The sequence below is a fragment of the Festucalex cinctus genome, chromosome 19, assembly GCF_051991245.1.
Source record: "Festucalex cinctus isolate MCC-2025b chromosome 19, RoL_Fcin_1.0, whole genome shotgun sequence".
Lineage (NCBI taxonomy): Eukaryota > Metazoa > Chordata > Actinopteri > Syngnathiformes > Syngnathidae > Festucalex > Festucalex cinctus.
The window spans coordinates 19,577,713-19,721,891 of record NC_135429.1 but is presented as its reverse complement, the minus strand read 5'-3'; the positions used below and the strand labels follow the sequence as shown (position 1 = coordinate 19,721,891).

The 144,179-nt window shown below is 43.2% G+C and overlaps 4 long non-coding RNA genes and 19 other non-coding genes across 23 annotated transcripts; 13 read left to right on the top strand and 10 right to left on the bottom strand.

Annotated features, from left to right (window-relative positions):
* Window positions 1-20,150: 20,150 nt before the first annotated feature.
* Window positions 20,151-30,716, top strand: LOC144008042 (uncharacterized). The gene is made up of 4 exons (XR_013280556.1): window positions 20,151-20,584; window positions 20,928-20,996; window positions 21,226-21,372; window positions 30,437-30,716. It is a non-coding gene; the product is annotated as an uncharacterized LOC144008042 (long non-coding RNA).
* Window positions 30,717-56,928: 26,212 nt separating this feature from the next.
* On the top strand, window positions 56,929-57,119 carry LOC144008166 (U2 spliceosomal RNA). Its single transcript, XR_013280691.1, has one exon. It is a non-coding gene; the product is annotated as a U2 spliceosomal RNA (small nuclear RNA).
* A 1,237-nt stretch (window positions 57,120-58,356) lies between these two features.
* On the top strand, window positions 58,357-58,521 carry LOC144008232 (U1 spliceosomal RNA). Its single transcript, XR_013280747.1, has one exon. It is a non-coding gene; the product is annotated as a U1 spliceosomal RNA (small nuclear RNA).
* Window positions 58,522-78,548: 20,027 nt separating this feature from the next.
* LOC144008191 (U2 spliceosomal RNA) lies at window positions 78,549-78,739 on the top strand. Its single transcript, XR_013280714.1, has one exon. It is a non-coding gene; the product is annotated as a U2 spliceosomal RNA (small nuclear RNA).
* Window positions 78,740-81,216: 2,477 nt separating this feature from the next.
* LOC144008066 (uncharacterized) lies at window positions 81,217-82,586 on the top strand. The gene is made up of 3 exons (XR_013280596.1): window positions 81,217-81,457; window positions 81,871-82,101; window positions 82,375-82,586. It is a non-coding gene; the product is annotated as an uncharacterized LOC144008066 (long non-coding RNA).
* LOC144008067 (uncharacterized) lies at window positions 81,261-84,900 on the bottom strand. Its single transcript, XR_013280597.1, has 3 exons — window positions 83,748-84,900; window positions 83,294-83,380; window positions 81,261-83,212 (listed from the first exon to the last, which is right to left on the bottom strand). It is a non-coding gene; the product is annotated as an uncharacterized LOC144008067 (long non-coding RNA).
* A 45-nt stretch (window positions 84,901-84,945) lies between these two features.
* On the top strand, window positions 84,946-85,136 carry LOC144008189 (U2 spliceosomal RNA). The gene has a single exon (XR_013280712.1). It is a non-coding gene; the product is annotated as a U2 spliceosomal RNA (small nuclear RNA).
* Window positions 85,137-86,319: 1,183 nt separating this feature from the next.
* LOC144008260 (U1 spliceosomal RNA) lies at window positions 86,320-86,484 on the top strand. The gene has a single exon (XR_013280772.1). It is a non-coding gene; the product is annotated as a U1 spliceosomal RNA (small nuclear RNA).
* Window positions 86,485-93,942: 7,458 nt separating this feature from the next.
* LOC144008257 (U1 spliceosomal RNA) lies at window positions 93,943-94,107 on the top strand. Its single transcript, XR_013280770.1, has one exon. It is a non-coding gene; the product is annotated as a U1 spliceosomal RNA (small nuclear RNA).
* Window positions 94,108-110,542: 16,435 nt separating this feature from the next.
* Window positions 110,543-110,733, bottom strand: LOC144008165 (U2 spliceosomal RNA). Its single transcript, XR_013280690.1, has one exon. It is a non-coding gene; the product is annotated as a U2 spliceosomal RNA (small nuclear RNA).
* A 1,434-nt stretch (window positions 110,734-112,167) lies between these two features.
* On the bottom strand, window positions 112,168-112,332 carry LOC144008255 (U1 spliceosomal RNA). The gene has a single exon (XR_013280768.1). It is a non-coding gene; the product is annotated as a U1 spliceosomal RNA (small nuclear RNA).
* A 2,240-nt stretch (window positions 112,333-114,572) lies between these two features.
* On the bottom strand, window positions 114,573-114,763 carry LOC144008194 (U2 spliceosomal RNA). The gene has a single exon (XR_013280716.1). It is a non-coding gene; the product is annotated as a U2 spliceosomal RNA (small nuclear RNA).
* Window positions 114,764-115,088: 325 nt separating this feature from the next.
* On the bottom strand, window positions 115,089-115,253 carry LOC144008234 (U1 spliceosomal RNA). The gene has a single exon (XR_013280749.1). It is a non-coding gene; the product is annotated as a U1 spliceosomal RNA (small nuclear RNA).
* Window positions 115,254-115,487: 234 nt separating this feature from the next.
* LOC144007845 (uncharacterized) lies at window positions 115,488-130,209 on the top strand. Its single transcript, XR_013280396.1, has 3 exons — window positions 115,488-115,776; window positions 129,466-129,696; window positions 129,977-130,209. It is a non-coding gene; the product is annotated as an uncharacterized LOC144007845 (long non-coding RNA).
* LOC144008265 (U2 spliceosomal RNA) lies at window positions 117,359-117,549 on the bottom strand. The gene has a single exon (XR_013280776.1). It is a non-coding gene; the product is annotated as a U2 spliceosomal RNA (small nuclear RNA).
* On the bottom strand, window positions 117,881-118,045 carry LOC144008229 (U1 spliceosomal RNA). Its single transcript, XR_013280744.1, has one exon. It is a non-coding gene; the product is annotated as a U1 spliceosomal RNA (small nuclear RNA).
* Window positions 121,009-121,173, bottom strand: LOC144008230 (U1 spliceosomal RNA). The gene has a single exon (XR_013280745.1). It is a non-coding gene; the product is annotated as a U1 spliceosomal RNA (small nuclear RNA).
* On the bottom strand, window positions 122,340-122,530 carry LOC144008190 (U2 spliceosomal RNA). The gene has a single exon (XR_013280713.1). It is a non-coding gene; the product is annotated as a U2 spliceosomal RNA (small nuclear RNA).
* Window positions 122,857-123,021, bottom strand: LOC144008236 (U1 spliceosomal RNA). Its single transcript, XR_013280751.1, has one exon. It is a non-coding gene; the product is annotated as a U1 spliceosomal RNA (small nuclear RNA).
* LOC144008249 (U1 spliceosomal RNA) lies at window positions 125,370-125,534 on the top strand. The gene has a single exon (XR_013280762.1). It is a non-coding gene; the product is annotated as a U1 spliceosomal RNA (small nuclear RNA).
* A 3,278-nt stretch (window positions 130,210-133,487) lies between the features above and the next one.
* LOC144008264 (U2 spliceosomal RNA) lies at window positions 133,488-133,678 on the top strand. The gene has a single exon (XR_013280775.1). It is a non-coding gene; the product is annotated as a U2 spliceosomal RNA (small nuclear RNA).
* Window positions 133,679-134,836: 1,158 nt separating this feature from the next.
* Window positions 134,837-135,001, top strand: LOC144008247 (U1 spliceosomal RNA). The gene has a single exon (XR_013280761.1). It is a non-coding gene; the product is annotated as a U1 spliceosomal RNA (small nuclear RNA).
* An 854-nt stretch (window positions 135,002-135,855) lies between these two features.
* Window positions 135,856-136,046, top strand: LOC144008198 (U2 spliceosomal RNA). Its single transcript, XR_013280720.1, has one exon. It is a non-coding gene; the product is annotated as a U2 spliceosomal RNA (small nuclear RNA).
* The last annotated feature ends 8,133 nt before the right edge of the window (window positions 136,047-144,179 follow it).

Here is a 144,179-nt window from a genome sequence, read left to right as displayed (position 1 = left end):
AGATATGCATGGGGATGCAATTCCAGGCAGTGCGTTTTTCCCAGGTTGCCTGATTATGCATCCCCCCCCTAAAACAATTTCTGTTTGTCCAATCCTCACATGCTTTTCAGGGGAGGCCCAGGGGACGAGCAAGAGTAAGTGGGGTGAATTTGAAGTCCCCATGAGCATCCTAGCCAGATATGCATGGGGATGCAATTCCAGGCAGTGCGTTTTTCCCAGGTTGCCTGATTATGCATCCCCCCCCTAAAACAATTTCTGTTTGTCCAATCCTCACATGCTTTTCAGGGGAGGCCCAGGGGACTAGCAAGAGTAAGTGGGGTGAATTTGAAGTCCCCATGAGCATCCTAACCAGATATGCATGGGGATGCAATTCCAGGCAGTGCGTTTTTCCCAGGTTGCCTGATTATGCATCCCCCCCCTAAAACAATTTCTGTTTGTCCAATCCTCACATGCTTTTCAGGGGAGGCCCAGGGGACGAGCAAGAGTAAGTGGGGTGAATTTGAAGTCCCCATGAGCATCCTAGCCAGATATGCATGGGGATGCAATTCCAGGCAGTGCGTTTTTCCCAGGTTGCCTGATTATGCATCCCCCCCCTAAAACAATTTCTGTTTGTCCAATCCTCACATGCTTTTCAGGGGAGGCCCAGGGGACTAGCAAGAGTAAGTGGGGTGAATTTGAAGTCCCCATGAGCATCCTAACCAAAGATGCATGGGGATGCAATTTCAGGCAAGGTGAATGTTAAATATGCCTGCTGGACTGCATCCCCACATGGTCATATTTTTAAAGCACGAGTATTGACCCAAGCAAGGATAAGGGTGAAGATGGTTGGATGGATGACGTTTTAAACGGTGACATGCACGTCCTTAGAAGATGAGCAGAAAACACTTGTTTCTTGTCTTGTCCCGTTGCAAAGCAATGCACAGTACTTGGGTATAAGCTTTAAACTTGACTTTATTGATCCCTTTGGGATGGCTCCCTTTGGGAAATTTACATGTCCAGCAGCAATGAGAACAGATAATAAAATAAATAATTAAATAAATCAATCAATAAATAAGGTTATTACACCAGAGATTGAATTGATAATAATAATAATAATAATAATAAAAATAAAATAGAAAATACAATTTCTTTAAAGCAGAACATACTTTTCAGTTAAAAACATGTATTGTTTTTGCGACAGTTTATATTCCAACACACATGCTAAAGCACATACAAAAGTGGCTCGTCTCAGGCATATCACTGTCTAAAAAAAAAACCAACTACATAATCTATACCCCCCCACCCTCGCGTCTTATCACGACCCCCCCACCCCCATGCTAAAGCACACACAAAAGTGGCTGTCTCAGGCGTAACGCTGTTTCAAAAAAGTACAAAATATATCAGACCCAAACACACACACACACACGCAAACCCACACACACACCTTCTCAACCACCACCAACGCTAAAGTATAAACAAAAGTGGCTCCTGCAACCTGGGTGAATTTCATGGCGCTATGACTTTAAATCGAAGTATGGTTAGGGCGACGTAAGTGAGTGATGTAAGCGCGCTCCCGCGAGAGGGGATGCATTTTCAGGCGGGATGCCATTTGCGGCACAACACCGGTAAGATTTCAACCTGTTGACAATGCTGTTGACCACAAGATGGCCCCCTGTACATATCGGTCTCTCCAGGCTACACGCAATGATGACGCTACGTCCAGCCAGTCCTCTGCCGCGATGACACATTTGGTGGCGAGCGAGTCCAGGCCGGGTACCAGTAAACAATGCATGGTAAGTGAAGGGTTACATGGCAATAAATGGTATGTACAAAATCGTGTGGTCCACGACAAAAAATACTACAAGATGTGGTGAAAATTTCTAAATCACGGAGGAAAACAATTAAAAGACGAATTAAAGCTCAGGAAAAGTTGCATGATAAAGCCATGATGCGAGCTACAAACCGGGAAACCAGGCGAATAAATGTCAACATGAAAAACAAAGAAAGATACAGTAAAAATCCAGAGGTCAGACAACGTAAAATGTCTTACATTACGAGTCGCTATGAACAAGACCTAAATTTTCGTGAAAAACAAAAGCTAAATGGAATAAATCGCTTTTGCAAATATGACACAATTAAAATACGGCAGCGCTCCTATATCAAACAAAGATATAGTCATGATGATGACTTTAAGACCAAACAGCGCTCCTATATGAAACAAAGATATAGGCATGATGATGACGCTAGGAACAAAAAGCGTGCCTATATCAAACAAAGATATAGTCATGATGATGACTTTAGGACCAAACAGCGCTCCTATATGAAACAAAGATATTCTCATGATGATGATGTTAGGAACAAAAAGCGAGCCTATATCAAACAAAGATATAGTCATGATGATGACTTTAGGACCAAACAGCGCTCCTATATGAACCAAAGATATTCTCATGATGATGATGTTAGGAAGAAAAAGCGCGCCTATATCAAACAGCGTTATGCAAATGACCCTGCATTCAGATCCAAACAGAAGGAAAACATGAGACGGCTAAGGATGAAGACTAATACAATATGTACTGCGATGAAACTACTTCAGAGATACAGAGTCATCAACAGATTATGTCAAGAGAGAAATGACCGTACACTCATGAAAGCTGTTGAGCTATTTAAAGCTCAGGTAAAAAATGGACCAAACTTTATTTGCACAGTTTGCCACAGAGCATTATTTCCTAATCAAGTACGCCAGTTGTCCAAATATAAGAAAAACAAGCCCATTATTGAAATTTGCCTCACAGGAAAGTTTGTTCATGTTTGCAATCGTCAATGTAAGACATTGTGCAAAGTACCAGTTGAGAGGAAAAAAAGAGTGGATATGTCACACCTGCCATACAGATCTCAGCAATGGTAAAATGCCAGCTCTGGCTGTGGCAAACAATCTCACACTTGCAGATATTCCGAATGAATTGTGTGGTTTGAACATACTAGAGAGACACCTCATTGCAAAATGCATCTCATTTGCCAAAATTGTCCCCCTCCCGAAAGGTCGACAGCAATCCATTCGTGGTAATGTGGTCTGTGTTCCGTCTGAGGTACAAGAGACAGTCAATGCTTTGCCGAGATTGAGAAGTGAGTCACAGGTGTTGAGAGTGAAACTGAAGCGACGACTTTGCTACAAAGGTCATCAGCTCTTCCAAACTGTCACTTGGTCGAACCTAGTGCGTGCTCTGAATACATTGAAACAAATTAATCCACAGTACAGAGACATAACTATTCGCGACGATGCTGACCTTTGTGACCCAACCCTCACTGATGATGAGACTAGCTCTGATGAAGATGAAATGAATGACAGTGATTATAATGAGGAGAACCTGGTAGAGATAAACAGATTTGAGAGTAATGCACTCTTTGAAGTAAACAGTGACTCCCAAAATGATAAGCGTGATAAAACACAGCAACTACAACAAAATGCTGAAAATGTGGAAGAAGGTGATGAACCAAATGGTGGTGTCATTTTTGAATCGTGTCTCCAACCTAATGACGTGTCAGATGAAATTCTGAGCTTTACTGAGGGAATTTACTCTGTTGCCCCCGCAGAAAGAAACAACCCAGTCAGCTTTTTCAAGACTCCCAAACTTGAGGCCATGGCGTTTCCAGTGCAGTTTCCAACTGGGGAAAACACCCTTGATGAAGAGAGGCAACGGAAACTCACTCCAAGCAAGTATTTTAAAACACGTCTGTGTTGTGTGGATGAACGTTTCGCTCGAGATATAAAGTACTTGTTCTTTGCTCAGTTTGTGACTGAAATCTACCAAGCAACATCAAGCATGAGAATACAGCTACGCAAAGGTAAACCTTTTACCAGAGATGGTCGAAGAATAAACAATGCTATGCTGCAAGACAAACGTGAAGTTGAAAAACTGGTACACAACAAAGATGCACTTCGCTTCATGACGCCATTGAGAGGCACGCCAGCCTACTGGGAAAGAACCACCAAAGATCTTTTCGCCATGATCCGACAGCTGGGCACACCCACTTTCTTTTGCACATTCTCTGCTGCCGAAATGCGTTGGGAAGAAGTCATCACTGCCATTAAAGCACAACAAGGTGAAGAAGTGAATTTCGCTGACCTCGACTGGGACGCAAAGTGTGAGATTCTACGCAGCAATCCAGTGACAGCGATGCGTATGTTTGACAAACGTGTGGAAGCTCTGTTCAGAGATCTGATCTTGTCTTCGGCAAAACCGATTGGTAAAGTCATCGACTTTTTTTCCAGATTAGAATTCCAGCACAGAGGAAGTCCTCACATTCATTGCCTCATATGGGTTGAAGGTGCCCCAGTATTTGATGAAGCCTCTGATGAAGAAATTTGCGCATTTGTGTCTCAATACATCACGGCTGAGCTGCCGGACCCAGACAAGGAGCCCGAATTGCATCGAATAGTCTTGGAAGTTCAGATGCACAGCAAGACTCACTCTAAAACGTGTGTCAAAACACTTGGTGCCGACTGCCATTTTGGTTATCCCAGAGAACCGTGTGATAGCACAACGATCATTAGACCTGAAGTCTGTGATGAAGAAAATCAAGAGCAACACAAAGAGAAGCAGGCAGCTTCAAACGCCAAGCTTGTTTGTGTGAAGCGTTTGCTGAATGAACCTGAAACGGCATCCCTGACTTTGCCGCAGCTACTGGCTAAGTGTGAGCTCACCAGTGATGAGTACATGGAATGTTTGCACATGACAGCCGCAAAGAGTTCTGTTGTGCTCAAGCGAGATCTAAAAGACTGCTGGGTGAACAACTACAATCCACATCTGCTTCTCGCCTGGAACGCCAACATGGACATTCAGTACATCCTGAATGCATATTCTTGCATTGCATACATCTGCAGCTACATCAGCAATGTCACGCCGCCACCAGGCGTGGCGGCTCATGCTTTTATTTTTGTGTCTCTGTTTCCCGTTTTATCCTGAAAATCTAACTCTCCTCTCACCCCAGGTCACTTGCCCTTCCTGCCGCTCAATCATTACCGGTCCCCGCCCATGATTATCACCACCTGCCACCAATCAACCCACACAATAAAAGCCACCTGCATTCTCCCCTCCGTTGCCGAAGTGTCACCGTCAGTGCATGGAAGCGTCCACAGTCCTCATGTCCTTGTTCCTGTTGCCTAGCGTTGTTGCCTTGTTTTTGTGCCTTTTCCTCCCTTTTGGAGCGCCTTTAGTTACCCCTTTTGCCTTGTGCCCTTTTTCCTCCCTAGCGGAGCGCTTTCTGTTGTCCCCAGTACCCTTTGCCTGTTTTTTCCTCCCTAGTGGAGCGCCTTTTGTTCTCCATTTTTTCCCCTCCCTGTTCTCCTCTCAGTTTGAGAGGAGACCACTGTTGGCCGGAAATAAACCTGCTGCCTTGGTGGCCTACCTTACGCCTGCGTCTGAGTCCTACCTGACCCCGCCTTGTCAGTACACTTCGGCCAGCATGGACCCAGCAGGCAGGATCGAGGCCGCACTGCAGAGCCAGGAGGCCCGGCTCAACACCCAGGGCCAGATCCAACAGACCATGCTGTCCCGGATGGAGGAAATGACCAGCCAGGTCCACGAGCTGGTAAGCCTTTCACGGCGTCGAGCGCCAGCTTCCACCGGACAAATTCCTCCCCCTGAGTTCTCTGTACCGACCACGCCTTTCACCGGGGTAGGATTGAGACTGGCCTCCCCGGAACGATACTCCGGTGAACCCGGACGTTGTCAGACTTTTCTCACAGAATGCGACATACATTTTGAACAGTTACCACAGGCATTTCCCACAGCCCGATCCCGAGTGGCCTTCATGGTATCTCACCTGACGGGTCGGGCCAAAACCTGGGCGACCGCGGAATGGGCCAGGGGTTCCTCGGTCTGCCAAAGCGTACAGGACTTTCAAATCGCTTTGCGCCGAGTTTTTGATCCAGAAAACCATGACCGAGAGAAGGCACGAGCACTGAGTCGACTGCAGCAAGGCAAGGAATCTGTCAGCGACTATGCAATTCGTTTTCGAACGTTGGCAACGGACAGTGGCTGGAATGCCATCGCACTCCACGACCATTTTTTGAAAGGACTCTCACCAGCTATTCAAGAGCTTCTGGTTCCCGTCGATCTCCCCGCGGACTTGGACGCCTTGATTTCCCTCGCTATCCGGACCGATCATCGTCGCCAGGAGCTGGCCAAGATCGGCGGACCGCGAAGGAGGGAGGAACCCACCCCCTGGACGCGGACACCGGAGGCCGGAAGGCCGCGATTCATCGCTCCTTCCCGACCGGAACCGGGAGAGGTGGACCTCGCTAGCGACGAACCCATGCAACTGGGAAGGGCTCGGCTTTCGCCGGAGGAGAGGCAGCGCCGACGCCGAGAGGGCCGCTGCTACTATTGTGGAGGTCTTGGACACTTGGTGGAATCCTGCTCCACAAAGGGCCACTCCCCGGTGAGTCCTCCGGCACCCCGACCCGCCAAGAGTCACAGACTTACGCAAATCCAGATAACCCACCACAATGTCTCCCTAGATCTGCCAGCCCTCATCGACTCCGGATCAGACGAAAGTCTCATGGACTGGGAGCTCGTAAAGCATATACGAGCCGCCACCGAACCCCTTTCTTTGACCATCCAGGCTCGAGCGCTGAATGGCAAGGAGCTCTTCCAAATCACCCACATCACTGAACCTCTGGAAGTCCGAATCGGACCTCACTTCGAGACTCTCCGTTTCCATGTTTTCCACGCCGCTTCCCCCACTTTGGTTCTGGGACACCCTTGGCTGTGTCTACATGGTCCCAGAATCGACTGGAACACTGGAGTTGTGCTGGAGTGGGGAAAAGACTGCAGCTCTCACAGGTTGGAACAACCCGCACCCCGAAACTCCACAGCCCAGGTTCACCAGGTGACTCTCGTCCCACCGGCTCAAGAAGAGTACCCGAACTTGCACACTGTTCCCTCCTGCTACCACCCTCTGCGGGAGGTCTTCAGCAAGACCAAAGCCATGACTCTCCCTCCACACCGCCCATATGATTGCCCGATCGATCTGATTCCCGGCTCAACCATTCCCAAGGGGAGACTGTACTCGGTCTCTGGACCCGAACGCCAAGCCATGAACAGTTACATTGACGAATCCTTGAAAGCCGGCCTCATCCGACCGTCTTCCTCGCCTGCAGGAGCAGGCTTCTTCTTTGTGAGCAAGAAGGATGGATCCCTACGCCCATGCATTGACTACAGCCCCTTGAATAACATCACGGTCAAGAACCGGTACCCATTGCCATTGATGTCCTCTGTGTTTGACCAGTTGCAACAAGCTAGAATCTTCACAAAGCTCGATCTCCGCAACGCCTATCACCTCATCCGGATCCGCAAGGGAGATGAATGGAAGACTGGTTTTAACACGCCCCGGGGACATTACGAGTACCTCGTCATGCCTTTCGGACTCACCAATGCCCCAGCAGTTTTTCAGGCCATGATTAATGAGGTACTAAAGGACTTTATTGATCACTTCGTATACGTTTACTTGGACGACATACTAATATACTCTCCTGACCTAACGAGCCATCGAGACCATGTAAGCCGAGTTCTGCAGCGCCTCCTGGATCATCAATTGTACGTGAAAGCGGAAAAAAGCCTGTTTCACGTCAACACTATCTCCTTCCTGGGATTCGTCGTGTCACCGGGAAAAGTAGAGATGGAGGCAGACAAGGTCAGCGCCGTGCGAGATTGGCCCACGCCGGATTCACGGAAAAAGGTCCAGCAATTCCTCGGATTCGCCAATTTTTACCGTCGATTCATTAGAAACTTCAGCACCATTGCCGCTCCCCTACACGCCTTGACCTCCCCACAAGTTCGTTTCTTTTGGACCCCGGAAGCCGAAAAGGCATTCAAAGACTTGAAACTTCGCTTCACCAACGCCCCAATCCTCAAAGTTCCTGACCCCAAACGCCAGTTCGTGGTCGAGGTGGACGCCTCGAGCATAGGGATTGGGGCAGTATTGTCCCAGCGCTGCCAGGAGGACGGAAAAACACATCCCTGCGCATTCCTCTCACGGAAACTATCCAAGGCAGAACGCAATTACTCGGTAGGAGATCGGGAGCTTCTCGCGGTAAAAGTAGCTCTTGAAGAGTGGAGACACTGGTTGGAGGGCGCCGAACTTCCTTTCGTGATCTGGACCGACCACCGAAACCTAGAATACTTACGTCAAGCTAAAAGACTCAACCCTCGACAGGCCAGATGGTCTCTGTTTTTTAACCGCTTCGTATTCTCTCTTACGTACAGACCAGGCAGCAAAAACGTTAAGGCTGACGCCTTGTCAAGAGTTCACGAGTCCGAGCCATTGGAAGCCGAGCCTGAGACCATTCTGCCCCGGGACTACATAGTCGGGGCCATGAGATGGCAAATCGAGGACGATGTCAAAGAGGCGCTGCGTAACATCACTCCCCCCACGTCATGTCCACCACGTCGACTCTTCGTGCCGGAAGAGCTAAGGTCCCAGGTAATACACTGGGCTCACACATCACGGCTATTTTGTCATCCTGGTGTCCGCAGGACCATGTATGCTGTTGCCCGGAGATTCTGGTGGCCGGCAATGGAGACCACGATAAAGGAATACGTCACTGCCTGTCCGACTTGTGCCCGCAATAAAACTTCAAATCAGTCTCGGATGGGCCTTCTCCAACCGTTACCGATCCCATCCAGACCATGGGCAGAAATATCATTGGACTTTGTGACTGGACTGCCCCCATCCCATGGTAAAACCACAATCCTCACAGTTGTTGACAGATTCTCCAAGATGGTTCGCTTCATTCCACTATCCAAGCTCCCATCCGCCAAAACTACCGCAGACATCATGATCCACCACATATTCCGGTTTTATGGATTCCCGCTACACATCGTCTCCGACCGTGGACCACAGTTCATCTCCCGTTTCTGGACGCAATTCTGCAAAGCCCTAGGAGCCAAGGCCAACCTGACGTCAGGGTACCATCCTGAGGCCAATGGGCAGGCAGAACGGCTGAACCAGCAGCTCGAAACCGGTCTCCGATGCCTCGTCTCCCAGAACCCGACAACCTGGAGCAAGTATCTAGTATGGGTCGAGCTCGCGCACAACTCTTTGCCCACATCTGCCACAGGTCTCACCCCTTTTAAATGCGTCCACGGCTACGATCCGCCATTCTTCGCCGAACTGGAAGAGGAGGCAACGGTCCCCTCGGTCAAGGCCATGATCCGTCGGTGCCACAAGGTCTGGTCGCCGACCGGAAGAGGAGACCGGCACCAGAATACCGCCCAGGCCAGCGAGTTTGGCTATCAGCCAAACACCTCAGGCTCAAGGTACCATGTCCAAAGTTGGCCCCGCGCTTTGTGGGGCCTTTTCCAGTAACCAAGTCCATAGGACCTGCCGCCGTTCGACTCCGTCTGCCACGATCCCTCAGAGTTCATCCTACATTCCACGTCAGCCAAGTCAAGCCTGTTCATGAAAGCACACTGGTGCCCTCCGAACCCGACCCACCCCCCCCGGAGATGATTGAAGGCGGCCCCGTTTACAAGGTTAGAAAACTTTTGGATGTTCGTAATCGGGGCCGCGGAAGACAATACCTGGTGGACTGGGAGGGATACGGCCCGGAGGAAAGGCAAAGCTGTACATGGTCTGAGCCAATATCTGAAATCAGTTATTGAAAACTCTCGCAATGAAAATGTCAATGAGCACGATCAAATGCGCGAGGTCATTCAATGCTACTCCAAACGACGCGAGATTTCGGCGCAGGAGTCTGTATCTCGAGTTTGCAGCCTCCATATGAAGCAAGCGTCCCGCAGTGTGGTGTTTGTGCAAACAAGTGACAATACGCTGAAAATGAGCTATCCTCTCTCGCACCTTGAAGGCAAAACGCAGGAGTCTGTCGACGTGTGGATGACTGGCTTGCCAGAAAAATATAAATGCAGACCTCAAACAGATGAGTTTGAAGCAATGTGCTTGGCTGATTTTGCGTCTACATGTAGAGTTGTGTATGGCAAACAAGCAAAAAGCAAAAATGTTTTTGCGCTGCTCAATGACATGGGATTTGTCCAAAAAAGAACAGGGAAACCAGCCGTCATCAAATACTGCAAATTCTCACAGGAGAAAAATCCCGAGGAATTTTACTGTGCCTTGCTAAAGCTGTATTTGCCTCACCGTGCTGACTGCCAGCTGAAATCTCCACGCTTTCCGACATACCAGTTGTTTCACAACAGTGCATATGTACGGTTACCAGCTGCTGAATTTCCAGAGCTTGTGCACGACATTGTCAACAGAAACAGAGAAAGGTATGAGAAACACAGCAAAGACATTGACCGCGCCATCCAAGAGGGCTAGGACAGCGGGCTCATCATAAATGAATGGTGCCACCTGGCTCCCGAGAATGAATTGCAAAGACTTGAATGCATCGAGGAACTCATTGCGAGAGAAGAACCCAATGATGTGCAAGAAAATGTGCCAGACTACAACAGGTCTGAAGCGACGGAAATGTCCATCATGACAGAAGTTGCTGCCATCGATCCAACGGTGTTGCGCAATATGTATCGGAATCTGAACCAAAAGCAAGCATGTGTCTTCTACCTGGTCAGAAGCTGGTGCATAAAACGTGTGTGTGGCTTAAAGCCACAGCAGTTCTTCTACTACATCAATGGTGGCGCTGGAACTGGCAGGTCACATCTTATCAAATGTATCCACGCAGAGGCTACAAAAACACTGCAGAGATTACCACGACTGGCTGAGGAAGCAGACATTTCCAAGCCGACTGTGATTCTCGTCGCCTTCACTGGCACTGCAGCCTTTAACATATCTGGGTCGACCCTGCATTGTCTACTCAAACTGCCGAGAAGTCTCAAACCTCCATATCACGGCCTGGGCAATAAACTGGACGAAGTCAGAGCAGAGCTTTCAATCGCTGAAATTCTCATTATCGATGAGATTTCCATGGTGTCGAAAGACCTGTTTGCATACGTGGACGCCAGGTTGAAACAAATCAAAGGAATCAATTTGCCTTTCGGTGGCATGTCTGTTATTGCTGTTGGAGATTTCTATCAGCTCCCTCCTGTGAGACAGTCCAAACCTTTGTGTGTCTACAATCCCACTCGGCTTGACCATTGGCGTGACAACTTCAAAATGATCACACTGACTGAAATCATGAGACAGAAAGATGATGTTGCTTTTGCTGAGATGCTGAACCGACTCCGCGTCAAAGAGAAGTCTGATAAACTGTCAGGACTAGACAGAGCGTTGCTTGCTACAACTTACACTCCTCCAGAAAAGTGTCCAAAGGATGTACTGCATGTTTACGCCACCAATAAACAAGTAGATGACCACAACTCACAGATGTTGAGTCTGCTTCACGTGGACGTTGTGAAAATTGATGCAGATGACTACAAGAAAGACCAAAGAACTGGCAGAATGGCAAGACAAGGTACTCCTGTCGTAGGAGCTAAGAATGAGTTACCGGACTCAATCAAAGTTGCAATTGGTGCACGTGTTATGATCACACGCAATATTGATGTACAAGCAGGTCTGTGCAAAGGCACATTTGCTAAAGTGGTGAAATTGGTGAATTATCCAAATGAAGCACGTGTGCAGAAACTTGGGCTCGAACTGGATCGTGTCGCAATGACAAGTGCTGCTGACAACATTGTGTACATTGACAGACAGGAGGAAAAGATGAAGAAGTCTGGAGTGGTGCGTCTGCAGTTCCCCATTAAGCTTGCTTTTGCCTGTACAATTCACAAAGTGCAAGGAATGACAACATCTCAAGCAGTGGTGTCACTGAAAGGTGTCTTCGAGCACGGCATGGGTTATGTCACTCTCAGCAGAGTGACGTCGCTCAGTGGTCTACATATTGTGTATATGGACGAGAGAAGGATTCATGCGAACCCAGAAATCACAGTTGCTCTCACTGAGATGACAGAGGCTTCTTTGGACCATGTGATGCCGCTCCTTCACGTGATGCCTACAATAGACCCAGCAACCAACCTGGTCATCATCCATCATAACACTGAAGGACTGGCGTGTCATGCGCAGGATATTACGTGTCACCATGAACTGCATTTTGCTGATGTTTTGTGCTTGACAGAAACACACCTGCAGGGGTCAGTGGCTGCTGGAGAGGCTGTCTTGGAAGGCTACACAATGTTTCACCGCAATCGAAGTGTTTCCTATTCAAACTGTCCCGACTTGGCAACCAAGCGTGGTGGCGGCGTAGGTATTTGTGTCAAAAATCACATCAGAGTCCAGGAAAAGAGATATGTACAGAATGTGACTGATATTGAATTTGTCGTTGTGAAACTTGAAGCTCCCATCAATATGTTGATTGCTGCTGTTTACAGGCCCCCTGGACAGAGTCTGCGCACATTTCTGACAAACCTGCAAAGTTTGCTACGCTACCTTGAAGTGATGGACCATCATCAGATCTTGGTATGTGGAGATTTCAATGAAGATGTGCGATCACCCTCACACAAGCCCATTCTTGAACTGTTTCTCTCAAAAGGTTTCACACAACTCATTTCTACTGCTACCACTGACAAAAACACATTGCTTGACCTCATTTTTATCTCTCGACCTCAGTGTGCTCTACATTCAGGTGTACTGCAAACCTACTACAGCTATCATAATCCTGTCTTCTGCGTTTTAAACACTGAAAGGTAAGTCATAGCAAAATAATCCAATTAAGCAGTTAGAAACATTAGATAAGATTGAGGCTCAAAATGTCCAAGGTGTCATAGGTAAATATTGTGGGAGGTGAGTGGTGGGAATGTTTTAAAAAGACTTGAGTCAAAAAGGGACTGACACATTTTATTTCTTTGACTCAATTTTTGTGTCAAAGAAATAACACAAACAAAAACTAGAGCTGCAAGCAGCTATAAAGGGCCCATGTTGGTTGTACTTGCATGTCGGGGTACTGGCATGTTTGGGTACTATTTCATAGGACAAGAACCATCTAAATTCTAAATCTTTTTGCCATGCTTTGTCGTTGCGAAGTTTCATAAAAAGGCCCAAAATGATGTTCAATTCCCAAAAGAAATGGCAGACTGCAAATTGCAGAACAAATCTCGAAACTATTCATGTTTGTGACAGGTCTGGTGTGTGTGCAAAGTTTTGTGAGTTTTTGCCCATGTTTAGACTAAAAAAAAGCAGCATTTTTCTTTACAAAAATGCATCGCTACAGCAAAGGCGTGCGAGAAAATGAAAAAAATTCGATAAGTTTTCATCTTAAACATCTTAAGATGAAACACACCAAAGTTGAAGACGACCGGATAAGTTTTGTATCAGGAGTCTGTTAAAATATGAGCCTTATAAAAGCCCCCAAAAATGGCTACAAATCCCAAAGTAAATCAAAATGGCAGACTTCCTGTTTGGTTTACCATATGGCTACAGAATACTTTTTTTGTAAGTTCAATGCTGATAGATATCGCTCCCAATTTTCACAAAGTTGAATCATACAATCGGAAAAGCTTCATAATAATGTCTAGAGTGCGCTAGTGAGCCATTTATTGCAAATTTTACACAAAAACTCTAAAATATTCGTGTTTATGACAGGTCTGATGTGTATGCAAAGCTTCATGAGTTTTCGCACGTTTAGACGGAAAAAAAGCAGCATTTTACTTGGCAAACAATGCATTGCTATGGCAACGGTGTGAGACAAAATAATGAACTTTCGATAACTTTGCATCTTAAACATCTTAAGATGAAACACACCAAGTGTGAAGACGGTCGGATAAATTCTATGGAGGAGTTTGTTAAAATATGACCCCTAAAAAAGGCCTCAAAAAATGGATATAAATCCCAACATAAATCAAAATGGCGGACTTCCTGTTTGGTTTAGCATATGGTTCCAAGAGAATTTTTTTGTACATCGTGGCCTGTTATGTATGCCTCCAAATTATCATAGCGCTAGGTGAAACGTACAACCGGGAATGCTTCGTTAAAGAGGAATTTTTTAGCTCAAAATGTGATGCCCGGCCCCTGGGGGACTTCCTGTTGGGTTTAGCAAATGGCACCAAGAGACTTTTTTGTACATTGTGGGCTGTTACATATGTCTCCAAATTTTCATAGCTCTAGCTGCTTCGTACAACTGGGAATACTTCATTATGAAGGATTTTTTTCCTTTGCAAACAGTACATGCCACGGCAACAGCGTGTGACGAAATAAAAAGCTTTCAATAACTTTTTATCTTCAACATCTTAAGATGAATCACAGTAAGTTTGAAGATGATCGGATAAACTCTGTAGGAGGAGTTCGTTAAAATAAGACCCCTATGAAATGGCCAAAAAAATGGCAACGTGTTCCAAAGTAAATCAAAATGGTGGACTTCCTGTTACGTTTAGCAAATGGTTCAAAAAGAGTTTTTTGTACCTTGGGGGCTGTTACATATGTCTTCAAATTTTGGTAACTCTAGGTGAAACGTACAGCCGGGAAAGCTTCATTAAGTAAGAATTCTGAAATGCAAAATTTGATGCCCCACCTCTGGCAGACTTTCTGTTCGGTTTAGCAAATGGCACTAACAGACTTTTTTGTAGGTCGTAGTCTGTTACATCTGTGTACCAATTTTCGTAGCTCTAGATTAAACGTCCAACCGGCAATGCTTTGTTAAGTAAGAATTTTGAAACTCTAAATTTGAAGACCCACCCCCGTTATATACTATGTCAAAAACATTTGATTTTTTTACCATTATGTTGTCCCAGGTTTTGAGATGGTACAGCCCAAGTTTGAAGTCAATTCGGTTAATTGTGAAGAAGGGGGCAAAAGTATGACCCCTGTAAATGTGCAAAAATGGGCCATATTCGACATTAAAATACTCATACCTCACTTCCTCTCTATTTTAGGGTACACCTATCACAGAGGTATTTGTTCATCTGGATGTGCTACAGGTGCCACACAATTTTCGTAGCCGTAGGACAATCGTAGCGGGACAGGGATCCATTAAACCTATGTAGGGGGCGCTAAAGATCCATTTTTCTGTTATCATGTATGGCGACTTCAAAATATCAAATTTTTCGCAGGACCGATGTGTGTGTAAAGTTTGGTGAGTTTTTGTTCATGTTTAGTGTCTCAAAAATGCGATTGTTTGCGGAAAAGAATAATAATAACAAAGAAAAATAATAATAATAATAAGAAGAAGAATTCCTTCAGGAACAATAGGGACCTCGCAACGGAATCTGTCCTCATTTGCATGAGAGGTGAAACAGAAGAATTATGAAAAATGTTGAAATGGTGACATGTCAAGTTGAGTTTGGGTGCATGTGTGGGTGGGAGCGGTGTTTTTTTTTTCTCCTTTTAAATTAACATTTTAACATATGTATAAATCATTAGCATGAGGTGAGAACAGAAAACAGACAAGGTAGGTAGCACCATTCAATGCATTCTTTTTTTTTTTTTGGACATGTAATTTTACTCCCTTCTTATTTTAACAGGATTCTTTACTATACAGAAAAAGCAATTCCTTCCAGAATGGAGCTAACAGGTATCTAAGTGTGTTCATGTCAAGTATGTGAATTCTTAGTTGCTCATGAGTGTGCTGTATTAATTAATTGTAAAGCTGTTGTAAACAATGAAATGATTGATAGTTGAATATATTGTAAGCAATGTCCAAGACTGTCTCGGCACTCTGTAGCATCACAGAACATTGAACTCACTGATTCTGTTTTCTAATTCTCTCTCCAAAAAGACTTGGAGAACAAGTGCCAAAATATGTACATCACGGAACAGGGACTCTAACACCTGTGGCGGCCAAGCAGGACTTCTCTCCATTCTTGTGTAAGTGTCAATAATGCAGCATATATTTCACAGATATTGTTATCACCACCTTGTACGTGTTTTTTTAATTGACAGACACTGAGACAAAGAATGGATTGGTCGTTGACTATTAGAAGCTTAACTTTGCTGGGATGAGATCTCTATGAGGCATGGCCATTCCTATGTAATGAATGGAAAAGGTAAGTAGCATCATTACACATCTCTTTTTGGGGGTTTGGGGGTTCAAAACAGTAAATGCAGTAATTTTACTTTCCTTTACTATTTGTAGGTTACTTATGTGGAGAAGTAGCAGTTCATTCCAGAATTAAGCAAAGCTACGCTCTTTAAAAAAAAAAAAAAAAAAAAAAAACAGAATCCCGCTAATGGAGCTAACAGGTATGTGAGTGTCTTTATGTCACTGATTTATTATATGTGGATACTTGGTTGCCAAAGAGTAGTATTTTTTATTTTTATTTTTTTTTATGTTTTTATATGCAAGAGAGTACAGAAGGATTTGACTCGGCTTCTGACCTGGAGAGGTGTAAAGCAATGGTAGTTATTACTTAAAAAAATGGCCAGCAGGTGGCAGCAGATTATACGCGATCAGCCAGGGCCATTTACAAAAAGCTCATTTGGACAGTGGTTTCACCAGGAATGTGAATAGTGATAAAACGGATACAAATATACTCCCCCCCCCTCCCCCCCCCCCCCATGAAAGAAGACACTAATTTAATCAGGACTTTTCTTTATTATTGTGTAAGTGGTTGAGAAGAACTATGTCAGTAAACACTATAAAGAACACTATAACGTAGAATGTCTTTCACAGATATTATTATACTCCCCACCTTCTATGTGTTTTTTTTTCTCCCATCTAGAAAAGAAGAACTCATTGGCTGTTGACTATTAGAAGCTCAGCCTTGTCTGGTGTTGTTCCATAGCACTAATATTCTCAATATTCTCAAATCCAGTCCGTGTTCTACTCTCTTCAGACCGTTTCTATTTACTGAAACGAAAATGTAAGTCTTTTCACATCATTTTTTTTTTTTTTTTTGATAATGGCAGTAACTGCATTAATTACTTTACTTTTGACAAGTTCCTTATCTGGAGAAAGAACAGTTCATTCCACAATGGAAGACACAGGTATGTTAACGTGTTCACTGTTGTATTAATTTGTACATGGACATTTCATTAGACATCAGCATGACATATTACAATTTTGCTATGCAATTGTAGAAAAGGTAATGATTGTGATATTTGAACACATTGTAATCTATAGTCAAACCTTTCTGAGCCCTCTGCAGCATCACGTCAATTTTAACTAATTTGTCCCATATATTCCTATTGACAAAAAGAGAATGGGGGCCAAAACAGGTTCACCACAGAACACTGACTGTCAGCAGGGTGACAAGAAGCAGGACTTCTCTTTATTGTTCTGAGTAGCCAACACGAATATTGTCAGGAAACACTTTCTTTAATTAATTATATCTTTCTTAATTTTTGTTCTCACCACATGCTTCATTTAGGGTTTCTACATTGTTCACATGCTAGCTGTGGGTCAGAGATGGACGTTTGCTACCCAAGTACAAGATATGAGCTGAAGCTGCTCACCACCATCTGATCTTGACTGAACGTTTTTGTTGAAATGCTGTACTTTTGTTCTGAAATTTGAGCATTGCTGTTTCTTTTTTTCTTTTTCTTTTTTTTGTCATTTTCCCCCACCTACTCCCCCATTTGTAGTTTTCTAGAATTTGAGCAACCCTTTAGGTTTTGTATTCTTGTTTTTCATTTGTAAATTTAATGTATAATTAAAGTTTCTAATGCTTAGAGGATTCTTCTATTTTCTGTCATTTCTTGAGGTATCGACTACAGAGTTTGTCAAAGTAAATTATTTGAATATATCAATCACATCCTTATGACAGTATGTGGTATTCTTGACAACTAATTTATATTTAAATTCTGTATTTTATTTTCAATTAATTCATTAAACAGTAGTTCTGCATTTATACAGTAATTGTTACAACTTTTCATACATGATCATTCACTAAGTTTACATTGTCATTAAAAGTTTTCATGTCATTGACAGTCTGACAAGACCTTTTTTTTTAACCATGCATGTTCAGTCTTCATGCTTCAGTCATGCTTCAACTTTAACCTATGTCTTCCTCTTATTCCATGCCATTCCAAATGGTCATTTGAGATTCGATGAAATCTCTGTAGTTTTTTTTTTTTTTTAAATAGGTAACACGTGTACTTAAGTGTGTGGGGGGGGGGGGGGGGGGGGGTCTTGAATGAAGTAATTAATAAAACTAGGATATGTGTTTAACATGAATTTACATGGGCAGAAGTAACCTTCGCTAAAAGGTGGCTTAAAATTTGCATTCGGCCACCTTCCCTAAGCATTTCCTCAGCAAAAAACGGCAGTTCACAGTAGTGATTGGCAGTTAGATCCAAGGTTTTCCAGACTATTGCTTCAGAAAAAAAAGTTAACACATAGATAACACTGATACTCTGAACAATGTCATTTAGCATTTAAATTGAGACATGACAGGCACATTAGATTATTATTGTTGCACAGGCACAAAGTAGCCTACAAGCAAAACAAAATATTATTTAACATTAATACGGAAGAGCCTGAAGTGTGAAATGTGTGTTTGTGAATTGAAGTGGAATATAATTAAAAACATAAAATATACACTTTTAAATTTGTTAGCAGAAAGAGGAAAAAAAAAGATGACAAATTTTCAAATGTCACAACTCCAAAAATGAATTTTAAAAACAAACAAAAAGGCTTTTTTTTGTTTTGTTTGTTTTTTTGTTTGTTTGTCTTTAGAAGAGGGCGGGGGTATGTTTTAAGGGTGATCATGTGACCGTTTACGCATTTCATTTGGCTGGCACATTCAGACGCACAAGGTAGGAGCTTAACACATTTATTAAGACACGTATTTTCCCCCCAAAACTACTTTCCTATACTTTGTGTTTGGTATTTTTGGTATTTTTTTTTATATTTTATATTTTTAAAATACCATTTATTCAGGTTTCTGTATTGGTCCGTTGCTGTCCTTTATCAGGTGCAAAATTGCTAATGTTAATTTGGTTAACTTAAACTAGACTCCTGCATTTTGACTATCATTGGTATCTCAGCGGCACTCATTTTTATTTTGGTATTTACTTGTCTAATTTTTAGGTGAAAAAATTCTGCCAAATTGTGTATCTTCCTTTCACCTATAGCCTATATGTTAGCTTGGTAGCCACCTGGCTTTTTGATAACGTCGGATACCAGACGTATTTTACAGTCACGTAAACGTGTATGAACGTGAATAAACATTTAAATATTTAAATACATTCCACACTTTTTAATGTATATTGTCGTTTATTTCCGCAACTTTTCATTTTCCTCCGACAGTAAAAAAGACCCACGTAGTCTTGAGTGTGTGTGCGTGTTTGTTACATGGACTGAAAATGAACACAAGGGTGGGGGCTATGTTTTGGGGGTACATCCGGGTTTCGCGAGTGATAGAACTGTATAGAGCGCGTTTGGAAATAGGCTTCGAGTGCGTTCTGCTTCACTCCGACTGTTCACAACCTTAGAGTATCCTTCAAATGTGCCATTCGGTTATTCACAGTGACTCTAATAAGCAGAAGCGGTGCTCGCTTTCGCGGCAAAGTGCGCACAGTGCTCCCCCCCCCCCACACACACACACGGTCGTCTTCGGTTGTCGTTTGTGTCGCTCTACCCGTCTTTGTTTTTCTCCTATCTCCCTCACGTCACTTTCGTGGGAAACAGCACAATTCCCACTGCGCTGTATGTTAACAAAACATTTTGATGTAAAATAATTGATGAAGATGAATTTTTAAATATGTGTTCATGTATCACTCTAAAAATGGTTTGGTTAAAAAAAACTACCAATCTAGTAGGTTAATCTCATATTGGCTTGATTAATCAATAGATTGGTCAGACATTGACCATTCCGGGTGGTTACAGGAATGCCAATTTGATTGGTTAGCCAAACAACCAATGAAATTGCTTACATTAGAAAGTAAGTCTAATAGATCACTTGGAAATACGTTTATCGTATCAATTTATTGTATTGTAAATGTATTTATACTTATAAAATAGAGTTTAAAAATAGAAATGTGTATCTAGATAGGTCAATAGGCATGACCAGCTCCATGGCCTATTGGTAGAGCGTCTCACCTGACACTGGGATGTTGTAGGTTCAATCCTTGGTAGGATCATAACAAAGACTTTAAAAATGAGACCCATTTGAACACATTTACCAGAGGTAGGCTGTACCAAAAAATAAAAAAATAAAACGTGGCATTTGCTGATACCAATTATAGTCATTATGTAGATTAACTGAAGTACATGTGGGGAAGCAATCATTTTGATTTGATCTGTTTTTTGGTTTTCTCCAGAATGGAGAACCTGTGGACCCCAAACCAACCCCAGAGGTCCTTTAGTGCAAAAGTGGTTGCTAGTATTGTGTCCACAAAATACAAAAATTGGGCCATAAGAGAGGATGGCACGATTGAGGCTGGGGCCTCATTCAAAAACACCGTGGCGGCCATTACAGATGGCCGCCACGTGTGCAAGTTCATTTTGTTTGAGGCCCTGGCCTCAGAAATTCAAATAGGCGGGACATACCGCTTTTCAAATTATGGGGTGGGGAAAGAGGAAGGCGTAATCCTCTCACGTGGAAATACAGCCATATATATAGCTGCGGCAATACACGTGCCAGCGCAAATCGAACAACAGGCAAGGGCCTTGCTTTTCCCTGTTGCAACTGAAGTTCCACTCAAAGATGCAATGGCAAAAGAAGCTGGAGCCCTGCTGACAACCGAGGGCACCGTTACTGATGTAATTTTACTTTAATATTTTGTTTTCTCACTCTCCCTTTCTCATTCTGTCTCTTGCTTCCTTTCTTCCCTATTCTCTTCCTCTCTTGTTCTCTCTCCCTGTTTTCTCTTTTTGTCTCTTACCTCTATTGCACTCTCTCTCTCGCCACCACACATACTCTTGCTCTTATTCTGCCATATTTGCTCTTGTTCTCTCTCTCTCTCTCTCTCTCTCTCTCTCTCTCTCTCTCTCTCTCTCTCTCTCTCTCTCTCTCTCTCTCTCTCTCTCTCTCTCTCTCACTCTCACTCTCACTCTTTCTCTCTCTCTGAATAGTGTGTATGAAACATGTGCCTTTTTTTCTTAGATGCGCAGAATCCGTTTGGTTAAAAGCAAAGGAAGCACAGTCCCAATGGGAATCATATTCTTAAAAAAAGTAAGCAGATTTCACACTCACACACCCACACGCACGCACACATACGCGCACACACACACTCACTGGATGAAGCCTATTTCTAACATTATTGTCATTCACATGCAGATAGACGAAATATAACCTGAAAGTAATTTATTACACAAAATACTTTTCAGTTTAACGTAAAAGTCTATGGAATATATAAATCTACATTTCAGCAGTTGGTACTCATTGGACATTTATTTTACAGGATGGAATGGAGGTAAAAATTGTCAGATGGAGGGAGGCGAACCTTTTCAAATTGACGATTGGCAAGAAAATAAAGTTAAGCCACCTGAAAACATGCACCTCAATTTACGGATTTGAGCTGCATACCACCGATGCAACAGAAATAAAAGTGAGTATTCAAAAATGGGAATGCCAGGTATTTATCAAACATTACAATATATGCTCCAAGATTTCCCCATTAATACCTCGAAATCCTGCTCTGGAGGTACACTTTAACAGTACTTCACACCGAGTCTGTGCAAATCAATCTACGGTACAAACATTTCTAAGAAACTCATTCCAAATATGTGCAGTGCAAAGTATTGTGCATATACACTGTAAAAACAATCCCGTTGTTTTTACAGGGAAAAAAATGGCAGCTGAGGTTACCAGGGAAATTATGTAAAAACTACATTGAGGAAATGTAAACAATTTTACAGAATAACTTGTTTATTCTACTTGTATTGAATGTATAATAAACGGTAACTTATGCTGAATTATACTAGGATTCAATGTATAATAAACACAATCTGTATGTAAATTTTGCAGAACAAAATAGTACAAATCAGTATGTTCTTGGAAAATGGTCTTTCATTTGTGTAGCGCTTTACTACCTTACAAGGTAGCTCAAAGTACTTTGACTACTCATTTCACAGCATCAGAAACAACTGGACTTAGAATATCTTGTCATTTGTCTTCAACGCACTCACACTGCGCCAGGATCGTACCAACAACCTTAGGTGTACAAGCCAGCCACTCTTCCACTAACCCATGTTAACCTGTTGTTCTTCAGCTGTCTGTAAATGACTGTTGAATCAACAAGTTTAAAAGTTACAAATTCAGTAAGGTTGTTTGTATCTGCACAGTATTTTTAATTACTAGTTATTCTGGTGACCGGAACTTCCAGGTTTTTTTCCGTAAAATAATGTTTACTGTATAGTAAATTCATGTGTAAAAAAATGTTCACTTTATAGTAAAACCATGTGTAAAAAAACAAGCTTGTTTTTGTGGAACAAAACCTGGAAGCTGTGCTTACCAAATAACTCTAAAAAAATACTGTGCAAATACAACCTTACAGAAATTGCTTTTTTTTTTTTTTTTTTTTTTTTTTGCAAAGAACAATCAACATTGCAAGGGATTACCAAATACAAAAATAACAAAAAAAAAACCAAACAAAAAAAAAGCAATTTCTGTAAGGAGAGGAAGAAGAGGTCCGAGATGTTACCAAACAAAAATACAAAAAAAATGCCTAAACCAAAAATAAAATACCTCAAATGACACATCCTTACAGACAATCTGCAGCATTACTCAGGTATGCATACCATTTCTGCCATCGTCTTTCACCCAGATCTTTTTGAAGACGAATGGTATATGTCATCTGCTCTAAGACATGTATCTGTTTTACAATATTAATAAAAAGGTCCACACTGGGACAGGTTTTCTGCATCCAGTGTTTTGTGATAGCCTTCTTGGCAACTGCCAACAAAATCCGATAAAGATAAACATCGCTTTTTTCCAATCTTTCCGGTATAATTCCCAGATAAAGAACTGAAAAGGACACACATATATCGAGATGCAAAACCCTCGAAACAATCCCTGCCACCTCCTTCCAGAAAAACTGGATGGAGGGGCAGGACCAAAATATATGAGCATGATCCGCCATAGGCACTCCACATTCCCTCCAGCAGCTCAACTGTGTACCAGTCTGTTTAGACTTCCACTTAGGAGTAATGAAGTAGCGAATTAAGTTTTTCCAGCAAAAGTCCCTCCAGTCCAGGAGACAGTAGAAGAAGCTTGCATTTTCCAAGAATCCAGCCACATGTTGTCCGTTATTTCGATGTTCAGTTCTTTCTCCCAGCGATGCTTCACATAGTCCGTGGTGACCATATTTAATGAAACAATACCATTATATAATTTCCTTATTAATCCTTTGCTACTGGCTGAGTCGTAAGCATCCACAAATATACAGACAATCTTTGATTGAACTACTGGGTCACGACCTCTCAATTTTTTATAAAAATAATCTCTGAGTTGCAGGTACCTATAAAAATCCTGCCTGCCTAACCCATGGCTCTGATATAAATGATCAAAGCTTCTGAGCTCCCAGTTTTTGACAATTCTGCACATAGAGGTAATGCCACCATAGATCCATCGCCTGTAACTATGGTCTAACAAAGATGGTGTAAATTCAGAATCATATGCTGGCCACCTAAGTAAAGTAATCTGTTCCTGGAGGTGAAATTTCTTAACCACTTCTTCCCACACTTTCAGTGAAAAATTAACCCACTGGCTAGTTGTTTGTAATGTTTCCTTTACCATTCCTGCATATCCCAGCAATGCTTGTTTTGGTACATCAGTCAAAGAGAGCTCTATAGTTTTCCATTTAGCTATATAAAGTGGGTTACACCAGTTTACCAGAGGTCTCAACTGTGCTGCTAAATAATAATCCCTCAGGGACGGGAGGGCCATACCACCTCTTTCCACTGGAAGCTGGAGGGTAGCAAGTCTGACTCTGGGTTTCTTATTATTCCAAACAAATCGTGAAATATGTTGATTCCATTCTCTAAATTGTCTCGGGGGGATGTCTACCGGCAATGACAAAAAAAGATACAGAAGTCTCGGAAGGATATTCATCTTTACCGTTCTTTTTTTTTTTTTTTTTTTTTTTTTTTTTAAATCATCTTTACTGTTCTAATTCTACTGCCAAAATCAAGAGGGAGCAAACTCCACCTATTTAGATCGTCATATATTGTCTTATTAATACTCATATAATTGACTTCAAATAACTGTGAAAGATCTTTGGGTAAACACACTCCCAAGTAGTTAATCTGAGTCGACTGCCATTTGAAATTAAATTTTGTAAGAAGGTCCTGTGTAGGGGCATAATTAAACACCATAACCTGAGTCTTATGTATATTTAGGACATAACCAGAATATTTTCCATACGTTTCCAACATTGTCATTAATAAAGGCAGGCCTAAGTGAGGATTTCTTAATGTAATTAGTACATCATCCGCATACAGACTTATTTTATATTCTTCCCCTCTTATTGGGATGCCTCTCAATCCCGTCTCCTGGCGAACTGCTTGGGCTCATGGTTCGATAAATAAATTAAAAAGGCTAGGACTAAGGGGGCAACCTTGTCGGCATCCACGTTGTAAATGTATTGAATTAGACAGACTTCCATTAACCTTTATTCTTGCTGTAGGGGAGGTATAGAGACCCTGTATACATCCTATGAATTCTCTACAAAAAACAAATCTGTCCATGACCAAGTACAAGAATTCCCATCTCCCATCTCCCATTTCCGCATCTTAGCTGAGGACGACAGCATCCATTTGATTTTTATGGATTTGTTCTATTAAATGTAAGGCCTTCCTTATATTGTCTTGAGTCTGCCTGTTTTTTATAAATCCAGTTTGATCCTCATCTATCAACCATGGCATCGCTTTTTGCAGTCTTTTTGCTAAAATGGTGGCATACAATTTATAGTCAATATTCAGGACGCTAATCGGTCTATAACCTTTACATTCCATTTTGTCCTTTCCCTCTTTTGGAATCCCTGATATGAAAGCCTCTCTCCAAGAGGGAGGGACGGGGCCCCCCTTTAAGGCACAATTAAAACAAGGCTCCAGCAGAGGAAGCAGGTGTTCTCTCATTAACTTATACCATGCCGGGGGGAAACCATCCAACCCACATGATTTGGATGAATTTAAATTTGAAATAGCATCATTTATTTCATCCCTTGTTATTGGGGATATAAGGTTCTCATTAATTTCTGTACCTAATGTAGGTAAGTCTAATGAATTAAGAAATTCAATTATTGGATGTTCATCATTTTGGCTTGCCTGGGAATATAAAGATTTGTAATAAGTTTCAAATGCACTTTGTATGCCCTCCAGACAATTAGTCACTTTATTTGTTACCGGATCTCTAATACTATAAATTGTATTTTCAGCCTGTTGTTTTTTGAGTCTCCATGCTAACAATCTAGTTGCCCTAGGGCCCGCTTCATAGTATTGTTGTTTCATAAACCTTATATTTTTCTCTACCTCTTCACTTAATATTTGATCTATTTCCTGTTTGACATTTCTAATTTCGAATACCACTTTGGGGTTCTTTCCGACAATATTTGCTTCCTCCAAATCTCTCAACTTTTCCTGTAATTTAGTCAGTTTTTCAGTTTTTGCCTTTTGCAGTGCAGACATCCTTGCTATCTGCGATTGGTTGGCAACCAGTCCAGGGTGTCCCCCGCCTACTGCCCAGAGCCAGCTGAGATAGGCGCCAGCAGCCCCCGCGACCCTTGTGAGGAATAAGCGGTCAAGAAAATGGATGGATGGATGGACATCCTTGCTATTAGCTTCCCCCTAAGTACAGCTTTGGCTGCATCCCATAAGATATTTGGGCCTACATCCCCTGTATCATTATCCTTCATATACAGGGCAAGGTCGTTTTCCATTGACTGTATAAAGGCATGGTCATTAAGCATCCCAGTATTAAGTCTCCACATAGTTTTCCGTTGTTTGCAATCAAAATGTAATGTCAGATAAACACCTGTATGATCTGAGAGGTCCCGCTGACCTATTCTACAATTTCTTATTCTATGTAAATCCCTATTAAGCACAAAAAAATAGTCCAGTCGAGAATAGGCTGCATGACGTGCAGAATAGAACGTGTACCCTGGGTTGGACCCCTGTGTGGCCCGCCAGACATCAATCAAACCCAGTTCTTTCATCATCCTGTTAATTTTTTTTTCAGTTGAATTCTTTCCTCTTTTTCTATTCGATGTATCCCATTGCGGGTTCAAAAGTATGTTAAAATCTCCAGCACAGATAAGAGTCCCATATGTTTCTGTTGCAATCAGATCGAAAACCCTTCTAAAAAACAATATATCACTTTTAGGGGGGGCATATACATTGAGCAAAGTCACTTCTTTTTGGTAAATTTTTCCTTTTACAAAGACATATCTACCTTCCTTATCATTGATTTGAGATATAAACTCAAATTTAACATTATTTGCCACCAGTATAGCAACACCCCTCTTTTTACCATTTTTATATGATGAAAAGAAGGAGTTTCTAAAGCCCATCTTCTTTAATTTATCATGCTCACCATCAGATAAATGAGTTTCCTGCCAAAATAATACACTGACTTTCTCCTTTTTTACTTTAGCTATCATTTTACTTGTCTTGATGGGATTATTCAACCCATTTACATTCAAAGAGAGAATGTTATAGTATTGATAAGGCATTTTTCTTACCTTTGAAACATTGCACTTGTAACATCTCGGACCAACAAAACCAAACAAAAAAAAGGAAAAATAAAAACAAAGACAAACAAACAAACAACAGAACTTCCAACAGGGAAGCTAACATATCGCTTCTAATTGTGAGGGGTCTTGCCACAAAGTGGGGCCCTCTGTAGAAAAAAAACAAAAAAAAACGTCTTGTGGCGTGAACATTAATCCACAGGTATCAGCCTTCTCATATCGCCGGTACAGTAGTTATCCAGTAGTGGGAAGTTCCAATAGGGTGTCTCATTCATCCCCCGCTGAGGGCTCGAGCCCCATTCTGCGGTACTCACTCAGCTTCTCCCGAATTTGCTGCCGGAACCGCTGTCTCCCTCCCGCACGCTGGGTCTTGGCAGACTCCCAAGGTAGAAGTCGAGCCAGCGTCTCTGAGACGCTTTCCTCTTCTGATCCGCCGGCAATTTCGGCCACCTCGAATCCTCGTCTCCGCAGGTCCTCCGCTGCGTGCCTCGCGTTGTTGTACATGACGGTGCCAGTGTCAAAAAAGACTCGCATCTTCGTTAGGGGGGTTTGTACGTATGCCCTTGTCTTTCAACGCTTTCTTTACGGGGATATATTGCTTCCGTTTGCTCTGTACTTCCGTAGCATAATCGTGATCAAAATATACTGGTTTGGTTTGAATCCGAAGCTTCTTCCTCCATGCGTCTCGAAGAATCTGTTCTTTCACTGAGAACCGAAGGAAGCGAACCACCATGGAACGAGGGGGGGCACCCGATGGAGGCTTGGGGGCCAGAGCACGATGTGCGCGTTCATTTCCCAAGTCCGGGTCACTTTCGGCTCCCAGCTCCGACTTGAGAAAATTTTCAATGAAAGCCACAGCGGATGTACCCTCAGCGTCCTCGGGTATACCGTAAATTCGGATATTCTTGCGCCGGGAGCGCCCTTCCAGATCCGCAACCTTCTCCTTTAGAGCCCGTTGGTTAGTAAGAAGTTGGGTGAGAGTCTCTTTGACACCAATGTCCCACTTCTCCATGTCGGCTAAACTTTTCTCCACTTCTCCGACACGTTTAACCGTCCCCTCGACTCGATTTGTCACTTCGTTTATCTTCCGGTTTACCTCCGCAGTGAGCTCCTCCATTTGTTTTTTAATATCTTCTCGAAAACATGCTCGGAAGTCAGCAAGGTCTTTTTTGAGTTCGGCTTGAAGCGAAGCCATCCCCGATATCATAACCTCGCTCATCACTTCGCGAATTGAATCCAGAGTTTCGTTCCCTTTCGGGGCTCCATCTTGATTCGCTACGCTATCACGTGGCGCAGCTTCTCCTTCGGTTTCTCGCTCAACATTGTGTCGTAGCCCATAACCTTTCTTCTTGCTTTTATCCCCACTCATTATGGCAACAAAATAAATTCGTTTCGATGAATAAGACTCTTGAATTATTATCTAATTTGCGGCTGATACCCGGAGCTCAGTCACTACGCGGCCATCTTGTCTACCGCACCACCGGAAGTCAGAAATTGCTTTTTAAACTTGTAGATTCAGCAGTCATTTACTGACAGCTCAGCCGCAACAGCTTAGCATGGGTTACCCCGGGTTTTCACCGGATGCGGTTGCGGTGCGGTTGCGGTGCGGTGCGTCTTGACTGCGTGCTCCGGACGGGTCAATTTTTTTTGTCAATCCACACCGGCCCCGCACAGCTGCGGTCCGGCAGCTCCGTCGCCGCCCACTTCCCAACGTGTCTCGCGGGACCGCGCGTGCGCGATCATGTGGCATTTCACAACGACAAACATACAGAAGTCTGTGCTCAACAGAGAAGCAGAAAGAGAGGTGGACTTCTTTTGATTTAACCTTTTCTTCTTCTTCTGCTATGAGATTCCATGCAGCATCCTTTTTTTGGTTGTCCTTGTAAAGTATATTAATAACGAGAGTCGGGTCAGTGCGGGTCCACTCTTTATTTCTGTCTTCCGCGTCCGGCTGCCGCTCAGTACGGCAAGCGAGACGGGCACAACAAGCAATCGCGAACATCAAACTCACAATACATTACAGTCCTTATAAAAAGGATGTGCCGTGTCATATATTATTTTGTGGTTTTCCACCTCCAATATAAACCTCTCCTCGTCCATGTTCGCTGGTGTCTAAACCGTGAATGAGCACATGGCCCGGCGACGCCCACGTCACGTTTTGCTGAAAAACTTGCGAAATAGGAGCTGGCGAGTGTTTTATTCTGAAAGGTAACCGGAAATTTATTTTGAAACTGCCTCGGTCTTCCTGTCCCGCTCGATGTGTTTTGTGCTAGCTTGCCATTTGCCGGAGGCCTACCGCTGCTGCGTCCGGCAAAAATAGAAAATAGTCTATCCTTGCGGAAGGCTTGCGGCACGCCGCAGGCCTTCCGCAGTCGACACGCAACGCACCCGCAAGCGGTGTAAACTGCACCATTCGAATGAATGGAATCTAATTGCTTGCATCGCCGGACCGCACCGCAACCGCACCGCAACCGCATCCGGTGAAAACCCGGGGTTAGTGGTAGAGTGGTCAGTTTGCACTACTGAGGTTGTTGGTTCGATCTCAGTGCAGTCTGATGGTGTTAAAGATCCATAAGCAAGGTAACCTAAGTCCAGTTGTTTCTGATGCTGTGAAATGCGTAGTTAAAACATAAAGCACTTTGAGGGCCTTGTAAGGTACAGCACTATACAAATGAAGTACTATTTTTCAAGCTCATGCTAATTTTATACTATTTTGTTCTGTAAAATTTACATACAATTGTGTTTATTATACATTGAACCCCAGTAAAATTCAGCAGCAGTTACTGTGTATTGTCCATTCAATACAAGTAGAATAAACAAGTTATTCTGTAAAGTTGTCTACATTTCTTCACTGTAGTTTTTACATAATTTCCCTGGTAACCACAGCTGCCAGTTTTATCCTGTAAAAACAACGGGATTTTTTTTACAGTGTATAGAAACCAGAATAAATTTCAGGTTGTGGGAACATCTGCGACAGTACACAACCCTGTTGCCAGATTCAGTCATATAAAAAAATATTCAACCAGCATATTATTGGAGTCATCACACCTCCAAAATCATCACTTTTCTGTCGATCCCAAAGAAAATGTTTGTTCAATAGTTAATGTTGCATCGTCAAAGTGAGCAAGTCTTTTTCAACACTTTAGATTGGTCTATCCTGAAAATAACAGCTACATGTAGTACTTCTGCCAGTAGTATAATGTCAAAAATGCCAAATTTTCAAACTGTTACATAGGAGGTTAAGGTCCTACAGCAGTAATATATATATTATCCCACTCAATATATATATATATATATATATATATATATATATATATATATATATATATATATATATCTTTACATTTTTCATTACTGTAATGTACAAAAGCACAATATCGTGTGTTTCTTTTTAGTATGAGCGCTTTTTTTTTATAATATTGTGACCTATTTTTCTATCACCAACCTCTCCACAATATCATGATAATTATCATATTTTGACTTTCATATTGTGATAATATCGGATCATGATGTTTGGATATTGTTACATCCCTAGCTGTTACACATTTGTTTTTTGTTTGTTTGTTTTTGTTCGTTTTGTTGGGTTTTTTGGTTTAGCACAATCTTTCTTTTTGTCCTGAGACATAATATACAAACCTAAAATTGCTATTGTACACTCTGCAGGCTATTTAGGTTGCAGAGGAGTGAGTGGGTTGATGTAACCCATAATTTACTGACCTGGTAGTCACAGGTTGATATGCTGAGGGTGGATCTCAATTATGATACCAACTTTTCCATTCACAAAAAAATAAAATAAATCAAATAAAACAACAAAAACACACACTTTTCCTTTATTTTGTTTTCTGGGCATGCTTATTTAAACTCCTAATCGATTGATTGTTTGTAAAGTGTTGTACTTGTGTTTTTGTGTTTTTTTTTTCTTCAGGAATTGGAAGACGAGCCATTCTATGTGGTAGCGTACAGAATAAAATAAGACTTTGTTGAAGTCGTCAACGATGATGACCAAAGCAGGATGGTTCCCCTCCAGGTCTGGGGGGAGCGATTCCCCACTGCCCCAATGATCCCAGAAGGGGGAATATTACTGTAAATAATTGTAAATATAGTTGTAAATAGCAAGTGTTCTTCGTTCTAAGATTTTTTCCCCTTCAAAGTTTACTATTTAAAATGTGTTTATTGTCTAGTTTTGTAGTTTCATAGTACTTTATTATTTTTTGCTGTTCAAGTTTAGTTCTACAAAAGTGTTCATAAAGTTTTGGAAGGTTTTTTTCCCCTCTGTCATGTTTTACTGTAACTTTAATCATTTAAAATATATGTTCATAAAGTTTTTGAATATTTTTATTTTTTGTTTTTGCCTGTTTTAACATTAGATAGTCAGATAAATGGGAGACTCGTCGAGCTGCAGACCATGGGAGAGTGGCGCTCCACCAGAAACAAGTGATCGCCACTTTCGTCTTCACATCTGACCAATTGTTTCTAATTTTAGCACAACTAAAACACTAACCATCTTAAGTTTTACTAATGTTTAGTTTGTTGTTCTATTTCATTATTCGTTAGTTATTTTTATTTTTAAGTCATATTTGTTTTTAAAAGTGTTTCCTGTCACGCAGCAGTGGCAGTTGACATCACGTGTTTCCGTGAACCTCAACGAGCCTGTGTCCAAATTCACAAGGCTGGGTCCTTCGAAGGACGAATTTGTCGGCTGCATGACGTCACTCCCGGAGCGACTCGACAACACGCACAGACTTAAGAAGATTTCCTCATTTCATATTCATAGTTTTAACATTATGTCCAGAATTTTTACATAGTGCCCTATCAGTCCTTCTCTAAATAGGTAGATTATTTAAATTTTCATGTACCTGTGTTTTAAATATAGGCCTGCACAATACCATAATCCTAATCAATTTAGAAAATGTTTGTACCATGGTTGGTTCAAAACCATATTTCATTGTAGAATCCCTGAATATTGTCTTGTATTTCTGAATACAGGATCAATGCTTCAATATGTTCAAGGAGCATTTCATACCCTAACATAAATGCGGAAATTGCACAAAAGCTGTCATATGATGACCTGATAGCCGATTTTGCAGCCCAGAAATGGAGACATGTGCCTCTGTAGGGCCTCTACTAACTTGCTTGCACTTTGTTTATTTCTAGATGTTTATTTGTTAATAGTGGCATTGAATTTTATTTTAATTCATTTAGCTTTATTTATTTGAGTATTTGGTGTCATTGTTAGTTTTAGAAAGACTTATTATTTATCACTTATTTTTGTGAACATTTTTAAAACTTCAATATTGACACTTACAAGTAGGGCTGGGTATCTATTCAGATTTCCAGAATCGATTTAATTCGATTCACAAGGGCCCGATTCAATTCATGATTCACAACAATTTTCGATTCAGTTGAGGAATTCATGCAGCACATATTTTTGACAGTCAAAAGTACCAATGTTGCAAAGAGTAGAAACTTCTTGCTCTAATTTAATGCATTAGTAAGAATATGAATATTTACATTAGGAATTGAATCCATTGCAGTTACATTAATCTGTTTCATTTAACATGGCCTGATAAAAAAAATATTATCCATCCATTTTCTTGACCGCTTATTCCTCACAAGGGTCGCAGGGGGTGCTGGCGCTTATCCCAGCTGGCTCTGGGCAGTAGGCGGGGGACGTCCTGGACTGGTTGCCAGCCAATCGCAGGCCACACAGAGACGAACAACCATCCACACTCACAAGCACACCTAGGGACAATTCGGAGCGCCCAATTAACCTGCCGTGCATGTCTTTGGAATGTGGGAGGAGACCGGAGTACCCGGAGAAGACCCACGCAGGAACGGGGAGAACATGCAAACTCCACCCAGGAAGGCCGGAGCCTGGACTCGAACCGGAGTCCTCCGAACTGGGAGGCAGACGTGTTAACCACTCGTCCACCGTGCCGCCCACAATAAATAATTTAAATAAATTACAACCACAGCACAGGCTGTGTAAATTGACAAAAATGTGGGAGTCGATATATTGATACATGGTTTTATGTATCGATATTGGAATATGAAAAGGTGTATCGATATGATAGCGATATATCGATATTTCAAACCCAGCCCTACTTATTTTGTTTAATAAAGTAAAACTGACAATACTCAGATCAGTTCATTTCTACCAGGGGAGGGGTGATGGGGTGTGCGGACGGAATGGTGGGGTGGGGGTTGGGCACCACAAAACATTTATGCTGAGGGCACCAAAATGGCTAGCGCCGGCCCTGCAGATGAAGTACCATTTCCAGGCACATGCTGCTATACTATTTTGTAATGTTATGTATCAGATTCTGTTTATTGTACATTCAATACCAGTAAAATAATTGTTTATATTTCATCGACTTTTTTTTTTTTTTTTTTTAACACATTTGCCTGGTAACCACAGCTGCCGGGTTTTCCCCGTAAAGACTCCGGAATTTTTTTCCTTTCTCCAGTGTTATAGCTCCCTCGGTAATGGCGGTTCGACGTGCGTCCGATCAGGTTGAATGCAAAATAAAGTTTGAAAATACAGTAACGGCAGATTTGTAGGATCGTTGACAAATGGAAAAAAATCTGAACACACACACACAAACATGAACGCAGTCAAACGGTTTAAGACAGTGGTGCCAAGTCCGGTTCTCGAGAGCAGGGCCCTACATGATTTGGTACTGTCGGCTCTCGGGTCAGGCCTGGAGCCGGAAGGCTGGCCGCAGCGTCACCTGTTTCAGCACCTGCTGGCAGGCTGGTGCACCAGGTCCCCTTTTGCGTTGTGTGTTGAAAATCAGATGCGAGTCAGGAGAAAAGAATAGGCGGGAATCCAAAGTCAAGCTGAACAAAAAGCGGCTTTATTGGCAAAAGCACAATGAGACCATTCAATTTGCGCAAATGGAAAAAATCTGATCTTCTCAGGAAATGCAACAGTTTATAAAGCCTCACCCATGGTGCAACCTCCTTTCCCGATTGGCTATCAAACTTGTCTGCCCACTTCACGCTTAGATCTTATTGGCACGGGAAAGCCTCGGCCAAACCCACTTATTATGAGATGCAAATTATTGAATGCTAATGGTATCTGCTTTTGACCACTAGGGGGTAGTGCGAGCTTAGTTTTGTGACTTCTACTGGTATCCAATTGTTATTAAGTAGCCCGCAGATCATACGTCTCCCCCGCCCCCATTCTTGAGACCAGACGTAGTAACAAGTTTTACTGGTATCAAAAGAACTTATTCGTTCATAAAAATAAGGTGACCTATCATTTACATTCAAAAGAACTTATTCGTTCATAAAAATAAGGTGATCTATCATTTACATTGTATAATCTAATAATTTTGCTAAACTAACCTTTTGCAGACACCCAAAAATAATGAGAGCCTTGTCCTAAGCATCGTCCCTCAGCTAACAATAACGGGACCCTTGTCCTGAGTCACTTGACTGCCATTTGACCGTTTGTAAAATAATGAGATCCTTGTTCTGAGCTTCTCCTATGATTGTCAATTGGAAGTCATTAAGATTATTGCTCTGACCTTTTTCCCGTCATGGTTATAAGCTTTCAGAATATCCCTTGTTCGTTAGCCCTTAAGCGTGAAGGAGCAGTTTTCAATAGTTGACCATAGTGAACATGTGATTAAGAAGGAGCAGTTTTTCAACAGTTTGACCATAGTGAACATGTGATTTCTGGTATTTTCAGCTGGCACCTTAAAGTTACAAAATTAAGTAAAATGATTAATTGGTAACAAATACATGATTCCCTTTGTGACAAGTCAGGATACACACTGGCATTCAATTCCCTTAGGCTATTTAAACACAAGTAGCAATCATAAAGTTGTTTAGCATGAAAAGGATTTCACTTGAACATTTGGCCTAGAATAGGTCAATAGTTCAAGAGACAGCACCAAAAATCAGATCCCACATTCCCCCCTTCATGATGTGAATACATCATGAACAAAGTAGACAAAGATGATAGGGAGCACAGCTTAGTCGTTCATGAAATCACAACACAGACACCAGCATACAAATTCTGAGTTATTGGCACCGCTAACACCAATCATACAGCGTAAATAACTACACACCGCGACACTTGCAATCCTCCACATTAACTCCAGTGTTAGAGCAAAACTCTGCAAGTGACCAATATTGAACCCGAACAGATCGAGTGTGCATTCTTCGGAGGGGGCAGGCACCTCCTAGAGCGCGGGGGAACTTGGAAGCGGCTCGATATGAGCCTTCACACCGTGGGACTTGGCCACATGTCAACCTGCGTAAGAGCATGGGGCCTTAAATTAATGAAAGATCTACTAGACACCTATAGCCCCGTGTCACGTAGTCAATAACCAAGCAAAAAGGCAAGTTAACACTCGCTATCTACATTACAAACAACAGAGTTTCGCACATCAATACTAAAAGAAAGGCTAGGGGAAATTATTGTATGCCAGTAGTTGTACCCGCCGGCTGGCGGCCAAAGGGACAGATTAACAGTATAAGTTTAAAAGGTAAAGTAAAAATAGCATAGACATAAAAAAATTGCATAAAATCATAATAAAAATTAAAATAGTATAGATATAAAGGGCTAAATAAAAAACGAAAAAAAAGGAAAAAATCGTGTGAGTCTAAAAGGCTAACATAACATAGAGTGGAATTTTTATTTTTATTTTTTTGAACAAACTGAAATCTCAAAGCACAAGAACAATAAAATGGCACAATGTAAAACCACATCATAGAGAAGAACAAAGGTTATATGTCTAACACGCTAAGATAAATGCTGAGCACATAACATGCTAACAGGACTCAAAATTTGCTATGCGATATTATGTCCAAGGAGAGGGGGGGATGGGGAAGCTCTCAGAAGAGTGACAGTTCAGGAGAAAAATGTGAGTGGTGTATGCATGGATTCAGGGAGTGCATGGGCTGAGAGAGAGAGGCTAATAATGGGTGGGGGTGGAAATGTTTGCAATGGCCCGGGGCAATATGAGTGGAAGGAGGGGTGTAAAAGCAAAAGAGAAAGAGGAAGAGAGAGAGGTCCAGAGGTGACGAGAGTCCGTGTGTGCGTGTGAACGCGAATGTCCATGTGTGGGCGTCGAATGTCCGTAAACGAACAAGGGCTCCGTGCCCTTCATGAGCGAGCCAGGTGAATGATGTGTGGATCAGCGACGTCCATCCGATCATGATTTCCACACTGCGTGGGGATTATTATGCCCCAACAAAACAGTGACTGCAAAGGTGTGATCGTGATGTCCAGTTGTCCTCTGGACAGCACATCTGTACTGAAAAGGTGAACCAGAGCCGCAAGGGGCGGTGCAGGCGTCGGCAGGGGATTGAAAATGTCAACCCAGATTCTTTCTCGGTTGACAGGACAGGTGGTCCGAAGTGAGGCCTCTTCAGGCTAAGGATTCGGCTGTGCAGCCAGGCCACGCTGTCTGGCTAGGTCACGCTGTAAGGCAGCTCTCTGTCTGGCACGGGCTTTCATGATGCCAGCGCGCCACACCTGGTATAGCTCCTTGGTGTCATCTGGGATCCGGCTGCACAGGATCCTGAACTCGAGGCGGGAGATGTCAGCCAGCTGTTCCACTGCCAGGGTCGCGCAGTCGTAGCCTTGTTGCCCCAAGCTCGGGAAGCACAAGCCATGGGGCATCCTCAGTCTATGCCGCTTCCAAGAATGGCGGCAAGGAGCCAAATCCTCATCTGGCCTCGGGTGTGCGGCCGACGCAGGATGAGCCCCCGCCAGCTCATCACTCAGGCGCGGCCACCAGTTCCCGGGCGTCTCCCCCATCTCCTTCTTCCTGCTTAGGTGAGGGGGATATAAAGGAGAAACGCATCTGCCACCGCCACTTCCCTTTTTCCTGCTGCGCCACGCAATGTTGGTCAATTTTTTGGAGATATCTGGTCATAAGTAGACGTCTATCACTCATAGTGTCCGCAACTAGCTTTCTCCGTGTAGAAAACAAAATATATCCATTTAGCTTAATTGTTATCACTTCTATCAGGGCCCTAGTATTCAAAGTCTTATATTGGTCCTGGCTGAAAACGTCGTACTCAAAATAAACAGGGAATATATCAGTGAAAATGACCATTCCTCCTTTTAAAACATAAACATGTTTTAACCATTTCCAGGGATAAATAACAACCTCCCTAACCACAACATGAAGGGGGAAAGAGCCTATATAGTGATAGGGAGTAAATACTACTTTATTACTCCGGGCACATCGGGTAGTAGAGCGACAAAAAGGGATGGGGCCGAGGGGTAAATCATTCAATATGTTCTGTAGACCAAATTTAAGTTTTTTGTTTGTTTTATGAGTCATCAGTTAAGATATTTATCTGCCATAACTTCATAGACAGAGTCGCAAGGGAAAGAGGAAGTGGCATTAGGCAAATGCATGTTGGCGTCGTGAGAATCAACCACTACTGGAAAGTGGGTTACAGCATCAATAGATCTCCTAACTAGCACTTTGATCAGGGGCAATATACAACAGGCGGTAATTAACACTAGCAAGAGGAGCAGGCCCAGTGCAGAGGCAATGAGGGACAAAATCTTCCCGAAAGACATACTTTCAAGCCATTTGGCGAGTGTGTCCAGCCACCCAGTTTTGGTGTTCCAATTTGAATTATGGACATGCTCGTCTTGTAGCGTAACCAATTGTTGTAAGACTAATGTAAGGTTTCCTTTTTCGCCAGTATGTATAGGAATTTCCACGCAACATTCTTCACCAATCATTGAACAGATTCCATTATCAACGGCTAACATAGTGTCCAACACAAGTCTATTTTGCAAGGTCATTAGAGTGGTAGCATGGAGCTGCTCATGAATATTCTCTAAAGCCATTACTGTCCAGTTAATAAAACGTTGTTGATTATACCACAAGTAATTAACCCATCTACTGTTACGAGCAATATATTGTGAATTAATAATTGGACCAAAGAGCGGAATCCAGCCAGTGCCTTGGCCGGACCGGATCCAACCTTCAGAAATAACAGAATGCTCATCTGGGACCTCTACTGGCTGCTGGTCCCATGAAATATAGACAGAATCGGGCTCAGTGAGTGTGGTTGGACGCAATACAGAGCTCTTCCCAGCCTTTTTTGTAATAGCCAACACTGCCAACTGCCCAGTCACCATAACAGGTGCACACAACCCCCGCCAGCGGGCGGGAATTACAGCCTTAACTTGATCATCATTATCGCACAGCCAAAAGACGTCTGCGAGTGGGGTACTGGGAGCATCACCTGCAATAACAGGGATGACTCTGTGGGTTCCAGAAGTGCCATTAACAGCATGGACCAGGTCACCTCCATTCTGGAGGACCTGCGCACATTGCAGTGGGGACAGGGCAGTTGTGTTAATTAAATGTATGACTGACCAAAGCTTGCGACCACCCGGGATGACACTAGTTAGGGTGAGGGTTCTCTGTAGATGCCCATCCATTGAACGGTTAGCTGCCTTTATCCACATTCTTTTATATTTAAGCCCAAAAGCAACACAGACCGGGTGCACAATATTTCGGTCTATACGCGACATAGGTGGGACAGCTAAAGACATATTTTTAGACAAAACCCGCGGGCAATGGTACTTATCTGTGACCCACCCAGGGTAAATACCTGATGCTAACCATAGCGCACAAGTCGTAAAACATAATCCAGCACCACAATCATTTTCCCTTAATTCCGGCAGGGGCCGCACAGTGGGCAAGCGCTTACGATTATAACATGTTATACAAGGGTGTTTACTTATTTGTCGGGCTGAATAGACCATCCATTGATAAAATAGACTACTATCCTGTCCCAAGATTTTAACAGAATGATCATCATTAGCAATTTCATTATAATTAGGCAGATTAACAGCACGCCGGGAGCGAGTGTGTGCCACGCGCATCAGTGTAAAAGCTTCATTTACAGTCATAGTAACGCCTGTATAACCAGTAGTCGGGAGACAGTGGGTGACATTGCACATGAGTGTGACTGAACCATAAACGTAACATTGTCTAGTCAGTGCCTCCATTGCAAAATTGTCATGAGTCTGTCCTACAGTCAGAGTATAACGGCTAGAGGGAGTATTTACATATGTCAGATCTATGTCAGTGTCATTGCCCCAGGCTCCCTGTGCCGCAACAAGTCCTGCAGCCAGGGCACATTGGTGAAGACGCACTTCCCTATCCTCAATACTCTGTACTAAGCTAAAGGTGAAATACGTCAGGGGCGGCAGGGCTAGCAGCCAGATCAGCAAGGTCAGGCTGATATTCCTGCAGTTCACGGAGGAGGTCAAGGTCAATGGTCGAGAAAGGGACACAGTCACTCCGACTCGGCTCAGCCTGGTCTGGATCCGCCTGACCGGTCTGGGCGGAGGACGGGCCGGCTCCTCCATCGTCAACTGATCCGGCCCCAATGTCCCCTTCAACTGATGCATCTCCACCCATTCCTGTGGTGGGGGGTGGGAGAGCTGCACTTCCCCCCCCCTTGGGGGAAACATCACCTGTGACACCACCCGGACTAGGCTGCTCATTGTCAGATGATGCCAAACCGCTTGCGCAGCTAGGACTCAGAGGCGGAGGTAGCGAGCCACTACTAGGTGATGAAGAGTCGCCCCCTTGTGCTAGCCTCTGGGATCGTCTAGGGGCACGCTGCACAGAGGGTCCTCTAGCTGCCGCGGGCGTCCGAGGCCTGGCTTCTCCCTGCGGGGTGGCGTGGTCACCCCTGGCCAGGCCTGGTTGCGTTTCAGCAGGCCCTTCAGGCCGCGGTGCAGGACAGCAGTGGTTTAGGTGGAACCAGACTGATTTACCTTGGACTTTGACAGAAGTCGGAGTTGACAAGATGACCTTGAAAGGACCTTCACGTCGAGCCTTGTTCCACCTGCGCTTGAATGTCTTGACGTACACCCAATCACCGGGCACCACACGCTGCAGGTCAGGCTGGATTTCGGCCTGTCGCTCCTCTGCGGTCTCAATAACCTGTCGAGAGATAGCCTTGTGTATTTGGGTTAAATGGTGCAGGTAGGAGGTCAATTCCATTTCACACTGTTCTAATGGAGGCCCTTCGTACGGGCCCCTCAAAAAAGGCACAGGAATGCGACGGCCAGTTAGCATTTCATGCGGGGTTAAATGGGTCGTGCGGTTAGACTGTGATCGCATTGACATGAGAGCTAGCGGCAAGGCATCCATCCAATTCAACTTACCATTACTGCTTGCTCTAATTTTGGCTAATTTGGCTTTCAAGGTACCATTAGCACGTTCGACCACACCTTGAGACTGGGGGTGGTAGACACATCCAAATTTTTGTTTTATCCCAAGCATTTTCATGCTAATTTTCACAATGTTGGCAACAAATGCTGGACCATTATCCGAGCTGATCAGGTCAGGGATGCCAAATCTGGGGAACACCTCCCTGCACAAGAATTTAGCAGCAGAACTGGCATCAGGACCCTTCGTGGGGGCAGCCTCAATCCACCTACTAAACCTGTCAATTACCACCAGAACATATCTGTAACCTCTCACCCGTTCAAGCATGTCGATGTGGTCCATTATAAGATGCCGAAACGGTCCTTCTGGTATAGGTATGTGGCCCAGTGGAGCTGAAAAGGATTTCCTCACATTGTGCTGTGCACACACAATGCATTCGTGTAAAGTCCGATCCACCATAGCTGCCAAGAAAGGGGTCCACCAAACCGCTTTTAGCTTGCGCAACACTTCACCCCGATGACAATGATCTTGGCCATGGGCAGCCAAAATTGCTGTTTTCACCAATGACAGGGGCAACACAAAATGTCCCTCCGGGCTGCGCCACAAGTTTCTCTGATGGCCATCTGTCAAACACTTGGAAGCGCCTCTTTTTCTCCAAACACTCTTCTCATACACTGATGCCGCATCCTGGGTCTCAATTAAGGAGACTATTGTAGTCAAAGGCTCACAGTCACCCGCAACCAGCAGGGGGGCCATAGCCCCCACCGATGCAACCTCCCTGGCCACCTCATCTGCATAGTTATTCCCCTTGGCAACCAAAGAGTCATTCTTTTGGTGGCTAGCACATTTGATGATAGCCAAAGCCGATGGCAGCATCATGGCTTCCAAAAGGGAGGCCAGCGCTTCTGCATGAACAACTGGAGTACCATCAGCTCGTTTAAAGCCTCGTTGCTGCCAAATTTTTCCATTAATATGACACACACCATAAGCATATGCAGAATCTGTGTATGCATTAAGGCGCTTGTCTCGCGCCAAATGACATGCAGCTGTCAATGCCATCAGCTCAGCAAGCTGGGCTGAACAAGGCTGCGGACCCTTTTTCGCCTGTACTTTAGATAATGAACCATCCAAGTGCAATTGGACAACTGCATAACCCGCATGGTTACCTGTTACATCTTTAAAGCATGACCCGTCAACAAAATATGTGAGATCCGCCTCGATAGGTTGATTATGAAGGTCATCACGAGGTTTCAAAAATTCCTCTGTTGATTTAATGCACTCATGCGTTACATCTGATTCTGGGACGATCATACGAGTAGCTGGATTAACTGTATTACATCTTTGTATCGTTAACTCAGGTGCTGACAAAATTACTTCGTATCCGGTACGCCGGGCTTGAGTCAGCACAAAACGCGGACTCGTAAGCAGTGCATGCAATTGATGTGAGGTAAAAAGGGACACAGGGTGGCCCATAGTTATTGGTGCTGCTTTTTGAAAAGCAAAGACGGCCGATGCTAATCCTTGGTAGCATGGAGGCAACCCTAACTCAACATTGTCCAATTTAGAACTATAGTAAGCAATCGGCTGCTTCCCAGTTGGAGTATCCTGTATCAAGACAGCACATGCATGCCCAGATTTTTCTGCAACATACAAAAGGAATGGCTTTGAGTAATCAGGATTTCCCAAAGCATGTGCCTCCTGGAGGTCGCGTTTTAGCATTGAGAATCCTTGAAGGGCTTTTTCATTCCACTCCAAGTTAGCTGAGCCATTGTTCTGTCCGGCCGCGCGGATCATTTCACGCAGAGGGGCCGCTTTTATGGCATAGTCACAGATCCAGGCTCTGCTATATCCTGTCATTCCCAAAAAAGTCAACATTTGACTCACTGTTTTTGGCTGTGGGGCTTTAGCAATTGCCTCCAGGTGAGTAGCAGATATTTTTCGCAAGTTGCCGCATAACCTCCTCCCCAAGTAGTCTACCTCCTTTTGACAGAACTGCAACTTATCTCTGCTAACTTTGTGCCCTCCCTTTTCAAGTGCTAAGAGAACAGTTAATGAATCACGCTCGCAATATTCTTTTGTCGGACTGGCAACCAAAATGTCATCCATATACTGAATGACAGTGCTGCTCACGTCCAGGTGACCTAAATCCTCTGACAGGGCCCTGTTAAAGATTGTGGGGCTGTCAACATAGCCCTGTGGTAGGCGTGTGTAGGTATATTGCTGCTTTTCATACGTAAACGCAAACAAATATTGCGATGCTGGGTGTACTGGAACGCTGAAAAATGCTGAACACAAATCAATCACTGTATACCAGAGTGATTCAGGTGGGATGTTAGAAAGCAAAGTGTGGGGGTCCGGCACCACGGGAGTCTCAGCATCCACTATGGCATTAATAGGTCGTAAATCATGCACAAGTCTGTAATCAGGCGAGCGTGGCTTAGGAACCGGGAAAATTGGTGTGTTACAGGGGCTCTTTGTTTTCACCAGGACCCCTGCTGCTATCAGTCCTTCAATAGTGGGCTTTATCCCTATGGCTGCTTGTGGCTTCAGGGGATACTGGCTTTTATTGGGCAGTGTCACGTTTGGTTTTAACTTGATTACAACTGGCTGTGCTGACTTAACAAAGCCTATGTCTGTCTTATGTTGTGACCACAATCGCGAGGGTATCTGACCAAGCAGGCTTTCATGCTCTGCTGACAGTGAAGCTTGCACAAAAGCTGGCCTGTGCACCAATGTGGTCACAGCGCGGCCTTCACTGACAGCAAAAAATGAAATTTTGATAAATTGTTTATCGGGTGAAATATGGACGCGAGGATTAGCGGTGTCTTTCCATGCAATAATTTGTAATGCTGCTTTTACCATTGGGCCAAGCTCCCATGATTTGTGTCCCTTTTCAACAAACAGTGTCATGTGTGGTGCTGAATTTGGCACTTGAAACCATATGGCTGCTCTTAGTGGAAGTGTAATTGCTGCGGCTGCCCCTTGGGGGCCGACATAAATGTTGACTATGTGCACATAGAAGCAATTATTATCCATAACTTCCTTCCAGCAAATCTCATAGTCTTTGTGGTTTTGCAATTCGTCAAAGAAGAGTGTACAGTGTTCAGGCATTGATGGCTTGCTTGCATGGGGCAGTATTTTTTGTATCCATTCAGTCCATAATTTCCAATCCGACAGGAGTGGTGCAGTCTTCACGAGCAACAGAGAGTATACAGTGGCATAATGCTGTTTTTCTCGTGGAGTTTGGAGTGGCATCAGGGTGGTGGCTGGTAGCGAGTCTTTTGGCGGCAGCTCGACCCAGATGCCATCTGGTGTGCACATGATGTTGGCATTAAGAGCACAGAGAATGTCTCGTCCAAGTAGGTTGATAGGCGTTTGGTCAGAGATGAGGAGCGGCGCCACTACCTTTCTTCCTGATACCAACATTGGAATTGGTTGAGTGAGGGGGATTAGCTGGGTTTTCCCAGAGAAGCCTACTGTCTTTATCGATGAGCCAGACAGGGGGAGTTTTAATCCAGAGCTCCCCACGCAGGAGTAAGTAGCCCCTGTATCCACCATGAAGTCATGCTCTGATCCTTCAATGACAACAGGGACAGTGGGCTCATCTTGTGGTTGCGTTGTTACTGCCGGCGCCATGATGATTTCTCCCCCAGGCTTCTCTGGGCCTCCCTATTGCGGCCCTCTCAGATCTATCCAGGGATTGGTGGGACAGTCGCGTTTGAGGTGGCCTGGCTCGCCGCAGCCCCAGCATTCGTTTCCCTGGGGGCGGTTCTGGGATGAAGTGCCCCGGGATGCTGGTCCTCGATGAGCCGCATTGCGCCTGGGGTCAGCAAATGAGGTCGGTGGTCCCCCATGGTGGCCTGCTGGAACACTCTGCGGGCCCGCATTTCCACGACCTGGTGTCCGCCGGCTTCCATGGCTGTGAGTCTCCCTTGTGGGCTGGCCTCTTCCATCCCTTGACTCATTATAGTGCACGTGGATTTCAGTTGGCACTGGAGGATGCATGGGAAGGTTCAGGGTCTGCGGCCCATTAGGCTGAGTCAGTAGGGGTCCTCCCAGTGGGAGGATTGGCAGGACAGCAGCTGGCACAGGTGCAGGTGCTTGTGTTGTGAAGGCAGTCGCCTGGGGCATGGGGGCCGTTACCTGGGGCACCTGGGGGCAGGAGGCCACATTTGGGGCCACAGTTGGAGCCGGAGGCTCAGGGATCGGGGGACCTCCCACCGCTACTAGAGGAGCTTGAGTCTTGACCTTGTCCTTCTTTTGTCTCAGCTCAGTCAGCTGCAAGTGGGTGAGCTTGGCATTCATCTGACGATGTGCCTCTTCTTCTTTTTGTTTTTCCTTCCGCAGGGCCTCCACATGGTGCACCAGGTGCTCTTGGAACAGAGGCCAGTCCATTTTCATGAGTCCCACCACATTGTCCAGCCGGTCTTGAACCTCATCAGGCATTGATTTTTTCACCATGACTTTGAACAGGCTTTCAGTGGTGCTATTATTATTCCAGGCACTGCCGGTCTCCTCTCTCCACTTCCGCTGGAAAGAGTGAAGGAACTTAATGGGGCACTCATCCTCTTTCAATGTCTCGCCCTCCAGTTTGGCTGGGTCCATTTTTTCTGGATAATATTGTCGCAGCTGCTTCCAGACATCACCACGGTGTCCATTAAAGCCAACATGATCAGCCTGGTTCCCCATCAGCAGCACATCCAGTCCAGCTCTCTCCAGGATCTCTTCCGCTGCATGTTTTCCAACCAGGTGCATCAACAGCGCTTTGATGTCTCCCAAGGCAAGCGTGACTCCGGCAGTGCTTTCTTCCAGGGCGGTGATCCATTTGTTAGCCCCGTTCGTTAAATCAGGCAGCCTGTCAGTTAGACCTATCATGTCGCAGAAGGACCAAGGCACATAGTGGCGCTTTCCATAGCTTCTGGTGACCAGTGGGCACTGGGAGACGCTGGCACCGTGAGGGCCTCCCTGCTCGCTGCTTGGGTGGTATGCTCTTCCGCTGCGCAGTGTTCCGCCAGGCCCATGTGGCTCGGCTGCATTCCTGCCAGGAAATGATGATCTTGGAGTGTTCTCATAGTCCGCCCCTTGCAGCGGCCTTTCAGTGCTCCACTGGCTGGTGTAGTGGGGAGGATCAAATGTCTCAGGGATGTCCACCAGAGCTTCCTGGTTGGGCGTGGGAGCAGTGTAGGAAGCGGACGGTGGGTTCTGGCGTGGATGCTGGCCTATTTCTGGAGTGGGCACAGGGTGCAGGTTCAACTCCCGTCGTGCCGTCAAGGGAGTTTGGGGGCTCAGAATTAGGGGTGTCGGGTCGGCAGCGCTTTCTGACAGCTGGATCAGGGATGTCTTTGGGCACCTGCTCTCGCCCCCTCCGTACCGTTTCTCCATGTCAGCCAGTGAAAGGAGCCCTTTGTTGGGGCCTCCCTCATTCGCGCGTGTAATATGTCCTTGCTCTCTAAGGCACTCTGCTAGCATTATGTCTCTGTATTGCTTTCTGTTGTCTCTCGTTTCTTGAGTTGTCATTTCCATGAAGTCCAATGAGTCATCCGTGAATTTCTTCTTTTTCGACCACAAGGGCAAGGCATCCACTCCTACTTTTCGTATTACTTCATGGAGGGCACTTAGTTTTTCTTCCAGTTGCTCATCATCAATCATGGGTGTGCGTGCCTGCGAATTAGGACCAGGTCTATGTGTGAATAAATTTGATCGAGCTGTGGGATTGTGGGCTGTGTCTATACTATTCTCTTTGCCTCTGATGCGTGTGAGTGTGTGTGCTTCAGCAGCGCGCCTGTGTGCAAGGGTCAAAGGGTCAATGGAGTGCGCGCGCGCGCGTGTGAGCTCGCTTGGATCAACAGTGTGCGCACATGCATGCATGTCTGTACCTAAAATGTCTCCCAGTGGGCTAGGACTATAAGTGGATGTTGACAGGTCCGAAGAACCGCCCTCCCTCGCACTTGCATCAAAGCCCACCCCCCCATATTCTCTGTCTGCTTTTGGCTGTGTTTTGAATGACACCTCAAAAGTGCCTGTAACCTCCCCGCTTAAGCTTCTATTTTGGCCCCCCCTTACCACGTATTGACCAGACTGACCCCCACCCTTCCCACATGTATATGGTGGCGGTGGATTGTCCTGCAGCACTGGGGCAGTGGGCAGGCACAGTAGCTCCTCAGCTTTACTTTTTTGAATTTGAGGATGAGACGGCCCTTCTTCCCTTAGCGGGAGCTGTGATGCTCCAAATGCCCGCATTCTGCCTTCCTCCCTAAAAAATCGCAGCACTTCTCGTTCTCTTGCCCGCTTTCCTTGCCTGCTTGCGCTAAAGTCTTTAGCTTTATAATGTTTAATATTTTGCTCAATTTCATCGCAACAGGCAGCCATAAAGGTCCCTTCTTTAGGCCATCTTAATTGGCCAGAGGTTCTTTTGTGCCACTTTGCCATACATTGTCGAATTTGTTGCTCAAAATCAGGTTTTTGCATGATTACAAATGCCATTGGGCTAGATGTCCCAACTCCCTTTGAGTGTCGAACACCCATGACGCCCTGCGTAACCTCACCTGATTGTGAATTCAGACTTGCCGGTTCGTTGCCCGCGCTTACTTTTATCAAGACAATTATCTTGCCCGCGGTAATAGCAGTTTTTAGTTTTGTTCTGGGGTGAAAAGTTAGCCTTAGCTGCTCCTCGCCGTCACAGTCAATTTCTTTAGTTAATTGCCCAAATTTACCCACCTCCCAATGCACTTTTCGGGGAACCACTGAAATACAGAGCTTTGGATCTTCTGAAATTTTGTTTTCTCCCACAAGAGGCAAATGGTTGGGGATTCCCAATAAAGGTTTTAGAGGGACAACTGCTTGATCTTGAAAATTTCTGCAGAGATAGTCCAACAGTGGAGCTAGTCTGGCTGCTGTCCAAATTTCCCTAAGTTGCAAATCCCAGTCAATACCAGGAAAATCTTTCTTAATACACTCAAGATTACAGAAATCTGTTATTTTCCACAGTTTATGATTTATCAATAGCTCACTTTGCCACTGTTCTTTTCCGTTTTTGTCACGGAAGGTACGCTCAAGCCAGAAGTGGGTTCTTATTCCCTGCACTTCGGGCTCGTCAATATCAGGAATATTTAATTTTGGCACACTTTCCTGTACGATTATATTCTCCATCCACTATTAGTTCATATCACTCACTTTACTTTTATTTATACTACTTTACTATTTCCTTTCTTTATTTATTCGTTTAATTATTTTATTATTATTGCTATCGTTATTATTCTTATTATTATTGCCGACAACAAAAAGGCACTTTATTTATTTATTTTTATTATTAGTATTATCATTATTTTTTTTTATTTTTTTTTTTTAAACCCACTCTCCTTCCTTTCTATCCCTCCCACTGCAGGCTTAACAATTTTATTTCTTATTTTTCCATGCAGTTTACAATGCAATCCACAGAATAATTCACAATGCGATTCACAAATCTCTCCAACACTATTTCCACTATCCCACAATCCTTCCCTAATTACCTACTTAATATCAGCTTCTCAGAAAACCTTCCTTTGTCTTTCGCCAACCTGGCTAGCACACAGGCGTCAACCACTAACCTTCTAACGCCACTAGACAACACTACGCAATCTTCTTCCAGTTAACAACTTTTTCTTGATTATCCCTTCTGGACTCTTAAAAAAACAACATTCAGTTATGCTTTTCCTGCTAGCAATCCACTTTTATCCACAAGTCCGCCGTCTGCCGCACAATTTGCCTGTCACAGACCAAAAGACATTACAAACATAGTTCCTCTTGAACTAAGCTTATAGACAAAAACACAGTGATCTTAACGACCCAAAACCTTCCTGGCTGGGGACACTGCAATCACTTGGCTCAATACAATTTCTTTAGCCTACTCCGAGGCTCTTGAACACACACAAAAAAATAAGGTCTTCTTCGACCTAGAAACCCGCCCGAATTTTCACACACTTAGCACAATGCTTCTCGGCCTGCCCTGAGGCCGAAAAATATGGTCACCTTAACCCAAGCAGGTGCTCAGTTACCAGTCAAATTCACATCACAATGAGTCCATCTCGGACTTACAACAACGTCCCTTTGGACGAGACCCGCCTCGGGTCTTAAAACAATAATACTGTGGCTCACCTCAGAGCAGAAGCCTAACTAGGCTTTTTCAACAAAAATAATCCGTCCTGGATTTGCAGCTCACTAAGAGCAGAAACCTAACCTCTTAGGCTTTTACAACAAAAAGGATCCGTCCTGGATCTGCAGCTCACTTAGAGCAGAAACCTAACTTTTAGGCTTTTACAACAAAAAAGGATCCGTCCTGGATCTGCAGCTCACTTAGAGCAGAAACCTAACCTCTTAGGCTTTTACAACAAAAAGGATCCGTCCTGGATCTGCAGCTCACTTAGAGCAGAAACCTAACCTCTTAGGCTTTTACAACAAAAAGGATCCGTCCTGGATCTGCAGCTCACTTAGAGCAGAAACCTAACCTCTTAGGCTTTTACAACAAAAAGGATCCGTCCTGGATCTGCAGCTCACTTAGAGCAGAAAACACTTTCTACTTAATACTTTGGCCGTTTTTCACACAACAAGACAAACATACAACATGCACGTGGTCAGGTTGACTTGGACCCCTACAATTTGCAATTTACTTTTGACTAAATTCGAAATAGACCTGGGCATATGTCAGACAGCTAGACACGCCGTGATCAGGCAGTTAGTTTCCAGACTTCAATAATTGAGCAGAATAAAAGGTCTGCTTACCTTAATTTTTGTAGGCCTTGTCTGGAAGTAACGCACCGATTTGGCGTGACACGCTGTCCGTTTTTCCCCAGAACTTTGTCCAAATCCGGTTGTCACGGCAACAAAATGTCGGCTCTCGGGTCAGGCCTGGAGCCGGAAGGCTGGCCGCAGCGTCACCTGTTTCAGCACCTGCTGGCAGGCTGGTGCACCAGGTCCCCTTTTGCGTTGTGTGTTGAAAATCAAATGCGAGTCAGGAGAAAAGAATAGGCGGGAATCCAAAGTCAAGCTGAACAAAAAGCGGCTTTATTGGCAAAAGCACAATGAGACCATTCAATTTGCGCAAATGGAAAAAATCTGATCTTCTCAGGAAATGCAACAGTTTATAAAGCCCACCCATGGTGCAACCTCCTTTCCCGATTGGCTATCAAACTTGTCTGCCCACTTCACGCTTAGATCTTATTGGCACGGGAAAGCCTCGGCCAAACCCACTTATTATGAGATGCAAATTATTGAATGCTAATGGTATCTGCTTTTGACCACTAGGGGGTAGTGCGAGCTTAGTTTTGTGACTTCTACTGGTATCCAATTGTTATTAAGTAGCCCGCAGATCATACGTCTCCCCCCCCCATTCTTGAGACCAGACGTAGTAACAAGTTTTACTGGTATCAAAAGAACTTATTCGTTCATAAAAATAAGGTGACCTATCATTTACATTCAAAAGAACTTATTCGTTCATAAAAATAAGGTGATCTATCATTTACATTGTATAATCTAATAATTTTGCTAAACTAACCTTTTGCAGACACCCAAAAATAATGAGAGCCTTGTCCTAAGCATCGTCCCTCAGCTAACAATAACGGGACCCTTGTCCTGAGTCACTTGACTGCCATTTGACCGTTTGTAAAATAATGAGATCCTTGTTCTGAGCTTCTCCTATGATTGTCAATTGGAAGTCATTAAGATTATTGCTCTGACCTTTTTCCCGTCATGGTTATAAGCTTTCAGAATATCCCTTGTTCGTTAGCCCTTAAGCGTGAAGGAGCAGTTTTCAATAGTTGACCATAGTGAACATGTGATTAAGAAGGAGCAGTTTTTCAACAGTTTGACCATAGTGAACATGTGATTTCTGGTATTTTCAGCTGGCACCTTAAAGTTACAAAATTAAGTAAAATGATTAATTGGTAACAAATACATGATTCCCTTTGTGACAAGTCAGGATACACACTGGCATTCAATTCCCTTAGGCTATTTAAACACAAGTAGCAATCATAAAGTTGTTTAGCATGAAAAGGATTTCACTTGAACATTTGGCCTAGAATAGGTCAATAGTTCAAGAGACAGCACCAAAAATCAGATCCCACAGTACCCTAGGCGAAAATGTACATGGTAGCCCCCCCCCCCAATCCCATAAAAAAAAAAACACAAAAAAAATATAGATGTATTATATTTAATAGCACACCACACAATAAATACCAAATTCCACAAACAAATAAAAATAAGAAAAATAACAGAAGTACAATGCAATGCAACTTTTTGTTGCAATTTTTGCAAAATGACAGTATTTAAAACCTCAAAATGTTTTCACTATGTACATTAATTGTGTAAGATACAAAAAATAGTAAATGTATCAATATACAAACTTTGATATATCGTAAAACTTTGGCAATAAGGTGATTCACAGATAATGTGAATAGTGTGCAAAAAAACTTCACTAAATAACTTAGGAACATAACGGCAAATACTTAATAGTGCACGCCGGGACCTCCTTGCAGCAAAGGCATCAATTTTTTTTTTTTCTTAATTTATTGAACATATAAACAGATGAACAGCAGAGATAAGGGAAAAACAAAAAAAAACAAAAGAGAAGAAAATCCCAATAAAATAATTGACACGACGAGAGAAGGTAGGACTCAGACGCAGAGTGACAGTTAGCCAACAAGGCTGCAGCTTTAATAGCTCGAAACAAAAAAACACTGAGGCTGAAAAGGCTGAACAAAAAGAGCTCCAAACTGGAGATACAAAAAGGGCACTCAAAAACAGGGACAACAAAAGGCGCTCCACTAGGGAGGAAAACAAGGGGCAAACTAAGGGCACAAGGCAAGGCAAGGCAAGACATCAAACAAGGACTGTGGAACGAGGACTGTGAGGACGCTTCCATGCACTGAGATGTGACACTTCGGCAACTGAGGGGAGAATGCAGGTGGCTTTTATGTCCGGGTTGATTGGAAACAGGTGGTGGTAATCATGGGCGTGGACCGGTAATCAGTGAGCTGCAGGAAGGGTAAGTCACCTGGGGTGAGAGGAGAGTTAATACTTTCAAAATAAAACGGGAACCTGACTGTGAAAACAAAAGCATGAACCGCCACTCTGGTGGCGGCGTGACAGTACCCCCCCCCCCCCCCCCCCCCCCCCCCCCCCCCTCAACGGCCGGCTCTCGATGGCCCAGGAATCTCAGGGTGCTCGTCATAAAAATCGTCGATGAGGGAGGGGTCCACGATGAACCGGGCGGGCACCCACTGCCTTTCTTCTGGCCCGTATCCTTCCCAATCTACAAGGTATTGGTGTCCCCGGCCCCGCTTCCTGACGCCCAATAATTTCCTGACCTTATACACTGGGCCCCCCTCCACCATCTCCGGAGGGGGGCGGTGCAGGCTCGGGCGGGACCAGGGAACTGTCCTGGACAGGCTTGACCTGGCTCACGTGGAAGGTGGGGTGGGTGCGGAGGGATCGAGGCAAGCGAAGGCGCACGGCGGCAGGACCTATGGTCTTGGCGATCGGGAATGGCCCCACGAATCTTGGGGCCAACTTTGGACAAGGTACTTTGAGGTGAAGGTTCTTAGTAGAAAGCCATACCTTCTGTCCTGGCTGGTATTGGGGTGCGGCCTTCCTCCTCCGGTCAGCAGCTCTTTTCACTCTGTCGCCTTGACGCTGTAGTGCCAGTCGAGCTGCTGACCAGATTCGGCGACATCGACGGACCATGGCGAGAACCGAGGGGACTGAGGCTTCCTCCTCCAGGTCTGCGAAGTAAGGTGGATCGTATCCGTGAACACATTTGAACGGCGTGATTCCTGTGGCAGAGGTGGGTAAGGAGTTATGAGCAAGTTCGACCCATACCAAGTTCTTACTCCAAGTGGATGGGTTTTGGGAGACCAAGCATCGAAGTCCGGTCTCCAGCTGTTGGTTGAGCCTCTCCGCTTGTCCATTGGCCTCTGGGTGATAGCCTGAGGTTAGGTTCGCCTTGGCTCCGATGGCTCTGCAAAACTCCTTCCAAAAACGAGAAACAAACTGGGGCCCGCGGTCCGACACAATGTGTCGCGGGAATCCATGGATCCTGAATACCTGGTCAATCATGATTTCGGCTGTTTTCTTGGCGGAGGGTAGCTTGGGTAAAGGAATAAAGCGGACCATTTTTGAAAAGCGATCGACAACTGTAAGTATGGTGGTTTTACCATGTGATGTGGGAAGTCCAGTGACAAAGTCCATTGAAATCTCAGCCCAGGGTCTTGAGGGGATCGGCAAAGGCTGAAGGAGGCCCATCCGGGGTTGATTCGATGATTTATTTCGGGCACAGACTGGGCAGGCCTTTACATATTCCTGTACCGAGGACTCCATAGAAGGCCACCAGAATCTTCGGGCGACGGCGAACAGGGTCCTGCGAGTACCTGGGTGGCAAGACAGACGAGAGGTGTGTGCCCAATTGATCACCTGTGCTCTTAGGGCCTCCGGCACGAAAAGCCGCCGTGGTGGGAACTCCTTTGGTGTAATTGTGTCTTGGAGTGCCTCCTTGACCTCCTCTTCTACTTGCCATGACATTGCTCCTACTACGCAGTCTTTAGGCAGGATGGGCTCAGGTTCGGTTGCTGTGGAATCAGGGTCATGAATTCGAGACAGAGCATCTGCTTTGACGTTCTTGCTTCCGGGTCTGTAAGTTAAACGAGAAAACGAAAATCTGTTAAAAAACAACGACCACCTGGCTTGTCTAGGGTTCAGTCTTTTTGCTTGGCGCAGGTACTCCAAGTTGCGGTGATCTGTCCAAATGATGAAGGGGTGTTCCGCGCCCTCCAGCCAGTGTCTCCACTCCTCAAGGGCGACCTTGACCGCCAGTAGTTCCCGGTCTCCAACGCTGTAATTGCGCTCGGCCTTGGAGAGCTTCCGGGACAAGAATGCGCAGGGGTGCACCTTTCCATCCTCCTGGCTTCTTTGGGATAGTACGGCCCCGACACCCAGATTGGAGGCATCTACCTCGACCACGAACTGGCGGGTAGGATCGGGAACTCTGAGTATCGGGGCCTCTGTGAAACGTTTCTTGAGTTCATTGAATGCGGTGTTGGCTTCCGGGGTCTAGGCGAAGCGTTGCTGTGGGGAGGTCAAGGCATGGAGTGGAGCTGCGATGGAGCTGAAGTTGCGGATGAAGCGCCGGTAAAAGTTGGCGAAGCCCAGGAACTGTTGCACCTTCTTTCTGGATTCAGGTGTGGGCCAGTCTCTGACCGCGCTGACCTTCTCCAACTCCATCTCGACTTTGCCAGGAGATACGACGAATCCCAGGAATGAGATGGTATCTGCATGGAAAAGGCTCTTCTCAGCCTTTACATTGAGCTGGTGTTCTAGTAGACGTTTCAAGACTTGGGTAACATATTGCTGGTGGGTTTTCAAGTCCGGTGAGTAGATCAAAATGTCGTCGAGATAAACATATACAAAATGGTCGATGAAGTCCTTGAGCACATCGTTTATCATGGCCATCATACAGCCGGCGCATTAGTGAGTCCAAATGGCATGACCAAGTATTCGGAGTGGCCTCGGGGAGTATTGAAGCCGGTTTTCCACTCATCCCCTGCACGAATACGGACGAGATGATAGGCGTTGCGGAGAACCAATTTGGTGAATACCTTGGCTTGCTGTAGCTGGTCGAATACTGATGACATCAAGGGCAGAGGATATCGATTCTTGACTGTGATTTCATTCAGGGGGCTGTAGTCAATACAAGGGCGTAAAGAGCCATCCTTTTTGCCCACAAAGAAAAAAACAGCTCCAGCTGGCGATGACGATGGCCGGATAAGTCCGGCTTTCAAAGAAGTGTCTATGTACTCGTTTAGGGCCTTGCGTTCGGGACCCGAAACCGAGTACAATCTCCCCTTGGGAATGGTAGATCCAGGAATCAACTCAATCGCACAGTCATAGGATCGATGTGGGGGAAGTGACATGGCCTTGGTCTTACTGAACACTTCTCTGAGAGGATGATAGCAATTGGCAGGGCCGGCCCAGGCTACAGGCGAGCTAGGCGGTCGCCTAGGGCGCCATCTTGTGGAGGGGGCGCCAAATTGCAGAAAGGAAAAAAAAAAATTTTTTAAAAACACAAACACAAAAAGCCCTCCCCCCCTCTCGTGTTTTATAGCATAAAATGTTATATAGCAAATATATTTTATTGAGTTCCTTTTTTTTTCTTATTACTTCTATTTCAAATAAATGACTGTGAGTTCACGACCTGCTGTCCTGGCGCCCTGAACCTGACCCGCTGCTGCCGCTTACAATGAATGAAAGGTAGGGGGAGGGGTCGTATATCATCTCAGAATGTAGTGGCAGCACTTTAGAAAGATAGATAGATGGTTGGCACACTTGTGTTGTTTATACATTGACATCGACAACAATGAAAAGGTCCAAGCCTTCACGTGCTGCATTAAGAAAGCGGCGAAAGGAGGAGGAGGAAAAACGGGCCCAGGGTAGAGGTATGTATGTCAGTCAATCATCATTGTTTATAAAATAAACACGAAAATAGCGTTAGCTTCTTAGCTTGCTTGTAACTTGTTTACTGCACCATTACATCCATGCTCGTAGCTACTTTGCACACAAGAGTGGGGCAACGCTTGCTGAGTTTAAACTAAAACAGCCAGTAAGTCCAGATACCTGCAAATGGATTTGCACAAGTCATTGTTTCACATAACCACATTAATTTATTAATTCATTGAAAATAAGAATTATGTGCTGGTTTAATGTAAACATCGATATAGTAAATGCATTTTTTTTTTTTAACTAGATGCGCTGAGAAAATATTTGCAGCCACAACAAGCACCTGCAGAAGCTGTGGTAAACAATCCTTCAGTGTCATCTTCACCAAAGGCTACTGAATGTAAGTGCATGGATGGTGCATTTAATACAAACAGCCATAATTTCTGACATTGTATTCTATCATAATGCAAATGGATTTGTTTTCCCTGCTTTAACACCAAAATAATTTGAAGTGATGTATTTTGTTTAATGTACAGCTGAAGCAACAGCCAGTCAAGCACCAATCAGCAGTACTTTGAGTGACACAAAGCTCGATCTTCTAGATCCAGGTGACTATTTCAGTTATATCAGCTATTGCTGCATCATGTACAGTGCTCAGCATATATGAGTATACCACCTTTGAAAAATGTAAAGATTTTGTTCAATATCTCCCCGCGACCCTTGTGAGGAATAAGCGGTCAAGAAAATGGATGGATGGATGTTCAATATCTCAATAAACATAAGAATAATTTCCAAAATATTGACAAAATGTTTTCTGTAGAATACGCACTTGACTCACAACATGAAAGTAAGGTTGTAATAGGATGCAAAGATTACTTTTTTTTTTCTAGGAAAAAAAAAAAAAAAAGGATGCATAGATTACAAAATCTTAAATTTAATCAAATTAACTAATGCAAAAAAAAAAAAAAAAAAAAACAACCCACAACAAAAACGACTACATCTAGTATTTTCTATGAGCTCCATGACTGTTATGGGGAGCAACATGTCTGCTCGGCCTGGAATTAACAAGCCTTTTTCTCGGGGTCTACTTATTTGTGCAATATGTACTCTAATAAATTAAAAAAAAAAAAAAACTCTTAGCAGAGATGCAGTCATTTCTTACCTGGCCAAAATCCAATATGTCAAGCATGGAACTTTTAGTTTTTCTCGAGGAGAAAAAACTTAGAGAAATCTATCCCAACATGTGGGTAGCACTCAGAGTGGCCGCTACCATACCAGTGACTGTAGCATCAGCTGAGAGATGCTTTTCCAAGCTTAAGCTAATAAAAGACTATTTAAGGTCTACCATGTCACAAGAACGGCTAACTAGAGTGGCACTTATCAGCATCAATCAAGAAGTATCCAGGCAGCTATCCTTTGACGCACCAATTGATGCCTTTGCTGCAAGGAGGTCCTGGCGTGCACTATTTTAAGTATTTGCCGTTATGTTCCTAAGTTATTTAGTGAAGTTTTTTTGCACACTATTCACATTATCTGTGAATCACCTTATTGCCAAGGTTTTATGATATATCAAAGTTTGTATATTGATACAATTACTCTTTTTTTGTATCTTACACAATTATTAATGTACATAGTGAAAACATTTTGAGGTTTTAAATACTGTCATTTTGCAAAAATTGCAATACAAAGTTGCATTGCATTGTACTTCTGTTATTTTTCTTATTTTTATTTGTTTGTGGAATTTGGTATTTATTGTGTGGTGTGCTATTAAATATAATATATCTATAATTTTTTGTGTGTGTGTGTTTTTTTTTAATGGGATTGGGGGGGGCTACCATGTACATTTTCGCCTAGGGTACCAAATCATGTAGGGATGCGATAGCCCATCCACGCCAATGCAAGCCGTTGAAGTCACAGGGCGGCCATCTTGTTACTGCCATCTCGCGAGAAGACAACTGTAAACTACACGGTATTCGTACAGATGAGATATATACAGCTTGTAGAGACCGGAGGCGTGGTGAGGGATTTGTACCGGGTGCTCACTATATTTTAACAAGTTTAAAAAAAATAAATATAACAAGTTAAAAAATAAATTAACAATTGGACAGGTATGTACTGCTGCTTTGATTAATCATGTAATTTATACATGTAATTAAGGCAAGTTGTAAAATGTCTGAAGTCCTCTTGTTTTATGTTTAATTCATTTAACACACCATAAATCATGCTGTTTCTTACTTAGTACTGCTTCAAATGTTCTCCAATTTTGATACTGTACATGTATAGTATCGTATGCCGAGAAACATTTCTTCGGCCTCGCGACCTCAAAATTCTTGGCTTATCGGCTATCCAGTCATATATATAGATCAGTGGGCAGGTCACGTGATTGTCTTTTCGAGAAAATGTTGATCAAACAGCTCTTCTACTGTCGGCCACAGCATTAAACCAACAACCGATTGCTCTTGCAAATTGATATTTTTTTCATAGTTAAAAAAATAATAATAATTCCCTCAGGCATCAAGTACAACATCAAGAGGTAAGTTTATCGCAGCATTCTATTGGTCCCACGTGAACCACGTGACACAAAACATACAACACACGAAGATCTGAAAGCATTCGATTGATGTGCAGGTTGAAAAAAAAACAGTTTACGGAACTTCATTATTATCTGAGTATAGTTGTTTGGCGTGTCGGCATGTGACCATTATGATGAGGCGATGTGTGCAACCGCAACTTAAAGTTGTAGTCTCTTGAATTAAGACCTCGCCCCTTTCACTGTATTGGTATCGCTTCTCGGCCTTTTGGCTAAGATCAAGTGTAGTATCTGTTCTTATCAGTTTAATATCTGATACGTCCCCTATACGGGGACTATTTATTAAATTGATTTTTGCAACAGGGAGATGGAGCAGGGGCTTGCTCCGTCCACTCCACGCATCGACCTGGTATTGCAGTATCTCCAGGAATGGTGCACCCCCTGACAAGGTGAAAGTAAAAACATTTGTTCAACAGATAGTACCTACACCACCAAGTATTATCTCCGTCAATTTAGTGTCTGTATGTACGTTGTGCACGCGGCGCCACTTCTATGGCCTTCCTGGGTGGAATTTGCATGTTCTCTCCGTGCCCGCGTGGGTCTTCTCCGGGTACTCCGGTCTCCTCCCACATTCCAAAGACATGCATGGCAGGTTAATTGGGCGTTCCAAATTGTCCCGAGGTGTGCTTGTGAGTGTGCATGGTTTTTCGTCCAGGGTGTCACCCCGCCTACTGCCCACAGCCAGCTGAGATAGGCTCCAGCACTCCCGTGACCCTTGTGTGGACTACGCGGTCAAGAAAGTTATGTTTATTGTTTTGATGTAGTCGGATAATTTGTCAGTTTTATTCCAATTCGAAACGTTGCATGTTTTACCGTGCGAATGGGCGCAGTTTAATGTTATGTTAATTATTATCTCTCGAAATGCCGTAATGTGTCGGTGCCGCTATGCATTATGGGAAGCAATTGACTGTCGACTCAAACTTAAAATACTCAAATAGAAATTCATGTGTTAGTTAGTGAATTTGCGTACAGTCAGGGGCGTCACGAGGTTTCATGGAAAGGGGGGTGGAGCTTAGACCCGAGGAGATGGATAGAATACAAGATATGAAAGGAATACAATACTGTGTCAAAGTTAAAGTCATCATTAGACTTGAAATGTTATTTCTGTCAGTAAATATCTTCACTTTCTGTTCATTACTCTCAGTTTAAACTAGTCTTAAATGATGCACATTGACTGAGATGTTTCATCTTCCCAATATTAAATCCATATTTACTTTTATAAGATTTTTAGACTCTCGCTACTCATCGTTTCCTACATAGGTGGATGATGATTATTATCATCATCCACTGACGACAACCATAAGTGAATGATCTTTTAACTCCTACGTTAGCGTGAATTGAAGTATAAAGTTCCCTCCAAAAACCCGCTTCATCGCTCAGCCAGGAAAATCACATCATGCATTGTAGAGTAATTATTAAACAAAAAACATGGGACTTTCTGCTGTTAGCTGGGCTAATTGTTACGACCAGCAGACAGTGATGAGGACTTACTTTATTCTTCAGAAACGTCCTTGTATTCCGATGCGTGTGTATCGTGGTTCACAATTTCACGTGTTAGGAAACCGTCACTTCACATAGTGTGCGCGTGAATGACAATCGCGCTGGCGTCGTACCCAACTCATACTTACCTGGCAGGGGGAGATACCATGATCAAGAAGGTGGTTCCCCCAGGGTGAGGCTCAGCCATTGCACTCCGGTTGTGCTGACCCCTGCGAATTCCCCAAATGTGGGAATCTCGACTGCATAATTTGTGGTAGTGGGGGACTGCGTTCCCGCTATCCCCTGATTAACTTGTTAAAAAAAAATAGGGAAGCTAATTTTTGTGCTGGACTTCTGACACTTGCAATGAGAGTGAGTTCAGTTTATTACCGTCTATTGGGTCGAGGTGAACCACGTGCACAAAACATACAAGAACAATCTGACGAGTGATGGCAAAATGAAGGCCCGTAAAGCAGTGAAGCCCTGCAGTGAAATGCTTCACACACACGTCGGGGCTTCCAGATGATTCATTTCCTCGACTACGCCATCATGTGGAGAAAAATGTATAACATGCTTGGTGCATGCAATAAAATGGTGGGGTGTAAATCATGCTCTAAATACAAAAGAATATATATTTGAAGGGTGTTTTAACATGAATTGTTCTGTGTTACTTTGTCTATGTTTGTGCTTATGCAACAAGTGAAAATGTGAAATGAGGTAAAATAAAGTGCTTATTCATTTTTATTTAAAAACAATATTTTTTCCGAAGTTTTTGGACTCAGGCGGTTTCTTTTTTTTGCAGAGAATTTCACCTGCTTTGGAAAAAAAACTCTTTCACATGGTACTGATGAAGCAGGGGTGCATCGATATGAGATAGCAAGTTTGTATAGAATTGGACGAGTATATTTCTGTGATTCCCAGTACTGAAGGGGACTTTCAACTGTGAACAGAAAAATGTGAATTTGAACACCTTCATAAATCACAATGCTCCAAAACGTTCGATGCGCATGTTAAAAACAACGGTTGTGGAATATTATTGAAAGTGTGCTGGGTCTACACTCGTCTGGCCTAAATCTTCGGTTAGAAAGATTGCAGCGAATCCAGAGATGGGGTTGAGTGTCTTTAATCACCACAATGATGGCAGAACATGGATTTGTTGATTGTTGATGGCAGGGCCGGCGCTAGCTATTTTGGTGCCCTAAGCATAAATGTTTTGTGGATAAAAACACTCCGTCCGCACACCCCATGACCCCTCCGCTGGTAGAAATGAACTGATCTGAGTATTTGTCAGTTTTGCTTTATTAAACAAAATAACTTGTAAGTAGGGCTGGGTTTGAAATATCGATATATCTCTATCATGTCGATACACCTTTTCATATCCCAATATCGATACATAAATCCATGTATCAATATATCGACCCCCCCATTTTTGTCAATTTATTTACACAGCCTGTGCTGTGGTTGTAATTTATTTAAATTATTATTTATTGTTTTTATCAGGCCATGTTAAATGAAACAGATTAATGTAACTGCAATGGATTCAATTCCTAATGTAAATATTCATATTCTTTATAATGCATTAAATTAGAGCAAGAAGTTTCTACTCTTTGCAGCATTGGTACTTTTGACTGTCTAAAATATGTGCTGCATGAATTCCTCAACTGAATCGAGAATCGTTGTGAATCATGAATTGAATCGGGCCCTTGTGAATCGAATTAAATCGATTCTGGAAATCTGAATAGATACCCAGCCCTACTTCTAAGTGTCAATATTGAAGTTTTAAAAATGTTCACAAAAATAAGTGATAAATAATAAGTCTTTATAAAACTAACAATGACACCAAATACTCAAACAAATAAAGCTAAATGAATTAAAATAAAACTCAATGCCACTACTATTAACAAATAAACATCTGGAAATAAACAAAGTGCAAGCAAGTTAGTAGAGGCCCTACAGAGGCACATGTCTCCATTTCTGGGCTGCAAAATCGGCTATCAGGTCATCATATGACAGCTTTTGTGCAATTTCCGCATTTATGTTAGGGTATGAAATGCTCCTTGAACATATTGAAGCATTGATCCTGTATTCAGAAATACAAGACAATATTCAGGGATTCTACAATGAAATATGGTTTTGAACCAACCATGGTACAAACATTTTCTAAATTGATTAAGATTATGGTATTGTGCAGGCCTATATTTAAAACACAGGTACATGAAAATTTTAAGAATCTACCTTTTTAGAGAAGGACTGATAGGGCACTATGTAAAAATTCTGGACATAATGTTAAAACTATGAATATGAAATGAGGAAATCTTCTTAGCCTTAAGATGATGATTATTATTATTTTCAAATGACACTTTCACCAGTACATGCCGCTCTTGGCCGTTCCATATGAAACAATATTGTCTCGTCACATTCCATTTAACATACCGTATAATGAACGTGCTGGTCACAACCATTCCACTGCGGCGGTTTGGAGTGTTTTTTGTTTTTGTTTTTTTTGCTAACTGTGGTAATGTAAACGTAGCTGCTACAAAATAAACAAATTGTCATTGTCATACCTGCAAGTGACACGCGAGCATCATCTCATTGTTTTTTCTTTTCCTGCTTGATGCCTTTTTGATGACATGTCCAGATATCCAAGAATAAACTTCTGCCAAATTTGCGATTGACGCATAAAGTGCACCACACCCCCCTCCCCCTTTCCCTAGTAGTTTGCTTCGTTGGCAAAAGGGGTGGGGTGGGGGGGGGCAACCAACACCAATCTGTGTCACTTCCTCACGTAGTTATGCAGCCAATCAAGCACCTGTATTGTGAATACAGACACAAATGCGCAAGTTGGTTGCATAGTCACGTGACGATAACACACTGATTCCCTGCTTATCTTGAAAGTCTGTCTGTAAAGGTTTGTAGAAGAACTGGTGACAAAAGAGTCAGGTACAGTGATACCTCGGCTCACGAACTTAATTGGTTCCCAGAGAGTGTGTGTAAGCCGAAAAGTTCTTCTTCCGAACATTTATTTCCCATAAGAAACCATTAAAATGAGAATAATCCGTTCCCAGGTCCCTATAAAACATAATTTTCTACTAAATAAGCCTTAAAACTACACAAAAATATACCTTATTTTATGTATAATAAATGTGCTATTGTATTGTAATTAAAGAAATACATTGTACTGTATAATAAAGTCGTTTTATTTTACTTTGTGATGGTAGTTCTTAAGGATAGTAGCAATGGTAGACTTACTTCATTCGCGAGCGTTTCACCGCGTAGAGTGTTTATGGAACGGTTGCCGCTCATTCGCACTTTCGTGCTCACCGGAGCGGAGGAGGCGTGTCCCTTGGTGAACAAGGAAGTGGAGCACTTTAGCGAGTCAACAAAAAGTGAGCACCGCCAACTACTTTCACCTCTTTCCTGGGACTAAACAGCCGTGGCACGATTTTCTCCTTTTTTGAGGTACGTGATGGCACTTTCGCTTTTTTTAGTGGCGCGAACTCCATTGACTACAATACAAACGCGCCGTCAAATCGCCGTCCCTCGCTGGTAAGCATTAGGCTTAACACTAGCCTGTGGTGGGGTCTTTTTCGGTCCCATAATAGCAAAAGTACACTCAAAATGTCTATCAAACACAAACCGCGTCCGCACTAAAAGAAAGGGGTGACGAACTGGGACGCCGTGAGCGTGCGTCAGCTTCTCGTGGCCGCCACCGTGGTGCTGTTCGACCGCGTGGTTTGGTTCGTCCGCCGAAAAGTAGTTCGTCAGCAGAGACTAAATTCTCGCGAATTTAATGTTCGTGAGGCGAAAAGTTCGTGAGCTAAAGCGTTCGTCAGCCGAGGTATCACTGTACCTCGTATTTCTTGAGCGCCATCCACATCCTCTGAGGGACGCAGTTCTCAGTGTTGCCACAGTAGCAGCAGTGTTGAAAAATGCCAAGCAACGATGAGGATGGGATTCGAACCCACGCGTGTAGAACACAATGGATTAGCAGTCCATCACCTTAACCACTTGGGCCAAGATGGGGGGCAAAAGGGACTGCCCGGGGTGTCCTTGGGCCTGTTGCGTGCTTGCTCAAATTCTTTTGCAAGTCTTAGAAAAACACACTCACTGACCCTGTGTACTTCCGGGTCCTGGGCTGCTTGGCCATGGGTCATGTAAAGTCTGTGGGTAAGAAAGATGATATGAGATGTGATTTGGAATGTGAACAAAGATGTAAAGTCATGAAGAACCAGTTGACAATGTCAACAGGGCTTGCAATCCATTTTTCAATTCATAAATATTTTTTACCATAACAAGTGCTGTCTCTTATTCAATGATTTGTACTGAAGCGAAAATAACAATTGTTGTGGCGCACCTCTCTGCTGCTTGCTGTCCAGGAGCAGAGCCACTTGGCTTCTTAGGTGCTCTCCAGGGTCCTGACAAGGCGGGGTCAAGTAGGACTCAGACGCAGGCGTAAGGTAGGCCACCAAGGCAGCAGGTTTATTTCCGGCCAACAGTGGTCTCCTCTCAAACCGAGAGGAGAACAGGGAGGGGAAAAAGTGGAGAACAAAAAGCGCTCCACTAGGGAGGAAAAAACAGGCAAAAGGTACTGGGGACAACAGAAAGCGCTCCGCTAGGGAGGAAAAAGGGCACAAGCCAAAAGGGGTAACTAAAGGCGCTCCAAAAGGGAGGAAAAGGCACAAAAACAAGGCAACAACGCTAGGCAACATGAACGAGGACATAAGGACTGTGGACGCTTCCATGCACTGACGGTGACACTTCGGCACTGAGGGGAGAATGCAGGTGGCTTTTATTGTGAGTCTTGATTGGTGGCAGGTGGTGGTAATCATGGGCAGGGACCGGTAATTAGGGAGCGGCAGGAAGGGCAAGTGACCTGGGGTGAGAGGAAAGTTAGGATTTTCAAAACAAGACAGGAAACATGGACACAAAATAAAAGCATGGGCAGTCACGCCGGTGGCGGCGTGACAGTACCCCCCCCTCAACGGCCGGCTCTCGACGGCCCAGGAATGTCAGGGTGTTCTTCATAAAATTCATCAATGAGGGAGGGGTCAACAATGAACCGGGAGGGGACCCATTGTCTTTCCTCCGGGCCGTATCCCTCCCAGTCTACTAGGTATTGCCTTCCGCGGCCCCGATTACGCACATCCAAAAGTTTTCTAACCTTGTAAACGGGGCCGCCTTCAATCATCTCCGGGGGGGGTGGGTCGGGTTCGGAGGGCACCAGTGTGCTTTCACGGACAGGTTTGACTTGGCTGACATGGAACGTGGGATGGATTCTGAGGGACCTTGGTAAGCGAAGGCGAACTGCAGCAGGACCTATGGACTTGGTTACGGGAAAAGGCCCCACAAATCGCGGGGCCAACTTTGGACATGGTACCTTGAGCCTGAGGTGTTTGGCTGATAGCCAAACTCGCTGGCCTGGACAGTATTCTGGAGCCGGTCTCCTCTTCCGGTCGGCGGCCCTCTTTACCCGGTCTCCCTGGCGTTGAAGCGCCGTCCGGGCCGCCGACCAGACCTTGTGGCACCGACGGATCATGGCTTTGACCGAGGGGACCGTTACCTCCTCTTCCAGTTCGGCGAAGAATGGGGGATCGTAGCCATGGACACACTTGAACGGGGTGAGACCTGTGGCAGATGTGGGCAAAGAGTTGTGCGCGAGCTCGACCCATACTAGATACTTGCTCCAGGTTGTCGGGTTCTGGGAGACGAGGCATCGGAGACCGGTTTCGAGCTGCTGGTTCAGCCGTTCTGCCTGCCCATTGGCCTCAGGATGGTACCCAGAAGTCAGGTTGGCTTTGGCACCTAGGGCTTTGCAAAATTGAGTCCAAAATCGGGAGACGAACTGTGGTCCACGGTCGGAAACGATGTGTAAGGGGAAACCATAAAACCTGAATATGTGGTGGATCATGATGTCGGCTGTGGTCTTGGCGGATGGGAGCTTGGTTAATGGGATGAAACGAACCATCTTAGAGAATCTGTCGACGACTGTGAGGATTGTGGTTTTACCATGGGATGGTGGTAGTCCGGTCACAAAATCCACTGAAATTTCCGCCCATGGTCTGGATGGAATTGGTAGTGGCTGGAGTAGACCCATCCGGGACTGGTTTGACGTCTTGTTGCGGGCACAGGTAGGACAAGCAGCTACGTAGTCCTTGATTGTGGTCTCCATTGCCGGCCACCAGAATCTCCGGGCGACAGCATACACGGTCCTGCGAACTCCAGGGTGGCAAAATAATCGTGAAGTATGGGCCCAGTGTATTACCTGGGCCCTCAGTTCCTCAGGCACAAAGAGTCGGCGTGGTGGGCATGACGTGGGGGGAGTGACGTTCCGTAGTGCCTCTTTGACGTCGTCCTCAATTTGCCACCTCATGGCCCCGACTATGCAGTCCCGGGGCAGAATGGTCTCAGGCTCGGCTTCCAGTGGTTCGGACTCGTGAATTCTTGATAAAGCGTCAGCCTTGATGTTCTTACTGCCGGGTCTGTAGGTCAGAGAAAAAACGAAGCGGTTAAAAAACAAAGACCATCTGGCCTGTCGAGGGTTGAGTCTTTTGGCCTGGCGTAAGTATTCCAGATTTCGGTGGTCGGTCCAAATCACGAAGGGGAGTTCGGCGCCTTCCAGCCAGTGTCTCCATTCTTCGAGAGCCACCTTCACAGCTAGGAGCTCCCGATCACCGACCGAGTAGTTGCGTTCCGCTTTTGATAATTTTCGTGAGAGGAAAGCGCAGGGATGTGTCTTGCCGTCCTCTTGACAACGCTGGGACAGGACTGCCCCAATACCAATACTCGAGGCGTCCACCTCCACCACGAACTGGCGCTTGGGGTCAGGGACTCTGAGGATAGGGGCATTAGTGAAGCGAGCTTTTAAGTCCTTGAATGCCCCTTCAGCTTCCGTGTTCCACCTAAATCGAACTTGCGGGGAGGTCAAGGCGTGCAGGGGGGCAGCAATGGTGCTGAAGTTTCTGATAAATCGCCGGTAGAAGTTGGCGAATCCGAGGAATTGTTGTACCTTCTTTCGTGAGTCCGGCGTGGGCCAATCCCGCACGGCGCTGACCTTGTCCGCTTCCATCTCCACTTTTCCGGGTGACACGACGAATCCCAAGAAGGAGATGGAGTTGACGTGGACAGGCTCTTTTCTGCCTTCACGTAAAGCTGGTGATCCAGCAGGCGTTGCAAGACTCGGTCCACGTGGCTTCGATGGCTTGCTTGGTCAGGAGAGTAGATTAGGATATCATCCAGGTAGACATACACAAAGTGGTCGATGAAATCTTTGAGTACTTCGTTAATCATGGCCTGGAAGACTGCGGGAGCGTTCGTGAGGCCGAAAGGCATGACCAGGTACTCGTAATGTCCCCGGGGAGTGTTAAAACCAGTCTTCCATTCATCTCCCTCGCGGATCCGGATGAGGTGATAGGCGTTGCGGAGATCGAGCTTCGTGAAGATTCTAGCTTGTTGCAGCTGGTCAAACACAGAGGACATCAATGGCAAGGGGTACCGGTTCTTAACAGTGATGTCATTCAGGGGACTGTAATCAATGCATGGGCGTAGGGATCCATCCTTTTTACTCACGAAGAAAAAACCTGCGCCTGCAGGTGAGGAAGACGGTCGGATGAGGCCGGCCTTCAAGGAGTCGTCAATATAATTGTTCATGGCTTGGCGTTCGGGTCCTGAGACCGAGTACAGTCTCCCCTTGGGGATGGTTGATCCGGGGATCAGGTCAATCGGGCAGTCATACGGTCGATGGGGAGGAAGAGTCATGGCCTTGGTTTTGCTGAAAACCTCCCGCAGGTGGTGGTAGCAGGAGGGAACGGTGTGCAGGTTCGGGTATTCCTCTTGAGCGGACGAGGCGAGGGACACCTGGTGAACCTGGGCTGTGGTGTTCCGGGGTGCGGGTTGTTCCAATCTGTGAGTCATGCAGTCCTTTCCCCACTCCAGAATGACTCCAGAGTTCCAGTCGATTCTGGGATTATGTAGACGCAGCCAAGGGTGACCCAGAACCAAAGTGGGGGAAGCAGAATGGAACACATGGAAGCGAAGGGTCTCGAGGTGCTGTCCGATGTGCACTTCCAGAGGTTCAGTGATGTGGGTGATTCTGAAAAGTTCCTTGCCGTTCAGCGCTCGAGCCTGGATGGTTGACAGAAGTGGCTCGGTGGAGACTCGTAGTTGCCTCACGAGCTCCCAGTCCATGAGGCTCTCGTCGGAACCGGAATCGATGAGGGCTGACAGATTTGTGGTGACATTGTGGTGGTTTATCTGCATTTGCGTGAGCCTGTGGTTCTTGGCGGGTCGGGGTGACGGAGGACTCACCGGTGACCCGCTCTTCGTGGTGCAGGATCCCACTAGGTGGCCAAGACCACCACAATAGAAGCATCGGCCCTCTCGGCGGCGGCGCTGTCGCTCCTCGGGCGTTAGCCGGGCCCTTCCCAGTTGCATGGGTTCCTCTCTGGCGAAGTCCACCTCTCCTGGTTCAGGTCGGGAAGGAAGGATGGGTTGCGGCCTTCCGGGCCCCGGTGGTCGTGACCAGGGGGTGGGTTCCTCCCTCCTTCGGAGTCCGCCGATCTTAGCCAGTTCCCGGCGACGATGATCGGTGCGGATGGTGAGGGAAATCAAGGCGTCCAAGTCCGCGGGGAGATCTACGGGAACCAGAAGCTCTTGAATGGCGGGTGAGAGTCCTTTCAGAAAATGGTCGTGCAGTGCGATGGCGTTCCAGCCACTGCTCGTTGCCAACGTTCGAAAGCGAACTGCATAGTCGCTGACAGATTCGTTGCCTTGCTGAAGTCGGCTCAGTGCTCGTGCCTTCTCTCGGTCATTGTTTTCTGGATCAAAGACTTGGCGCAAAGCGATTCGAAAGTCCTGTACGCTTTGGCAGACCGAGGAACCCCTGGCCCATTCCGCGGTCGCCCAGGTTTTGGCCCGTCCCGTCAGGTGAGACAACATGAAGGCCACTCGGGATCGGGCTGTGGGAAATGCCTGTGGTAACTGTTCAAAATGAATGTCACATTCTGTGAGGAAAGTCTGACAGCGTCCGGGTTCACCGGAGTATCGTTCTGGGGAGGCCAGTCTTAATCCTACCCCGGTGAATTGCGTGGTCGGTACAGAGAACTCAGGGTGAGGAATCTGTCCAGTGGGAGCTGGCGCTCGACGCCGTGAAAGGCCTACCAGCTCGTGGACCTGGCTGGTCAATTCCTCCATCCGGGACAGCATGGTCTGTTGGATCCGGTCCTGGTTGTTGAGCCGGGCCTCCTGGCTGTGCAGTGCGGCCTCGACCATGCCTGCTGGGTCCATGCTGGCCGAAGTGTACTGACAAGGCGGGGTCAAGTAGGACTCAGACGCAGGCGTAAGGTAGGCCACCAAGGCAGCAGGTTTATTTCCGGCCAACAGTGGTCTCCTCTCAAACCGAGAGGACAACAGGGAGGGGAAAAAGTGGAGAACAAAAAGCGCTCCACTAGGGAGGAAAAAACAGGCAAAAGGTACTGGGGACAACAGAAAGCGCTCCGCTAGGGAGGAAAAAGGGCACAAGGCAAAAGGGGTAACTAAAGGCGCTCCAAAAGGGAGGAAAAGGCACAAAAACAAGGCAACAACGCTAGGCAACATGAACGAGGACATAAGGACTGTGGACGCTTCCATGCACTGACGGTGACACTTCGGCACTGAGGGGAGAATGCAGGTGGCTTTTATTGTGAGTCTTGATTGGTGGCAGGTGGTGGTAATCATGGGCAGGGACCGGTAATTAGGGAGCGGCAGGAAGGGCAAGTGACCTGGGGTGAGAGGAAAGTTAGGATTTTCAAAACAAGACAGGAAACATGGACACAAAATAAAAGCATGGGCAGTCACGCCGGTGGCGGCGTGACAGGTCCTCCTGACGCACGACCTTTCTTTCTAGCCTTCTGGCTGTACCTAAATGGTGACTGCAGGCTACGGGCCAACTGCCAATTTTATCTGACCTGCCAGATGACATTGTCATGGTTCGGTTCTCAGCCCTGTTGTGCTCTTGTGTGTGTGTTTTCAGTGCCAATTACGAGGGGGGCGTTCCCCAGCCCCACACCTGCATCAAGTTGGCAATCAAGACTTTAAAAGGACTCCGAGCAGCACTGCACGCTGTCGGATTATTATTTGCTTACCATTGTGTCCAAGTGTTCTCCGCGTTCTCCAGTTTGGTAAAGTTTTTGATTCTGCTGTCGTCCTTAGTTAAGTTGTATTCACGTGTGTATTTCCGCGTCGCCTTTTGTTTGTATTTCCGCGTTGATTGATTCCGTGTACATTCCGAGTAGTCCTTGCCGGTTGCAAGTGTTTTGAGTTTTTCTAGTGTTTTTTCGTTACGTTAGTTCTCCTTGCCATTTGCAAGTGTTTTGGTTATGTTATTCCTCCTTGCTGTTGCAAGTGTTTTTTGTTACGTTCGCGTTCCTTGCCGTTTGCAAGTGTTTTGTGTTTTCTATTCCGTCCTTGCCTTTTGCAAGTGTTTTGTGTTACCTCCGTGTTCTTTGCATGTGCGCAAGAGCACTTTTGTAGATCTCGTTGACTTGCCTGCGAGCAAGCGTTGTTCCATCGGTTTATCCAAACAAATAAATCGAGATTGTTTTCCTCCTCTGAGCCTGCGTTTTTGGGATCTGTTCTTTATCGACTCAATCGAGTCATTACAGAATAATCCGACCATGGATCCTGCAGACTCAGAGAAGGTGAGAAAGGCGTTGGCCAGCCAGGGGCAACGGGTCGGGCAAACCGAAACTGCATTAGCCGGTCTCCAGGAGGTGGTGGGCAGGCTTGCTCACCGGTGTGAGGAGTTGTTTGCTAGGCTCCTGCAGTTCGGTGCTCGCGAGGTGCCAAACCCGGAACTTCCGCGAACAGACACAGCCATGTCGGCACTCCCGGTTACACCTAGGGAACCCGTTTTGCCCCACCCGTCACGTTATGATGGACAGCCTGGAGGTTGCGGTCAGTTTCTGCATCAGTGTTCTCTTGTTTTCGACCAGCAACCATATACCTATGCTCATGATCAGTCCAAAGTAGCCTTTATTATGAGTCTCCTGTCTGGTCAAGCCGCTACGTGGGCGATGGTGGTGAGCAACTCTCGACCGGACCTTCGGTCCTCTTTCCCGAATTTTGTTTCTGAATTTCAACGTGTGTTTGACCATCCTGTCAAAGGGAGAGAGGCCGGAGGTCGGTTGTTAGATTTAGTTCAAGGGGAAAGGTCTGTCGCTGATTACTCGATTGCATTTCGTATTTTGGCCGCTGAGAGCGGATTCGAGGACTGTGCGTTGCGAAGTGTTTTTCGTCGTGGACTGAATACGGTACTTAGAGATGAACTGGCGGTCCGTGACGATACGAACTCTCTTGAAGGACTTATCGAGCTAACCATCCGGTTGGATAACCGTCTACGAGAACAGCACCGAGAGCGTGCTTGTGAGCGGCATGGGCCGGCCGCTGACCACCGCACGTCTGAACTCATCCTCGTCAACGACGCTGAAGCACGACCCCTTCCGGACGCCCCAGCCGACAGAGGGGAGCCCATGCAGATCGGAGGTGGACGCCTGCACCACGAGGAGCGCCGCCGTCGGTGGCTCGCTGGAGCCTGCCTCTACTGTGGGCAACCAGGGCATCGGGTGGCTTCATGCCCGACGAAGCCAGCACGCCGGACGCGACCGACCACCCGACTGGGAGGACGTGCCGACGAGACTCAGGGGTTCGGAACGGACTTGAACCAGGGTAAGCACCAACCGTGGAGAACCGAACCCAGCCCGTCGATTAGGTCTGGCCGTGATATTCGACGGTTAGAATTGTCAGGGGAGTTGTCCGACTGCGGTATGAAGCTTAAGATTAGGGCTCTCATAGATTCGGGCGCCGACGATTGCTTCGTCGATCCGTGTGTGGTAGAGGCGTTAGGGAGCCCGGTGGAACCATTAGAGAAGGTTAAGGAGGTTTTCGACCTCGATGGGCGGTTACTGGCGCAGGTTTGACATGTTACCGGTCCACTGACTTTGAGGCTTTCGGGGAATCATGTCGAGAAAAGGAGCTTTTTTCGTTATGCCATCCCGTGCTGCTCCCCTAGTATTGGGTCTCCCGGGGCTTAAGACCCATAATCCCGACATCGATTGGGATAAGCCCGCGTTGGAAAACTGGAGTCCCTTCTGCCATGCCCACTGTTTGAGGTCGGCAGAAGGGACAATCGCGGTGCCCGTACATCCTGCTCCCGAAGCGATTTGCCTCGATCAAGTCCCGGAGGAGTATCATGACTGAGGAAAAGTGTTTAGTAAGGACCGTGCCCAGGCGTTGCCGCCCCATAGACCATACGATTGTGCGATTGACCTGATTCCCAATGCGCCACTACCGAGTTCACGCCTATATCAAGTATCTCAGCCAGAACAAGAAGCCCTCCGGGAGTATATCTCGAGCTCGCTGGCCAACGGTCAGATCCGTCCGTCTAAATCACCCGTGGGGGCGGGGTTTTTCTTTATTGAGAAGAAAGATAAGACCCTTCGTCCATGTGTCGACTATCGGGGATTGAACGACATCACGATAAAGAATAAGTACCCGCTTCCGCTGTTGGACTCTGCCTTCGCTCCGTTACAGTCCGCCCGAATCTTTTCTAAGTTAGATTTGCGAAGTGCGTACCACTTGGTTAGAATACGAGAAGGAGATGAATGGAAGACCGCGTTCAAGACTCCCCTAGGGCATTTCGAATATTGCGTCATGCCTTTCGGGTTAACTAATGCTCCAGTGGTGTTCCAGTGCCTGATTAACGATGTCCTCCGGGACATGTTGAATGTTTTTTGCTTCGTCTATTTAGATGACATTCTAATCTTCTCACGAGACGAGCATGAGCACCGACAACATGTTCGCCTGGTTCTCCAGCGCCTTTTGGAGAACCGACTTTACGTCAAGGCAGAGAAATGTGAATTTCACTCCAAGTCTGTTCAATTTCTGGGCTTTATTATTGAGGGGGGGCAACTGCGAGCAGATCCGATTAAGACGCGGGCCGTGGTCGAGTGGCCGAGTCCCAAGACTCGTAAACAGTTGCAGAGGTTTTTGGGCTTCGCCAACTTTTATCGTCGGTTCATTAGGAACTATAGTTTACGGGCCGCCCCACTCACAAAATTAACGTCGAGTAAAGTTCCGTTTAGGTGGTCACCTAGCGCCGAAGAGGCCTTCACCGAACTTAAGCAGTTGTTTATAAATCCACCAGTCTTGATCCACACTAACACTGATGTCCCCTTTGTGGTCGAGGTTGACGCGTCGGATTCAGGAGTGGGGGCGGTCCTGTCCCAGCGGTCGCCAGAAGACGGGAAGCTCCACCCCTGCGCCTTCTTCTCCAGGCGACTGAGTCCGGCTGAGAGAAACTACGACGTGGGAAATCGAGAGCTGTTGGCGATAGTCCTGGCACTTCAGGAGTGGAGACACTGGCTGGAGGGCGCCAAGGAACCCTTCCAAGTACTGACCGATCACAAGAACTTGGCGTACCTCCGGTCCGCAAAGAGACTCAACTCTCGACAGGCACGCTGGGCCCTACTCTTCACCCGATTCAACTTTGTCGTGGACTATCGCCAGGGGTCCCGGAACCAGAAGCCAGATGCTCTGTCTAGAATGCATGACATGACTACTCCCGAAACTGGGACGGAACCAATCCTACCGGAACACTGTTTTGTGGGCGCCGTACGCTGGGAGGTGGAAAAGAAGGTCACAGAGGCACTGGTGGGAATCACAGTCCCGGATGAATGCCCAGCCGAGAGACTATTCGTCCCTGACCAATTGCGGGCTGAGGTTCTGCAGTGGGGTCACAATTCACGAATCGCCTGTCACCCTGGAATTCACAGAACTCTCGCCCTCATCGGCCAACGGTTCTGGTGGCCGGAGATGAAAAAGGACATCACGGAGTTTATCAAGGCCTGCACCGCTTGTGCTTGCGGGAAATCCTCCCACCAGCCTCCGGTGGGACTACTGCGGCCTCGACCCATCCCGTCGCGGCCGTGGTCCCACATTTCACTGGACTTTATCACTGGTCTCCCTAGGTCAAGGGGGAACACGGTGATTATGACTGTGATAGACCGATTCTCTAAAATGACTCACTTTGTCGCTTTCTCCAAGCTGCCGTCCTCCTGGGAGACGGCACAACTCCTCACCCGTCACGTATTCAAGCTTCACGGAATACCCGTGGACTTGGTCTCAGACCGTGGACCGCAGTTCATCTCCCAGGTCTGGAAAAAGTTCTGTAAGCTGCTGGGAGCCACAGCGAGCTTGTCATCGGGATATCACCCACAGACCAACGGCCAAACAGAGAGGGCCAACCAGGACCAAGAAGCAGCCCTCCGATGTGTGTGCCTTAACAACCCCGAATCATGATCCACACACCTACCCTGGATTGAGTACGCCACCAACACCTTGCCCTCATCGGCTACTGGACGCTCACCTTTCATGGCGGCCTACGGGTACCAACCACCCCTGTTCCCTTCGCAGGAGGGCTCCATAGAACTTCCCACGATCCAACAGCACCTACGGGGCGGGCCCACAAGGTGTGGCGAGAGACCAGAGCGGCGTTGTCCCGTACGGCGGTCCGCAACAAGGAGATAGCGGATCGCCGGCGGCGGCCGGAGCCAGCCTACCAGCCAGGGGACAAGGTCTGGCTTTCCTCCCGGGACATGCGGCTGGCCGGAGGCGCCAAGAAGTTGGGTCCGCGATTCATTGGTCCATTCGAGATTCTTGCCATGATCAATCCTGTCACAGTGAAGCTCCGACTACCCTCCTCCCTCAAAGTGCATCCGGTGTTCCACGTCTCCCTCCTTAAGCCTGTGACCCCCAGCCCACTGAATCCTCCCGCACCAGCTCCGCCTCCTCCCCGGTTGGTTGATGGGGACCCTGTCTACACAGTCAAGGAAATTTTGGACTCGAGGCGCAGGGGCCGGGGCTTCCAGTACCTGGTGGACTGGGAGGGCTACGGACCTGAGGAGCGGCAGTGGATCCCCCGCTCCTGGATCCTGGACCCGTCTTTGCTAGACATGTTCTATGCAGCACACCCGGATAAACCAGGTGGTCCGCCAAGGGGCGTCCGTTAAGGGGGGGGTACTGTCATGGTTCGGTTCTCAGCCCTGTTGTGCTCTTGTGTGTGTGTGTTTTCAGTGCCAATTACGAGGGGGGCGTTCCCCAGCCCCACACCTGCATCAAGTTGGCAATCAAGACTTTAAAAGGACTCCGAGCAGCACTGCACGCTGTCGGATTATTATTTGCTCACCATTGTGTCCAAGTGTTCTCCGCGTTCTCCAGTTTGGTAAATTTTTTGATTCTGCTGTCGTCCTTAGTTAAGTTGTATTCACGTGTGTATTTCCGCGTCGCCTTTTGTTTGTATTTCCGCGTTGATTGATTCCGTGTACATTCCGAGTAGTCCTTGCCGGTTGCAAGTGTTTTGAGTTTTTCTAGTCCTTGCCTTTTGGAAGTGTTTTTTCGTTACGTTAGTTCTCCTTGCCGATTGCAAGTGTTTTGGTTATGTTATTCCTCCTTGCTGTTGCAAGTGTTATTTGTTACGTTCGCGTTCCTTGCCGTTTGCAAGTGTTTTGTGTTTTCTATTCCGTCCTTGCCTTTTGCAAGTGTTTTGTGTTACCTCCGTGTTCTTTGCATGTGCGCAAGAGCACTTTTGTAGATCTCGTTGACTTGCCTGCGAGCAAGCGTTGTTCCATCGGTTTATCCAAACAAATAAATCGAGATTGTTTTCCTCCTCTGAGCCTGCGTTTTTGGGATCTGTTCTTTATCGACTCAATCGAGTCATTACAGACATTGATGAAAAAAATTGATAATTGGCTATCATCGTGGTCTTGTTTTTGCTGCAAAGTAATGAGCCATTCTGTATAAAATGTAATTTTGTTTGGCAATGTTACCTTGAAGCATGCACAGATTTGTGATACCCAGTCTATCGGGTGTTCCGTATTCACAATACAGGCATCCGATTGTCTGCATAACCATGCCACGATGTGACACTGACATTCTTCTGTTCAGTTTTGTGAGATCAGGTGTAATCGTGAGAGGACTGTCACAATGGGAAGCGACGGGGGGGGGGAAACATAAAAACAACTGAACTCTGAACACAAGAAATCCAAATCTATCGGATTACTACTACTAATTATGCAGGTAATATATACGAATATCAATTTTTGATTCAAAACATGAGTAAAGGAAAATCAGCTTAATATATATATATATATATATATATATATATATATATATATATATATGTTTTTTTAACAAGTTTCCTACTGTACTAAACATCCTTAAGCATATTATACTTGTAATTAAGGCAAGTTGTAAAATGTCTGAAGTCCTCTTGTTTATGTTTAATTCATTTAAAACACCATAAATCATGCTGTTTCTAACTTTCTACCAAGTACTGTCTCAGACCCGTCACCAGAGCCCAGGCTTAAGGGGGGCACATGAAATGCATGGGCGGGCCCAATTATTATGAATACCAAACTGACAGCATTAACTTGCTCAATATATTTGGATCAATTTATGTCGCACTGTCGTGCATCTATCCATTGAATGGTGCCCGCTGACAGTATTATCATATACCGCATTTACAGTACACACACATAAAGTAGACTGCAGTGGCGTCATGAGTACGTTGACGCTGCAGCCATATTGGATGAGGCAAAGTGAAGCTATTTGTAAAGATGCCCCCTTCTGTTTCTCCTTGGAGATGTATCATCAAGCCACAGCTCATTGCCTTAATAAGGAATTATTATTACCTTTGATTATATTATCCCATTCAAAGTCAATCTGACTATTTTTGCCGATGTAATGGCAAATACAATTGCCACATCTAATAGGGCGGATGTGCTGACATATTGCTTCGAACGGGCCACCTGTTTGAACGGTGTCTGCAGCAGAATTAAAAAGAAAAAAAGGAAAGCAAAATCCTACCTCATTGTCGATGCCAAAACGATATGTGGGTCCCGTAGTTTTTTTTTGTTTTTTTTCCAAGTGACTCTTTAGTTGCCGACACGAAAGAAGTTTGTATTATGTCCCTCCTCACTTGTCTTGTGCGCCAGCGTCCTCAGAAACATGCAGCTTCACTTGTACAAAATGTACATGACTCTTGCATTGAACGCAACATTGACATATTTGTCGCATATGCGTATAAGTCAGCGTAAGGCATACCTAGCATTATTTTCAGTAAGATTGATTTGTCTTATCTGTAACAGCCATCACAATCAGACAAAACCATACCACTATTTCTTCATATTGTGACATCTTGCAAGAATGCCGCCAGAAAACGTTACTTGTACAAATGGCCACCGTCAGCGTAAGGCATACCTAGCATTATTTTCAGTAAGACTGTGATGGCTGTTACAGATAAGACAAATCAATCAGACAAAACCATACTGTAGTGATTAGAACATAATTCACCCACGGAACGTTGGGACGAAGGGGGAGTTTGTTGGGCTGAAAGGATGAAAGGATGAAAGAACAAAATGTTGGTAGGTCTGTGAGCCTCGCGCAGAGTGAGTTGTTGTTGCTGTTAAACGATGAGAAGCCGATATCAATAAACCGCCGATCTTTGGCTCCGGACTTCAACACTCTGCCTCCGACTCCCGTCACTGCTCGCTACATTGGTGACCCCGACGTGATAGTAGCGCGTGGAATCGTCTGTAATTCCCCGGATGGCAAACTGACCAGGCTTCCGACCGTGACACCCAGTCGCTTCGGGGCTCCGACACCGGGTTGCAAGTTAAACCGGCTCATGTTGACCTGGCCGGACCCTTGGACGTGCCCCGCGCCCCCCGCCGCGGCCGCCCCCCTGGGCTGTGCCTTGTGGACCGTGTGGGGTCCCTTCCAGTTGTTCCTGCATCCCCGCCAGTTGGTGCGCGGGACTGTTCGGGTGTTTCTGCTGTGTCCCTCCCGCCCTCGCTCCCTGGGTCCTGTACCCGCAGGGGTCGGGCAGTTTTTGCCGCCCCGTCATCCGGAGTTTGATTGTGGGTGAATTCTGGGGGGGCTTGTGTAGTGATTAGAACATAATTCACCCACGGAACGTTGGGACGAAGGGGGAGTTTGTTGGGCTGAAAGGATGAAAGGATGAAAGAACAAAATGTTGGTAGGTCTGTGAGCCTCGCGCAGAGTGAGTTGTTGTTGCTGTTAAACGATGAGAAGCCGATATCAATAAACCGCCGGTCTTTGGCTCCGGACTTCAACACTCTGCCTCCGACTCCCGTCACTGCTCGCTACATTGGTGACCCCGACGTGATAGTAGCGCGTGGAATCGTCTGTAATTCCCCGGATGGCAAACTGACCAGGCTTCCGACCGTGACACCCAGTCGCTTCGGGGCTCCGACACCGGGTTGCAAGTTAAACCGGCTCATGTTGACCTGGCCGGACCCTTGGACGTGCCCCGCGCCCCCCGCCGCGGCCGCCCCCCTGGGCTGCGCCTTGTGGACCGTGTGGGGTCCCTTCCAGTTGTTCCTGCATCCCCGCCAGTTGGTGCGCGGGACTGTTCGGGTGTTTCTGCTGTGTCCCTCCCGCCCTCGCTCCCTGGGTCCTGTACCCGCAGGGGTCGGGCAGTTTTTCCCGCCCCGTCATCCGGAGTTTGATTGTGGGTGAATTCTGGGGGGGCTTGTGTAGTGATTAGAACATAATTCACCCACGGAACGTTGGGACGAAGGGGGAGTTTGTTGGGCTGAAAGGATGAAAGGATGAAAGGATGAAAGAACAAAATGTTGGTAGGTCTGTGAGCCTCGCGCAGAGTGAGTTGTTGTTGCTGTTAAACGATGAGAAGCCGATATCAATAAACCGCCGGTCTTTGGCTCCGGACTTCAACACTCTGCCTCCGACTCCCGTCACTGCTCGCTACATTGGTGACCCCGACGTGATAGTAGCGCGTGGAATCGTCTGTAATTCCCCGGATGGCAAACTGACCAGGCTTCCGACCGTGACACCCAGTCGCTTCGGGGCTCCGACACCGGGTTGCAAGTTAAACCGGCTCATGTTGACCTGGCCGGACCCTTGGACGTGCCCCGCGCCCCCCGCCGCGGCCGCCCCCCTGGGCTGCGCCTTGTGGACCGTGTGGGGTCCCTTCCAGTTGTTCCTGCATCCCCGCCAGTTGGTGCGCGGGACTGTTCGGGTGTTTCTGCTGTGTCCCTCCCGCCCTCGCTCCCTGGGTCCTGTACCCGCAGGGGTCGGGCAGTTTTTGCCGCCCCGTCATCCGGAGTTTGATTGTGGGTGAATTCTGGGGGGTCTTGTGTAGTGATTAGAACATAATTCACCCACGGAACGTTGGGACGAAGGGGGAGTTTGTTGGGCTGAAAGGATGAAAGGATGAAAGGATGAAAGAACAAAATGTTGGTAGGTCTGTGAGCCTCGCGCAGAGTGAGTTGTTGTTGCTGTTAAACGATGAGAAGCCGATATCAATAAACCGCCGGTCTTTGGCTCCGGACTTCAACACTCTGCCTCCGACTCCCGTCACTGCTCGCTACAATACCACTATTTCTTCATATTGTGACATCTTGCAAGAATGCCGCCAGAAAACGTTACTTGTACAAATGGCCACCGTTGGCCGTAGCCGACGCCAAAAACAAGAACAATTCGGCGAGTGGCGAGCATTAGAAGCAATGAACTGAAGCAGCTAACACAAACGTAACATGCCTCCGACACCGCGAGACCTGTGTTGCGTTTACTGACACTCGGATATAAGAGTGCTAAACCGAATGAATGGAAAAATATAATAATAAAAGGAGAACCATTTTAGAGATCCATGCCTCAACTGGGCGGGCACAATCATCTTGGTGGGCGGGCACGGACCCCTATGGCCCGCCCATGGTAACGGGTGTGTTAACTGTCTCAAATGTTCTCCACTTTCGATACTGTACATGTATAGGATCGTATGCCGAGAAACATTTCTTGTGAAGAGCAATATGGCGGCCTCGCGACCTCAAAAGTCTTGGCTTATCGGCTATCCAGTCATTTATATAGATCAGTGGGCAGGTCACGTGATTGTCTTTTCGAGAAAATGTTGATCAAACAGCTTTTTCGACTGCTAATTTTTTTCATAGTTTAAAAAAACAAAACAAAAACAAAAAAAAACGATTCCCAAAGCCCATCAAGTACAACATCAAGAGGTAAATTTATCGCAGCATTCTATTGGTCCCACGTGAACCACGTGACACAAAACATATACAAACACACGAAGATCTGAAAGCATTCGGTTGATGTGCAAGTTGAAAAATAACGTTTACGGAACTTCATTATTATCTGTGTATACTTGTTTGGCGTGTTGGCACGTGCCAATATGATGAAGCGACGTGTGCAACCGCAACTTAAAGTTGTAGTGTCTCGAATTAAGACCTTGCCCCTTTCAGTATGCTAGTATCGCTTCTCGGGCTTTTGGCTAAGATCAAGTGTAGTATCTGTTCTTATCAGTTTAATATCTGACACGTCCCCTATCCGGGGACAATATATTAAATTGATTTTTGGAACAGGGAGATGGAATAGGGGCTTGCTTCGTCCACTCCACGTATCGACCTGGTATTGCAGTACTTCTGGGTTCGGTACACCCCCTGACAAGGTAAAAGTAAAAACATTTATATATTTTTATTTTCGCAGGTAGTATCTACTCTACTAAGCGCAACCCACGTCATGTCAGTATCTTATCTGCACGTCGTCCCCGTTTGCGCACGCGCACCTCTAATATTGAAAGTTTTGCACCTCTATGGCCTTCCTGGGTGGAGTTTGCATGTTCTCCCTGTGCCTGCCTACAGTCATTGCACACTATTTCTCCTCTAAGCATTTAATTTTCATTCAAATATGAATGGTTTGACTATGATTTATTTCCAAATGCTGCAATGTGCTTATTTCCTCGCCCGTGCCGTCACATTCATCCGTCGTGGAGAACAAAGAGCCAGTTGAAGGCTTGAAAAGTGCAGCTCCAAATGTTCAGCCGACAAGATCTCGAGGCGGGCAAAAAGCTATTTATTTTACCTGGTGACAGAAATACCGGAAACGTCTCCCGTTCACATTTTCCTTCTCAGCGGGATCTGGAGTGCATCTCACAAAGGCTCCATAGAAACAGAAATAAATCATTTGTTCAACGGGTTCTTTCTTCTTTATATTTCTCACCTGGATGTATTCGGCCTTGGTCAGATTGCATTTAGGGAAGCACCATTTCTCCAGTATATGAATAAATGCTGATGTTACAACTTAAGTCACCATTCTATTTGATCCACATGTTCATCCACTGGTCATGTTGCACATAATGAGGAAAAAAAAAACAACCCACTGGGTAACTACTTTGTTGTTACAAGTTGAAATGCACCCATAGAAGTTGTCATGTCCCTTCTGGGGTGATGAACCCAACAAGGTCAACTTTTTGTTTTTTGCCTTTTTACAACATATTTTATTGAATATAAAAACCAAAACAAATCATCATTTGACTTGATGACTTGAACAGATTAATATAATTTCCAATTCATCCATTCCACTCCCCCATAAAACATCAACAAAAACATTTTGTAACGTTTTTCAGTATGAACTGGATAGACTACGATTAATTAATTGTGTGGCTCCTTCTGGTGTGTGCGTTCTGGCCATCAGGGGGCAGTATAATACAAACAGATATACAGTACACCAAGGAAATGGCCACAGCTGCACAGTAAGCTTGTTTTTTTCCGTAGAGGATGAATAAAATATGCCTTTGAGTCGTGTTCTGTTGTGTTCATTTTCATTATTTGTGTTCAAATAGACATTACTTAAAGGGTTGTAGTTGTAACCGCAGCACCAACGCTATTCATTAGCCCATCGAGGGGATTTTCATTGTGTTAGCATTAAGCTATTTAAGCTATCAGTTCCTATAAGGGAAAGTTATGTATTCAGTTTAAATATTAATATTAATTATCTTTGTCTTATTTATTTGTTTTATTTTTTGGGTGTGTTTTGAGAAGTTCAAGTTTCTTTTTGTTTTTTTTTTGGTTTGTTATTTAATGTGTTTAAAGAGGAAGCCACCAACTGCTGTTTGTCATGTGTTAATATTTATTTTTTCACCATAGAACACCAGTATAATTATGGAAAGCTCAATAGGACCTTAAGTTGTTTAAATTTTTTTAGTCAACTAATAAAAGATATGTATTTGGTACAGTTAGTCACTCCCTTTTCTTTTTCTTCTTTTTCAATTAAAATGGTCTACAGCTGAGGTGGGCAAAGTATGGCGGAGTCACAAAATCTACAAAATCCTGGCACACCCGTTCGTTTTCAAAATCTAGCGTTTATTTAATTCAGTGAAATTTCAGGAGACTTTCACGCTCCCTCCCCAGCAGGTGCTCTTATTCATACCTCGACGTCCAGATTGCAAATGAGTGGCGCTTGCACAAACCCGGCAAACTGAAGTTAACCATATCCTCCGCTGTAGAGCCATTGATTGCATTTTCACGGGTGGCAGCACTCCATCACCCTCACCAAGCAGCAATTACACTTTAGAGCTCTGAAGTTTACCCAAGATGTTTTTGGGGAGCCAAGCCAATGTTGATTTTGGTAGGTGTATACTGCCACCCTATGGACGTGACAAGTAGTTTAGTTAAAATAATGAGTGACACGTTGTAGGCCTTATTTGATGCATCGATTTTGGCATTACATTGACAGTGTCCATTTTAATATTTGAGATTACAATTTTAATAAAATGAATCTTTCATTTTATTCCAATGTGTAGCCACATGTTTATTCTCTATACAAGTACAGCGTGGTATTAGCCTTTGTTTTTTAATTTTTTATTTTTTGTATATTTCTTCCCACTCAGGTAAAGAACCATAAAATATTCTGCAGCCTTATATACAAGACAGTTACACCACTGACCTGGATATATGACTTGATAGCCGATAGCCCATCCACGCCAATGCAAGCCGTTGAAGTCACAGGGCGGCCATCTTGTTACTGCCATCTCGCGAGAAGACAACTGTAAACTACACGGTATTCGTACAGATGAGATATATAGGTCGCTTGCACATGTCGTCACTTCCGCCTCGGATTTCTCGTAGTCGCCATGCTGGGTGGCCTCCATTTACGTAGCGATTCGGTCTAACACGTCTCTATCACGTTTGTTTTCTGCGTTTAAAATGGTACATTGTTGCTGTATCGTTGGCTGTTCGAACAAAGCCAAGGGGGAAAATGGTCGGTCTTTTTTCCGAATTCCGAAAATAATTAGGAACCAGGGCCTGGAGACAGAGGAGTGCGGACTCCGGAGGGAAGTCGTTACTTTGGGCTCGTGTGTGCAGCGATCACTTTGTGAGCGGTAAGCTTGTTTACCTTTATTTAATGCATGAGGATTAATAACGTTTCGACCGCCCATATATGGGCAAGTTGCTTATGTTTTGGATTCATGAGCAAGCAAGTTCGGTAGTACAAGCTGGCTAGCGGACGTTAGCCGAAAGCTAACATCGAACATTTTCACCCAAGTAGTGCCAGTGCAAAGTGTTTACTGCTGAAATTGGATTGATTAGTCTTGGGCTTTTAATGCCGATAACATGTTTTTTGGTGGCAAAATGTAAACTTGGAAAAAAAAGAGACAGAAGGGGCTGATGCAAGAAAACAGACCCCCGGTAGCCTACACATCATGCTAAAGAACTTATTCACGGCCACCCTACTGCGGTAAAATAACCAGTCTTTCCATATTTTATTTGTTTATATATTTGTTTATTTTAACAGGTCGCCCTGCGCCCGTTTTTCTGTCCAATCATCCCGACTGGGCTCCAACATTAAAGTTGGGTCCCAAGTTACAACATCTATGTCTCAGCCCAGTCGGTGCCAAGATATGAACGTGCACAGGAGAGACAAGCAAAGAAAAGACGACTCGAAGTGGCAGAGATTGTTGCAGTTATGCAGCCAGATGGCTCCAGTAACCTGTACCCTCAAGTACTGCTGACATCATTGACTCTGGTATGCCACTCAGAATTCATTACATGATATATTGTATGCATGAGTGAATGTATGTGTTTGTTTGTGTGTGTACACGCACCTTATATTTTAGAGACATTTGGAAGTGTTTATAGAAATAAGTATTTGCCTGTAGCAATGTTCATACATTAAAAAATGCAACAAAATGTGTACATTTCTTTTACACTGACAAAAAAACTATACTACTTTACTATATTAAACCTATTACTGGTACCGTATTTTTTTGTGATTTTTTTTATTTATTTTTTTCTTTAGGGATCTCATGCCACACCGACTTGATTGCCAATGACATGATGGAAACGAAGGCGAGCATCAAAGCATTGGAGGAGGACAACATGCGACTGTTTGTTTGGCGCTAATAAAGGCAGCGTTTATACAAATTCTATTGTTGGGTTTGTTTACAAAGCTATACATAATACAAATGACAGGATTTGACTCAATGTGCAATATGGTCCCTCTTAAAGTAATGGCAAAAATCTCTATTATTTCTAAAAGCACAAAAAATGAAGTGAATAATGATTAGATGTAGTAATTTCCGGGTTAAAAATTGAACTGTTAATTAATGTAGTTTATTTTAGCACAGGTGCCTACCATCCTGAGATGACGGTATGATGTAATGTTGATGGGGTACGCAATGACTTTCATTATGCTATGTACAGAGGAAAAAGTTGCTCTCTTTTAAATTTGTTTAATGTAAGACAAGTACCAGTACTGTGTTACAGTTTTCCCAATAATCCTTGTTTCACACTTGTCACAAAACCACTGTCATTTTGGCAGTCTAGATTGGCACACTTCAAGTGATATCATTTGATTTTACAATCTGCTGCAGCACAAAAAACTACTTTATTCCGCATCTTTGAAGTACATGAGCAAGTGGTAGGTGACAGCGGCTGAGCAGGAACACTGGAAGTCCACTGCTGATCTAGTAAATGCTCTCCCGAGCAGTTCAGGTAAGGAGGGGATTTTGGGAAAAAAAAACTCTGGCTTTTCCAACTGGCCAAAACGAGCGATCTGGGTGGACTCGCTCAATCACACTTTGTCCACACCACAAAGTCGCAGAAGTCCGTCCAGTTAAACTCATCTGTGCCTGAATCTGAAAATATTACAAACATTGTAATGAAAATATGAAACATAGAATTAAATAAGAAACTACAAAAAGTAAAGCCATACATACCTGGTAATACTATTGGTGTTGTCGTGACAAGTGATGGGAATTGTTGCCATCTGGCACCAGACAGAAATTGGGTGTTGTGACAGCCTCCTTAACCGTGAGATCATAAGAAAAGCTGTCAGTATGCTCAGTAGTTACCATGAACACGTTTTATTGTACTGGAAACTGAAACTAAAAATACGTCCTCTGAGAGTGGTTAACCTTAACCATTTAGAATAAGTTGATTAAGGAACGTGTAACTAGTGAAAGGGTAGCATTAAATTTAATTAAGCCACGGGGAGGCTGTGCAGTTACTTTTTATTCTTATACGCTCTGCCATATTTGCCTGTTATAAAATTATTAGAAAAACCACATCAGGTAAAGCCAGCTGTGCATGTAAACACAATGATAACAGGAAGCCTGAGAACAAATCAACATTTTTGTGTGCAGAATTACCAACACCATGTGGTTTACTTACGTGCAACAGCAACCGTTTCTTCTGATGCGATGTTAAAGTTTACACTCTGTATCCACCCGCTTACAAAATAATTGTAAGCCTCCAGGGATTTGTTGGCGTGTTATGGAGCATGTTGTCAACACGAGGTAGGGAAAGATGTCCAGAGATGTCACATTTGGCCAGCAAGCTTTCTCCGTCAAAAAAAAAATCACCCTTGGTCAGGACGTAATTAGGATCAATCCCGCCACACAGAGACACCTTCTGCCTGTATCGTTGTTTTTGATCTTCCGGTAAATCGTGAAAATACTGCGAAAATTACATCAGGTTGATAAGCTCTACCGTGTAACTCGCGAGTGTATCTTGTGAACACCCAAGATGGCGCCCGAAGAAAAAACTCCCATGATGCATTACGATGTGCAAGCGACCTATACAGCTCGTAGAGACCGGAGGCGGGGTGAGGGATTTGTACCGGGTGCTCACTATATTTTAACAAGTTTAAAAAAAATATATATAACAAGTTAAAAAATAAATTAAAAATTGGACAGGTATGTACTGCTGCTTTGATTAATCATGTAATTTATACATGTAATTAAGGCAAGTTGTAAAATGTCTGAAGTCCTCTTGTTTTATGTTTAATTCATTTAACACACCATAAATCATGCTGTTTCTTACTTAGTACTGTTTCAAATGTTCTCCAATTTTGATACTGTACATGTATAGTATCGTATGCCGAGAAACATTTCTTCGGCCTCGCGACCTCAAAATTCTTGGCTTATCGGCTATCCAGTCATATATATAGATCAGTGGGCAGGTCACGTGATTGTCTTTTCGAGAAAATGTTGATCAAACAGCTCTTCTACTGTCGGCCACAGCATTAAACCAACAACCGATTGCTCTTGCAAATTGATATTTTTTTCATAGTTAAAAAAAAAAAAATAATTCCCTCAGGCATCAAGTACAACATCAAGAGGTAAGTTTATCGCAGCCTTCTATTGGTCCCACGTGAACCACGTGACACAAAACATACAACACACGAAGATCTGAAAGCATTCGATTGATGTGCAGGTTGAAAAAAAAACAGTTTACGGAACTTCATTATTATCTGAGTGTAGTTGTTTGGCGTGTCGGCATGTGACCATTATGATGAGGCGATGTGAGCAACCGTAACTTAAGGTTGTAGTCTCTGGAATTAAGACCTCGCCCCTTTCAATGTGTTGGTATCGCTTCTCGGCCTTTTGGCTAAGATCAAGTGTAGTATCTGGTCTTATCAGTTTAATATCTGATATGTCCGCTATCCGGGGACCATATATTAAATTGATTTTTGCAACAGGGAGATGGAATAGGGGCTTGCTCCGTCCGCTCCACGCATCGATCTGGTATTACAGTATCTCCAGGAATGGTGCACCCCCTGACAAGGTGAAAGTAAAAACATTTGTTCAACAGAAAGTACCTACACCACCAAGTATTATCTCCGTCAATTTAGTGCGCCACTTCTATGGCCTTCCTGGGTGGAATTTGCATGTTCTCTCCGTGCCCGCATGGTTCTTCTCCGGGTACTCCGGTCTCCTCCCACATTCCAAAGACATGCATGGCAGGTTAATTGGGCGTTCCAAATTGTCCCGAGGTGTGCTTGTGAGTGTGCATGGTTGTTCGTCCAGGGTGTTACCCCGCCTACTGCCCACAGCCAGCTGAGATAGGCTCCAGCACTCCCGTGACCCTTTGTGGACTACGCGGTCAAGAAAGTTATGTTTATTGTTTTGATGTAGTCGGATAATTTGTCAGTTTTATTCCAATTTGAAACGTTGCATGTTTTACCGTGCGAATGGGCGCAGTTTAATGTTATGTTAATTATTATCTCTCGAAATGGCGTAATGTGTCGGTGCCGCTATGCATTATGGGAAGCAATTGACTGTCGACTCAAACTTAAAATACTCAAATAGAAATTCATGTGTTAGTTAGTGAATTTGCGTACAGTCAGGGGCGTCACGAGGTTTCATGGAAAGGGGGGTGGAGCTTAGACCCGAGGAGATGGACAGATATGAAAGGAATACAATACTGTGTCAAAGTTAAGGTCATCATTAGACTTGAAATGTTATTTCTGTCAGTAAATATCTTCACTTTCTGTTCATTACTCTCAGTTTAAACTAGTCTTAAATGATGCACATTGACTGAGATGTTTCATCTTCCCAATATTAAATCCATATTTACTTTTATAAGATTTTTAGACTCTCGCTACTCATCGTTTCCTACATAGGTGGATGATGATTATTATCATCATCCACTGACAACCATAAGTGAATGATCTTTTAACTCCTACGTTACCGTGAATTGAAGTATAAAGTTCCCTCCAAAAACCCGCTTCATCGCTCAGCCAGGAAAATCACATCATGCATTGTAGAGTAATTATTAAACAATATAACATGGGACTTTCTGCTGTTAGCTGGGCTAATTGTTACGACCAGCAGACAGTGATGAGGACTTACTTTATTCTTCAGAAACGTCCTTGTATGGTTCACAATTTCACGTGTTAGGAAACCGTCACTTCACATAGTCTGCGCGTGAATGACAATCGCGCTGGCGTCGTATCCAACTCATACTTACCTGGCAGGGGGAGATACCATGATCAAGAAGGTGGTTCCCCCAGGGTGAGGCTCAGCCATTGCACTCCGGTTGTGCTGACCCCTGCGAATTCCCCAAATGTGGGAATCTCGACTGCATAATTTGTGGTAGTGGGGGACTGCGTTCGCGCTATCCCCTGATAAATTTGTTTAAAAAAAATACAAAATGTTTAAAAAAAATACAAAAGCGCGGTTGTTTTTGTGCTGGACTTCTGACACTTGCAATGAGAGTGAGTTCAGTTTATTACCGTCTATTGGGTCGAGGTGAACCACGTGCACAAAACATACAAGAACAATCTGACTAGTGATGGCAAAATGAAGGCCCGTAAAGCAGTGAAGCCCTGCAGTGAAATGCTTCACACTAGTGATGGCAAAATGAAGCCCCGTAAAGCAGTGAAGCCCTGCAGTGAAATGCTTCACACACACGTCGGGGCTTCCAGATGATTCATTTCCTCGACTACGCCATCATGTGGAGAAAAATGTATAACATGCTTGGTGCATGCAATAAAATGGTGGGGTGTAAATCATGCTCTAAATTCAAAAGAATATATATTTGAAAGGTGTTTTAACATGAATTGTTCTGTGTTACTTTGTCTATGTTTGTGCTTATGCAACAAGTGAAAATGTGAAATGAGGTAAAATAAAGTGCTTATTCATTTTTATTTAAAAACAATATTTTTTCCGAAGTTTTTGGACTCAGGCGGTTTCTTTTTTTTGCAGAGAATTTCACCTGCTTTGGAAAAAAAACTCTTTCACATGGTACTGATGAAGCAGGGGTGCATCGATATGAGATAGCAAGTTTGTATAGAATTGGACGCGTATATTTCTGTGATTCCCAGTACTGAGGGGACTTTCAACTGTGAACAGAAAAATGTGAATTTGAACACCTTCATAAATCACAATGCTCCAAAACGTTCGATGCGCATGTTAAAAACAACGGTTGTGGAATATTATTGAAAGTGTGCTGGGTCTACACTCGTCTGGCCTAAATCTCCGGTTAGAAAGATTGCAGCGAATCCAGAGATGGGGTTGAGTGTCTTTAATCACCACAATGATGGCAGAACATGGATTTGTTGATTGTTGATGGCAGGGCCGGCGCTAGCTATTTTGGTGCCCTAAGCATAAATGTTTTGTGGATAAAAACACTCCGTCCGCACACCCCATCACCCCTCCGCTGGTAGAAATGAACTGATCTGAGTATTTGTCAGTTTTGCTTTATTAAACAAAATAACTTGTAAGTAGGGCTGGGTTTGAAATATCGATATATCTCTATCATATCGATACACCTTTTCATATCCCAATATCGATACATAAATCCATGTATCAATATATCGACCCCCCCATTTTTGTCAATTTATTTACACAGCCTGTGCTGTGGTTGTAATTTATTTAAATTATTATTTATTGTTTTTATCAGGCCATGTTAAATGAAACAGATGAATGTAACTGCAATGGATTCAATTCCTAATGTAAATATTCATATTCTTCATAATGCATTAAATTAGAGCAAGAAGTTTCTACTCTTTGCAGCATTGGTACTTTTGACTGTCTAAAATATGTGCTGCATGAATTCCTCAACTGAATCGTAAATCGTTGTGAATCATGAATTGAATCGGGCCCTTGTGAATCGAATTAAATCGATTCTGGAAATCTGTTAATATACAGGTTGGTTATTTCCTGCTTGGCATTGCTGCCTGTCGCACCTCCTCCGGTGCCCTTGGGTCAGCTGCAGGGTCATCAGCCAGGAACCACCAGTCATTGACGTTTCGCCCCTTTAATCCTGGAACGTCTCCTGGGGCGGAGCAGTGACAGGGACGTCTCCCTGTCACCCCCTGCAGCTGACGTCGGGGTTAGCTCTTTCCCCAGCTCCTGTCCTTCCTCCTCAGCCAGAGCCAAAAGCTGCCTTTCTCTGCCTCCTCTGCCAGATCTTTTATTGCCTTCCGGAGCTTCCCTCCAGTCACTCCTGCCTCCCTCAAGAGGCGTGTGGCAGACAGCCCCACATAGCCTCGGCAGCCAACTTCTACTGGGTAGATGGTGGTCTTCCAGTCTACTTCCCGGCACTCAGCAGCCAGCCCCGAGTACTTGGCCTTCTTGTGCTCAAATGCAGCCTCGATCCCTCCCTCTGCTGGTACAGTCAGCTCGATGAGGTGAACCACTTTTGCCTCAGTGGACCATACTACGATGTCAGGGCGGAGAGACGTAGTGGTGTTCTCTGTGGGGAACCGGAGTTGCCTGTTGAGGTCAACCCTCATGTCCCACTCATGGCCGGGGGAAAAGGGCCTTATGATGTTTCTTGGCCTGGTGTACCTTTGCCCCCCTTCTGTGACAAAGCTGGTAAGGTTCTCTGCCGATGGTGATTCTTTGCAGCCCTGTCGACACCCCTCCAGCACCTCAGCTAGCTTCCTCAGGACCTGGTCATGGCGCCATCTATAGCGTCCCTGAGAGAGTGCAGTCTTGCAGCCCGACAAGATGTGCTGGAGGCTTGCGTTGGGAGCGCTGCAGAGTGAGCAATATTCTTCGTTGCCGAACCAATGGTGAAGGTTACGAGGACAGGGAAGCGTGTCGTAAGTTGCACGAATGAGGAAGCTGATCCTTGCCTGTGGGATCTTCCACAGGTCGGACCAACTGATGTTTCGGTTGACAACTCCCTCCCATGTTGTCCAGCTTCCTTGTCGGCCCTGTGACACGGCCTTGATCTTGTAGCGCTCCTCCTCCATCCTTGCTACCTCCGCCACCACCATCTGCTTTTGCTCCTTGCGGTTTTCCTTGGACCAGAACCGTGGTGCTTCTCCCCATCCTAGGCCTGCTCTTCCTGCCTGGACTCTGCCCAGGATCTCTTGGTGATGCAGCCTACTGACAGCTTGGTCAACCTCAGACTGGGCGTTCCACTTTCGGCCAGTAGGAACCTTGGCGTTGGCTTTCCTCACTGACTGATCAGTGGACTCTCTTAGCTCAAAAACCAGCCTGGACTTCTCTTGCATGAAGCCCAAACTGATCGACTGCAGGGGCAACTGCAGTGCGTTCTTCCCAAAGAGGCCCGTCTCAGAAAGGCACCGTGGCAGCCCCAGCCACTTTCTGATGAATGAATTGGCTTTTCCATCCATCTTACTCACAGCGGATGAGCAGATCTCGCTCATTTTTCTCATTAGGTACCAAAGCAATTCTAGTACCTTGTGGCAGTTCTTATAAAGCTTGTAGGGCATTCTGTTGGGGCCTGGTGCTGATGATGATCTTGCTTTCTTCACAGCTTGTCTGAACTCGCTGAGTTTCGGGGGCATGATGTTGAACTCAGTTGTCGGTGGCGCAGGCTGAGGCACGTACCCTGGTGTACCTAATGGGACGTTTCTCAGCAGATCACTGTACTGCCTTTTGACATTGATCACGCTTACCTGGCCAACTCTCCGTTACAAAGGGTTAAGGCCCCCCTTTTATCTCAAACCGTAGTAACACGGGATTTACAGAGATGACGGGGACGCTTCAAGCTGGCGTCGAAAAGGATTCGTTTAGGTTCTCACCGCCCGAGTTTTAGAGTGTCAGCCCCGGCTTCCATTAGATTAACACCCTTAAAGAGTAACCTTTGATGATTTAAGGATATAAATCTAATCACACTCTTTTTACAGCGGCTCCTTTCCCTATGATCGGTTGCACTTAGAATGACCTAAATATGTTTTACTGTCCTTGTTAGAACCGTAAGGGCTTGTTTTATTTGTTTATGTAAGCCGAAATAACCTTTCAGGAATTTTGGGAACGCAGCCAACATGTAGATGGAACTATTATCTATTCAATAAGGTATCTCTAAGTATGACTCAAATAGTGAGAGAAAAGTGTTAAAGCAGGAAAGTGAAGGTAGGGTTTAAGAAATCAATGATTAATGTGACAACACACATGAAAACTCTGAACCACATCTTGTCTTTCTTGATTTATTACTTGATCAGTGTTCAAACCAATAGCAAGGCAAAATGTGTGCAATAAGGAATATATGTTGATTAATGACAAGAGGTAATGATTCACACCATAAATTCAAACCAAACAGAATCACATGTACTCACAATTTGTTGCTCCTTACTCCAGATCATCAATTGAAGAAACAAGAAAAAAATAAAATAAAAAGAAAAGAAAAATCCAAAATCAGAAAGAAGGGCAAAAGCTTTGAAAAAGAATTATCCCTTTGCTGGGTGGTCACGACAGGTAGCTATTCTGTGATGAACCACCTGGGCCTAATTATCTTTGAGCTAAACTAGTAGCTCAAAGAAGATAATTGAGGAAGTTAACCATTTACTATCCCGGCTGTTTAATTTTAATAAAACTGATCAAAACAAGGGGTAACTATTATCTTCTAACAGCCAATCAAGACAATGTGTCTACCACAATTTACTCTTATTTTGATTGTTAGAATTACTTCCTCATTCAGCATATGGGGGTAAATGGGGCACAGAGCCAACTGCACTCCTCGTCAGAGGGAGCCTTGCCCTTTTTTGCACGCGCGCCGTTTCGTTTTGTCCCGGCTAATTTATCACCTCGGAATGCTGAACATAGCATGACTAAGCACAGATGAGTGCGTTCCAGTCAGTCTGTACCAAAGTTGAACTGTTGAGTTCAAAATGTCCAGTGTGGTATGATGAACTGCTGAGTTCTAAAAGACTAGTGATTACAACTGCTTTTTCAGTTCCTCTTAACTTGTGACCTTAAAGCCCCAGTGTGTAGCTCACGACCGCCATCTATCGGTCAAACAAGATAATGCAATGATTTTAAACACACGAACTACGGCGTCCCAGAGAGACCATACTTCAACAGCCTACCACCAATTTCACCGGAACAGAACGCAAACAACTTCTGGTATTCCCTCGAGTGATGACGTAAGTGAATTGCATTTGTTAGACATACTGTACAGATCCCTAATAATTGTGATTTAGTCATTTAATTTCAGAATTAATATTTTTGTCGGCATTGTTTGGAAATACTGTACGTCAGCTAATGATAATGGCTATCTATGTTCATATTTGTTAGTGCAACTAAACCATGCAACAGAGAACACACAGTTATGTTATGTTTTATAGACATGTGGACCATCTCAAAGGGGGCGATGAGGGGGCGAGGGAGACGACGAGGAAGAGAACGGGGAAGAGAACGCGGTGTCTCGTAACGTACAATTATGTCATCATGGAAAAATAATTCCATTCGAGCATGCATGTGAATGGCTCAAAACAGACCTTTGCTTGGAATATGTGGTATTTAGATTACATCGTTTGCTGATATGTTTAGTATATCGTACAAAAATAATGGTGTTAACTGAACTACACAGATGCAACTCAGACTCGTAAACCCCCCCGTGTCTTGTTGCTACTAACCACTCAGAAAAGTGCTGCTTACAAAAACATTTGAAACCCTTTACTCAGATATCGATTTGTCACCATGTTGAACAATTTTACCTAATAAATATCACTAAGCAACTTAATTAGTTTTGATTGAAGATACAACAGCTTCCTTGTACTTCGATGTGCAGGAATTTACATGGCTTTCACAAATAGTCTTGCTCATGTAATGATGTACTTCATTGGCTCAGTGACTTTCAGTTCATTGTTTGGTACCTCATCTGACATACAATTGTTACTAGGGGTGTGAATTGCCTAGTACCTGACGATTCGATTCGTATCACGATTCACAGGTCACGATTCGATTCGATACCGATTAATCCCGATACGAATGGTCACGATTCGATACCGATTAATCCCGATACGAATTTATAAGTCGATTGTTGCGATTTTTTTTCATTCATATTTAGAAAATACTAATCAGTAAGCTTGTAGAGTGTAAGATTTATATGAAAATGTATTATTTATTTATCTGAAATTTCAGTCTTATAGAGGTTGTAATCTGTTTCATGTTTGAACAGCATTAAAATAAAGATATTAAGGCTTAATGTGCCGTTCATATAACATTCTTCCATGCTCAAGGTGTGAATCCTAAAAAAAAAAAAAAATCGATTCTGCCGATTATTGAATCGATTCGAGAATCGCGCGATGTAGTATCGCGATATATCGCCGAATCGATTTTTTTTTAACACCCCTAATTGTTACCTTCTTGCAGAGACTCGTACAGGAAATGACCATGGAGGAACATGAAGATATCCAAGTCCAGCTGATAGACTGACACCAAGAAATACTTTTTGACACATTGCTGACACATCAGCACCACCATGATTTCCTGTACCTGGATCCCACATCAGCACCACCATGATTTCCTGTACCTGGATCCCAGACTGCAGCACCTTGGTGGACTTGTAGCAAATAAGTGACACTTTCCCAGATCCTTGAGGACAATACAAAGGTTTTTTACCTGGCATATAATTAGTCCATGTCTGACACTTGTTGTTGTAGTTTGTATAACTTGTATATTGTTGTTGTGTGTTAATTTGTACATTTTGAATAACTAAAAAAATACTATGATACTACGATATTAAGGCTTAATGTGCCGTTCATATAACATTCTTCCATGCTCAAGGTGTGAATCCTAAAACAAAAAAAAAAAAAAAAAAAAAAAAATCGATTCTGCCGATTATTGAATCGATTCGAGAATCGCGAGATGTAGTATCGCGATATATCGACGAATCGATTTTTTTTAACACCCCTAACGACAACCATAAGTGAATGATCTTTTAACTCCTACGTTAGTATTGGGGAGGCTATTATGCTGGCTCATGGAAGGTGTATACACTACACAGGATGGTGTATCGATCAGAATACAGGAGAATGCGTTATTCTGATATTTCAGACTCTGTTTCACCTGTTTCATCTACATCCATTTCACCTGTTGCTTCAACCCGCTTGTCTCGACCTCATTGTCTCCACCTGTACCCTCATCTCCTGAATAACCAGTAAAGAATCAACAAACCACCATAACGCATTCTCCTGTATTCTGATCGATGTTGATTTCAACAGGTGAAATGGATGTAGATGAAACAGGTGAAACAGAGTCTGAAATATCAGAATAACAATAATAAGGGGATGCACAATATTTAGATGTCACACAAATTATACAATGACATGACTAATAAGTATTTATATGCCTAACATTTCTGACTTACTTTGTGGTCATGAACTCTGTCAAACGAAACTACGTACAACGTGATCAATCCGACTGCTACAGCACCGCTGTAGCCACCTGCTCTCTACTGAACTGAACTGCGCATGCACGCCCGACACATCGTCATACGTAATCGCGTAGTCACATGCCATGGGGAGGCACAACAATACAAACAAAGTTCTGATTCATGTAAATAAACACTCAACAATAATACACTATTTCTAGGAGCCTTTTGTACAGTTAGCGTGAATTGAAGTATAAAGTTCCCTCCAAAAACCCGCTTCATCGCCCAGCCAGGAAAATCACATCATGCATTGTAGAGTAATTATTAAACAATATAACATGGGACTTTCTGCTGTTAGCTGGGCTAATTGTTACGACCAGCAGACAGTGATGAGGACTTACTTTATTCTTCAGAAACGTCCTTGTATGGTTCACAATTTCACGTGTTAGGAAACCGTCACTTCACATAGTGTGCGCGTGAATGACAATCGCGCTGGCGTCGTATCCAACTCATCCTTACCTGGCAGGGTGAGATACCATGATCAAGAAGGTGGTTCCCCCAGGGTGAGGCTCAGCCATTGCACTCCGGTTGTGCTGATCCCTGCGAATTCCCCAAATGTGGGAATCTCGACTGCATAATTTGTGGTAGTGGGGGACTGCGTTCGCGCTATCCCCTGATAAATTTGTTTAAAAAAAATAGGGAAGCTAATTTTGGTGCTGGACTGTTTTTCCTCGACTCTGAGCCTGCGTTTCTGGGATCTGTTTTTCCTCGACTCTGTCGAGCCGTATAGACTACATTTAATTTGGTAGAATGTCTGCGTGTGATATCAGTAATTCAAATTTGCCCTCTTTTTGCGTTGTCTTACACCAGGATCCTCGAGAGCCCCTATCCAGCCTGTTTTCCATGTTTCTCTCCACTAACACACCTGATTGGTGATTAGCTCTCATTAGATTCAGCTGTGCTGAATTACGGAGACATGGAAAACAGGCTAGATAGGGGCTCTGGAGCAAGGCCGGCCCAGGCTCCAGGCGAGCTAGGCGGTCGCCTAGGGCGCCATCTTGTGGAGGGGGCGCCAAATTGCAGAAAGGGAAAAAAAATAAAATTAAAAAAAACACAAAAAGCCCTCCCCTCCCTTTCGTGTTTTCTAGCATAAAATGTTATATAGCAAATATATTTTATTGAGTTCCTTTTTTTTTTTTATATTTTTTTATTACTTCTATTTCAAATAAATGTGAGTTCACGACCTGCTGTCCTGGCGCCCTGAACCTGACCCGCTGCTGCCGCTTACAATGAATGAAAGGTAGGGGGAGGGGTCTTATATCATCTCAGTGTAGTGGCAGCACTTTAGAAAGATAGATAGATGGTTGGCTCACTTGTATTGTTTATACGTTGACATCAATGAAAAGGTCCAAGCCTTCAAGTGCTGCACTAAGAAAGCGGCGAAAGGAGGAGGAGGAAAAACGGGCCCAGGATAGAGGTATGTATGTCAGTCAATCATCATTGTTTATAAAATAAACACGAAAATAGCGTTAGCTTCTTAGCTTGCTTGTAACTTGTTTACTGCACCATTACATCCATGCTAGTAGCTACTTTGCACACAAGAGTGGGGCAACGCTTGCTGAGTTTAAACTAAAACAGCCAGTAAGTCCAGATACCTGCAAATGGATTTGCACAAGTCATTGTTTCACATAACCACATTAATTTATTAATTCATTGAAAATAAGAATTATGTGCTGGTTTAATGTAAACATCGATATAGTAAATGCATTTTTTTTTTAACTAGATGCGCTGAGAAAATATTTGCAGCCACAACAAGCACCTGCAGAAGCTGTGGTAAACAATACTTCAGAGTCATCTTCACCAACGGCTACTGAATGTATGTGCATGGATGGTGCATTTAATACATACAGCCATAATTTCTGACATTGTATTCTATCATAATGCAAATGGATTTGTTTTCCCTGCTTTAACACCAAAATAATTTGAAGTGATGTATTTTGTTTAATGTACAGCTGAAGCAACAGCCAGTCAAGCACCAATCAGCAGTACTTTGAGTGACACAAAGCTCGATCTTCTAGATCCAGGTGACTATTTCAGTTATATCAGCTATTACTGCATCATGTACAGTGCTCAGCATATATGAATATACCACCTTTGAAAAATGTAAAGATTTTAAAGATCTCCCCGCGACCCTTGTGAGGAATAAGCGGTCAAGAAAATGGATGGATGGATGGATGTTCAACATCTCAATAAACATAAGAACAATTTCCAAAATATTGACAAAATGTCCATCCATCCATCCATCTTCTTCCGCTTATCCGGGGTCGGGTCGCGGGGGCAGCAGCTTCAGGAGGGAAACCCAGACTTCCCTCTCCCCAGCCACTTCAACCAGCTCCTCCGGTGGGATCCCAAGGCGTTCCCAGGCCATCCGAGAGACATAGTCTCTCCAGCGTGTCCTGGGTCGTCCCCGGGGCCTCCCACCGGTGGGACATGCCCGGAACACCTCCCCAGGGAGGCGTCCAGGAGGCATCTGAACCAGATGCCCTAGCCACCTCAGCTGGCTCCTCTCAACGCGGAGGAGCAGCGGCTCGACTCTGAGTCCCTCCCGGATGACCGAGCTTCTCACCCTATCTCTAAGGGAGAGCCCGGACACCCTGCGGAGGAAACTCATTTCGGCCGCTTGTATCCGGGATCTCGTTCTTTCGGTCACGACCCACAGCTCGTGACCATAGGTGAGGGTTGGAACGTAGATCGACCGGTAAATCGAGAGCTTTGCCTTTTGGCTCAGCTCTTTCTTCACCACGACGGACCGATACAGAGTCCGCATCACTGCAGACGCTGCACCGATCCGCCTGTCGATCTCCCGCTCCATCCTACCCTCACTCGTGAACAAGACCCCAAGATACTTGAACTCCTCCACTTGGGGCAGGATCTCATCCCCGACCTGAAGACGACACTCCACCCTTTTCCGACTGAGGACCATGGTCTCGGATTTGGAGGTGCTGATCCTCATCCCAGCCGCTTCACACTCGGCTGCGAACCGCTCCAGTGAGAGCTGAAGGTCCCGGCCTGATGAAGCCAACAGCACCACATCATCTGCAAAGAGCAGAGATGCAATGCTGAGGCCACCAAACCGGAACCCCTCCACTCCTCGGCTGCGCCTAGAAATTCTGTCCATAAAAGTTATGAACAGAATCGGTGACAAAGGGCAACCTTGGCGGAGTCCAACCCTCACCGGAAACGAATCCGACTTACTGCCGGCAATGCGGACCAAACTCTGGCAACGGTCGTACAGGGACCGAACAGCCCGTAACAAGGGGCCCGGCACCCCGTACTCCCGAAGCACCCCCCACAGAACTCCCCGAGGGACACGGTCGAACGCCTTCTCCAGATCCACAAAACACATGTGGACTGGTTGAGCGAACTCCCACGCACCCTCGAGGATCCTGCGGAGGGTGTAGAGCTGGTCCACTGTTCCACGGCCAGGACGAAAACCACACTGCTCCTCCTGGATCCGAGATTCGACCTCCCGACGGACCCTCCTCTCCAGCACCCCTGAATAGACCTTACCAGGGAGGCTGAGGAGTGTGATCCCTCTGTAGTTGGAACACACCCTCCGGTCCCCCTTCTTAAAAAGGGGGACCACCACCCCGGTCTGCCAATCCAGAGGCACTGTCCCCGATGTCCACACGATGTTGTAGAGGCGTGTCAACCACGACAGCCCCACAACATCCAGAGTCTTTAGGAACTCCGGGCGGATCTCATCCACCCCCGGGGCCCCGCCACCGAGGAGCTTTCCAACCACCTCAGTGACTTCGACCCCAGAGATAGGAGAGCCCACCCCAGAGTCCCCAGACTCTGCTTCCTCAAAAGGAGACGTGTTGGTGGAATTGAGGAGGTCTTCGAAGTATTCCCCCCACCGCTTCACGACGTCCTGAGTCGAGGTCAGCAGCACCCCATCGCCACTATACACAGTGTTAATGGTGCACTGCTTTCCTCTCCTGAGACGCCGGATGGTGGACCAGAATTTCCTCGAAGCCGTCCGGAAGTCGTTTTCCATGGCCTCACCGAACTCCTCCCATGTCCGAGTTTTTGCCTCAGCAACCGCCGAAGCCGCGTTCCGCTTGGCCATCCGGTACCTGTCAGCTGCCTCCGGAGTCCGACAGGCCAAAAAGGCCCGATAGGACTCCTTCTTCAGCTTGACGGCATCCCTTACCGCTGGTGTCCACCAGCGGGTTCGAAGATTGCCGCCGCGACAGGCACCGACCACCTTACGGCCACAGCTCCGATCGGCCGCGGAACATGGTCCATTCGGACTCAATGTCCCCCACCTCCCCCGAGACAAGGGAGAAGCTCTGCCGGAGGTGGGCATTGAAACTCTTTCTGACAGGGGATTCCGCCAGACGTTCCCAGCAAACCCTCACAATACGTTTGGGTCTGCCAGGTCGGACCGGCATCTTCCCCCACCATCGGAGCCAACACACCACCAGGTGGTGATCAGTTGACAGCTCCGCCCCTCTCTTCACCCGAGTGTCCAAAACATGCGGCCGCAAATCCGATGACACGACAACAAAGTCGATCATCGAACTGCGGCCTAGGGTGTCCTGGTGCCAAGTGCACATATGGACACCCTTATGCTTGAACATGGTGTTCGTTATGGACAAACCGTGACGAGCACAGAAGTCCAATAACAGAATACCGCTCGGGTTCCGATCAGGGGGGCCGTTCCTCCCAATCACGCCCCTCCAGGTCTCACTGTCATCCCCCACGTGAGCGTTGAAGTCCCCCAGCAGGACGAGGGAGTCCCCAGAGGGAGCGCTCTCCAGCACACCCTCCACGGACTCCAAGAAGGGTGGGTACTCTGAGCTGCTGTTTGGTGCATATGCACAAACAACAGTCAGGACCCGTCCCCCCACCCGAAGGCGGAGGGATGCTACCCTCTCGTCTACCGGGGTGAACCCCAACGTACAGGCGCCGAGCCGGGGGGCAATAAGTATGCCCACACCTGCTCTGCGCCTCACACCGTGGGCAACTCCAGAGTGGAAGAGAGTCCAACCCCTCTCAAGAGGACTGGTACCAGAGCCCAAGCCGAAAGAAGAAGAAAGAAGAAGAAGAAAATGGATGGATGGATGGATGTTCAATATCTCAATAAACATAAGAACAATTTCCAAAATATTGACAAAATGTTTTCTGTAGAATACGCACTTGACTCACAACATGAAAGTAAGGTTGTAATAGGATGCATAGATTACACAATCTTCAATTTAATCAAATTAACTAATGCAAAAAAAAAAAAAAAAAAAAAAGCAACCCACAACAAAAATGACTACATCTAGTATTTACTATGAGCTCCATGACTGTTATGGGGAGCAACATGTCTGCTAGGCCTGGAATTAACAAGCCTTTTTCTCGGGGTCTACTTATTTGTGCAATATGTACTCTAATAAATAAAAAAAAAAACTCTTAGCAGAGATGCAGTCATTTCTTACCTGGCCAAAATCCAATATGTCAAGCATGGAACTTTTAGTTTTTCTAGAGGAGAAAAAACTTAGAGAAATCTATCCCAACATGTGGGTAGCACTCAGAGTGGCCGCTACCATACCAGTGACTGTAGCATCAGCTGAGAGATGCTTTTCCAAGCTTAAACTAATAAAAAACTATTTAAGGTCTACCATGTCACAAGAACGGCTAACTAGACTGGCACTTATCAGCATCAATCAAGAAGTATCCAGGCAGCTATCCTTTGACGCACCAATTGAGGGTTGAATATGAGGATTTTACTGATATTGTTCGAAAAAAACGGAAAGAACTTATACCAGAAATGAAAGCAGCATGGGAAAGAGGAGAGATTGCCTACCTAAAATACGACAAGCTTATAATTCATCCCCATACAAGTACACCCAGACACTTGCACCAACACAACTCATCAATAAAATGAAGGAAGACACAGTACACTTGATGACGAAAAGTTAACAAATACTAGAATGGGAAATCTATACCCAAATACAAAAAATTTACAAATATTTGATTATACGGAACATAAGACATCTGATCCAGAAAATGGCATTGACCCAGATAATTTTTTATGTAGTAACAACTATGACCTTGTCTGCGAGGACCACACTAATGAGCAATTCAATGTAAATGTAAGTAAGGATTTTCGTGCATTCTCAATCATAAATTTTAATAGCAGAAGTCTATATAAAAACTTTACAGAAATTAAAAAATGCTTGAGTAAAATAAATAAATTCCAAATTATAGCCATATCAGAGACATGGCTTGATAATGAGCGATATAGAAATGGAAGGATATGAATTGTTTACAATGAATAGGGAAAACAGAAGGGGAGGAGGAGTTGCAATATATGTTGATAAAGTTTTCAAATGTAGTCAAATTGAACATCTAACTACTACTGTGGATAATGTAATGGAATGTGTAACTATTGAAGTTCACATAAAAAATTATATCAAAAGTAATTATAAGTTGTGTATATATAGGACACCAGGATCATGTCTTGATACATTTAACGATAAGTTAACAGATATCCTTAGTTATACAAATGATAAAAAATTGTGAATATTGTGTGGTGATTTTAACATTGATTTATTAAATCCTAATGGACATCAGAAAACAACTGATTTTATAAATATGATGTATAGTAATAGTTTATTTCCTGTTATTATAAAAACTAGTAGAATAACAATCGATACAGCTACACTAATTGATAATATATTCACAAATAAAATTGACCTTAAAATAGAAAGTGGACTCCTTATTAATGATATAAGTGATCACCTCCCGATCTTTGCAATTTTTCATGATTATTTTGATAAAAAAATGAAGCCGACTACTTGCACATTTGAAACTAGAGTAAGAACAACACGCTCCATGGCTGCCTTTAAGTTGGATTTAGAGAAACACAACTGGTCTGAGGTTTATTCAAATAACGATCCTGATATTGCATATAGTGAATTTCAGTCAACCATTATTTCTTTATATAATAAACATTGTCCATCAATTAAGATTACAAGAAAGTATAAAGGTCCAAATAAGACATGGATGACGAAGGGGATACAGAATGCATGTAAAAAGAAAAATAATTTATATAAAAGATTTATTAAATTGAGAACTGTGGAAGCTGAAACAAAGTACAAGATCTATAAAAATAAATTAGCAGGGGTTGGCGTAAGACTTTGATTTTGTAATCATGGGGAAGGCAGGAAGTGTTTGGTCGGTGCTGGATGTCACTTTGATTTACCTTTCTTTTCTCTTTATTTCTTTTTTTTCTGACCTTTTCTCTGGTCTCCTGACCATTTAAATCTCACGACTCTGGCAAGATTCTGAAGTACCTGGTTAAGGCGAAGGGTAATGGGATATTTATAAGGTTTTAGGTGAATGAATGAGTATAAATTTATACGTATTTGCACGCACGCACGCAAACGCACGCAAACGCACACACGCAAACGCACGCACGCACGCAAACGCACGCACGCAAACGCACGCACACATACACACACACAAAAAAAAAAAAAAAAAAAAAAAAAAAAAAAAAAAAAAAGGAAAAGAGCAATGATGACAAGACGTTGAATCGGTAAGACTACCGAATGAACAATTCTGAGCTCTAAAAAAAAAAAAAAAAATAAAAAAAAAAAAAAAAAAAAAAAAAATAAATTAGCAAATATTATTCGAATAGGAAAGAAAGATTATTAGAACAGAATAAAAGCAATACACAAGAAATATGGAAAACACTAAATCATGTAATTAAAAAAAGTTCTAAAAAAACAAATTATCCACAATATTTTATAAAAGATAACAATATGGTAATTGATGAAATTTCTGACATAGCTAATAATTTTAATGAATATTTAGTTAACGTGGGCAGCAACTTGGCAAACAAAATCCCAGAGCCAAGAAACAAACATGAAATAGATAAGAACATTGTAAATAATTCATCCACAATGTTTCTTAATGATGTTAATGATATAGAAGTATTAAATGTTGTGAAAGCATTAAAAAATAAAAAGTCTACTGACTGTCTTAACATTGATATGACATTAGTAAAAAGTATTATAGAATATATTTTACAACCTTTTACATATATTTGTAATTTATCATTTAAAACTGGTATATTTCCATCAAAAATGAAGATAGCCAAAGTCATTCCTGTTTATAAAAGTGGAGAAAGACACACGTTTAATAACTACAGACCAATTTCATTGTTGCCACAGTTCTCAAAAATTCTAGAAAAATTATTTTCATATAGATTGGATAATTTTATTGAGAAACATAAGCTCTTAAGTGAAACCCAATATGGGTTTAGAGAAAAACGGACCACCTCAATGGCAGTCATGGAGCTTGTAGAAGCAATATCTACCGAAATAGATAATAAAAAATTTACTGTTGGGATTTTTATGGATTTAAAAAAAGCTTTTGATACTATAGATCATTCTATATTAATGAATAAATTAAAGAAATATGGAATAAGAGGTTTAGCTTATAAGTGGATGAAAAGTTATTTGGAAAATAGAAATCAGTATGTGCAGTTTAATAATGTACAATCAGAACACATGAAGATCACTCATGGAGTTCCCCAAGGGTCTGTGCTCGGCCCTAAATTATTTATACTGTATATAAATATTTGCTGTGCCTCAAAAATATTGAAAAGTGTCTTATTTGCTGATGATACAACTTTCTACAGTTCAGGAGAAAACCTGAAGCAGCTTCTGACTACTGTGGAGTATGAATTGAATATATTAAAAAACTGGTTTGATGTGAATAAATTATCATTGAATTTAAATAAAACCAAGTTCATAGTTTTTGGCACTAGACAAATCACTCATCAAGTCAAAATTATGGTGAATTCAATTGAAATAGAAAGGGTGAATGAAAATAAATTCCTTGGAGTTATTATCGAAGATAAATTATGTTGGAAGCCACACACAGAAACTGTTAAAAGGAAAATGTCAAAAATCATAGGGATACTCTATAAAAGTAAGGATGTTTTAAACATGAAATCATTATATATATATATATATATATATATATATATATATATATATATATATATACATACATATATTTATTTATTTATTTATTTATTTATTATATAATTCACTATTATTACCATATTTGACCTATTATGGGGAATGGCATATAAAACAAATACTAACACCGTTTTCAAATTGCAAAAGAAAGCTATAAGAATTATTAATCGATCAAAATATACAGAACCAACACCCACTATTTATTAAATTAAATGCAATGAAATTTTATGACTTGGTGGATTTTAAAATAGCACAAATAATGTATAAAGTTTATAACAATTTACTCTGCCACAGTACTCAGAAGTTATTTGAAATTAGACACAGTCCTTATGATATAAGGGGTACAAGTGTGTACAAAAAACCCAAAACAAGAACAAATATTAAGCAAAGGTGTGTATCGGTAAAAGGTGTTGATCTGTGGAATCATTTGGAAATTGCTCTGAAAAATTGTGACTCAATGCTGGAGTTTAAAAAAAATATTTAAAAGTAAAGTTCAAAAAAATTATCTATGTCAGACCAGAATATGAAAATTGTACATGTGAGTATGTGTAAATGATCTAGATAGGTATTATGGTATATGTTTAGTAAATTTATGTATATATGTTTTAGGTAAATGTGAATATGTTTAAGTGCACGTGTGTATATATATATATATATATATATATATATATATATATAACTTGGGTTATATATTTTATTTATCATTATTATTATTATTATTATTATTAATACAAGTAAATTAAAATTGTATTAATAATGAAATAAGTTTAAATATATTTAGTAAAAGGGGTAGGACTAGATAAGTTTCTAACTTCTTCCTACTCCCTTTTGAACATGTCAGTTATGATTGATTGAATGATTATTGTCACGCCGCCACGAGAGTGGCGGTTCATGCTTTTGTTTTCACAGTCAGGTTCCCGTTTTATTTTGAAAGTATTAACTCTCCTCTCACCCCAGGTGACTTACCCTTCCTGCAGCTCACTGATTACCGGTCCACGCCCATGATCACCACCACCTGCTTCCAATCAACCCGGACAATAAAAGCCACATTCATTCTCCAGTCAGTTGCCGAAGTGTCACATCTCAGTGCATGGAAGCGTCCTCACAGTCCTCGTTCCACAGTCCTTGTTTGATGTCTTGTCTTGTCTTGTCTTGCCTTGCCTTGCCTTGCCTTGCCTTGCCTTGCCTTGCCTTGCCTTGCCTTGTCTTGCGCCCTTAGTTTGCCCCTTGTTTTCCTCCCTAGTGGAGCGCCTTTTGTTGTCCCTGTTTTTGAGTGCCCTTTTTGTATCTCCAGTTTGGAGCTCTTTTTGTTCAGCCTTTTTTCCCTCTTTGAGAGGTGTTTTTTGTTTCGAGCTATTAAAGCTGCAGCCTTGTTGGCTAACTGTCACTCTGCGTCTGAGTCCTACCTTCTCTCGTCGTGTCAGTACACTTCGGCCAGCATGGACCCAGCAGAGAAGTTGGAGGCTGCACTTCGGCGACAGGCCGCCCGCCTGTCGCACCAGGAGGAGGTCCAGCAGGCTATGGTCACTCGGATGGGAGAGCTCGCTGGACAGGTGCAGGAGCTGGTGAGCCACCTGCAACACTCCACGCCAACCGTCACGAAACCAGAAACCGCTGAACCACCGATCCCGACTCCAGCCTTGGCCGGGGCTGGATTGAGACTGGCTCCCCCGGAGCGATACTCGGGAGACCAAGGACATTGTCAGGCATTCCTGACCGAATGCGACATACACTTCGAACTCTCACCACAGGCATTCCTCACGGACCGTTCCCGCCGTGGCCTTCATGATTTCCCACCTGACGGGACGAGCCAGAGACTGGGCCACCGCGGAATGGGCACGGCACTCCCCGACTTGATCAACCGCAGCCGGGTTTAGCAGGGCACTTCGCCTCGTGTTTGATCCAACCAACATGGATCGGGAAAAGACTCGAGAGCTTAGCAACCTCAGACAAGGCAGAGAATCGGTGAATGACTACGCTATCCGATTCCAAACTCGAGCAGCCAAGAGTAGCTGGAACGACACAGCCCTCTTTGACCACTTTTTGAAGGGTCTCTCAACTGCTATGCAAGAACTCTTATCGCCCGTGGACTTACCTGGCGACTTGGACTCATTGATCTCGCTGGCCATCCGCACCGATCACCGAAGGCGAGATCTCATGCAGACCAGCGGACACCATCGGAGGCCCAGCTCTGGATTCTTCCGGCACCCAGCAGCAAGGGAGTCTCCACAAGCGGCACTTCCCCAGTCGTCCACCGCGGAGAGGTCCAGCGAGAGTGGCGAGGTGCCGATGCAGCTTGACTGCGCCCGACTGACTCACCATGAACGCCAGCGACGTCGTCAAGAGGGGCGGTGCTACTACTGTGGAGAACAAGGCCATTTGGTGGTAGCTTGTCCCACCAAGAGAGGCTCTCCGGTGGGTTCCGAGACTCACAAGCAAGTCACGAATCGAAAACTCATGCAAGTCAAGATTTCTTGCCATGCCATTTCCACAGACTTACTAGCTCTCATAGACTCCGGAGCGGACGAGAGCCTCATGGATTGGGGTCTGGTGGAAAAATTGCAGGCAGGCACGGAGCCACTTTCCACCCATATGAGGGCCAGGGCGCTCAATGGGAAAGACTTATTCCTCATCACGCATGTCACAGAGCCTCTCGAGATCCAAATTGGGCAGCACCGAGAACTCCTTCGCTTCCATGTCTTCCGTTCCCCATCACACACACTGGTCCTGGGACATCCCTGGTTGCAGTTGCACAACCCCCGCATCGACTGGCGATCGGGGCAAGTCCTGGACTGGGGAAATGACTGTGAACACCATGGGTTGGAGCGGCCAGCGGCAAAGGCACCTCCCGCTGCCATCCGCCAGGTGACTCTCGTAACTGACCAGGACTACCCGGACCTGAACACCGTTCCCAATTGCCAGGCTATAGGCGAGCTAGGCGGTCGCCTAGGGCGCCATCTTGTGGAGGGGGCGCCAAATTGCAGAAAGGAAAAAAAATAAAATTTAAAAAACACAAACACAAAAAGCCCCCCCCCCCCCTCTCGTGTTTTATAGCATAAAGCATATAGCATATATAGCAAATATATTTTATTGAGTTCCTTTTTTTTTTTTTATTACTTCTATTTCAAATAAATGACTGTGAGTTCACGACCTGCTGTCCTGGCGCCCTGAACCTGACCCGCTGCTGCCGCTTACAATGAATGAAAGGTAGGGGGAGGGGTCGTATATCATCTCAGAGTGTAGTGGCAGCACTTTAGAAAGATAGATAGATGGTTGGCACACTTGTGTTGTTTATACATTGACAACAATGAAAAGGTCCAAGCCTTCACGTGCTGCATTAAGAAAGCGGCGAAAGGAGGAGGAGGAAAAACGGGCCAAGGGTAGAGGTATGTATGTCAGTCAATCATCATTGTTTATAAAATAAACACGAAAATAGTGTTAGCTTCTTAGCTTGCTTGTAACTTGTTTACTGCACCATTACATCCATGCTAGTAGCTACTTTGCACACAAGAGTGGGGCAACGCTTGCTGAGTTTAAACTAAAACAGCCAGTAAGTCCAGATACCTGCAAATGGATTTGCACAAGTCATTGTTTCACATAACCACATTAATTTATTGAAAATAAGAATTATGTGCTGGTTTAATGTAAACATCGATATAGTAAATGCATTTTTTTTTTTAACTAGATGCGCTGAGAACATATTTGCAGCCACAACAAGCACCTGCAGAAGCTGTGGTAAACAATCCTTCAGTGTCATCTTCACCAAAGGCTACTGAATGTAAGTGCATGGATGGTGCATTTAATACATACAGCCATAATTTCTGACATTGTATTCTATCATAATGCAAATGTATTTGTTTTCCCTGAGATTTTGTTCAATATCTCCCCGCGACCCTTGTGAGGAATAAGCGGTCAAGAAAATGGATGGATGGATGTTCAATATCTCAATAAACATAAGAACAATTTCCAAAATATTGACAAAATGTTTTCTGTAGAATACGCACTTGACTCACAACATGAAAGTAAGGTTGTAATAGGATGCATAGATTACAAAATCTTCAATTTAATCAAATTAACAAAAAAAAAAAAGCAACCCACAACAAAAACGACTACATCTAGTATTTTCTATGAGCTCCATGACTGTTATGGGGAGCAACATGTCTGCTAGGCCTGGAATTAACAAGCCTTTTTCTCGGGGTCTACTTATTTGTGCAATATGTACTCTAATAAATAAAAAAATAAAAAAACTCTTAGCAGAGATGCAGTCATTTCTTACCTGGCCAAAATCCAATATGTCAAGCATGGAACTTTTAGTTTTTCTCGAGGAGAAAAAACTTAGAGAAATCTATCCCAACATGTGGGTAGCACTCAGAGTGGCCGCTACCATACCAGTGACTGTAGCATCAGCTGAGAGATGCTTTTCCAAGCTTAAACTAATAAAAAACTATTTAAGGTCTACCATGTCACAAGAACGGCTAACTAGACTGGCACTTATCAGCATCAATCAAGAAGTATCCAGGCAGCTATCTTTTGACGCACCAATTGATGCCTTTGCTGCAAGGAGGTCCCGGTGTCGGTACCATATGTATTCGGCCTGCCAGATCCATTCGGGGTCCTTCGCCTACAGATGACGTTACGCTACAGGATTGGCTGAGACGTTTTACGCTACAGGATTGGCTGAGATGTCGACGATTGTGATTGGCGAGGCAACTTTCCAGTCGTTGGAGGGAAAACATTGACGCTTTTTACGAAGAAATTTATTATTATTTATCTAATGGGACTTATCACAGCCGCACTACTGGATCAAACTGTTCGGCGACCCAAAAGGCAAGGATTCGTAACGCGTCAAAATCATTCATCAATCATCATCAATCAATTACATCTCACCGTGGCTATTCTAATGTATTGATCTCTCGTCTTCCCTTGTCTAGGATTAAAGGTTTGCCGTGAAACCCTTTCAGACTTGTTTGTTGTTGTTGTTTTGTGGAAGGAAAAAAATACTGAACATATAAAGAAAAGTTGTGCATTCATTCATTCATGTGTCATTCATTGATTTGTTAATGCATTTGACATCTTTAAAGAAAAAGTAAAATGTGCTACTGTAGTTGATTAAGTTAACTTATGAGTTTCGACTTTACGGTAGTAGGCCATTACCTTTGATTAATATTTATATCAATAGTCCATGAGACACACATGCACACACATGAAGGTTACAAATAAATTCGTAGTTACCTAATAACCTGAGGCTGAGTACAGAACATATTGGTGAGGAAATGTCACATCTCAGGCAATAATTCCATCATTTTATTATCATCATCATGGTAATTATTTTCTGCAATACGCACGACCCTCCGCAACTCATAGTGCAGTGTCACCTCTGAGGTGACATTGGCAAGAAAATATTAAAGATGTCATTTAAATAACAAAATGTATGGGCTGAGATTGCAAAACGTAAATAAACGTAAGTATAAAAGCAGGATACTTTAAGATTGACTAAATAATGAAATAGATTGAAAAAATATATTAGATAAAATAAATATAAACAATGGAGGTAAAATAGCACATAAATGCAAAAAAGTAAAACTGCGATGGGACGAAATATTGTCAGTTGACGTGCTAATGTGTTCCTATAATCATTACGACTGCAAAATTCGGACACCAAACCAACGTGAACACATTTGACACTGCTCGCTTGCTGTACTGACGTCATCAGCAAGCGCCGACCAGACGCGAAGGCCCCCGAATGGATTTGGCAGGCCGAACACATATGGTACCGACACCGGCGTGGACTATTTTAAGTATTTGCCATTATGTTCCAAAGTTATTTACTGAAGTTTTTTTGCACACTATTCACATTATCTGTGAATCACCTTATTGCCAAAGTTTTACGATATATCAAAGTTTGTATATTGATACATTTACTATTTTTTGTATCTTACACAATTATTAATGTACATAGTGAAAACATTTTGAGGTTTTAAATACTGTCATTTTGCAAAAATTGCAATAAAAAGTTGCATTGCATTGTACTTCTGTTATTTTTCTTATTTTTATTTGTTTGTGGAATTTGGTATTGTGTGGTGTGCTATTAAATATAATATATCTATAATTTTTTTTTGTGTGTGTGTGTTTTTTTTTTTTATGGGATTGGGGGGGGGGGGCTACCATGTACATTTTCGCCTAGGGTACCAAATCATCCTGCTCCAATGCATGATGTGATTTTCCTGACTGACAGATGAAGCGGGTTTTTGGAGGGAACTTTATGCTTGAATTCACGCTAACGTAGGCGTTAAAAGATCATTCATTTATGGATGTCGTCAGTGGATGATGATAATATAATAAGCGAAGTGCGCATCTCGAATTCAAGGTGCATTATGGGTAGCGGCGTGGTGCATTGTGGGTAGGCTAAACTACTAAACGGTCATTGAAAATGAATTGGATTCGATGGAATTGGCTCTGAAAGAAACGTTTCAACGGCTGGAAAGTTGCAGTTTTTTTATTAACATGCATAGCATGTGGTTTACTGACATCGGGGTAGTTGACTTGCAAGCTTAATAGTGTACAGTTAGGCAAAGATTGTCACCACTCTAATCTCCGCCATTCAAATTGATAGGGTAGTTGGTAGCCTCGTTTATTCCCTGGCGCATGTGCAAATTTAATGCGCACTTCGCTTATTGACATAATCATCCACCTATGTAGGAAACAGCGCGATGAGAAGCAAGAGCAAGTGTGGAGCGACACCTACTGGAGACGTGAGTGTAAAAAAAAACAAATTGTGAAGCCGACATTGACAGTCTAAAAATCTTATAAAACTCAATATGGATTTAAAGCTACTATATGGAGGGTTTCCCTAAAAAATATCTTAACAATAGCCTTTTTATTTGACCATTTATGACTACAACATATTCTAATTAGTAGATCAACATCTTCTCTGTTCACAATGGGTACTCCGACAAGCCTCTGGCCAATATTATTTCGGAAGCGTCCGGTCCGAATCCTTCGAATTTCCCGCCCTCTGTCTGCAGGATGTGACGTCATTCGCGTCATCGTCAGTTGTTTCCTGTAGTCACGAAGACGGAACTAGTACAGATTTTCGCTGCCCCAGACACCCGCTGTTACTCCGCGGAAGGCTGCTTAAAAAAAGTGAAAACAATGTCAAGTGCCACGAAAAAAAATCTAAACTTGATAGTGACCGATGCCGGGCAAGAACGAGAGTGAACATCAGTTTGACTTTTCAGCGGTGGACAGAGTTGAGCTCTCACTTGGATTAGAAAAGTGATTCACAGCTGGCTTTCTTTCTACTCGAAAAGGTAAGAAGCGAGTATCTTGACATTTAGAAAAAAAAAGTGTTGTTCTCAAATAGCAGTAACCTCAAGCTAAATCACTTCTCGGTCGTAACTAGGGTGAAAGTAAGTAGACGGCAACATTTTGCGTGAAAGGGGCGGCAAAGTTGAATGTAATAGAAAAGAATGACTTTATGAAGAACAGACGTTCCATTCCGCGCCGTTTCAATCAGGCTAAATGTCGCCTTATTTTCCTCCGTGACAACAACCTATTGTAGCTACATTATGCTAGCGGAGTGTGAACGGTACTACTGTATGATAATAACATTCACGGCCGTATCATACCAAGCAGTGAATGGGCCTATATTGTGTTTTTCACAATCGTCAATTTCCATAAATGACAGCCCACCTTTCGGCTCATGCACAATGACGCTAGCCTGGGGACGACATACACTAATAATGACTAGAATCAGGTCGGCGTCCGTCGAGCGGGGTGACTACAATATGTAACTGCATATTGACGTTGGAATGAGGTCCAATTAATTAACGTAATTTGCACATCGTTTTGGAGTACAGTACAAAACTGGTCTTCGACCGACTAATGCAATATGATCTGCACTATGGATATAGAGGTGCATCAAGTTTCAGTTTTCGACGTGCGCGTGCACAAACGCACAAACGGGGCTACGTACGTGCCAAAATACTGAAATGACAAATGACGGGGATCGTAATTGGTAGAATAGATAAGTAAGTAAATGATAAATACCTTTACTTTCACCTTGTCATGAGGTGCACCGTTCCTGGAAATACTGCAATACCAGATCGATGCGTGGAGTGGACGGAGCAAGCCCCTATTCCATCTCCCTGTTGCAAAAATCAATTTAATATATGGTCCCCGGATAGGGGACGTATCAGATATTAAACTGATAAGAACAGATACTACACTTGATCTTAGCCAAAAGGCCGAGAAGCGATACCAACACAGTCAAAGTGTCACGACGAGGAGAGGTAGGACCCAGGCGCAGGATAAAGGTAGGCCACAAAGGCAACAGGTTTATTGCCGGTCAGCAGCTGTCTCCTCTCACACTGAGAGGAGAAAGGGGAATCAAAAAGTGGAGAACTAAAAACGCTCCACTGGGGAGGAAAAAACAGGCAAAAGGTATAGGGGACAACAAAAGGCGCTCCGCTAGGGAGGAAAAAAGCTCAAGGCAAAAGGGGTAACTAAAGGCTGGGGAGGACAAGGCACAAAAACAAGGCAAGACAAGACAAGACAACAAGGCACCGGGAACAAGGACTCGAGGACTGTGGGACGCTTCCATGCACTGACTGTGTTTGACACTTAGGCCACGGAGGGGAGAATGCAGGTGGCTTTTATTGTGGCTTGATTGGTGGCAGGTGGTGGTAATCATGGGCGGGGACCGGTAATTAGCAAGCTGCAGGAAGAGCAAGTGACTTGGGGTGAGAGGAGAGTTAGAACTTTCAAAATAAAACAGGAAACATGACTATAAAAATAAAAGCATGGGCCGTCACGCCAGTGGCGGCATGACACAAAGGGGCGAGGTCTTAATTCCAGAGACTACAACCTTAAGTTACGGTTGCTCATATCGCCTAATTATAATGTCACGTGTCAGAAATGTCAAACAATAATGCGCCCTTTAAGAGACTTCTCGGTTACATTCTTCCTGCACCAATTGACATGCGCATTCTGATCCCAGTGTTCAGTACGCGGAAGGAGCAGCCAGAGTTAGACGACCGTATCAGACTTCCATGTTAACTCGCTTGTTGTGCGTAATTGACGCTGTAAGTATAATAACTAGTTCTTCATAGTTCTCTGTGCCATTTGTCAATTCTAAGTCGAGCTAACCCATGTAGAACGCCCGAATTCTGCCTTTATTTACATTTTACCGTGGCCGCCATTATCCACGCTGTCGTTTGTAGTCTCTTATGTGGTCTTTGGCGCGCCCTTGTGGATATTTCGTGTAAACACACTGCACCACAAGCAATAGTGTTCTGCCTTATTTAAGTGTACAAATAAGATTGTAAAATTCTTTTGTGCCATTGATATATTTTGTTATTACTTGAAACAATTGATATTGTTTAGTGCGATGCCTCAATGGACCTTATTGTATTTTTACATTTATTTGTTTGTTCTAGAAAACCACAACTTCACAACTTCATTACAATTTATCACCATCACGACATCAGACTTCAATACCATCAACAATCAACAAATCCATGTTCTGCCATCATTGTGATTTGTGAAGGTGTTCAGTCAGATTTTTCTTGTATGTTTTGTGCACGTGGTTCACCTCGACCCAATAGACGGTAATAAACTGAACTCACTCTCATTGCAAGTGTCAGAAGTCCAGCACAAAAATTAGCTTCCCTATTTTTTTTAAACAAATTTATCAGGGGATAGCGCGAACGCAGTCCCCCACTACCACAAATTATGCAGTCGAGATTACCACATTTGGGGAATTCGCAGGGTTCAGCACAACCGGAGCGCAATGGCTGAGCCTCACCCTGGGGGAACCAACTTCTTGATCATGGTATCTCCCCCTGCCAGGTAAGTATGAGTTGGATACGACGCCAGCGCGATTGTCATTCACGCGCACACTATGTGAAGTGACGGTTTCCTAACACGTGAAATTGTGAACCACAATACACACGCATCGGAATACAAGGACGTTTCTGAAGAATAAAGTAAGTCCTCATCACTGTCTGCTGGTCGTAACAATTAGCCCAGCTAACAGCAGAAAGTCCCATGTTATATTGTTTAATAATTACTCTACAATGCATGATGTGATTTTCCTGGCTGGGCGATGAAGCGGGTTTTTGGAGGGAACTTTATACTTCAATTCACGCTAACTGTACAAAAGGCTCCTAGAAATAGTGTATTATTGTTCAGTGTTTATTTACATGAATCAGAACTTTGTTTGTATTGTTGTGCCTCCCCATAGCATGTGACTACGCGATTACGTATGACGATGTGTCGGGCGTGCATGCGCAGTTCAGTTCAGTAGAGAGCAGGTGGCTCCAGCGGTGCTGTAGCAGTCGGATTGATCACGTTGTACATAGTTTCGTTTGACAGAGTTCATGACCACAAAGTAAGTCAGAAATGTTTATTGTTGCATTGTTTATGTGTATTTCCAACTTGTATGCTAGTTTCGATGGCTATATACGGAGTTTAGAAGTGAACCGCGGGACGCTACAGTTCTGTAACAGTCGCCATTACCAACTGGCTATTTTACTGTTCTTGGTGGCCACTAGAGGTCCCCATAGACCAGTAAAACATTTACGTGCATTCAAGTGAATTCTAAATGACTGTAGTAGGTCATTTTGAGCAGTATAAATATAATACCTATTGCGTGGGCAATGTTTTCTTTGTGTTTGTCCTTTATGGAGTTTCTAAGGCATATAAATACTATGTAAAATGTATGTAAAATATTATGCCATTGTATAATTTGTGTGACATCTAAATATTGTGCATCCCCTTATTATTGTTATTCTGATATTTCAGACTCTGTTTCACCTGTTTCATCTACATCCATTTCACCTGTTGAAATCAACATCGATCAGAATACAGGAGAATGCGTTATGGTCGTTTGTTGATTCTTTACTGGTTATTCAGGAGATGAGGGTACAGGTGGAGACAATGAGGTCGAGACAAGCGGGTTGAAGCAACAGGTGAAATGGATGTAGATGAAACAGGTGAAACAGATGAAACAGAGTCTGAAATATCAGAATAACGCATTCTCCTGTATTCTGATCAATACACCATCCTGTGTAGTGTATACACCTTCCATGAGCCAGCATAATAGCCTCCCCAATACTAACGTAGGAGTTAAAAGATCATTCACTTATGGTTGTCGTCAGTGGATGATGATTATTATCATCATCCACCTATGTAGGAAACGATGAGTAGCGAGAGCCAGTGTGGAGCGACACCTACTGGAGACGTGAGTGTAAAAAAAATCAATTTGTGAAGCAGACATTGACAGTTTAAAAATCTTATAAAACTCAATATGGATTTAATATTGGGAAGATGAAACATCTCAGTCAATGTGCATCATTTAAGACTAATTTAAATTGAGAGTAATGAACAGAAAGTGGAGATATTTACAGGAAAATAAATTGAAGGCAGGCAGCTACAACGCGTCGTCATACACAAGCAATTTGATAATTAACATAACATTAAACTGCGCCCATTCACACGGTAAAACATGCAACGTTTCGAATTGGAATAAAACAGACAAATTACCCGACTACATCAAAACAATAAACATAACTTCCCCTCCCCCACCCCCACTGATGTGGAGCTGTCTGTCAGCTGGGCGAAAGCTTGACACCGCGGCGCTTCCTGAAACCAAATTTTTGTAATGCGGCACTTTACATTATCAGTAACGCTAACGGCGTTGTAACGATAGGAACAGTAATTAATTTGATTGCTCCGTTAGTGAAAAAGCAACGCAGTTTCTAACGCCGTTATATTTAAACTTCGTTATTCCCAACACTGCTCACAAGCACGCTTAGGGACAATTGGGAGCGCCCAATTAACCTGCCGTGCATGTCTTTGGAATGTGGGAGGAGACCGGAGTACCCGGAGAAGACCCACGCGTGCACAACGTACGTGCATGTCTTTGGAATGTGGGACGCGTGCACAACGTACGTGCATGTCTTTGGAATGTGGGAGGAGACCGGAGTACCCGGAGAAGACCCACGCGTGCACAACGTACATAAATGACGGAGATAAGACTGGTGGAGTAGATACTTCCGGTTAAACAAAAGATAAATGTTTTTACTTTGACCTTGTCAGGGGGTGCACCTTTCCTGGAAGTACTGAAATACCAGGTCGATGCGTGGAGTGGAAGGAGCAAGCCCCTATTCCATCTCCCTGTTGCAAAAATCAGTTTAATATATATACCCCGAATAGAGGACGTATCAGATATTAAACTGATAAGAACAGATACTACACTTGATCTTAGCCAAAAGCCCGAGAAGCGATACCAACACAGTGAAAGGGGCGAGGTCTTAATTCCAGAGACTACAATCTTAAGTTACGGTTGCTCACATCGACTAATTATGTCACGTGCCAGAAACGTCAAACAACAACTATACACCGTTTTGAATGATAATGCGTCAACTGCGTTGTTTTTAACATGCGCATCGAACGTTTTGGAACATTGTTATTTCTGAAGGTGTTAAGTCAAAATTTTTCTTGTATGTTAACCACCTCGACCCAATAAACAGTAATAAAGTGCCAGAAGTCCAGCACAAAAAAAACCGCCAATAGCTTTAGCATTTTAGTTTTTTTTTTAAAACAAGTTTATCAGGGGATAGCGCGAACGCAGTCCCCCACTACCACAAATTATGCAGTCGAGATTCCCACATTTGAGGAATTCGCAGGGGTCAGCACAACCGGAGTGCAATGACTGAGCCTCACCCTGGGGGAACCACCTTCTTGATCATGGTATCTCCCCCTGCCAGGTAAGTATGAGTTTGATACGACGCCAGCGCGATTGTCATTCACGCGCACACTATGTGAAGTGACGGTTTCCTAACACGTGAAATTGTGAACCACAATACACACGCATCGGAATACAAGGACGTTTCTGAAGAATAAAGTAAGTCCTCATCACTGTCTGCTGGTCGTAACAATTAGCCCAGCTAACAGCAGAAAGTCCCATGTTATATTGTTTAATAATTACTCTACAATGCATGATGTGATTTTCCTGGCTGGGCGATGAAGCGGGTTTTTGGAGGGAACTTTATACTTCAATTCACGCTAACTGTACAAAAGGCTCCTAGAAATAGTGTATTATTGTTGAGTGTTTATTTACATGAATCAGAACTTTGTTTGTATTGTTGTGCCTCCCCACTACGCGATTACGTATGACGATGTGTCGGGCGTGCATGCGCAGTTCAGTTCAGTAGAGAGCAGGTGGCTCCAGCGGTGCTGTAGCAGTCGGATTGATCACGTTGTACGTAGTTTCGTTTGACAGAGTTCATGACCACAAAGTAAGTCAGAAATGTTTATTGTTGCATTGTTTATGTGTATTTCCAACTTGTATGCTAGTTTCGATGGCTATATACGGAGTTTAGAAGTGAACCGCGGGACGCTACAGTTCTGTAACAGTCGCCATTACCAACTGGCTATTTTACTGTTCTTGGTGGCCACTAGAGGTCCCCATAGACCAGTAAAACATTTACGTGCATTCAAGTGAATTCTAAATGACTGTAGTAGGTCATTTTGAGCAGTATAAATATAATACCTATTGCGTGGGCAATGTTTTCTTTGTGTTTGTCCTTTATGGAGTTTCTAAGGCATATAAATACTTATTATGCCATTGTATAATTTGTGTGACATCTAAATATTGTGCATCCCCTTATTATTGTTATTCTGATATTTCAGACTCTGTTTCACCTGTTTCATCTACATCCATTTCACCTGTTGAAATCAACATCGATCAGAATACAGGAGAATGCGTTATGGTCGTTTGTTGATTCTTTACTGGTTATTCAGGAGATGAGGGTACAGGTGGAGACAATGAGGTCGAGACAAGCGGGTTGAAGCAACAGGTGAAATGGATGTAGATGAAACAGGTGAAACAGATGAAACAGAGTCTGAAATATCAGAATAACGCATTCTCCTGTATTCTGATCGATACACCATCATGTGTAGTGTATACACCTTCCATGAGCCAGCATAATAGCCTCCCCAATACTAACGTAGGAGTTAAAAGATCATTCACTTATGGTTGTCGTCAGTGGATGATGATTATTATCATCATCCACCTATGTAGGAAACGATGAGTAGCGAGAGCCAGTGTGGAGCGACACCTACTGGAGACGTGAGTGTAAAAAAAATCAATTTGTGAAGCAGACATTGACAGTTTAAAAATCTTATAAAACTCAATATGGATTTAATATTGGGAAGATGAAACATCTCAGTCAATGTGCATCATTTAAGACTAATTTAAATTGAGAGTAATGAACAGAAAGTGGAGATATTTACAGGAAAATAAATTGAAGGCAGGCAGCTACAACGCGTCGTCATACAAAAGCAATTTGATAATTAACATAACATTAAACTGCGCCCATTCACACGGTAAAACATGCAACGTTTCGAATTGGAATAAAACAGACAAATTACCCGACTACATCAAAACAATAAACATAACTTCCCCTCCCCCACCCCCACTGATGTGGAGCTGTCAGTCAGCTGGGCGAAAACTTGACACCACGGCGCTTCCTGAAAACAAATTTTTGTAATGCGGCACTTTACATTATCAGTAACGCTAACGGCGTTGTAACGATAGGAACAGTAATTAATTTGATTGCTCCGTTAGTGAAAAAGCAACGCAGTTTCTAACGCCGTTATATTTAAACTTCGTTATTCCCAACACTGCTCACAAGCACACTTAGGGACAATTGGGAGCGCCCAATTAACCTGCCGTGCATGTCTTTGGAATGTGGGAGGAGACCGGAGTACCCGGAGAAGACCCACGCGTGTACAACGTACATAAATGACGGAGATAAGACTGGTGGAGTAGATACTTCCGGTTAAACAAACGATAAATGTTTTTACTTTGACCTTGTCAGGGGGTGCACCGTTCCTGGAAGTACTGCAATACCAGGTCGATGCGTGGAGTGGACGGAGCAAGCCCCTATTCCATCTCCCTGTTGCAAAAATCAATTTAATATATGGTCCCCGAATAGAGGACGTATCAGATATTAAACTGATAAGAACAGATACTACACTTGATCTTAGCCAAAAGGCCGAGAAGCGATACCAACACAGTGAAAGGGGCGAGGTCTTAATTCCAGAGACTACAACCTTAAGTTACGGTTGCTCACATCGACTAATTATGTCACGTGCCAGAAACGTCAAACAACAACTATACACCGTTTTGAATGATAATGCGTCAACTGCGTTGTTTTTAACATGCGCATCGAACGTTTTGGAACATTGTTATTTCTGAAGGTGTAAAGTCAAAATTTTTCTTGTATGTTAACCACCTCGACCCAATAAACAGTAATAAAGTGCCAGAAGTCCAGCACAAAAACAACCGCCAATAGCTTTAGTATGTTATTATTATTATTTTTTTTAAAACAAGTTTATCAGGGGATAGCGCGAACGCAGTCCCCCACTACCACAAATTATGCAGTCGAGATTCCCACATTTGAGGAATTCGCAGGGGTCAGCACAACCGGAGTGCAATGGCTGAGCCTCACCCTGGGGGAACCACCTTCTTGATCATGGTATCTCCCCCTGCCAGGTAAGTATGAGTTGGATGCGACGCCAGCGCGATTGTCATTCACGCGCACACTATGTGAAGTGACGGTTTCCTAACACGTGAAATTGTGAACCACAATACACACGCATCGGAATACAAGGACGTTTCTGAAGAATAAAGTAAGTCCTCATCACTGTCTGTTGGTCGTAACAATTTGCCCAGCTAACAGCAGAAAGTCCCATGTTATATTGTTTAATAATTACTCTACAATGCATGATGTGATTTTCCTGGCTGGGCGATGAAGCGGGTTTTTGGAGGGAACTTTATACTTCAATTCACGCTAACTGTACAAAAGGCTACTAGAAATAGTGTATTATTGTTGAGTGTTTATTTACATGAATCAGAACTTTGTTTGTATTGTTGTGCCTCCCCATGGCATGTGACTACGCGATTACGTATGACGATGTGTCGGGCGTGCATGCGCAGTTCAGTTCAGTAGAGAGCAGTGTTGCCACAGTTACCTTGAAAAACTAACTTAGTTACTTTACTGATTACTTGGTTTTAAAAGTAACTAAATTGCGTTACTGATTACTTGATTTTAAAAGTAACTAAGTTAGATGAAAAGTTACTTTTTTAGTTACTTTCAGCAGCTGCCGATAACACCATCTCAACATAAAAATAATGCAGTAGAAACGGAGTTCCAAATACTTTATTGAAAGTGCATTTTTAACATGAAAATAAAGGTTTTTTTTTATGAAAAACAAAATAGGCAGTCTCTCTTGACTTCTTGTAACGTAAATACTTTTTATAAAACAAAAAATAAAAATCTCTCCAGGTTGAAAATGAAAATCCCCTAAATTCCTCTCTTGTTTGTTTGTTCCGCTATTCCAGTGTGTACACATGTATCAGTTTAAATATTTATTAGTAGTTATTGACAGTTATAATTGTTTTTTGGTTTGTTTGTTTTTTCTCTTCAAAATAAGGATCAGGAAAACAAAAGGTTGATAATTTAATGTTAAATATAAATATTTAACCTTTAGACAGACACCAACACAATTAAACAGAATATTTGCACATTGTGAAGTATTTCAGAAACATAAATTTAAGACATGAAATAAACCTACCGTCCAGCCAAAAGAAATATGAAGCCACCTTATGGAACAATAAATCTATCAAACACATTTTAACCACTTAATATATGCAAAAATATTTCCAAAAGTTCATTTCCCTTTTTAATTTACAATTTTTGTATTTAACAATTTTTTTTTCTTTTGTCATCACTTTCATTTTTGGTTAATGTATGACATCTTTTTTTGTTTTTTTAATCTGAGACACGATGATGACCACAGAATCACTACTGTTTATATTTTGTTTTTTGGGCTGTCGTAATCGCGGGCACGTCTCAGTTCTCCTATCTGCTGCTCATGCTAGTTGTAGACATTGACAGGGAGCCACAAACTGAGAAATGAGATACTTGCAGTGTGCTTTTAGCTTAGCTGGTGTGTTGGCTGTGGGACATACCTGTGTCGTTTGAATCCATGCATTGGATCGTCACGGGAGTTGTTCTTTTTGGCTCGCGCGCAGTACCAACGCCGGCCCGGGACATACAAGTGCACCGAGAGGACTCGATAGCCATGGGAAATACCGAGATGTACGGCACCGGCTTCTGCTAACTGTCTCCATTTGTATGTTGTCACTCGTTGCGCGCGCGCGCGCCGTGTCGCGAGCACGGAAACGCGGAAGTAGCTTGAATGGTGATGCTACTGAAATGTAAACAAAACAAGTAGAGCACGACGCAGAACTCTTGCTATTGTTATGAAAACCATAAAGCCTCACTCGCAACCGATACGGTCGTTTAGCTCCCCTTGACGAACGATGGTTCGGTCGAATCGTTTTTTTGTTCCACCCCTACTGAAAACGTAACTTGTCTGACGTCACTCCCCCTGGCGAGAGGGCGGAGACGACCTCATCCCATAATGCTTCACGGACCAGTTGAGGATGGAAATAAATTATTTTTTTTACCACTTTTATGGTCCATAATGCACACTTTTTTTGTTGTGTTGTGTGCCTGTTGGTTAATAAAACTAGTAGTAAAAGTATCATCACTTTTGTTTTGAATGTGCAAACCATTCATGACCAGACCATGGCTGAATTCAGTGTGGTGATCAATGACTTCTGCCTCATCTTCATAGTTAGCAGTAGTTGTTTGTGATTGTTACAACAGTGAGATAGTTTGCCTTCTTCATGAAAATGTGGAGTAACGCATTGATTCTCTGGACAGTAACTTTAGCATTGATTCTCTGGACAGTAACTTTAATCAGACTACTTTGTAGAATAAAGTAACGCGTTAGACTATTAGTTACTTTAGAAAGCAACTTTTTTGAGTAACGCGTTACTCAAAAAAGTTGCTAATAACTAGTTCTTCATAGTTCTCTGGACCATTTGTCAATTCTAAGTCGAGCTAACCCATGTAGAACGCCCGAATTCTGCCTTTATTTACATTTTACCGTGGCCGCCATTATCCACGCTGTCGTTTGTAGTCTCTTATGTGGTCTTTGGCGCGCCCTTGTGGATATTTCGTGTAAACACACTGCACCACAAGCAATAGTGTTCTGCCTTATTTAAGTGTACAAATAAGATTGTAAAATTCTTTTGTGCCATTGATATATTTTGTTATTACTTGAAACAATTGATATTGTTTAGTGCGATGCCTCAATGGACCTCATTGTATGTTTACATTTATTTGTTTGTTCTAGAAAACCACAACTTCACAACTTCATTACAATTTATCACCATCACGACATCAGACTTTAATACCATCAACAATCAACAAATCCATGTTCTGCCATCATTGTGATTTGTGAAGGTGTTCAGTCAGATTGTTCTTGTATGTTTTGTGCACGTGGTTCACCTCGACCCAATAGACGGTAATAAACTGAACTCACTCTCATTGCAAGTGTCAGAAGTCCAGCACCAAAATTAGCTTCCCTATTTTTTTTTTAAACAAATTTATCAGGGGATAGCGCGACCGCAGTCCCCCACTACCACAAATTATGCAGTCGAGATTCCCACATTTGGGGAATTCGCAGGGGTCAGCACAACCGGAGTGCAATGGCTGAGCCTCACCCTGGGGGAACCACCTTCTTGATCATGGTATCTCCCCCTGCCAGGTAAGTATGAGTTGGATACGACGCCAGCGCGATTGTCATTCACGCGCACACTATGTGAAGTGACGGTTTCCTAACACGTGAAATTGTGAACCACAATACACACGCATCGGAATACAAGGACGTTTCTGAAGAATCAAGTAAGTCCTCATCACTGTCTGTTGGTCGTAACAATTAGCCCAGCTAACAACAGAAAGTCCCATGTTATATTGTTTAATAATTACTCTACAATGCATGATGTGATTTTCCTGGCTGGGCGATGAAGCGGGTTTTTGGAGGGAACTTTATACTTCAATTCACGCTAACGTAGGAGTTAAAAGATCATTCACTTATGGTTGTCGTCAGTGGATGATGATAATAATCATCATCCACCTATGTAGGAAACGATGAGTCGCGAGAGCCAGTGTGGAGCGACACCTACTGGAGACGTGAGTGTAAAAAAAATCAATTTGTGAAGCAGACATTGACAGTTCAAAAATCTTATAAAACTCAATATGGATTTAATATTGGGAAGATGAAACATCTCAGTCAATGTGCATCATTTAAGACTAATTTAAATTGAGAGTAATGAACAGAAAGTGGAGATATTTACAGGAAAATAAATTGAAGGCAGGCAGCTACAACGCGTCGTCATACACAAGCAATTTGATAATTAACATAACATTAAACTGCGCCCATTCACACGGTAAAACATGCAACGTTTCGAATTGGAATAAAACAGACAAATTACCCGACTACATCAAAACAATAAACATAACTTCCCCTCCCCCACCCCCACTGATGTGGAGCTGTCTGTCAGCTGGGCGAAAGCTTGACACCGCGGCGCTTCCTGAAACCACATTTTTGTAATGCGGCACTTTACATTATCAGTAACGCTAACGGCGTTGTAACGATAGGAACAGTAATTAATGTGATTGCTCCGTTAGTGAAAAAGCAACACAGTTTCTAACGCCGTTATATTTAAACTTCGTTATTCCCAACACTGCTCACAAGCACACTTAGGGACAATTGGGAGCGCCCAATTAACCTGCCGTGCATGTCTTTGGAATGTGGGAGGAGACCGGAGTACCCGGAGAAGACCCGCGCGTGCACAACGTACATAAATGACGGAGATAAGACTGGTGGAGTAGATACTTCCGGTTAAACAAACGATAAATGTTTTTACTTTGACCTTGTCAGGGGGTGCACCTTTCCTGGAAGTACTGAAATACCAGGTCGATGCGTGGAGTGGAAGGAGCAAGCCCCTATTCCATCTCTCTGTTGCAAAAATCAGTTTAATATATATACCCCGAATAGAGGACGTATCAGATATTAAACTGATAAGAACAGATACTACACTTGATCTTAGCCAAAAGGCCGAGAAGCGATACCAACACAGTGAAAGGGGCGAGGTCTTAATTCCAGAGACTACAACCTTAAGTTACGGTTGCTCACATCGACTAATTATGTCACGTGCCAGAAACGTCAAACAACAACTATACACCATTTTGAATGATAATGCGTCAACTGCGTTATTTTTAACATGCGCATCTAACGTTTTGGAACATTGTTATTTCTGAAGGTGTAAAGACAAAATTTTTCTTGTATGTTAACCACCTCGACCCAATAAACAGTAATAAAGTGCCAGAAGTCCAGCACAAAAACAACCGCCAATAGCTTTAGTATGTTATTATTATTTTTTTAAACAAGTATATCAGGGGATAGCGCGAACGCAGTCCCCCACTACCACAAATTATGCAGTCGAGATTCCCACATTTGAGGAATTCGCAGGGGTCAACACAACCGGAGTGCAATGGCTGAGCCTCACCCTGGGCGAACCACCTTCTTGATCATGGTATCTCCCCCTGCCAGGTAAGTATGAGTTGGATATGACGCCAGCGCGATTGTCATTCACGCGCACACTATGTGAAGTGACGGTTTCCTAACACGTGAAATTGTGAACCACAATACACACGCATCGGAATACAAGGACGTTTCTGAAGAATAAAGTAAGTCCTCATCACTGTCTGTTGGTCGTAACAATATGCCCAGCTAACAGCAGAAAGTCCCATGTTATATTGTTTAATAATTACTCTACAATGCATGATGTGATTTTCCTGGCTGGGCGATGAAGCGGGTTTTTGGAGGGAACTTTATACTTCAATTCACGCTAACTGTACAAAAGGCTACTAGAAATAGTGTATTATTGTTGAGTGTTTATTTACATGAATCAGAACTTTGTTTGTATTGTTGTGCCTCCCCATGGCATGTGACTACGCGATTACGTATGACGATGTGTCGGGCGTGCATGCGCAGTTCAGTTCAGTAGAGAGCAGTGTTGCCACAGTTACCTTGAAAAACTAACTTAGTTACTTTACTGATTACTTGGTTTTAAAAGTAACTAAATTGCGTTACTGATTACTTGATTTTAAAAGTAACTAAGTTAGATGAAAAGTTACTTTTTTAGTTACTTTCAGCAGCTGCCGATAACACCATCTCAACATAAAAATAATGCAGTAGAAACGGAGTTCCAAATACTTTATTGAAAGTGCATTTTTAACATGAAAATAAAGTTTTTTTTTTAATGAAAAACAAAATAGGCAGTCTCTCTTGACTTCTTGTAACGTAAATACTTTTTATAAAACAAAAAATAAAAATCTCTCCAGGTTGAAAATGAAAATCCCCTAAATTCCTCTATTGTTTGTTTGTTCCGCTATTCCAGTGTGTACACATGTATCAGTTTAAATATTTATTAGTAGTTATTGACAGTTATAATTGTTTTTTGGTTTGTTTGTTTTTTCTCTTCAAAATAAGGATCAGGAAAACAAAAGGTTGATAATTTAATGTTAAATATAAATATTTAACCTTTAGACAGACACCAACACAATTAAACAGAATATTTGCACATTGTGAAGTATTTCAGAAACATAAATTTAAGACATGAAATAAACCTACCGTCCAGCCAAAAGAAATATGAAGCCACCTTATGGAACAATAAATCTATCAAACACATTTTAACCACTTAATATATGCAAAAATATTTCCAAAAGTTCATTTCCCTTTTTAATTTACAATTTTTGTATTTAACAATTTTTTTTTCTTTTGTCATCACTTTCATTTTTGGTTAATGTATGACATCTTTTTTTGTTTTTTTAATCTGAGACACGATGATGACCACAGAATCACTACTGTTTATATTTTGTTTTTTGGGCTGTCGTAATCGCGGGCACGTCTCAGTTCTCCTATCTGCTGCTCATGCTAGTTGTAGACATTGACAGGGAGCCACAAACTGAGAAATGAGATACTTGCAGTGTGCTTTTAGCTTAGCTGGTGTGTTGGCTGTGGGACATACCTGTGTCGTTTGAATCCATGAAAAATGAAAGTGAATTATAGAGGAATTTAGGGGATTTTCATTTTCAACCTGGAGAGATTTTTATTTTTTGTTTTATAAAAAGTATTTACGTTACAAGAAGTCAAGAGAGACTGCCTGTTTTGTTTTTCATTAAAAAAAACCCTTTATTTTCATGTTAAAAAATGCACTTTCAATAAAGTATTTGGAACTCCGTTTCTACTGCATTATTTTTATGTTGAGATGGTGTTATCGGCAGCTGCTGAAAGTAACTAAAAAAGTAACTTTTCATCTAACTTAGTTACTTTTAAAATCAAGTAATCAGTAACGCAATTTAGTTACTTTCAAAACCAAGTAATCAGTAAAGTAACTAAGTTAGTTTTTCAAGGTAACTGTGGCAACACTGCTCTCTACTGAACTGAACTGCGCATGCACGCCCGACACATCGTCATACGTAATCGCGTAGTCACATGCCATGGGGAGGCACAACAATACAAACAAAGTTCTGATTCATGTAAATAAACACTCAACAATAATACACTATTTCTAGTAGCCTTTTGTACAGTTAGCGTGAATTGAAGTATAAAGTTCCCTCCAAAAACCCGCTTCATCGCCCAGCCAGGAAAATCACATCATGCATTGTAGAGTAATTATTAAACAATATAACATGGGACTTTCTGCTGTTAGCTGGGCAAATTGTTACGACCAACAGACAGAATAAACAGAATAAAGTAAGTCCTCATGACTTACTTTATTCTTCAGAAACGTCCTTGTATTCCGATGCGTGTGTATTGTGGTTCACAATTTCACGTGTTAGGAAACCGTCACTTCACATAGTGTGCGCGTGAATGACAATCGCGCTGGCGTCGTATCCAACTCATACTTACCTGGCAGGGGGAGATACCATGATCAAGAAGGTGGTTCCCCCAGGGTGAGGCTCAGCCATTGCACTCCGGTTGTCCTGACCCCTGCGAATTCCTCAAATGTGGGAATCTCGACTGCATAATTTGTGGTAGTGGGGGACTGCGTTCGCGCTATCCCCTGATAAACTTGTTTAAAAAAAAATAATAACATTCTAAAGCTATTGGGGGTTGTTTTTGTGCTGGACTTCTGGCACTTTATTACTGTTTATTGGGTCGAGGTGGTTAACATACAAGAAAAATTTTGACTTTACACCTTCAGAAATAACAATCTTCCAAAACGTTCGATGCGCATGTTAAAAACAACGCAGTTGACGCATTATCATTCAAAACGGTGTATAGGTCGCTTGCACATGTCGTCACTTCCGCCTCGGATTTCTCGTAGTCGCCATGCTGGGTGGCCTCCATTTACGGAGCGATTCGGTCTAACACGTATCTATCACGTTTGTTGTCTGCGTTTAAAATGGTACATTGTTGCTGCATCGTTGGCTGTTCGAACAAAGCCAAGGGGGAAAATGGTCGGTCTTTTTTCCGAATTCCGAAAATAATTAGGAACCAGGGCCTGGAGACAGAGGAGTGCGGACTCGGGAGGGAAGTCGTTACTTTGGGCTCGTGTGTGCAGCCATCACTTTGTGAGCGGTAAGCTTGTTTACCTTTATTTAATGCATGAGGATTAATAACGTTTCGACCGCCCATATATGGGCAAGTTGCTTATGTTTTGGATTCATGAGCAAGCAAGTTCGGTAGTACAAGCTGGCTAGCGGACGTTAGCCGAAAGCTAACATCGAACATTTTCACCCAAGTAGTGCCAGTGCAAAGTGTTTACTGCTGAAATTGGATTGATTAGTCTTGGGCTTTTAATGCCGATAACATGTTTTTTGGTGGCAAAATGTAAACTTGGAAAAAAAAGAGACAGAAGGGGCTGATGCAAGAAAACAGACCCCCGGGGGTGATGCAAGAAAACAGACCCCCGGTAGCCTACACATTTTTTTTTTTTATTTATTTAACCAGGATAGTCCCGTTGAGATTAAGAACCTCTTTTTCAAGGGAGTCCTGGCCAAGAGGCAGCAAAACAGTTTTCATTACAGTTACAAATAAAAGTTTCACTTACAATCACATAAAAATTATATAAAACAGTTACAAATCAATGAGGCCGTCTCAAGTGCTCTTAATCTGGATCTAAAATCGTTCAATGAAACAAGTTCCGTTAGTTTCCAGTCCTTTTGCAACATGTTCCATGCAGAAGGGGCAGAGAAAACAAAAGCCTTTTTCCCCAGCTCAGTGCGGGCAAATGGAACAGAGAGCAACAAAAGATCATTGGAACGCAAAGCATAAGAATCAACACTTTTCAATGTGATTAAATTACAAATATAAGAGGGCAGCAGTCCAAGCATAGCCTTGTAAATACAAATGTACCAGTGAGTCAACCTCCTGGTGGACAAAGGAGGCCATCCCACTCGAGAGTACAGTTCACAGTGATGGGTCAAGGCTCTACAATTTGTAACAAACCTCAAAGCAGCATGATATACAGAGTCAATCTTACTCAAACACTGAGCTGAAGCATTCATATACAACACATCCCCATAATCTAAAACAGATAAAAAAGTTGCAGTGACAAGACGCTTTTTGACCTCAAAAGAAAAACAACATTTATTCCGAAATAAGAAACCCAGTTTTAGTTTGAGTTTCTTCACGAGGTTCTCAACATGGGGTTTAAAAGTCAAAGTGTCGTCAAGCAAAATACCAAGATACTTATATGTATGAACCACCTCTATTTCATTTCCCTCCAGAGTGGACACTTTGGGGGGAAATTGTGGGCTTTTCCTGGAATTTGAAAACAACATCAGTTTAGTTTTGTCCGCATTAAGGACTAGTTTTAGTTGCAGAAGTGTGTGCTGCACAACATTAAAAGCTTTCTGCAACGAAGCAACAGCAGCAGCTGAGCATGAGCCAAAGGAGTAAATTATTGTGTCATCAGCATAAAAATGCATATTGGCGTCCAACACGCTTTGTCCCAGATCATTAATGTACATAATGAACAGGAGGGGTCCGAGCACAGAGCCCTGCGGCACCCCTTTGTGAACACTCAAGAATTCAGAACATAAACCATCATGTTTAATACATTGGGTCCTGTCACTCAAATAATTTGTGAACCACGAGACTACATCATCTGACAGACCAAGACTGATGAGCCTTTGCTTTAAAACTGTGTGGTCCACAGTGTCAAATGCCTTTGACAGATCAATAAAAAGTGCAGCACAGTATTGCTTTTTATCAAGAGCAACAAGTATATCATTAACCACTTTTGTAGCAGCAGTCATTGTGCTGTGCTTTTTCCTAAAGCCTGATTGCAAATTTGAGAGCAGTTCATTTGAGTAGAGAAACTCTTTAAGTTGATCACACACAAGAGATTCAAAAATTTTAGATAAGACACACAAGTTTGATATTGGTCTGTAGTTTGTTAAAACAGCTGGGTCACCTCCTTTTAAGAGAGGAACCACAAAAGCTGACTTCCATACTGCAGGGATTACTTTGTTTTCAATTGATCGATTAAAAAGTACTGTAAGAGGCATTGCAATAAAATCAGCAGCCATTTTCAAAAAGTAAGGCTCTATCAAATCTGGTCCTGGAGGTTTTCGGTGATTCAGAATTTTGAGAGCCTTATGAACTTGCTGTACAGTAAAAGGTACAAATCTAAAATGTTCTCCAGAAAACATTTGAGAATTTGTGCAGTGAGGCAAAGAGGCAGCTCCTGTGGAGTCAAACAAAGAACCAGATGACACAAAATGCTTATTAAAGCAGTTTAAGATCTCAGTTCTGTCATAAACTGGAATTGAATCCTTCAAAACAAAAGTAGGAAGAACTTGAGGGCCTTTGTTCACAGAAAAACCCTTGATCACTTTCCAAAATTTTTGTGGATTATTGAGGCTCTCAGAGGTAACAGCTAAGTAGTATTCAGACTTAGCCTTTTTAATAAAAGAAGTACATTTATTTCTCAGTTGTTTAAAAATAGACCAATCACGAACAGAATTACTTTTCCTGGCTTTGGCCCATGCCACATTACGCTGATGAATGACATCAGACAACTCTGGAGAGAACCAGGGGTTTTCTTGCCCCTTTACTCTGAATTTCCTTATGGGGGCATGTTTATTTACAATTTTTTCAAAATTTTCTTTAAAAAATGTCCAAGCTAACTCGACATCTGGCAACAGATTTATATGTTCCCAATTAACAAAGGACAAATCATGATGATAGGCTTGTTCATTAAAATTCTTTAAGTTCCGCTTAAAAATAATACGTGGTTTAGATTTGGGGATTTTTGTATCCCTGCACGCTGCAACAACACAATGATCACTCAGGTCATTACAAAAAACACCCACAGATGAAAATTTATGTGGAGCGTTTGTAAGAATTAAATCAATCAAGGTAGACTTCTCAGGACTTTTAATGTTTGGCCGAGTTGGATGATTGATCAACTGGCTTATATTAACAGAGTCACAGAAAGATTTAAATTCTTCAGAAGAAGTGTTTAACCAATCCCAATTCATGTCTCCTGCCATTAAAAGCTCATTGTAGTTTAATTTAGATAAAAGATATTTTAAAGATGATAATGTCTCCTTGGTGGCAGATGGAGGTCTATAACAACCAACAACAGTTATAGAAAGGGATTTGGCTATTACCAAATTCAAGGCCAGAAACTCCATCTGCTTAGGAATTGACTTAGACAAGACAACTAAAACATCAAATCTTGATTTAACATAGATGGCTACACCACCACCTTTTTTAGGCCTGTCAGTACGATAGACATTGTAGTCATTTATGTTGATGTCATCATCTGTGATGCGTCTTGTCAGCCACGTTTCAGAGATGATCGCAATGTCTGCATCTGTTGATCTAATCCAGATTTTGACTGTATCCATTTTAGGTAGTAAACTACGCACGTTAAGATGAACAATTCACATCATGCTAAAGAACTTATTCACGGCCACCCTACTGCGGTAAAATAACCAGTCTTTCCATATTTTATTTGTTTATATATTTGTTTATTTTAACAGGTCGTCCTGCGCCCGTTTTTCTGTCCAATCATCCCGACTGGGCTCCAACATTAAAGTTGGGTCCCAAGTTACAACGTCTATGTCTCAGCCCAGTCGGTGCCAAGATATGAACGTGCACAGGAGAGACAAGCAAAGAAAAGACGACTCGAAGTGGCAGAGATTGTTGCAGTTATGCAGCCAGATGGCTCCAGTAACCTGTACCCTCAAGTACTGCTGACATCATTGACTCTGGTATGCCACTCAGAATTCATTACATGATATATTGTATGCATGAGTGAATGTATGTGTTTATGTTTGTGTGTGTACACGCACCTTATATTTTAGAGACATTTGGAAGTGTTTATAGAAATAAGTATTTGCCTGTAGCAATGTTCATACATTAAAAAATGCAACAAAATGTGTACATTTCTTTTACACTGACAAAAAAACTATACTACTGTACTATATTAAACCTTTTACTGGTACCGTATTTTTTTGTGATCTTTTTTTTTTTTTTTTATTATTTCTTTAGGGATCTCATGCCACACCGACTTGATTGCCAATGACATGATGGAAACGAAGGCGAGCATCAAAGCATTGGAGGAGGACAACATGCGACTGTTTGTTTGGCGCTAATAAAGGCAGCGATTATACAAATTCTATTGTTGGGTTTGTTTACAAAGCTATACATAAGACAAATGACAGGATTTGACTCAATGTGCAATATGGTCCCTCTTAAAGTAATGGCATAAATCTCTATTATTTCTAAAAGTACAAAAAATGAAGTGAATAATGATTAGATGTAGTAATTTCAGGGATAAAATTGAACTGTTAATTAATGTATTTATTTTAGCACAGGTGCCTACCATCCTGATGACGGTATGATGTAATGTTAATGGGGTACGCAATGACTTTCATTATACTATGTACAGAGGAAAAAGTTGCTCTCTTTTAAATTTGTTTAATGTAAGACAAGTACCAGTACTGTGTTACAGTTTTCCCAATAATCCTTGTTTCACACTTGTCACAAAACCACTGTCCTTTTGGCAGTCTAGATTGGCACACTTCAAGTGATATCATTTAATTTTACAATCTGCTGCAGCACAAAAAACTACTTTATTCCGCATCTTTGAAGTACATGAGCAAGTGGTAGGTGACAGCGGCTGAGCAGGAACACTGGAAGTCCACTGCTGATCTAGTAAATGCTCTCCCGAGCAGTTCAGGTAAGGAGGGGACTTTGGGGAAAAAAAAAACTCTGGCTTTTCCAGCTGGCCAAAACGAGCGATCTGGGTGGACTCGCTCAATCACACTTTGTCCACACCACAAAGTCGCAGAAGTCCCGTCCAGTTAAACTCATCTGTGCCTGAATCTGAAAATATGAAACATAGAATTAAATAAGAAACTACAAAAAGTAAAGCCATACATACCTGGTAATAGTATTGGTGTTGTCGTGGCAAGTGATGGGAATTGTTGCCATCCGGCACCAGACAGAAATTGGGTGTTGTGACAGCCTCCTTAACAGTGAGATCATAAGAAAAGCTGTCAGTATGCTCAGTAGTTACCATGAACACGTTTTAATGTACTGGAAACTGAAACTAAAAATACGTCCTCTGAGAGTGGTTAACCATAACCATTTAGAATAAGTTGATTAAGTAACATGTAACTAGTGAAAGGGTAGCATTAAATTTAATTAAGCCACGGGGAGGCTGTGCATAGTTACTTTTTATTCTTATACGCTCTGCCATATTTGCCTGTTATAAAATGATTAGAAAAACCACATCAGGTAAACCCAGCTGTGCATGTAAACACAATGATAACAGGAAGCCTGAGAACAAATCAACATTTTTGTGTGCAGAATTACCAACACCATGTGGTTTACTTACGTGCAACAGCAACAGTTTCTTCTGATGCGATGTTAAAGTTTACACTCTGTATCCACACGCTTACAAAATAATTGTAAGCCTCCAGGGATTTGTTGGCGTGTTATGGAGCATGTTGTCAACACGAGGTAGTGAAAAATGTCCAGAGAAGTCACATTTGGCCAGCAAGCTTTCTCCGTCAAAAAAAAAAATCACCCTTGGTCAGGACGTAATTAGGATCAATCCCACCACACAGAGACACCTTCTGCCTGTATCGTTGCTTTTGATCTTCCGGTAAATCGTGAAAATACTGCGTAAATGACATCAGGTTGATAAGCTCTACCGTGTAACTCACGAGTGTACCTTGTGAACCGGCGGACACCCAAGATGGCGCCCGAAGAAAAAACTCCCATGATGCATTACGATGTGCAAGCGACCTATAGTTGTTGTTTGACGTTTCTGGCACGTGACATAATTAGTCGATGTGAGCAACCGTAACTTAAAGGAACACTTTACTTATTGATCCATTTTTAGCAGCAAAAAGTTGCTACTTTTTCAATAATTAATTTGGTGACGTGATTATTTTTTTATGTACATTTAATAACTTTTAAACCGATGTTAAAATGAATCGAACGCCGGCATGTTTGTTACACGTGACTAAATAACCCGGATGTTTACGTCACTAGTGTGTAAACGCTACACTATGGAAGCACTATGCAACGCAGCCGTGCATCTAGCGTCAAACCCGGAAGGATTAAACCTTATCGCTTCGATCCTACACGAGAAAATAACCCTACTGAAGGAAAGTCTGCCTTGGATGTGAAAGTTGTGGCGCCAGATGGTCTTTTCGGGCACAAAATAAACTTTAACGAACGAGTGAATCAGGCGGGGGGTGGTGCGGGAGCTGCACAGGAATGGACAATCCGCTAATGAATGTGTGCTGTCTGGAAATGAAAGAACTCGAGGATCGGTTCCTTGCGGACAATCTCAACTGCCAATATCCAACAGGTAAAGTGACACACAGCACGAGCAATGCAAAACGTTTGGAACTGACGAACTATTTCAGGAAAAAGAAAAAATAGTAAAATTAAATGTATCATCGTTACAGCGCCCAACCTCCCCTAGCTGTTTTTTTTTCTTTTCTTTTTTTGCGTAGCGTCCCGATGATGTAAACGAAAGCTTGCAAGAAGGTTGTGTATTAACCGTGTTTATTTATAGACAGAATGAAGTAAGGAAATGCGAGACGCCGTCACCTAGGCTGGTTATCAATGGTTTGGATCCGAACGAAATGCAAATGAAAGTGGAAGGCACCACAGGAAGAACAGCGGGACAGAACACAAATGTAGTACGTCGCACATGACACATGATAATGACACTAATCCACATTCTATAATTTTTTTGTTAAAATAAGATTATGAACATGGTCAGTTTGTTTAGTATAAACAACTTACGAGCTAATAAAACATAACGTCCTCGTCCCCGTACTTGACGATGTTCACACTCAAATGAATTATGAAATAAAACAGTCCATGCAGTATAATAACGAAGGCTCCGTGTTGCTAGCAGTTGCGGAAGTAGCCGCCAGAGATCCTCCATCGGCTTGATTATTTCCCACGTCTGGTTCTTTAAAGATACTCGGTACTGCGTTGGGCTTTAGTATTAGGCGTGTGGCGTACCCCATCTCAAATTGTAACATATTTTCTTAGTCCTCATGCCTGAAATGTTCGCTGCGCGCACGCCTGCTTGTCCTTCGGGAGGTTGACAGCACTTAGCAAACAAACCATTGTCTACTCAAGTCGTTTTTTTTGGGGTTTTTTTGTTTTTGTTTTTTTTTAGGGGGGTCTCGCGGGTTTTTCCTTGCCGACGCCTTGCAAAATTTTGCAATACACAAAGGCATAAGTGACAGTTTGTGTCCTCTTCGTTGTTATGTCTGCGTGAACTACTGTTCGCCAAGCGAGTATACACACTTGTTACGTCACCACTCGGGGGCGTTCCAACACGGAAGTACTTCTATGTTGAAGAAAAGTTAAATAAATCAATATAAGGGTGTATTCTTCAGCTCTTATGCATTTTTCGTAGCTAAACTAACTATTTACTGCCGATCAAGCCATACATGTAAAATTAAAGGAGCCTTCCTTTAAGGTTGTAGTCTCTGGAATTAAGACCTCGCCCCTTTGTGTTGGTATCGCTTCTCGGCCTTTTGGCTAAGATCAAGTGTAGTATCTGTTCTTATCAGTTTAATATCTGATACGTCCTCTATTCGGGGACCATATATTAAATTGATTTTTGCAACAGGGAGATGGAATAGGGGCTTGCTCCGTCCACTCCACGCATCGACCTGGTATTGCAGTACTTCCAGGAACGGTGCACCCCCTGACAAGGTCAAAGTAAAAACATTTATCGTTTGTTTAACCGGAAGTATCTACTCCACCAGTCTTATCTCCGTCATTTATGTACGTTGTGCACGCGTGGGTCTTCTCCGGGTACTCCGGTCTCCTCCCACATTCCAAAGACATGCACGGCAGGTTAATTGGGCGCTCCCAATTGTCCCTAAGTGTGCTTGTGAGCAGTGTTGGGAATAACGAAGTTTAAATATAACGGCGTTAGAAACTGCGTTGCTTTTTCACTAACGGAGCAATCACATTAATTACTGTTCCTATCGTTACAACGCCGTTAGCGTTACTGATAATGTAAAGTGCCGCATTACAAAAATATGGTTTCAGGAAGCGCCACGGTGTCAAGCTTTCGCCCAGCTGACAGACATCAGTGGGGGTGGGGGAGGGGAAGTTATGTTTATTGTTTTGATGTAGTCGGGTAATTTGTCTGTTTTATTCCAATTCGAAACGTTGCATGTTTTACCGTGTGAATGGGCGCAGTTTAATGTTATGTTAATTATCAAATTGCTTGTGTATGACGACGCGTTGTAGCTGCCTGCCTTCAATTTATTTTCCTGTAAATATCTCCACTTTCTGTTCATTACTCTCAATTTAAATTAGTCTTAAATGATGCACATTGACTGAGATGTTTCATCTTCCCAATATTAAATCCATATTGAGTTTTATAAGATTTTTGAACTGTCAATGTCTGCTTCACAAATTGATTTTTTTTACACTCACGTCTCCAGTAGGTGTCGCTCCACACTGGCTCTCGCGACTCATCGTTTCCTACATAGGTGGATGATGATTATTATCATCATCCACTGACGACAACCATAAGTGAATGATCTTTTAACTCCTACGTTAGCGTGAATTGAAGTATAAAGTTCCCTCCAAAAACCCGCTTCATCGCTCAGCCAGGAAAATCACATCATGCATTGTAGAGTAATTATTAAACAATATAACATGGGACTTTCTGTTGTTAGCTGGGCTAATTGTTACGACCAACAGACAGTGATGAGGACTTACTTTATTCTTCAGAAACGTCCTTGTATTCCGATGCGTGTGTATTGTGGTTCACAATTTCACGTGTTAGGAAACCGTCACTTCACATAGTGTGCGCGTGAATGACAATCGCGCTGGCGTCATATCCAACTCATACTTACCTGGCAGGGGGAGATACCATGATCAAGAAGGTGGTTCCCCCAGGGTGAGGCTCAGCCATTGCACTCCGGTTGTGCTGACCCCTGCGAATTCCCCAAATGTGGGAATCTCGACTGCATAATTTGTGGTAGTGGGGGACTGCGTTCGCGCTATCCCCTGATAAATTTGTTTAAAAAAAAAATAGGGAAGCTTGCACTTGCAATGAGAGTGAGTTCAGTTTATTACCGTCTATTGGGTCGAGGTGAACCACGTGCACAAAACATACAAGAACAATCTGACTGAACACCTTCACAAATCACAATGATGGCAGAACATGGATTTGTTGATTGTTGATGGTATTAAAGTCTGATGTCGTGATGGTGATAAATTGTAATGAAGTTGTGAAGTTGTGGTTTTCTAGAACAAACAAATAAATGTAAACATACAATGAGGTCCATTGAGGCATCGCACTAAACAATATCAATTGTTTCAAGTAATAACAAAATATATCAATGGCACAAAAGAATTTTACAATCTTATTTGTACACTTAAATAAGGCAGAACACTATTGCTTGTGGTGCAGTGTGTTTACACGAAATATCCACAAGGGCGCGCCAAAGACCACATAAGAGACTACAAACGACAGCGTGGATAATGGCGGCCACGGTAAAATGTAAATAAAGGCAGAATTCGGGCGTTCTACATGGGTTAGCTCGACTTAGAATTGACAAATGGTCCAGAGAACTATGAAGAACTAGTTATTATACTTACAGCGTCAATTACGCACAACAAGCGAGTTAACATGGAAGTCTGATACGGTCGTCTAACTCTGGCTGCTCCTTCCGCGTACTGAACACTGGGATCAGAATGCGCATGTCAATTGGTGCAGGAAGAATGTAACCGATAAGTCTCTTAAAGGGCGCATTATTGTTTGACATTTCTGACACGTGACATTATAATTAGGCGATATGAGCAACCGTAACTTAAGGTTGTAGTCTCTGGAATTAAGACCTCGCCCCTTTGACTGTGTTGGTATGGCTTCTCGACCTTTTGGCTAAGATCAAGTGTAGTATCTGTTCATATCAGTTTAATATCTGATACGTCTCCTATCCGGGGACAATTTATTAAATTGTTTTTTGGAACATGAAGATGGAATAGGGGTTTTCTCCGTCCACTCCACGCATCGATCTGATATTGCAGTATTTCCAGGAACGGTGCACCTCATGACAAGGTGAAAGTAAAGGTATTTATCATTTACTTATCTATTCTACCAATTACGATCCCCGTCATTTCACTGCGGTCAAGCCAGCCGCCACTCGAAAAGACGAAGTCAAGCCAGCCGCCCCAACGATTGTTAATACTGTGCATTACGGTAACATGCCGCCGTGCCCCTGCGCTGGCCACCTTCAAAATAAAAGCTGCTCAACACCTGGTTTAGGGTTTAAAATAAAGAATCATAAAAAAATAACGGTTTGTTATTCCAGAACCAGACCAGTTCTAAGGGACACTACACCACCCCAGGTATCCAGCCAAAGTACTTTCAACAAAATCTGATGTTGCATTTCAAAATAAAACTCATTTGAACATTGCAATCTCGACTATAATCCCTGATTTCAAAAAATCATTAAAAATTCATGGTTTGTTATCCCAGGACCAGACCAGTTCTAAGGGACACGACACCATCCCAGGTATCCAGCCAAAGTACTTTGAACAAAATCTGATGTTGCATTTCAAAATAAAACTCATTTGAACATTGCAATCTCGACTATTATTGTTGATTTAAAAAAATCATTAAAAATTCATGGTTTGTTATCCCAGTACCAGACCAGTTCTGAGGGACACTACAGCACCCCAGGTATCCCGCCAAAGTACTTTGAACAAAATCTGATGTTGCATTTCAAAATAAAACTCATTTGAAAATTGCAATCTCGACTATAATCCCTCATTTTAAAAAATCATTAAAAATTCATGGTTTGTTATCCCAGTACCAGACCAGTTCTGAGGGACACTACAGCACCCCTGGTATCCCGCCAAAGTACTTTGAACAAAATCTGATGTTGCATTTCAAAATAAAACTCATTTGAAAATTGCAATCTCGACTATAATCCCTGATTTCAAAAAATCATTAAAAATTCATGGTTTGTTATCCCAGGACCAGACCAGTTCTAAGGGACACTACACCACCCCAGGTATCCAACCAAAGTACTTTGAACAAAATCTGATGTTGCATTTCAAAATAAAACTCATTTGAACATTGCAATCTCGACTATTATTGTTGATTTAAAAAAATCATTAAAAATTCATGGTTTGTTATCCCAGGACCAGACCAGTTCTGAGGGACACTACAGCACCCCTGGTATCCCGCCAAAGTACTTTGAACAAAATCTGATGTTGCATTTCAAAATAAAACTCATTTGAAAATTGCAATCTCGACTATAATCCCTGATTTCAAAAAATCATTAAAAATTCATGGTTTGTTATCCCAGGACCAGACCAGTTCTAAGGGACACTACACCACCCCAGGTATCCAACCAAAGTACTTTGAACAAAATCTGATGTTGCATTTCAAAATAAAACTCATTTGAACATTGCAATCTCGACTATTATTGTTGATTTAAAAAAATCATTAAAAATTCATGGTTTGTTATCCCAGGACCAGACCAGTTCTAAGGGACACGACACCATCCCAGGTATCCAGCCAAAGTACTTTGAACAAAATCTGATGTTGCATTTCAAAATAAAACTCATTTGAAAATTGCAATCTCGACTATAATCCCTGATTTCAAAAAAATCATTAAAAATTCATGGTTTGTTATCCCAGGACCAGACCAGTTCTGAGGGACAGTACACCACCCCAGGTATCCAACCAAACTACTTTGAACAAAATCTGATGTTGCATTTCAAAATAAAACTCATTTGAAAAGTTACATCTCGACTATTATTGTTGATTTCAAAAAATCATTAAAAATTCATGGTTTGTTATCCCAGGACCAGACCAGTTCTAGGGGACACTACACCACCCCAGGTATCCAGCCAAACTACTTTGAACAAAATCTGATGTTGCATTTCAAAATAAAACTCATTTGAAAAGTTACATCTCGACTATTATTGTTGATTTCAAAAAATCATTAAAAATTCATGGTTTGTTATCCCAGGACCAGACCAGTTCTAAGGGACACGACACCATCCCAGGTATCCAGCCAAAGTACTTTGAACAAAATCTGATGTTGCATTTCAAAATAAAACTCATTTGAAAATTGCAATCTCGACTATAATCCCTGATTTCAAAAAATCATTAAAAATTCATGGTTTGTTATCCCAGGACCAGACCAGTTCTAGGGGACACTACACCACCCCAGGTATCCAACCAAAGTACTTTGAACAAAATCTGATGTTGCATTTCAAAATAAAACTCATTTGAAAATGAAATCTCGACATTAATCCCTGATTTAAAAAAATCATTAAAAATTCATGGTTTGTTATCCCAGGACCAGACCAGTTCTAAGGGACACGACACCATCCCAGGTATCCAGCCAAAGTACTTTGAACAAAATCTGATGTTGCATTTCAAAATAAAACTCATTTGAAAATTGCAATCTCGACTATAATCCCTGATTTCAAAAAATCATTAAAAATTCATGGTTTGTTATCCCAGGACCAGACCAGTTCTAGGGGACACTACACCACCCCAGGTATCCAGCCAAACTACTTTGAACAAAATCTGATGTTGCAACATCAGATTTTGTTCAAAGTACTTTGGCTGGATACCTGGGATGGTGTCGTGTCCCCTAGAACTGGTCTGGTCCTGGGATAACAAACCATGAATTTTTAATGATTTTTTGAAATCAACAATAATAGTCGAGATTTAAATTTTCAAATGGGTTTTATTTTGAAATGCAACATCAGATTTTGTTCAAAGTACTTTGGCTGGATACCTGGGATGGTGTCGTGTCCCCTAGAACTGGTCTGGTCCTGGGATAACAAACCATGAATTTTTAATGATTTTTTGAAATCAACAATAATAGTCGAGATTTAAATTTTCAAATGGGTTTTATTTTGAAATGCAACATCAGATTTTGTTCAAAGTACTTTGGCGGGATACCTGGGGTGCTGTAGTGTCCCTCAGAACTGGTCTGGTACTGGGATAACAAACCATGAATTTTTAATGATTTTTTGAAATCAAGGATTATAGTCGAGATTGCAATTTTCAAATGAGTTTTATTTTGAAATGCAACATCAGATTTTGTTCAAAGTACTTTGGCGGGATACCTGGGGTGCTGTAGTGTCCCTCAGAACTGGTCTGGTACTGGGATAACAAACCATGAATTTTTAATGATTTTTTGAAATCAACAATAATAGTCGAGATTTAAATTTTCAAATGGGTTTTATTTTGAAATGCAACATCAGATTTTGTTCAAAGTAGTTTGGCTGGATACCTGGGATGGTGTCGTGTCCCTTAGAACTGGTCTGGTCCTGGGATAACAAACCATGAATTTTTAATGATTTTTTGAAATCAACAATAATAGTCGAGATTGCAATGTTCAAATGAGTTTTATTTTGAAATGCAACATCAGATTTTGTTCAAAGTACTTTGGTTGGATACCTGGGGTGGTGTAGTGTCCCCTAGAACTGGTCTGGTCCTAGGATAACAAACCATGAATTTTTAATGATTTTTTTGAAATCAGGGATTATAGTCGAGATTTCAATTTTCAAATGAGTTTTATTTTGAAATGCAACATCAGATTTTGTTCAAAGTAGTTTGGTTGGATACCTGGGGTGGTGTACTGTCCCTCAGAACTGGTCTTGTCCTGGGATAACAAACCATGAATTTTTAATGATTTTTTGAAATCAGGGATTATAGTCGAGATTGCAATGTTCAAATGAGTTTTATTTTGAAATGCAACATCAGATTTTGTTCAAAGTACTTTGGTTGGATACCTGGGGTGGTGTAGTGTCCCCTAGAACTGGTCTGGTCCTGGGATAACAAACCATGAATTTTTAATGATTTTTTGAAATCAGGGATTATAGTCGAGATTGCAATTTTCAAATGAGTTTTATTTTGAAATGCAACATCAGATTTTGTTCAAAGTACTTTGGCGGGATACCTGGGGTGCTGTAGTGTCCCTCAGAACTGGTCTGGTACTGGGATAACAAACCATGAATTTTTAATGATTTTTTGAAATCAACAATAATAGTCGAGATTGCAATGTTCAAATGAGTTTTATTTTGAAATGCAACATCAGATTTTGTTCAAAGTACTTTGGTTGGATACCTGGGGTGGTGTAGTGTCCCCTAGAACTGGTCTGGTCCTGGGATAACAAACCATGAATTTTTAATGATTTTTTGAAATCAACAATAATAGTCGAGATTTAAATTTTCAAATGGGTTTTATTTTGAAATGCAACATCAGATTTTGTTCAAAGTACTTTGGCGGGATACCTGGGGTGCTGTAGTGTCCCTCAGAACTGGTCTGGTCCTGGGATAACAAACCATGAATTTTTAATGATTTTTTGAAATCAGGGATTATAGTCGAGATTGCAATGTTCAAATGAGTTTTATTTTGAAATGCAACATCAGATTTTGTTCAAAGTACTTTGGTTGGATACCTGGGGTGGTGTAGTGTCCCCTAGAACTGGTCTGGTCCTGGGATAACAAACCATGAATTTTTAATGATTTTTTGAAATCAACAATAATAGTCGAGATTGCAATTTTCAAATGAGTTTTATTTTGAAATGCAACATCAGATTTTGTTCAAAGTACTTTGGCGGGATACCTGGGGTGCTGTAGTGTCCCTCAGAACTGGTCTGGTACTGGGATAACAAACCATGAATTTTTAATGATTTTTTGAAATCAACAATAATAGTCGAGATTTAAATTTTCAAATGGGTTTTATTTTGAAATGCAACATCAGATTTTGTTCAAAGTACTTTGGCTGGATACCTGGGATGGTGTCGTGTCCCCTAGAACTGGTCTGGTCCTGGGATAACAAACCATGAATTTTTAATGATTTTTTGAAATCAACAATAATAGTCGAGATTTAAATTTTCAAATGGGTTTTATTTTGAAATGCAACATCAGATTTTGTTCAAAGTACTTTGGTTGGATACCTGGGGTGGAGTAGTGTCCCTTAGAACTGGTCTGGTTCTGGAATAACAAACCGTTGTTTTTTTATGATTCTTTATTTTAAACCATAAACCAGGTGTTGCTCAGCTTTTATTTTGAAGGTGGCCAACGCAGGGGCACGTCGGCACGTTACCGTAATGCACAGTATTAACAATCGTTGGGGCGGCTGGCTTGACTTCGTCTTTTCGAGTGGCGGCTGGCCTGACCGCAGTGTCATTTCAGTATTTTGGCACGTACGTAGCCCCGTTTGTGCGTTTGTGCACGCGCACGTCGAAAACTGAAACTTGATGCACCTCTATATCCATAGTGCAGATCATATTGCATTAGTCGGTCGAAGACCAGTTTTGTACTGTACTCCAAAACGATGTGCAAATTACGTTAATTAATTGGACCTCATTCCAACGTCAATATGCAGTTACATATTGTAGTCACCCCGCTCGACGGACGTCGACCTGATTCTAGTCATTATTAGTGTATGTCGTCCCCAGGCTAGCGTCATTGTGCATGAGCCGAAAGGTGGGCTGTCATTTATGGAAATTGACGATTGTGAAAAACACAATATAGACCCATTCACTGCTTGGTATGATACGGCCGTGAATGTTATTATCATACAGTAGTACCGTTCACACTCCGCTAGCATAATGTAGCTACAATAGGTTGTTGTCACGGAGGAAAATAAGGCGACATTTAGCCTGATTGAAACGCCGCGGAATGGAACGTCTGTTCTTCATAAAGTCATTCTTTTCTATTACATTCAACTTTGCCGCCCCTTTCACGCTAAATGTTGCCGTCTACTTACTTTCACCCCTAGTTACGACCGAGAAGTGATTTAGCTTGAGGTTACTGCTATTTGAGAACAACACTTTTTTTTCTAAATGTCAAGATACTCGCTTCTTACCTTTTCGAGTAGAAAGAAAGCCAGCTGTGAATCACTTTTCTAATCCAAGTGAGAGCTCAACTCTGTCCACCGCTGAAAAGTCAAACTGATGTTCACTCACGTTCTTGCCCGGCATCGGTCACTATCAAGTTTAGATTTTTTTTCGTGGCACTTGACATTGTTTTCACTTTTTTTAAGCAGCCTTCCGCGGAGTAACAGCGGGTGTCTGGGGCAGCGAAAATCTGTACTAGTTCCGTCTTCGTGACTACAGGAAACAACTGACGATGACGCGAATGACGTCACATCCTGCAGACAGAGGGCGGGAAATTCGAAGGATTCGGACCGGACGCTTCCGAAATAATATTGGCCAGAGGCTTGTCGGAGTACCCATTGTGAACAGAGAAGATGTTGATCTACTAATTAGAATATGTTGTAGTCATAAATGGTCAAATAAAAAGGCTATTGTTAAGATATTTTTTAGGGAAACCCTCCATATAGTAGCTTTAAATCCATATTGAGTTTTATAAGATTTTTAGACTGTCAATGTCTGCTTCACAATTTTTTTTTTTTTACACTCACGTCTCCAGTAGGTGTCGCTCCACACTTGCTCTTGCTTCTCATCGCGCTGTTTCCTACATAGGTGGATGATTATGTCAATAAGCGAAGTGCGCATTAAATTTGCACATGCGCCAGGGAATAAACGAGGCTACCAACTACCCTATCAATTTGAATGGCGGAGATTAGAGTGGTGACAATCTTTGCCTAACTGTACACTATTAAGCTTGCAAGTCAACTTCCCCGATGTCAGTAAACCACATGCTATGCATGTTAATAAAAAAAAACTGCAACTTTCCAGCCGTTGAAACGTTTCTTTCAGAGCCAATTCCATCGGATCCAATTCATTTTCAATGACCGTTTAGTAGTTTAGCCTACCCACAATGCACCACGCCGCTACCCATAATGCACCTTGAATTCGAGATGCGCACTTCGCTTATTATATTATCATCATCCACTGACGACATCCATAAGTGAATGATCTTTTAACGCCTACGTTAGCGTGAATTCAAGCATAAAGTTCCCTCCAAAAACCCGCTTCATCTGTCAGTCAGGAAAATCACATCATGCATTGGAGCAGGATGACTTGGTACCCTATGCGAAAATGTACATGGTAACACCCCCCCCCCCCCCCCAATCCCATAAAAAAAAAACACACACACAAAAAAAAATTATAGATATATTATATTTAATAGCACACCACACAATAAATACCAAATTCCACAAACAAATAAAAATAAGAAAAATAACAGAAGTACATTGCAATGCAACTTTTTATTGCAATTTTGCAAAATGACAGTATTTAAAACCTCAAAATGTTTTCACTATGTACATTAATAATTGTGTAAGATACAAAAAATAGTAAATGTATCAATATACAAACTTTGATATATTGTAAAACTTTGGCAATAAGGTGATTCACAGATAATGTGAATAGTGTGCAAAAAAACTTCAGTAAATAACTTAGGAACATAATGGCAAATACTTAAAATAGTGCACGCCGGGACCTCCTTGCAGCAAAGGCATCAATTGGTGCGTCAAAGGATAGCTGCCTGGATACTTCTTGATTGATGCTGATAAGTGCTAGTCGAGTTAGCCGTTCTTGTAACATGGTAGACCTTAAATAGTTTTTTATTAGTTTAAGCTTGGAAAAGCATCTCTCAGCTGATGTTACAGTCACTGGTATGGTAGCGGCCACTCTGAGTGCTACCCACATGTTGGGATAGATTTCTCTAAGTTTTTTCTCCTCTAGAAAAACTAAAAGTTCCATGCTTGACATATTGGATTTTGGCCAGGTAAGAAATGACTGCATCTCTGCTAAGAGTTTTTTTTTTTTTTTTTTTTTTAATTTATTAGAGTACATATTGCACAAATAAGTAGACCCCGAGAAAAAGGCTTGTTAATTCCAGGCCTAGCAGACATGTTGCTACCCATAACAGTCATGGAGCTCATAGAAAATACTAGATGTAGTCGTTTTTGTTGTGGGTTGCTTTTTTTTTTTTTTTTGCATTAGTTAATTTGATTAAATTGAAGATTTTGTAATCTATGCATCCTATTACAACCTTACTTTCATGTTGTGAGTCAAGTGCGTATTCTACAGAAAACATTTTGTCAATATTTTGGAAATTGTTCTTATGTTTATTGAGATATTGAACATCCATCCATCCATCCATTTTCTTGACCGCTTATTCCTCACAAGGGTCGCGGGGAGATATTGAACAAAATCTTTACATTTTTCAAAGGTGGTATACTCATATATGCTGAGCACTGTACATGATGCAGCAATAGCTGATATAACTGAAA